This window comes from Sylvia atricapilla, chromosome 30 (genome assembly GCF_009819655.1).
Source record: "Sylvia atricapilla isolate bSylAtr1 chromosome 30, bSylAtr1.pri, whole genome shotgun sequence".
Taxonomy (NCBI): Eukaryota; Metazoa; Chordata; class Aves; order Passeriformes; family Sylviidae; genus Sylvia; species Sylvia atricapilla.
The window spans coordinates 1,170,405-1,286,539 of NC_089169.1; the positions used below are offsets into that span (position 1 = coordinate 1,170,405).

Sequence of the window (116,135 nt, forward strand, 5' to 3'; positions counted from 1 at the left end):
CCAAATGAACAAAAATCCTTGGGACTAAAACAACGATAGCAAAGAAAAAAAAAAGTGAAGTTTTTGCAGAAGCAGTGATTTAAGTTGTCAATACCTGAAAACCTGGCAATGAAACCATGAACAGCAAATTGCTTTTGCACTACGCATGCAAAATTCAATGCTGAGAATCCAGATGACTCCTCAGAAATGAAAAACAGGCTGTGCCTGAGCCAGCACTGTGACCTGGAGGCCGAGAAGACCAACAAAATACTGGGAGCACCAGGCCGAGCATTCCCAGCAGGGACAGGGAGCTCCAGGGGGGTGACAGGGACACTGAAGGGCCTGGAGAGATCCGTGCCCAGGAAAGGCTGAGGGAGCTGGGGCTGTTCAGCCCGGAGAGGAGCCCCAGCTGAGAGGGGCCCTCAGCCCTGGGTGTCCCCGGGTGTCTCTGTCTGTCCCTGAGTGTCCCTGTGTCTCTATGTGTCCCTGGGTGTCCCTGGTGTCCCTGGGTGCAGCAGGGGCAGAGCAGGGCCAGGCTCTGCTCCAGGCCCAGCGATGTCCCCAGAGCCATGGGCAGGGCTTGAGGCCAGGAGCTGCCCCTGCACAGGAGACACAACTCGTGCCCTGGGCAGTGCCCAGCCCTGAGCAGAGCCCAGAGGGGCTGTGGAGCTCCCTGCCTGGATGTGCCAGACCCATCTGACCACAATCCTGTGCCCTGTGCTCTGGGGTGGCCCTGCAGGTGATCTGCTGTGGTCCCTTCCATCCTGAACCTCTCTGTGTTTCTGTGGTTTGAGAGATCTGAGAGTGGGATGTGAATCTTTAGTTTCAGCTCTTTGATCGTTTTCCCGTCCATCCGTTCAGGACATGCCCTGTCTCTGTCTGTGTGTTGGCAGACAGGGGTTGGAACTGCTGCTAAGTCATTTTTAGTTGTCTGTTCACAAAAAATGCCTGGATATGCCAGACCCATGTGGCCACAGTCCCGTGCTCTGGGATGTCCCTGTCTGCGCAGGGCGGTGGCACCGGACGTGACCCACAGCACTCCCTCCCAACCCGATCCGCGCCGGCATTCCCATTTCATCTGTCCATTTCCGAAAACCTGGCGACAAACTGCGAGCACCTTTTGCGCTGCACCCGCAAAACCACACCCGCATCCCGGGGGGCGGGCGGGATGAAACCAATTAAACAAATTAACAAATTAACGCCCTCTCGCACGGGAACGCCGCTACGGGAGGCCACGCCCCCTCCCCCTCTGGCCACGCCTCCTCCCATCTGGCCACGCCCCCTCTCCTCTGGCCACGCCCCGTATGTCCCTCAGCGCCTCCCGTAGCGGTGACGTCATCGCGGGCTGCGGCGGCGCCGGCGGCGGGGCGGGAGCGGCCCCGGTGAGTGCGGGGGCACCGCGGGGATCCCGGTCACACCGCGGCCTTCCCGTGGGCACGGCTGTGTCCCCTCAGGTCCCGCGGGGCCGCCCCGTTCCGGCCCCGGGTGTGAGCGGAGATGGGGAACGGAGCCCGCGGCAGCACGTGGGAGGCACCGGCGGGGCCGGGCCGCGCTCGGTCCGCAGCGGCCGGGGGTCGCTTTAATTGAATCAGGCGAGCCGAGGCCTTCTGATCGCTGATGGATGGCTGTAAATGCACCTTTGCGGTTGCTTGCGTGGTTTTTTTTGGTGGTAAAACCACAGAAATCCACGCGTGTTGTTGCTCCCGTGGCTCCGGGGCCGTGCTGACCCTGGCCCACGGGAGCGGCCGCGGTTCCATCCCTCCCAGGAGCCGAGCCCCAGAGCTGCACTGGGAATTCAGGGATTCTGTCAGAATGCTCGGGCTGCCCAAAATTAACGGCAGGTCATAAAGGAAGTCAACAGCAAGTTTAAAAAAATCAATAGCTTAAAAGTATTAACAGAATTCAGTTTTTGCGACTCTTTAATTTTCCTAGTTGTGTCTGAGAAAGAAGCTTTCCCGTCCTGATGTGAAACCACTGGGATCAGTTCCCACGTGCAGCAGGATTTCTCCTCGCTGTGCTGCACGTGCCAGCAAAGCGTGTAAAATGACCAGAAATTCCTCTGCAGGATGAGATCTTCACTCATTCCTGAAATAGCAAGAGTGGGGGTTTGTTTTTGCCGTGTTTATTTTAGTTGAACGAATGAAAACCGACTTAACAGCGTTCACACCCTCCCCTCTGGGGTTGTGTTCCCACTCCCTGCAGTAACAGGTGGAAATGTTGTTCTCTGCAGGTGAAGCAGCTTTGTCTTGCTCAGCTGCAGGTAACCACCAATTCCACTGAGGCAGCAGCTCCTCCTGAGGAATTAAGGTAATTAATACTCCCTTTGAATGCAACTTAATGCACCCAAGAATTCTCAAAGCATCTCTGTTAGGCACTATCAGTATTTTCTCCTCGGGAGGTTCTGTGGAAAAGGCCTTGGATGCCAGCAGAGATGGCAGATGTAACCTCTTTACTTCACTTTTTGCCTTTAGTTGTGCATCACAACTGCTCAAGTGTTTTGTGTTGGGATTTTCCTCCTGCTGTAACCAAGGGTGGCTGAGCAGCAGCTACTGGTAAATGATTAGGATGAAGCTGGAGACACAGAAACAGCTTCAGTCTCTGCATTATTCCAGTTCCTTCACAATAATCACTGCTGCAGTCTTACATCTCTTAACAGTCAAAAGTCCTTTCCCAGTCAATCCCAAGACTGTTCTCCTCACTAGGAGAATGAAATACCTTCATTTACAAAGTGAAGGGGTTTTTTTTTCTGTTCCTGTCTCTGAGAAAATGCCACATAATTAAAGGAATAGTTTTTTATTAGTTTTACTCATACTTTATTAGTTTTTTTTAAAAAAATTAATGAGTTAGTTTTTGTTTTAAACTATTTTTAATTTTTATGTTTTAATGGCATGGTTTTTATTCTTTTATTTAAAAAATAGTTTTTCTTAGGCAAGTGGTGCTGATCAGCAGTCTGTGTCACTGCAGAGCATCTGACACTTGGTCTGAATTATTTGTGTGCCTTTCAACCCAAACAGTTCTCTCCCAGCATAAGATAATCAGGCATAACAAAAGCAACTAAAATATCTGCTTCTGTTCCTGCAGGAAAATGCTGAGAAGTCTGCAAGGACTCATCTGCCGTTCTCTGAAGGTGAGTCCTGTAAGAGCCTGGTGCTGTTTCCAGTATTCCAACTTTCCCATGGCCTGGAGTGACAATTTACAGTACAATTACAGACAATTTACAGTAAAAAGTGAGATTCTTCTTACATTTGTCAGCTAAAACTTTGGTGGCTCCTCTAAGCTGGGGGTGTAAAATCCCATTGTGGACTAAGGAAAGAGCTGATCCACCCTTTCCATCTTTCCCTGGGGAGTGGGAGCCTGAGGGATGCTGAGATCCTGCACCTTCCATTCACGTGTTTCTCAGGAGACAGGGATTATTCCACTTGCTCTGCATGGCTGCAATATGCAGAGGAAGAAGCCACCAGCTTTGCACGAAGCCTGTGCTGCTGGTGGGAAGAGTTTTGCCAAAAAAAACCATAGAATTGTGGAATATCCTGAGCTGGAAGGGACCCACAAGGATCATGGAGTCCAACTCCTGGCCCTGCCCAGACACCCCAACAATCCCAGCCTGTGCTGGGAGCTCCAAAGGCTCCTGGAGCTCTGGCAGCCTTGGGAATGTACCCACTCCCTGGGGAGCCTGGGCAGTGCCTGAGCACCCTCTGGGGTGAGAACCTTTTATTTTAGTCATTTTCTGAACCGAAAAGTGGCTCAGTGCTTTGGCCCTGCCCCAGCTCACAGCAGCCCTGTGTTATGCAGACAGCCTCCTTAAACCCTAAACAGCAGCAGGAGCTCACGGTGCAGGTCTGGAATGGCTTCCTGATGGAGAACAATTCCAGCTGTGCTGTTTGCTGCTGCTTTTTCCAGGCTTTTCCCCTGGAGCACAGCGACGTGGCTGCAGCTGCCTTTTGCAGCTCTGGCTGGGTAGTGCTCCCCTTCCCGAGCAGCCTGTGGCAGCATTCCTGAGCCCGGGATCTGTGTGACACACACGGGAACAGCCCGGGATCTGTGTGACACACACGGGAACAGCCCGGCATTCCCGATCTGTGGAACATGCAGGAACAGCCCGGCATTCCCGAGCCCGGTGTCTCTGGAACATGCGGGAACAGCTCCACCTCATGGCTCGGGAATCCCGATTCATCTCCGGGCACCACGTGATGATTCGCTGCCATTTCAGGGATCCCAGAGAGGCGACTCCTGTCCTTTGGCAGATGGAAACTTGTCCCGAGCTCCACTCCCGGGGAACACAGCGTCGGGAGAGGCTCTGAGGCTGGGAGAGGCTGATGGATGTGCTGGGAGCTCTGAATGTTTCTGGCATTCCAAAGAGGAGGGATTGATGCTGAGCTTTTGTTCAGGAGGAGGGACCCGGGGGCACCTTGCTGCCTTAAACTCAGGATATAAAATGCTTCAGCAGAGGTGTCCTGAGCCATCTGTAGGCTTTTAAAATGGGGATTCTCTCCCGGGTGGAGTTTGTAAATGGAAACAGTGATGGATGAAGTGCAGGTCTGTATCTCTGCAGCTCAGGACAGCTGTGAGCAGGGCTCTGCTCTCTGCCTGTGTTGATTTTTTAGCACCTCACAGAGGAGCGATTCCCTCTCTCCAGGTGCTTGGGAGCTGCTTCCACATCCACAGCCCATAAAGGCAGAGTTCCAAAGCACCAGGAGGTTCCAGGGGGGTTTGGAAAAGAGCTGTCCTGCTAAGGCTGCAAGTGACAGTGTAAAAGTGCCATTACAGGGGACAGGTGGAGAGTCATTTACAGATGGGATGTGCTATGTTAATGGGAAAAAAGAGAAATTTGATGTGTTTGGCTGCAAGACCAGAGGACTGGACTTCAAGACAAAGTCTCCTCACACTTGCATTCTGACTTCCACTCCCTTCAGAGAACTCACAGGGAGCTGCTTGTGTCCCATAGAGATTCCAGGTCCTGCTGAGCTCAGTTTGGGCTTTTTAAAACCTGAGATTGTAAATATTGGTTTGATGAAGTATCATTCAGCTCAAGGCTGTCTCTGGACATCCCAAAAATCTGAACACAGAGCAAGAAGTTCATCCTTGCTTCATTTTCCTTCCCCAGTGCACTGGCCAGGGATAAGGATTTGTGTGATACCCCTGGGAAAGGATGAGCAGGGAGCTTCCCTGCCAGCTGAGCAAAGCTCAGAGCCCTCACACACTCACTGGGAGGAGGAGGGAATGTGGGATCACAGAATCACGGGATGGACACCACATCCAGTCCCATGGGCAGGGACAGCTTCCTCAGACCATCCAGCCTGGCCTTGGACACTTCCAGGGATCCAGGAAGACACAGCCTCTCTGGGTACCCTGTTCAGGGATGTTCAAGGGAAATTAGAGGGACTCTGATTCCAGGCTCGGAGTGACTTAGGGCTGGCATTTTCTAGGTGATCAGGTGACAAAAAGTCACCTTCTGTAGTTATTCATGTATTAAATTGGCATCTTTGTGCCTTGCTCAAGGCTGTAAATTGTCACCTCCATGGATTTGAAACTAAACAGAGGCAAATAAAACCATCCTAAAGGATGATTTGGATTTTGGAGGAAAAGGGCAACGTAGGAACAAGATGTATTATTGGGTGATCTCCCTATTTGCACTGCAGCAGTTTGTTCCAGAGGGTCCAGACTGGTTTAATTCCTTCCCTAACAGAAGGGCAAATGCCCAAATACTGATTCAGTCATCTGGAATGTGGGCAATGCCACTTTCACTGGAGCCCTTGTGGCTTTGCCGTGGCCCCCTGAGGAGCACTGGGGTGGCAGCAGAGCTGTGTCATGCCGTGGGGAGCTGAAACAGCTGTCCCTGGCTCTGAGCTTTGCATTCTGCTGCTCTCACCCAGACAGACAAAATAGGAAACTGCTGGCTCTGTTCAGCTGCAACTGGCCCTGTCAGTGCTGTGAGGGACTCTCAGCTTCTCCCAGAGCCTGTCTGGAGGATGCACTTTTTAAATCATTGACAAATGTTTGTGTTTTCTTTCACCACAACATAATAAAATGCTTGTCCTGCCACTGCTCACTTTCTTGCCTGTTTTGGCTGGGCTTTGCAGGCAGGCTTCAGCAGTCTGTCTGGGGAAAAATGAATTAATCAGCTTAGCTGGCTGTTTTGGTTTCTCAGCCACGTCTGTATCCTAATGCCAGAGTCTGGATGCAGGGACACAGTCGGGGAAATCAGTGCAGGGAGTGTAATTATAAATATCAAATGGTGGGCAGAGCTGCTGTAATCCCTCGGTAATTGGGGTGATTATGGATTGCTGGACAGCCTGAATTCTCAGGATGCTGCCACTGCTCAGTGTAGGCAGAAACACGGTGGGCACTTTCCAGCAGTGAGGCCTTAATGGCTGGATGTGGGATCTGAAGGAATTTTGTGGGGTAAAACTCAGGTTGCAGGGCTTGGATCACTGAGCTGGCTTCAGGTGGGACTGGCTCAAGTGGGAAGAGTTTCAGTGCAGGTATCTCAATGTAAAATCTGGTTCTACAGCATGTGGGGTTTTGTGATGAATTTCCATGCTAATGATGAGCTTTCATTCTAATTGCAATCAGAGTTCAGCTCTGGGTTGCACGTGCCTCGGCGGGAGCACGGAGTGTGAGCCACGAGCGCTCCGAACAGACTCCCTGGGTTGTTTTTCACCATCAATCCTTGGCTGCTGAGAGCTTGGTTGTCTCTTTGCCTTGTTCTCCCCTCAGCTGGACCGTGGCTGTGCCCTCCACACGGCAGCCAGGGATGGCCTGAGCTCTGTGTCCAGCCAGCATGTCCCAGCAGAAAAGCCCCGAGCAGTTTTCCACACCAGCGAGAGCGACCCGGTGAGTGAGTGCCACCACCACTGTCCCTGCACAGGCCTGGGTGTCCTGGGTGCCACCCAGGGGCCATGCTGGGAGCCAGCAGTGCTGCCTGGGACTGTGCTGTTCCAGGGAAGGGGGTACACAGACCTAAACCAGGGATCCAGCCCCGAGGGAACCATGGGGTCATGACTGAACAGAGCATCTGCTAAGGATGGGGCTGCTCTCCCTGAGAGCTCCTGGGAACAAGTATTGATCCCTTCTCCAGAGCTGCCCAGATGAGAGTGTGTTGCAGAAGCTGGGACGTGGCTTAGCTTGTGATCAGACACCATTAATTTCAACTCAAGGGTTATTCTTCCCTGGAAAAGCCTGCCTGAATTGGCTGGGAAGGAGATAAAAACCACACCCCAGGTGACCTCAGCGCAGCTCTGCAGCATCACAATCGCAGCCTCACGCTCTGTCTCAAGCACAAACTGAAGGGGAATAGCTGAATGGAATAAACCTTTGAGGTGCTTTTCTGCTGCCTGTGTAATTGGAGTGTCTCAGTGCAGATTCCTCCGGGGTCTCTATGGAAACGGCAGCAGGAGATGATCTGCCGCACGTGACCCGGTGTCTCCATGGATTGCACAGCACAGGCCAGATGGCCACGATTGTCCCCACTGTCCTGTGCCTTGCCTTTTTGTTGCCAGGCAACTGGCTCTGGCATTCTGACTTGTGCCTGAGCTTTGGCTGGCTCAGCCCTCCCTGGGCTCGCTGGGTCACTCCAGCAGCAAACCCTGGTGCTCCCCAGCTCCTGCACCAGACAATCCCAGTTAAATGGCGCTAAGAAAGCCACTAAACACAAAATTTTCCATCAGTTTGTGTACCATTCCAGTAGCAAAGCTCCAAGTGACTGAACATGATAAAGACACTGACCCACATTATGTAGGAAGAGTGAAGGAATTTGCCCAAAGTCGAGCAGCAAGTCAGGGATGAAGCTGAGAATGAAAACGGGCTCTGGAGTCCTGCTCTTCTGTCTGAGTCATGGAAAACCACAGGTGCTGTTGGTCTGTGTGCAGCATGTGCAGGAGAACTCCAGGGAATTCACAGTTTGAAATAAAGTTGGGAAAAACCTCAAGTGTCACTTCACAGCTGTCCTCAGGTGATGCCTCCTTTCAGCAGGGCACCTCTTGAGCAGGCAGGATTTAACCTTTTCCCCCTGCTGCAAAGATTTCCTGAGCAGTGAACCCCAGTTTGGCAGCTCCAGCAGCTCAGCCCTTTGCTGAAGTTACCAGTTTCTTCCTAGAAATCATTCCTTGAATCAGGAGTTCCTTAAATCCTGCAGCTGTGCCAAGGTAAACCCCAGAGTCCAGGCCTGGCCTGGGAGAACCTTGCCTAGGGGGTAGTTGCTGAGTGGAAGGAGCAGAAGGTGAGAGCAGAGGTGTATTTTGTGCTGAAAGGCTCCAAATCTGGTCTGGAGAAGGGAAGGGAGACTTAACAAGAATCCTGGGGCCAGAAAATTAATGGATATGCAACAGAGTTACCCAGCAGTGGTTCCATCAAGAACTGGGAAAAGCCAAATATTCCTGGCCAAACAGGCAGAGGTCACACCTGCACATAAAAATGCTCACACATAAAATAAAGAAAACAAGGAAAGGGTTTTATTTGTTGTGGTGCATGCCAGTTGTTATATGTAACAAGAATAAAGAGGACGATATTTTACTTTAAATCCATGGAAAAATGCAGAAAGCAGAGCAGAACAAGATCTGAGCTTCAGAGATTAACACAGAACTGCTAAAAGTCACACAGAAAGAGCTGCAGAGTAGCTTCTATTTACTGTCCTAATTAGATAAGACATAAAAATGGACGACTTGAGCAACAGGAAATAAGTAAATGCTTTGCAGGTATTACTGGCAGGAAAAGAGAATAATGAAGGGGAAAAGCAGGTATTAAATTCTTAGATCCCAGTGACAAGAGCTTCTTGCTGTCATTATGGTGAGAGCTGCAGGTAAACACCAGAAATAAATGCAGCAGTATTCAAGTCCAGTGGAGGAGTATCCCTGATCACTGAGGTCACCACAAGATACTGGAAATTATTGCCCCAGAAAAGAGATTGTGAGTTTTTAGGCTTCCAACCCCAGTAACTAAATGGCACCATGGGAAATACTCCTGGGAGGCAGCAGCCCAAGGCAGGAAACATCATTTTCTCACAAAAGTGAACATGACAGCAGCAGGTAACTCAAAAGGGTATGACACCTCTGTTAAAGTTTGAGGGGACTGGTGAAAGGTGAGGTAAATTCACGGAGCACAGGGCCACTGGTGCCCCCAAAACACCACAGTTCATACACGAGCTCAGGGAATCCCTTCATTGTTCAGTGCCAGGTGGGATCTCCTTTCTTTAGCCTCCTCCAGCAGTGTCCTGACCCCACAATTCCTGCTTTATCTTTATTGCCCCCCAGTAAGAGAGTATTGCCTGTGACTGAGCAGAGCAATGCCTCTCTGGCCCACCCTCCCAGGCCGCCTGTGTCCAGGCAAGAGGCATCAGCAGTGTGACAATTGCCATTTTCCCTTCCAGGCCAAGCACACGGAGCAGCACGAGGGTCGTCTGTACAACATCCCCCTGGAGGAGGTGAAGGCTGTGTTCCCCCATGGGCTGCCCTATCGCTTCCAGCAGCAGGTATTCCAGCTTGGAGGGAATGCACTCAGCTTGCCCAGAGCAGCTGTGGCTGCCCCTGGATCCCTGGAAGTGTCCAAGGCCAGGCTGGATGGGGTTTGGAACAATGTGGGATAGTGGAAGGAGGTGGGATGTGATGGTCTTTAAAGTCCCATCCAAACCATTCCACAACTCTTGTGTGGGAAGAACCAGATCCATTTGAGACTGTGATGTTTTCCTGTTGGAATGAGAGGGAGCAGGAGTGCAGTTATTCCTGGCCCTTCCTGTTGTTTTCAACATCTAAAAGAGATGAGTCAACCACCCAGAGCAGCGGCAGAAGAGTTTGAGGTTTCCACCTCAGGCAACCTTCACTGCAGTGTTTTTCATCTCAAACATCCAAACACATAATGAACTGCAGAAATACTTTCCATGGCTATATTTCTGTGTGAAACAGGCTGTCTCACGAAATAAGTTTATATCTGCAACAAAACAATCTCGTCTCCTGATTTGTGTAGTGAGGCAGATGGAGCTGTGCTGGACTCTGAATCAGGAACAGATTCCTTACCTGTGCATATCCAGGTCACTGAGTGGGATTCCTGGACAGGCCGGTCACCCATACCCCAGTCAGTGGGAACAGGGTGGAACAGCTGATCCAGAAAACCCTTTCCAGGCACAGGGAGGACAAGAAGATCTCCCACTGAGAGGAAGCAGCACTTGACCAACCCTGTGTGTGCTGCTGGGCAGAGAGGGCAGAGCTGGGGGTGCTGGGAGCCTGCAGGCAGGGATGGAGCTGGGCTGGGGGCAGCTGTGCTGGGCCAGCTTGTGGCAGCTTGGTGACATCTGCTCCTTTCTCAGATCCAGACCTTCAACGAGGCGCGTGTGATGGTGCGGAGGCCGGCGCTCGAGCTCCTCACTTACCTGAAGGGCTCCAACTTTGCCCACCCTGCTGTCAGATACGTGATCTGTATCCTTTAACTGGAGGGTAGAACGAGGAGAAACACAAGCAATTTGTGCAGGTGAGAGGGTGGTTGTGAGCCTGAGCTGGTTTAGTCTCCAGGAGGTGGTCTGTGGGCAGTGCAGGGTCTCCAGGCACTTTGGGAAATGTTTGGATATCTTTATTCTAACTGATGGCACAGACCTACAAACAGAGTCAGCACACAGGGCTCCTCAGCTCTGCTCACTGGGGTGGGGCACAGGGAGAAAAAAACTCTCTGGGTTTGCTGGATGAAGTGCCATCCTTGCTTTGACAAGCTCTGAACTCCCTTTATGGCCTTTCTGAAGGAATCACAGTCAAGTACGAACTGAAGTGGTTTTTCAGAGACTTTCCTTGACAGTCCTTGTTGGAGATGGTGAGAGAGGAACAGGGAAGACCATGACCCTGTGCCATGTGGTTCACTACTGCTCGAGGCAGGGCTGGCTGGTGCTGCACATCCCGGATGGTGAGCAAACCAGGGCTCTGTACCACACCAAACACCAAAAGAAGCTGCTTCAGGAGCTGTTGGATAGCCCACCACAATCTGTCCTCGTTTTTCTGTAGTGGAGAAAGCTCATTTAACAAAAAACCCCTCAAATTAAGTAGAGCAGAGTTAGTTATTTTCACCTGCTCACATGTACTTTGGTTTTCTCCATTGACAATGAGCATGGGAAGAGATTGTTTGGGGTCTGTGAGCCCTCCTCTGGAGAAGAAAAGGCTCTGGGTTTCCCTAATTGTGGCCTTCCAGGACCTGATGGGGCTGCAATAAAAATGGAGAGAGACTATTGACAAGGGAGTGGAGGGACAGGACAAGGGGGAATGTGTTCCCACTGCCAGAGGGCAGGTTAGATGGGATACAGGGATAAAATTCCTCCCTGGGAGGGTGGGCAGGCCCTGGCACAGGGTGCCCAGAGGAGCTGTGGTTGCTCCATCCCTTGCAGTCTCCAAGGCCAGGCTGGCTGGGGCTTGGAGCAACCTGGGGTATGGAAGGTGTCCCTGCCAATGGCAGGGGGTGGGACTGGTTGATCTTCAAGGTCCCTCCCAACCCAAACCAGTCTGGGATTCTGTGACTTTCCTTATCAGAACTGCAGCATAAGGACAAGCAAAACAAACACCCCACCACCCCCACCTCATATCATTATTTTGACTAAAAAAAAAAAAAGAAAGAAAATTCAAAACAACTCTCTTATTTTGCTCCCAGCTCATCTCTGGGTGAAGAACTGCAAGGAGCTTTTGCAGTCTTCCTACAAGAAGGACCGGCTGGATCAGCCTCTGCAGGCCTCTGTCTGGCTCAAAAACTTCAAAAGTTCCAATGAACGTTTCCTGCAAGAGGTTTGTGGCTGCAGACCCCACCCACTGCCCTGTGCTGGACCACAGGTGCTGTAGGAAAAGCACCTTTTCTTTGGGGATGGCTGGTGATGGTGGATACTTTTCCCAGATTCTGCAATCCAGCTTTGCTTTGCCTTATTTCATCCCCAGTCTAATCATAGTTTTCTTCCCACAGATCAAAACACAAAAAAAATACATGTGGGGCAAACAAGAAAGCACAGAGGAGGGCAGACCTTTGGGAGAAGTGGTGGAGCAGGTAAGGAACAACCCACTGCTGCTGATGTGGTGAAAACCTTGTACCAAAGGATCCCATCACTGTGTTTTTGGGACAGATTGCTCCTAAACATCTCAGAGATGTGAGTCCTGGGAAATAGAAGGTGTCTCCTTCCTAACAAAAAATGTTGTGGAGGCTGTACAGAGAATTTGGACAGAAGACAAAGTTAGAATTTGAAATCCTCACGTTTGGATGATCACACTGCTCCTTGGAGAGGAACAGAGAGGTTCTTGACTGTCAGCTTGTCTTCCCCTGAGGAAAGGAAGCCCAAAAGTCCCCAGCATCACCCCTCAGCAAGAAACACAGGCTGAGCTGTGTGCCTTGTGCTCCCTGCAGGGTCTGGCCCGTGTCAGGAGCGCCAGTGATGCCATGGGGGTGGTGCTGAAGGAGATCAAGCAGCAGAGTCACCGCGGCTCCTTCCGGCTCCTGGTGGCCGTGGACGGCGTCAACGCGCTCTGGGGACGGACCTCGCTGAGGAAGGAGGACAAGAGCCCTGTGAGCATCATGCCTTTTTGGGCTACCTAAAAACAGGCCAGACAAAACTAAGGGAATTAAAAGCAGTTATATTTATTGTAGGGCCTTCAGGTACGTTTTGGGCAGATGAAGCCCCTCCAGGGAGTACACTCAAAAACTGGATGATGGCTCATGGGTTTTTACACTTTGGTCCATTTGCTTATTGGGGGTTAATCTTCCAATTACAGCTTCAGGTAATGAAGTTATTTACCCCAAGTTTGCATCCCTCAACTCACTTTTGTTTCACATCTCTCAGGGCCTGAGGCAGTGAGGTGCCCTTGATGCCCAGGCCTGGAGAGGAATTGTGTCTGACCACAGTGAGAAAGCAGCAGCTCACACTGTGTGTGGAGCTTAGAGTTAGACACCAAAGAACTGCAGGATTACAAATACATGAAAAATATAAAAGCTAAAATCCTAAGGCATCATTCCTCCCCTCATCATTCCCCCAGAGCTCTGCCCTGGAGACAGCCCTGATTCCTGCTGCAAGAGGGAGCAGGGAGGGGGGTTGGTTCTGTTTTAGTTCTGTGGCAATCCCTGAAAAGGTTCATTTGGCTTTGGAAGGGCCTGAAAGGTTTGTACTGTTCTATAGACAGTTTTTAATGATTTTTTTACTGTCTCTCCCTGAGACAGCAGCACAGGTGGGTGTTGTTGGGGAGGCAGGGCCTGGGTGTTGCTCAGTGCAGCATGACTCAGGCTCGATGCTGCAGGGCTAAGGGAAAGCAAAGAAAAAAAACGTGCCTGAAGGATACAAATGATCCTGCCAGCCTGATTGGAAGGAGGGGAGGGGAATTGGTGGCTCAGATAGAAGCTGCTGGCAATGAAAAAGTGATGCAGAAAATCTCCCCCAGGTTTCTCCAGAGGAGCTGACACTGGTGCACAACCTGCGCAAGATGGTGAGGAATGATTGGGTGAGTTCCAGGCTCTGCCTTTGGCTGTGTCACTCCAGCAATTAAAGCTGCCACAAGCCCAAAGCTACGAGTGCAGCACTGCTGAAGGAGAGCACAGGAGCAGCATCAATGTCTCATCAGTGTTTGTGACACCATGTGAGGAGAATGGGAACAGGTCAAATGTGTAGCAGCATTTCCTGATTCCTCTGCCAAGCTCCAGTGTGGGACACTGAGATGGAGGTGTTTGATAGCCCTTAGGACAGTTTGAGTTATGATTTTTTTAAACTAATGAGAACTTCTGGTTTCTGAACATTTTGGTGTAGGAGGTCAACTCCCCCTGCTGCTTTTTCAGTCCCTGGATGCTCAGAGTTAGAATGAGTAGGCTTCAGATTTAAAGGTACATAGGAAATTGCTTTTTAAAGTATTTCACTTGTTTTCATAGAAAACCAGTTATAGGTAAGAAAAGATTTAATGCCAGCCCTGGAAACATGAGCTGGGTATTTTCCCTATGCTCACATGGACTTGGAGCAGCCAGGATAAGTGTGGTCAGGAGCATTATGAGAAGTTAATCTTGTAGAATGTTTGAAGAATCCAGATCCCAGAAGAGGATCTTAAAGCCCACTCAGTCCCACCCCCTGCCATGGGCAGGGACACCTTCCACTGTCCCTTCCACTGGCTCCAGAGCAGAGGGGCTCCACCATGGAACCTTTGTGGCTTCCTCTGGACTTGCTCCAGCAGCTCCATCCTCTAAGAAGATGCCTCAGGGCTTGATGCTGAAGCAGCACTGGGTTTGCAGCTAACAGGATTTTTATTTCTGATCTGCCTTCCAGAGTGGAGGTGCCATTGTGACCACCCTCAGCCAGACTGGCTCGCTCTTCAAACCCAGCTCAGCCTACACTCCCCAGGAGCTGCTGGGAAAGGTGAGCCATGGCCTCTTTGGGGTTTTTTCCCCTCTTCACATTGGGAAACAAAAATCTTGGTGACCTGGTTCTGTTCAAGGGGACACTGTTCAGGGTCTCTGTGGATCCTTTGGGTCAGCAGTGCCCTGACAGCCAGGGGAGCCAGCAGTGTCCTGGGGTGTGCCAGGCACATGGGCAAGGCAGGGAATTGTCCCTGCTCAGGGCTGGGGCAGCCTCACCTCGAGTCCTGAGGGCACTTGGGGCATCACAATCTATAAAAAGTCTGAAGCTGCTGGAGGGTGTCCAAAGGAGGGACACGAGGATGGTGAAGGGTCTGGAGGATGAGGAGCATCTGAGGGCATTTGGTCTGTCCAGCTGGAAAAGAGGAAACTGAAAGGAGACCTCGGGGATCTGCGGCTGCTCAGGAGGGGCAGCTCTGATTTCTGCTCCCTGTGACCAGGACAGGAGGCAAGGGAATGGCTGGAGCTGTGTCAGGGGAGGGTTGGGCTGGATAGCAGCAAAAGGCTCTTCTCCCAGAGGGTGCTGAGGCACTGAACAGGGAATGTTCTCAGCCCCAATGCTGCCAGAGCTCGAGGGGCATTTGGACAGAGCTCCCAGACACAGGATGGGAATGTTGGTGTCTCCAGGGCAGGAGTTGGACTGGATGATCCTTGTGGGTCCCTTCCAACACTGGATATTCCATGACTCCATGACTGAGCTCTGGTTGAGCTCCTAAGAAATCTGGGCCATGTCCCCACCCACCCCCGGCACTGACCCCGACTGATCTCCCTTCCCAGGAGGGGTTCGACACCTTGGACCCCTTTGTGCCCATCCCGGTCCCCAACTACAGCCCCAGGGAGTTCGAGAGCTGCTACGGCTACTACCTGGAGCGCAAGTGGCTGCAGCACGAGAAAGGTCAGTGCCCGGGGAAGGGGCAGCACCCGGGGCTGTGCCCACCCCGCGGTGTCTGAACCCGCTCCCTCCATGCCGTTCCTCCCCTCCAGCTCTCTCTCCACCCCTCAATCTCTGTTCCTCTGTTTCTCTCCCTCGCAGCGCACACGGAGGACGGGAAGGCGGAGCTGCAGTTCCTCAGCGGCTCCAACCCGCGGCAGCTGGACCGGCTGGCGGGGCCCCTATAGCGCAATAAAGGCTCCCTGGTCCCGCTGTCCGTGTCCGTGTCCTGTGCGCGTGCCCGGTGCCGCCCGCGTCCCCGCCCGTCCGGGGCGTGCCCGGCGGTGACGCGCTCGCGGTTCCTGCGGCGGGGCCGCGCGGCGATGCCGGGGGAGGCGGTCACGCTGCAGCTCGGGCACTACTCGGGCTGCGTGGGCGCGCACTGGTGGGGGCTGCAGGTGCGGGGGGCTGCGGGATGGGGGGGACTCGTGTCGGGGCCGGGGGTCGCTCTGATCTCTTTTTCCCCCCCCCCCGTTCCCCGCAGGCCGCCGCGCTGCGCAGCGCCCCGGAACCCGCCGAGCTCCGTGCGGCCGCGCTGCTGCGCTTCGGGCGGCGCCCCCAGAGCCCCACGCCGCGTCTGGTGGCGCTGGAGCTGAAAGGTACCGCGGGACTGGGGGGGGACTCGGTGGGTCCCGCCGTCACCGGGCGGCCCCGCCGTCACCGGGCTGTCTTTGCAGGCGGCGTGGGCTCGCTCAGAACCGACGGGGCGGGCACGGAGCCGCCGGTGAGCTGGTGAGTGCTGGGCGGGACGGGCGGGACGGGCCGCGGCCGCCGCAGCTGCCGCCGCTTTGTGTCGCAGGGACGGAGCCGTCGCCGATTACCGGGAGCGCGCCCCGGGCGGGGACACCGGGAGCCGCAGGGTGAGCGCGGCCGCGGGCCCGCACCGGGACACGAGCGGGGACGAGGCGAAGCGGCCCGTAACCGGGATTGTTGCCGTAGGGAGACGCTGCCGGGGACGGGAAGGGGAGTCCCGGTGCTGCGAGGCCAGGTTTGTGCGCGGGCCCGGGCGGGTTCGGTTCATTCCCCGGGAATGTTCCATCAAGGCAGAATTCCCTGGTACCTGCTGTGGTACAACGTGTTAATGAACGAGGAGAAGGGAAACTATAGGATAAGACTGCTCGGCTTCTAGAGAGCTGGGTCAGAGCAGTAAACGGGCTAAAAAACTGGACGAGTTAAAAAGCTGATGTCTGCATTCACAGCGATGCTCAGAGCTGACAGGACCTTTGCTCTCCCATCTGTCTCCCTGCAGGGGCCCAGGACACTCCCTCGGTGCGCCTCTGGTCCGATTACCTCAATGTGCAGCTGCACCCCAAGAGTGTCTACGTGATCCGGCAGTACCTGCACGATGGGTACGCCCAGGGCTTTGCTCCAGAACCCAAAACTCATTCATCCCCAGCTTTGCCTTCAAGGATGAATAAAAGGGAAAAAAATAACCCCTCTTTACCCCTTTTTCATTAGGGACTGTGGTTCTCTGGAAGCCTTTGGGCAAGGTGAGAGTCTCCTGCAGGACCCCGCCTGCCTCGAGGAGTTGGAAGATCGGCTGCACTTCTATGTGGAGGAGTGTGATTACCTTCAGGTTCACACCTTAGCCAAGCTCCCTTTGCTTTCAAGAAACTTTCTGCTCAAGATGAAGCAGAATCTGTGATGCTGCCATTGTTCCCCACAGGGGTTTCAGGTCCTCTGTGACCTTCACAATGGATTCTCTGGGGTTGGTGCCAAGGTGACAGAGTTGCTCCACGATGAGTATTCACAGAAAGGGATCCTGACCTGGGGGCTGACTCCAGTCCTGACTGCTGTGGGAGTGAGTAAATGGGGGAGAACCAAGAACAGGTGCCCAGCCTGCGTTTGACAGGTTCTTGTCTGCTCTGTAAGATTCCAATGGTTGGATTTTTTTTTCCCTCAGGACCCTCAGAACAGTTTTTACAGACTGATGAACACAGCCCTGGGCATTGCCCACCTCTCTCGTCACAGTTCTCTCTTCTGCCCCATGTCACTCAGTGGGAGTTTGGGAATCAAGCCAGAACCTCCTGTGACGTTTCCATACATAAAATACGAGGTAAGTCCTGGATTGGGATCACCCACCGTGGTTGGCTTTGAGCTTGTGCAGCTTTACCCCTCTCAAAGAGTTTTTGGTTTTTCATGGTGCTGTTCTGCTCCGCAGAGACCTTTTCCTGCTTTTTCACTGGGACTTAGCTGCCAACTTTTAATTTCTGTAGTTTTCTTCCTACTTTTGAAAATATTAACACATTTCCTTGGCCACTGTGCTTTCTGGGGGGGTGCTGCCTGCAGTGTTGACACTGAAGAAAAGGCTCTACTACATTATTCTGCATGCTTGGAGTAACTCCAGCCTCGCTGGAGCCCGAAGAAAGATAAGGAAACTGGCACCAAAGCATTTGCTAGCAAACAGCTGGGCTGGAGCTGCTTATCCCAACCTGACATAACTGTTAACCAGACTGTAAATTGTGCTTTCAAAAGAGGTGTTTAAGTTAAAAACACCAAACTGGGTTAAGGAAGGGGTGACTGTGACCTGTAATTCCTGCACTTGTCTCCTCCCCAGGCATCCCTGAACTACCACAGCAGCGCGATTTTGGCAGCAGCACTCGACACCCTCACGGCTCCCTACCGCCTCTGGTCCTCCCAGGGCTCCATGATGCACTTTGCTGACTCCCTCACCTTCTCTGGGAGGAAGGTGAGGGCACCTTCCAGCTGTGCTGCAGCTGTTCTGCACAGCCCAGTGCCAGCAGCGTGTTCCAGCCTCTGCTCTGTCACCAACTGCAGGTGGTGGCTGCGTGGGCAGCTCTTCCCTTCCCTGCCTTATCTGGCTCCTCACTCCCTGACATCCTGAGTGCCCACCAGCAGGATGTGCCCTGGAAACCTCTGTCCTCGTGGAGGGAGCAAAAGGTCAGCTGCTGTTTTGCTCAGTCTGTTGTGCTACGAGGAATTTGCCAGGAGAAAGCCACCAGGTAAATCAGCATCTGCACTGCACTTCTGCAGGGATTCCTCACTGGAGGCATCCACACTCTGTCTATTCGGAGAGCCAGCTGAAGGGAGGAGCAGTCTAGTGACTCAGTGCTACTAATTGTAGAGCAAAAAAGCTAAAAAGCAGCTGAGGCAGTGATGGTTTCAGGCTGGAAAACCGTGAATTCCCTTTGCAGCAGCTGCCCAGGCCAGCCCCAGTCCCCTCTGCACAGCTGTGAGAGCCCCGAGGAGGTGCTGCAGCAGTTCCTCCACACCCAGTTCCCAGGAGCCTTCAGGTGGGTTCAGGCAGGAGGTGGCTGGTTTAGAACAGGGCACAGTTGAGGGAGCTCTGGGTAACTTTATTCATCTCCTCCCAGCACATCCCACGTGCTCCAGCAGCCCTGTGACACCCGACCTCCCTTCCCCCAGTTCTTCTCTCCTCTGCTGACCAGACGAGGCTTCCTCCTGGACAAAGCTCAGGGCTGTTCCTCAGGAGGTAACAAACACCCTTAAACTCTGCAACAGAGAGATCAGGGCCTAACAGAGGTAAAAATGATTAATACCAAACGAACCCAACGCGGAGTGCTGGAGCGCTGAGCTCAAATAAGGCAACTGCTTTGTGAAGTAGCACAGGGACTGAGGTGCAGGTGGGTGTTTCAGCCCTGCTGTTTCTGTCACCCTGCAGGTGTGGAGAGCCTCCCGGTGCTGGCAGCCCTGCAGAGCTCCCCCTGCCTGCACTCGCTGCTCTCGGGGCTGTGCCGGGAGCTGCGGGCGCCCAAAGTGCGGCGCTGCAGCAGCTTCTTCACGGCCGGAGTGGAACAGGGCGACTTCCAGGAGGCCCTGGAGGAGCTAAAGACCCTGGCCCAGTGCTATGAGACAGGGTTTGGAGCATCCGAGGATGAAGCAGATTCAGACTAACCCACCTGAATTACTGGGGGAAGTGAGAGTGGCTTTAAGATCACTCCCAAAATAAAGGGAATGGTTTTGGAGACGGCCCGGCTGCTGCTTTCTTCTCATTTCACCAAAAAAAAATCTTCTTTCTTGTAGCCTAAGTTCTCCAGCTACTCACAGTTGTGTTGTAAAAGAGGAAAGCTGCTTTTTGGGGGGCTGATTTTATACATTTTGGTTGGGTTTTTTTTTTTGACTGTGCAAAGTAGATTTGCTCTGCCTGTTCAAATAAACCCACACAATAAATAGAGAATTCAGACTGTAACTATCTCACATACAGGCTCCAGACAAGGGGCTTGACCTGGGGGGGAATTACATCACCACCTGTCCTCCTAATTGGTGCTTTTTATCAACTATGCTAATTTCCTAAAACCTATAAAATGTATAAAATGTGTTGTGGACACCTTTCCATAACTGCTCCTGAAGGCCTTCAAATAAAGATCCCCTTTTGTATTACCTTCTCACTACAATTATCTCGAGTTTCATTTCCAGGTCGGCAAAAAGGCAACAGTTTGTTCCACATGAAAACTGACATTTTAGAGTACAATATTTACAGATTCTGGTCAGAGGCTGCTGGGCCCAACCTTCACCCCGAGGCCAGGTCAGTGTCCACAAGTCCTGTTATTTCACTGCTGAAGCTCTCCAGGGAGGTTCCAGAGAATGTTCTCATCTTACTTCCTGCCTTTGGTTTGGTACAGGCTGGAAGTGCAGCAGGAAATTGAACCAAAAAAAAATAAAAATAAAAAAAAGGAAGGTGCTGTCTCAAGTACCTGTGCAAACATTTTTTCCACAGCACCTGTCTAGCAGCAAACTGGCAAAAAAAGCCCTCTTCTGGTGCAGTCAGTAGTTTATCACCTCAGTCATCAGGTTCTTCCTCAGAAAGCAGAAGATCTTTATCTGACAGCTGGTCTGTGTTACTGGTGCTGGTGGCATCCTCCTCATCTTCAGAGCTCCCATCGCAGGACGTGTGGAACAGCCTCATCAGTTCCCTGAACCTGTGGGACACCTGGAGAACAGGGGAAAGCCAGGGTGACAAGTGACCTAAGAGGTGTCTTGGAGCTGGAATTTCATATTACAAAGTTCAAGGTGTTTTGTAACCAAAAAAAAAAAAAAAAAATCAATATCAGAATGGTGTTTCATACAAGATTCAGTCATAAGGGGAAAAGAAATGGAAGAGCACTGGGCTGTTTTTTGCTCTGGAAGAATAGTTACATTCTCCAGGTAAAATGTGGCAGTTTGGGAAGATTCAGAGACAAAAGCAGATCCTTTGTACAGAAGCAGGAGGCTGAAGACCTGAGCCACTGAAACAACTGCAGTACCCAATGTGCAGCTCCAATCTCAGTGGTAACCCTGTCACAAGGACCAGGGCACATGGGGATTTTTGGCACCACTAAAACAGAGCAGAGTTTGGATTTTTTTTATTTGCAACTGAGATGACTTTTCATCAAATTGAAAGTCTGGGAGACTGATATGACAGCACCTCCACCTTCCCAGGCCCTGTGCCACCCCTGGAGCAGGCAGCTCTCCCACACCAGCCCTCACCTCACTCGCTGTCTTGTTGCCCAGTTTCTGGGAGATGGCATGGAAGGTGTCCAGGTGGGCTCCCTTCTCCTGGCAGCTGGTGAGGATGACTCTGTCAGCCTCCCTACAAAACAAAACCCTGTGAAAGCCTGAAACCAGTGACAGACCCAGGCACTCCCAGCCCTGTTCCCAGTTCAGCAATCCCTGAGCAAAGCTCCCTTACTCCTCCTGCCACCCTCAATCCCAGCACCCATCTCTAAGCAGAACTCCTTTAGCCTGGTTTTAAGCTTTTTGAAGGAGAACAAAGATTCTTCCCCAGCCCAAATTACTCCACTAACAGCCCTGCCAGGAGCAGCCAGTGCTGCTCACGGGGCCAAACTGATGGACTGAGGAATGTTCAAAGGGGAGGGGGCAGAAAATAGGGATACAAAATGAAAAGGACCCAGTAAGAGCTGGAACCAAACAGTGAACACAGAAAGATTCAGGAGGTCAGGCAGAGGTACCTGGTCCAGAGCACAACCTTCTCCCCAGTGGAGCTGACTTTGCTGTTCTTGGCACACACGGTGGCCTCTGTCACTCGCTGCTGCTGCTGCTCCTCCTCCCTCTGGCCCAGGGAGGCCGTGCCCACTCTGGCCTCCAGCAGCTCAGGCTGCTGATGCACCTGGAAGCAGCTGTTTGCATTTGACCTTGGCCTGCCCTCGGGAGCATCTCTGTTCTCTGTCTCCAAACTGCAGTGACCAGGGGGCCCTGAGCTGCAGCTCTCACCAAGCGTTGCTTTGCTGCTCGTTGTGACCCAGCCTTGCTTTGCTTCAGCTCTTCCTTCCAGGGGCAAAGGTGGTCCCTCGAGTTCTTTGCCACCTCCTTCAGAAGAAAGAGCAGAGCCCCTGGGCTGCTCTGCTGAAGCAGAATGAAGCCCCTCAGTCTGACACGGGCTCTGTGCACAGGAGGGTCGAGGTCCAGAGGTTCCTTTTGCTGCAGCAGAGAGCAGCAGGTCCCTGCTCAGCCCCAGGGAGGGCTCTGCATTCCCCCCAGGCTGCTTTAGTCCCTCAGTGCAAGGGCAGTCTTTGGTTTCTTGAGGTAGTTTTAGAGCAGCTTTTTGTAGCTGTGCCCATCTGGGGCCAGTGGCAGCAGAGTCCCTGTCCTTGGCAGTGTCCACACCTGCACTGGCACCTTCTGGACCCTGGACATCAGCAGGTGCAGGTTTTTCACAAGATCCAGGTGTGCTGGAGGTCACCCTTCCTTCCAGGTGAGATCCTGATAAGAAACCCAAATAAGGTCAGAGAAGCTGTAAGGAAAAGCTCCTGGAGGCTTCATCCCCTGACTTTTAAAGAGATTTTTATTTACAGAGCCTAATGCTGCACTTGAGAATGGTTTGGGAGCAGCTTTGTGATTCCACCTGCACTTTACCCATCTGTACTTCAAAGGAGAAAATCTACAGCCCATTTTCTTCACCCCTGTGGGTTGCTACAACCAACTGCTGTGTGAAGTGATAAAGATTTAAAAAGTGCGTTGCCTAGAGCAAAACTCTCCAGTGAAACAGCCACTGCTGCTCTTGGCACCCTGGTTACAAACCCAGAGAGGAGGCCACATTTAAACTCCTGTATTTAACTGTGTGTTGTCCCCAACAGCAGCACAACCTGAGCTCTGGCTCCAGGGATGAGGAAGAGATCTCCCTCAGGTTGTTTATCCTGTCATAATTGTGTTTCTCCTTGTCTGTACCCGACTGGAGGTAAAACAAGCACCAGAGAAATTGTATAAAGGCAGATTAGAGAGCTGCTGTGCTGAAATGGAAACTGGAAAAGAACCAGTACCATGGACTGGGGACTGGAGCAGTATCCTGGCAAGAGAAGCTTAAATGGAGCAACCATTGTGAAAAGGGCAGAATATTCTCTAGGCTAGACAGGTATGGAGCATCCAGAGTGGAGGAACAAGAGGAAAAAAAGTGAAGATTACAATTAAAAGTTCTCATTATACTCCAAAAATGTGCATAAGAAAGTCCTGAACCTCTGCTCATTTGTGTGGAGAGGATTCTACGCCTGTCTGTAGAAGACAAAAGTTCCACACACCTGGAGACAGAGAGTCCACTTTCCTAGAGTCAGGTTTTGTTCTGCTCTGGACATCCTCTCCCTCATCTCTGCTCTCCAGGTTTTCTTCTCCAGGTTCCTTTGACATTCCAGGATCCTTCCCTTCTGGTTGGGGACTTGACTCTCGCTGAGCAAGGCTGGCAGGCAGCTCCTGAGAATCTTTGCTTTTATAAAATTTGCTTTCACACACCTGCAAACCAACCCACAGGCACAATCACACCCATGTGGTGTGTCCATGCCAACCACACCTCAGCCTTTGCTTCCCAGGTATTCCTGGCCCTGCCAAAGGCTTCACTTTGGCATTATGTTTGCTTTAGAAAGTTGAATATTATTATTGTTATTATGAACAGGCATGGATCTTTTCACATAGTGGCCACGCCAGCATCTTCCACTCAAAAAACTTAACCCAAAAAGCACATCAAAAATGACATCATTTAGCAGAGCAAGGAGGGGCAGAAGAAAGTGAGGAGCAGAGAGATGGGAGAAGGCCAAGGCAGGGGCAGTCAGAGCTCCAGACAGGGAGGCACCACCGGGCACCTTTGCACTGATTCCCTTCCTCACCCCGTTATTTGGGAGACAAGAGGCCCAAGGATGATGACAGCAGGGAGATTTGGCAGGACTCCACTTCCCCCTGAGCACTCCAGGCCTCTCCACTGACCTTACTACTACAATGGCTGCAGCTCCTCCTTTTGCTTTTCTTTAGCTTGAGATCGCTACTCCCTTCATGGCAGGAACATGAACATTCCTTCATCCCATCCACCCACTCGACCTCCTGGAAACAGACAGACTCCAGCTGACAGACAGACAACACTCCAGCTGACAGACAGACAACACTCCAGCTGACAGACAGACAACACTCCAGCTGACAGACAGACAGGGGACAGGGGACAGGGGGCTGCAACACCCGCAGAGAACTGAAGTGATGACGGCAAGCAAAGCACAACAGAAACGTCTCCATCCCGTTTCTTCCACCTTTGTGAGGTTGTTGCCATGTCTCTCAGTGAGACAATTTACCCCCTGCATTTGCTCAGAGGTGAGAAGTACAAGGGAAATGCCCCAGGCTCACCTTGTCGTGGTGTTGGCCTCCAATCTCCTTCCGCTTCTTGTTTCTGGTGGCTCCATGAATCTTGGGTGGCTCATCCTCCTCTTCTACATCTGGCAGAGACACCTCTTCAAACCCATCAAACTACAGCAAAACAAACACCAGCTGGTCTCAGGTGATCAAAGTTTGTTCTCCCCAGAAAACAAAAATCCTGTTCAAAAATTTGAAGAGTTTGCTTCAGTCCACCAGCAGCTCTCCCACCCCACTGCTTCCCTCTCTCTGAAACTGCACCCTGTGAGTGAGTTCTTCCAGCTGAAACATGTTTCTTATCTCTGCTTTTATCATTCCTGGTTTTAGGGAAAAGATTGCTCCACCTCATATTCCTTCTCTTCTGTCCAGTTGATCTCCTCAAAATCTCCCATGCGGCTGGCTGAGGGCCGGAGGTGATCAAAGAAAACAGAGAACTCATCCTGCAGGTGATCATGTCCCTTCAACAGCTGCCACATTTGGGTCTTCAGCTGCAAGATAAAAATCCAGAGAAAGTGAGTCTCATTCCACATCATCTCATTGTCCTCCCTCAGAGCAAGGGGAGCACCACAGGTTGTCACAGCTAAAGTCTGGAAGTTGGTGCTTGCATGGCAACAGCTTCCTGGATATTCTGAGATCATTCCACACTCAGCTACCAAATTAACCTGGAAAATATTCCTCCAGAATTCCAGGCAGGCTCTGTAGATTACACTGAGCCTCAACTGCAAGGTGATGAAAGCAAGGTGGAGGTGGGAGCAAGGAAATACACAGAGCATCAACTGTGCAGCCTCTTGCAGAGGCAGTTCCAAAGCCCCCTGAATCCAAGGCCAGGTTGGATGGGGCTGGGAGAAACCTGGGCTAGTGGGAGGTGTCCCTGCCCGTGGCAGGGGGTGGAATGAGATGGGCTTTAAAGCCTTTCCCAACCCAAATCCTTTTGAATGAATTTGAGCTGTACCCTCAAAAGGGAGAATGTGCTGGGCCAACTCCAGTGATCCCCAGAACAGGGTGAGGGAATGAGGCTGGCTGCACTTAGACTGGGAGAAAAGGAGTCCCTGGTTACCTCTGCAATCTCCTGGGGCAGACAGTCTGCACAGCTCTGCAGGACTTTGATGATCTTTTGGTGGTGGGCAGGATTTTCAGCAAAGCAGATCTCCAGCTGCCTGAGGAACTTGCGGCTCTTTTCAAAGGCTTGCTGCTCCTCAAACTGGCCAAAAGAAAAAAAAAAATCACCCTCATGCTCAAGCACATATTTCCAATTAACTTCAACAAGCCGTAGAATTCCTGTCCTGGTCTTTGCTTTCCATTGTACTGATGTTTTTCACAAAACTGGGGAGAGGCAGAGGAAGAGAAACACCACTCTGTATAATCAATACTTACATGAGCTATAAAATTTGGCTTTGCACGTGAGATAGGGAAATCCAGAAAGAATGGAACAGGTGAAACCCTCTATCCTACAAAGTGGAAGGCAGATTTGGAGACAGGGGAACCACTGTTTGCTGTATCTGCACGTTGTCTCTGCAGCCAGAGGTGATGCAAGTGGGAAAGGTTGATCCTCCACAGCCACACTGAGCAGGAGATTTACAAAGAACACCAAACTTTCCAATTCTGATTAATAAAAGCAGCGAGGTAAGCAAATGATTTACCAGCTGCTTGCCTTTCTTGCCCTAGGAAAAACTTTATCCTTTCACTCCCACAAGATTTTATGTTGCTTACAATCTGGCCTCCTCAGTTCACTCTACCTACCAGCCCACACTCCAAAGCTTGCTCTGGTAAAAGAAAGGCAGCAAAATCTGTGAGCAGCTGTGGCCAGTCGTGCAGCAGTTTCTGCAGAGTGGCGTAGAGATCGACGGCTGTGCGTTTGTCTGTGCTGATCTCGAACTCGTAGATAACGCGCAGGAAGTCTTCGTACTTCCCTGGGATGTGCTGCAGGGTCTCACGGACCTGGGGGAGCAACAGGGCTTGGTAACATCCAGGAGGAAAGACAAGCTCAAAACAGGTTATCTCGTGTTGGGAGAGATCTTAAAGATCAGCTCATTCCAACCCCTTGCCATGGGCAGGGACATCCTGCACTATCCCAGGCTGCTCCAAGCCCTGGACACTTCCAAGGATCCAGGGACAGCCACAGCCTCCCTGGGCACCCTGTGCCAGGGCCTCCCCACCCTCCCAGGGAGGAATTTCTCCCTCAATTCTTTTAATTGAGTCATCTTTGATCTCCTCTGCTCTGAAGCCACACAGCGCTTGCAATTTGTCAAAATCTCTTCCGAAAGATCAAGCTCAAATTCTTCTGAGAGAAGGGATCCCAATCCAGACTGTGAAGTTCAGGAATTCAAAACTGGACTGAGTGCAGCAGCTGAGCTCCCCCAGCCCCTGACTCCTTCACTTCCAGCTCCCCCACTCAGGACAGGGAGGGAGGAGGAGCAGCAAAACTCTCAGCTCAAGAAAGGGACAGTTTGAGAAGTGAAGCACCATGTGGGGTGTAGGAAGAAATAACTCACCCCCAGCCAGAACCAGCAGTTCTGTGGCTCAGTTGTGTGTCAGAGAACCCCAGATATCCCACGTTCCTGTCCCTGGGCTGCCTTACCCTGGTCAGATATGCCTGGGCAAAGGCCAGGTCCTTCTGCTCCCGCAGGGGATCCCTCTCCAGGATGTCCTCATCATACAACAGCAGCAGCTTGGAGGTGTCTTTGCTGGCCCGAGCCCGGCCCCGCTTGTTCCTGGTTCTGTGGGAGCTCCTGCTCTTCCCAGGGGCTTTCAGGTTCTCTCCTGTGGAGGAGCACAAGGTCAGCTGGTGGCACAGGAAGCCCATGGCTCAGCCAGGGCAATATTCCAACAGAAAAGCAGCTTTCAGAGTCAGTGCTACGTTCTGTCTGTGCTCCCTGGAAGTGTAGGAGAAATACACTTCCTATGAGTCAAGGTGGCCAAAATCCTAAATTTGCTGTTTGTTTCCACAGCATCTGACAGGAAAAAAAAATCTCTGGGTGACCACAGCCATGGTTTTATCCTAGCTTTTCTTGGAATTAAACAATCCTGCACACCAGGGCAGAACAACCATGAGAGGAACAGAGACATAACACAAGCCCCAGAGCTGGCTGTTAACTCTGCAAATTTTAGCTTATTATTTACATAATAGTTAAAATCACAGATAAATACCTGGTATCACACAACAGGGAATGAAATAGGGTGCTAAGAGGGGTTACATCCAGATTTTTGTGGATTTAGGAATCTGTTGATCAAATGGGCTGAGGTCCTCTACTTTAAGTTCACTGCTCAAGTTCATTTACCACTTGCTGGACTGTGCTTCATTTCCTTTTCTCCAACAGGATCTTGTCAGACAAAATTCAACTTAGCAAAGATTTGACTATTTAATATTGTTCTTCTACAAGTATGAGGTATTAGCTGACACAAACCATAAATCTGTCTGCAAATTTTTGAGGCACTAAAGACCCTTGGCTCACATGCAGGAGAGCTGTGACTGGGTCCCGAGGTTGTGTTTCCAGCTGGAAAGCACCACTTGGCTCAGACACATCTGTGAAATTAAACCCAGACACGACCCCAGTGTTTTGTTCTCCCTGCAGAAAGCAGCTCTACTTTGCCACTCCCTGTGTCCAAACAACAAAACCAAAAAAAAAACCCCTAAAGAACTCACCTGCTGGCATCCTGTGGGCTTCCACCTGTGGGGAAGCTGCCTTGGCCATGGTGAAGGCAGATTTAGGCTCCTCTGATGTATCTCCACATATTTCATCATCTTTCTGTAAGCTCTCTATTCCTTCTCCTTCTTCCTCCTCCTCTTCTTCAGGCTCAGAGTTCTCTTCCTGGGAATTCTCTTCTTCAGAATCTCCTTCTTGGCTTAAACGTCTCTCTGTTGCAAGCCAAGTAAGTTTTTCCATTGTCTCCTTAGAAAGTAATTAATAACAAAAAAAAAATCACATTGTTTTATTTTATTGTTTGGTTTAATATCACTCAGCAACTTCCTCACTGCATCAAGACATTTAATTTCATTAACATTTAATTTCATAGATCAGCACCTGCCCAACTAAAGGATTCTGTTAAGGAACAGGATTCAAACCCCTCCAGAGCTGCTTAAAATTGTACGTGCAAAATTAAATTTCAGCATCTTCCATTCAGCAGACAAAGCCTTAAGTTAGAAGAGATTCCTTAATGATCATCTCAGCTCTCAAAGGCTTGCTGAAATTGTGACCTAGAAAGTAATTTTTATTTAAAGTACTTCTCAGAGAGCAGCCTCACTGAGGAGTCCTTGCAGCTCAGCAGAGTTTAAATCTACATATTTGCAATATATTGGGCTTAAAAATCTGCCCAGGGAAACGTGGTGTCCAATTTCTCTGTGACCAGCACACAGCCAGGCTGTCACAGAGTTACCAGCCCACCTTCCCAGTGGGATTGGCCCTGACTCCACAGGCTGTTTCAGGATACTCACAGCTGCCTTTAAGGGTTTTAAAGTTTGGCCTTTACCTGCAGTTCTGGCACTGACAGAACAGACTCTTCTGAGGCTGATGACATCTCCTCATCCTCATCTTGTGTAAAATCATCAAAGTCATCTTCTTCCTCTTCTTCTTGCCCTTCCCTCTCTCCTGCAGCCTCGGGGCCAGCCGGTGTCCCCACAGACTGACCATCAATGCTGGATGAGTCCTCTGGTCTTCCTGGGGGGCTGCTGAACTCTGCCTCCCCCTCTGCTGGGTAAGGGAGGTTCTTTGGAGAGTCACTGCTGCCTGGTGGCCCAGCAGCACCCCCTGCCTCCCCCTGCTGCTCCCCCCGGGGAGGGGATGGCAGAGCCTGGGGCTCCTCCTCTCCCTTCTCCTCGCAGGGAACGGGCTCCTTCTTGGGCTCATCCCCACAGGAACACGCAGCCTCCATGTTCAGCTCCTGGCCAAGGCCCAGCATGAACTCCTCCTTCCCTTCAGCACATAAAAGATCACTCTTCTGTGCCACGTTGGCTTCTTTGGGAGCATCACTTGAATCTTCGGACTCGGTTTTCACCGATTCATCAGGATCCTCTAAATGAGGCACGAGGTCCATGGGCAATGGGTCAGATGTGCTCCCATCTCCCTGCCCCACTGCCCAGCTGCAGCAGTCCCCCTTGTTCCCCTTGTCCTGAGTGCCCTCCTGGGAAGTGGCAGGGTTTGTCCCACTCTCCTCCTCGGGGGACACGGCAGAGCAAGGAACAAAGAGCTCCGGGGGCTCCGCCTTGGGCTCCGCTGCAGGAAAGGCAGTGGGAGCAGAGACCAGGGTCAGCTGCTCCTCCCCTTCACCCACAGCAGGTGCAGACAGACCAACAGGGTTGGGAGAGACAATCAGTGATGGGATGGAGGAGGTCACCAGAGGCTGATTTAATGGACATGGGAACGTGGATGGATTCACCAGCAGGGTTGTGACTGGAATGGCCTGAGTGCCTCGGCCCACCGCTGTGTTCAGGGGCTGGATCATGTTGCAGCCGTTGCCAATGTTAACCACCTTCACTGTGGTGGCAGGGACAGTCAGGATGACAGGGGAGGGCTGGATCAGAGGGGGAGGTTTTATCAGTGGGGCAGACCTCGTCCCTTTTTTCCTCTGGCAGCTCTTACGTGCACAAGGTTTGCGCATTTTCGTCCCGGCCAAGGGCGGCAGCATCAGCTTGGGCTGGAAAGTCACTGGCTCTGAGGACACCAGAGCTGGTGAGACAGCAGCTGGGAAGGCTTGTCTGGAGTCTGGATGGGCAGTGGGAAGCACCAAGCCATCTCCAGCTCCCACCACTGCTGGAACGTTCAGGGGCTGCACTCCCGGCGCGACGGGCGCCGGCTGAATGGGCCGAGGGACCTGGACTCGGACCTTGCTGGGGGGAGCCTCTGACTGGGACAGCTTCACAGCTTTCTGCATGCTGACAGGGCTGGAGCTGGGCTGCAGGGCGAGGCTGGGGTGGATCAGGACGGGCTTCAGAATTGCTGCCTTCTGCCTCCTCCAGGGCCTCCTGGAGAACCGGTTGCCCAAAGGCTTCAGGGTGAGCACAAGCCCCTTGGGCATCAGCAGAGGGTATTTGTCATCACGTTCCCTGTCTGAAGTTTCCTTTTGTGGCCCCAAAAAGGCAGATTCTGCATTAGGTGAAGCCAGTGTCTCCTTGGCATCTTCTGCCAGTTGCTTCAATTCCTCCTGGATGGAGGGCAAGCTTGCCTGAAAAGGACACGAATTCATTGGAATTTATTACTTATAGGTTATTCCTGTATTTCAGCCTTCACACAGCAGCACAGAAGGCAACAGACCTTCTTCTACAAGCGGGTTTCATTTCCTTTATACTGCTGCATATCACTTAACAGTACTTTAAATCCATGAGTTGCACTGCAAAGCCTTTAGGAGACTCTGAGATCCTGAGAAAACCAAGACTGAACTCCTTTATTAAAGGTTGCTTTAGTAAACACAGGATTTTGTGGGAAGGAAACTTCCCTGTGTAACAGGGGCTGATCAAGAGGTCTGTATTTTATGGCACCTGAGTCCAGTTGTTCCCTTGGGCACAGTCCTCCCTGACTCACTCACAGGCATTGGTCTCTGTGCCTCCAAGAAAAAGCCCACAAGGAAAACCCACAGGAAACCCAAGGAAAACCCACCAGAAACGAACCAAACAACTCCCCATCCCAGCCCTGGGTGCAGAGCAGCAGAAAATACCTTTAACCAGAAGGGCAGGCGATGCTCCTCCCTCTCGATGGGTGCCTTCCACTCGTGGGGCTGGATTTCCTCACAGCACTTCACCAGCACAGGCAGCTGCTTTGTCTTTTTGTAGTACTGTGGGGACAGCAGACAAGGGCAGACAAGGTGACTGTGGTCAGCTCACCTGCCCAGGTACTGCTGGGATAAAGGAGCACTGTGAAAGTGTTCATGGGAATACAGCAATTCTTTTAATAAGGTTCTGCCCACAGAAACATTAAAAATCAACAGCCAAGGCTGAAGAGAAGCTCACTGCCATCCTGGCTGCTTTCACAGAGGCTCAGGCAGATGTGCAGGTGTTGTTTCATGTTTTTGGTTCTTACTCTCTCCTCAGCAGTTCCCAGTAGCTTATGGGACAGGATTATTGCCCAGCTGGCTGCAAACAGCATTTTTCTTGAAGTCTTGCTACTCAAAAGGTCACTTGTATGAATTTCTGTCAGGATTACTGAGTTGTACCAGAACTATCTGGGCTCTAGAGAATCAAAACAGTAATCCAAGCACTTGCCAAGTCCAGGGGCTAAGGTAAATAAAAGGATAGAACCTCACTGCTAACAAAAAGATGACATTTTATTTTAAGGACCCGTCAGCACAAAGAGGCCCTTGGAACACAGAGCAGCTGTGCCCTGCTGGAACAAACCCCAGCAGGAGCCCCTTACCCTGATGATGTTGTCAGGGGCTCGGTTCATGTTGAGGTTCTTGATCCTCACTGTCAGCTGATGGGCAGTTTTGGTGGGCAGGAGGTATTTGCTGATCAAAGGCTTTGGAAACTCTGTCCCCTCGAAATGTTTCAGCCCTAAAGCCAACAAGCTGGACAGGGAAAAAGGGAGGGGAGGAGACAAGAAACCTCTCAGGGAGCTGCTGGGATGTCACACAGTTCTCTCCAAGGACTGCACCCCAGAAATTCTCCTTAACAAACAAATGCCATTTCCACGCAGTTTGTACAATAATTGAAGCACCTACTTGTCCTCTGCCTTGGTGAAGATGATCTTGTCCTGGTGAGAGTTTGCTCTTAAGGAACAAATTGGCAGCAGTTCTGGGTACATAAAGACTTTCCTTGTTGCCAAAATCCAGGCCACTTGCTTTGGCAAACAAGAGATTTCATTTGCTGTGAAAAGAATTAACAGGTAACGACAGTTGTGTGTGTGGATGAATGTTTTTCACAAATCACTTCTTGAAAACACTGTTTCTTTTACTCCTTTCATTGCAAAAAATAGACTTTCTTCCTGTTTTTAGAATTTTAAAATTTCTAAATTTTAAAAGGAGCCCAGAGGAGGGGGACAGGAGCCCAGGGGAGGGGGGACAGGAGCCCAGGGGAGGGGGGACAGGAGCCCAGGAGGGGCAGGACCCCGGGAGGGGACAGGAGCCCAGGGGAGGGGGACAGGAGCCCAGGGGAGGGGGACAGGAGCCCAGGGGAGGGGGGACAGGAGCCCAGGGGAGGGGGGACAGGAGCCCGGGAGGGGACAGGACCCCGGGAGGGGACAGGAGCCCAGGGGAGGGGGACAGGAGCCCAGGGGAGGGGGACAGGAGCCCAGGGGAGGGGGGACAGGAGCCCAGGGGAGGGGGGACAGGAGCCCAGGGGAGGGGGGACAGGAGCCCAGGGGAGGGGGGACAGGAGCCCAGGGGAGGGGGGACAGGAGCCCAGGGGAGGGGGGACAGGAGCCCAGGGGAGGGGACAGGAGCCCAGGGTCCCTCCCCAGGGGCAGCAGCTGAAGCTGTTCCTGTGGCTGCTCCACCAGCCAAAGGCTGGAAGGAGCCAGAGCCTGGGGCTGAGCTGGGAGGGAACTGCTCTGACTGGGAGCAACTGGGAGGGTGGTGGATCCAGCAGGGCCCTGCTGGGTCACTGTGAAGGAGCCTCAGTCCCAGCAGTGACAATCTGAGGGACTCCAGAGCTGCTCCAGGAGGGTCAAACTGGGAAATTTCCCTTTAACACATGGAATAACTCTCCCTGCCAATGCTCTCCCCACCCTGCCCACTCACTCACCATTCTTCTTCACAGCTTTCCGAGGGCTCCAGTCCACTGGGACCTGGGCATGGAAGTCCTCGATGAGCTGCAGGGCCCCCTGCAAGTTGCAGGGCTGGAACATGGTCTGGAATTTGGGGTTGAGGGGCACCCTGAGCAGGGTGGAGCTGTGGGCAAAGCTCCCGAGCTCACTCTGCAAAGGCAGGCACAGAAACACATCAGAGAGAGCTCTTCCAAGTGCAAGGCAGAGAATAGACATAATGCAAAAAATAAAAATTGCCTTAAAAGTCTTCATTTGGAGCATTACAAATGCAGGGATAGAGGATTTACTGTGAGGGTGGGGATGCCCTGGCACAGGGTGCACATAGAACTGGATTCCCCATCCCTGGAAGTGTCCCAGGCCAGGCTGGACAGGGCTTGGAGCAGCCTGGGACAGTGGAAATTGTCCCTGCCCATGGCAGAGGTGGAACTAAGTGACCTTTAAGGTCCCTGCCCACCCAAACCATTCTGGCATTCCATGACTTTTATTTTTTTAATCCCTGCCCTTTCCAGAACCTTAGTTCTCAGTTTAATGGGACCCATTAAATAAATTAATCTCTCTAAGTATGCCCAGGGACCAACAAATTGTTTGAATTCATGGATCTCTGGTTTCAGGCATTCCTTACCAAAAACATCTGGGTGGTGCTGGCTTCTGAACTCAGATCAGGGTTGAAACTTGCCAGGAGATGGATTTGAGTCAGAAGCTGAACATGCTTGAGGAATAAAATCAGACAAATTGTTTATTTCAGTTTATCAGAAATCCAAGAAACTGGAAAGCACAAGTCCAAAAGGACAAGAAATATCTCCTGAGCACAGCAAAAATGTGACTGCAAAAAATCTGGTGAGCAATAGAAAACTGAGGGGAAACTTTAATATCCACTGGCAGAAAGTTTATTATACAAATTTTGAACACAACATCTGCTGAAGTCTTCAGGTAGTTTCCCAGATTTTGTACCGAAGTCTCATCATGACCAACACAGAAACTGTTTTTTTTTCCCTACATAAATACATAATTATTTCTTTAACAACAAGGATTTCAGCTCTCAGAACTGCCCTTTTCTGAATTTCTACACAGTTTTGTGTGGTAGCAGGAGGGAAAAAAAAAGAATCCAAACTAGATCAAGAATAATATTCTTAGACAGTAATAAAGAAGTAGGTGAAAACAGAGTTTTGCAGCCAGCCAAGGCAACATCTCACATGAGATCAGATGTCAAGAAATGAGCTCCACTTCACTCAATTCCAGCTGTCCTCTCCATGTGAAATCAGGCAGGTGAATATCACCTAATAAAGCTCCAATTCACATGGAGCTTTCCCAATTAATTCCTCGAGGGAAGCAAAGCCCTGCTGTGCCCTTGGCTTTCCCTCACTGTGCACAGCCAACACTCCTTAGATCAGACCACCTCTAACACTGATTACCTGCTGCATTTGCTGCTGGAGCCTCTTTCTTTGTGCACTGTCCAGAACAAGGCTCTGGAGGGGTTTCTCATTTGGGGGTTTTGATTTTTCAGTCTCTTGGGATGCTTTGATTGAGGACTTTCTCATTCTCAGCTGCTCCAGTTGTTCCTTCACTGTCCGATGCTGTTTGTTCAGCAAATTGGCCAGAGGCTCCTCAAATCTGTTGGAAACCAGAGCAAAATGTAATAAATGTATGATTTAGTAAATGCTTCATGTTTACTTAGAACATTTTACTCTGTATCTGACTGGCACAGTTCAGGAATGGCCATCCCCAAACTCAACAATAACTGCAGCTTGAAAAACCTGAGTTATTTACACATAAAAGTCTTTTAATTCACCTCAGCACTGCTGTAGTTTTGGGATACAATGCTTCATCTGCCTATTCCAGGGACACTTAAAAGCCTTTTCCACCCTTCCCAACCATCTGTGCCCTACTCAAATATTCAGATGCTCTCCCCAGCACTCAGGATCAAAACAAATTCAGAATGCATCACCTAATCTTTGATTTTTACCATCAGCAAGGGTTGAACCCAAGGTATTATCAGTGGGATTTTATCACCTGGAAGGCCTCCAAAAGACCCCACACTGCCTCAAATCCTGCTACTTTATTGAAAATTAATTCATTAACCCAGCCTTAGCTGAGAACAATACCAGAGATCCTACAGTAAGAGCTACTCCTGTAGCAGAAAAGAGGATGCACATGTCATCATCCTTTCAGAAAGAAGTTCCAACTTTATTAATTATTTCATTTTATTTATTTTATCTACACCAGTTAATACCCTGATTTCTGCTGGTGATCAGCTTCCCTTCTGTAACAGGCCTGAGGTCAGTTATAGAATTGTTCCATGATGCTCCTAATGCAAGGTATCATAAAAACAAAAATAAATCCAGCAAATAGATGTTTTTGCCTTTAAGAATCCTGTATACAGATAAAACCAGGGAAGTAACAACTGGGAGGAGTGCTCACCAAAGAAAAAATTCATAAAACTACCCATTATCAAAGCCAAAAGCAGACAAATAAGAGAGAGCATAAAGCTGCCTGGATTTCAGTTTGTAGCTGGTTTTAGAGCTGCTGCACTCCCCTCTGGCACTGCTCAGCCCAGAGAGAGCATCCAGAGACTCCAGCCTTCACTTTAGCTCCTTTCCCAAACAGACACAGCTTGATCTTGAGCTGATCTGCCCCATAAACAAGGAGACACCACTCATCCTACTGCTCCTCTTCAGCTGCTGAAACCCAGTGGAATTATTAGCTAGAGAGAAATCACAGCATCATGGAATGGTTTGGGTTGGAAGGACCTTAAAGATCATCTCAATCCAACTCAATCTCAATCTCTGTCCAACCTGGCCATGGACATTTTCAGGGATGCAGCTGCTTTAGTTCCTTTCCTCTTCCAGTTGCTGTTATGTATTAACCAAAAAATGACAATCCAATGTCCAAACGTCACAGACATGTCATTCAGCTTTCTCAGACAGTCATTTTCCTTGGAAAAGGCCAACACACATCCAAGCTGTTTAATTAGAAGAGAAGGTGACACACTTGGACAAAACAGCTCCTCAAGCATCTCCTGCCATCACATCAGGGGAGCAAAGGGAGCTCTGCCCTCCCCTTAGCAATAAAAAGGGAAAGAAAATGATCATTTTCTGCAATGATGTTGCATCACTACAGACACCAGCACAGAGCACAAGCACAAGGAGTGGCTGCCACTGAGGCTGGAACAATCTTTGCACAAGTGCTGCACAGCTTTGATCCCACACACAGCAGATCCAGAGTCTCTGCCCATTTCCTGGAGGAACCACCCCATCTGTGCCACCTCCTGCTCCACTGAGCACTGCCAGTGACAGTTTTACACGGGCAGATTTTGAGAGGACATGGGAATGATTTTAAATTAGAAGATGAGAGATTTAGATTAGATTTTGGGAAGAAATTCTTTCCTGTGAGGGTGGTAAGGCCCTGGCACAGGTTCCCAGAGAAGCTGTGGTTGCCTCTGGATCCCTGGAAATGTCCAAGGCCAGGATGGACAGAGCTTGGAGCAGCCTGGGATAGTGGAAGGTGTTCTTGCCCATAGCAGGGGTGGCATGGGATGAGCTTTAAGTTCCCTTCCAACCCAAACCATTCCATGGTTCTCTACAGAGCACAGAGGCTGAAGAAGCAGGAACAGAATTCCCCACTGCAGATTCTGCCTTGCTGGGGCACATTCACACATCTGTTTTCAGCTGAGATACAGAACAGCACCAACCTTAGTGCAGGCACTCTTGCTCTTTCTGTCACTTTTTTCATTGTTTTTTTTAATTTTCAGATGCATCACAATCAGTAAAGTCAACAGTGGCAAACAGAAGAAAAAGGATCAATTTAATTGTCCAATCCCATGAAGAAAAATGGCTGGGCTCAACCAGAGGCTTCTCCTCAGAAGAGATGAGGACCATGAACAAATGCTCCTACCTGAGGGCCTGTGGGGTGTTAAAACTTGGCCGAGACTCTGTAACAACATCTTCATCTTCTGGCCCTTCATCTTCCATGTTGGAGAAGCCCATCTCATCCTGGAACTGGCAGCAAACACGGAGCAAGTCAGGAGGAGAAAGCTCAAGGAATGAATTGACCTTTGGCTAATTAAGCTCATTATGATCTTCTCAGCACACACTTTCACTACAGGAAAACCCTGCAGACCTTCCCTCCTAAAGCTAGAAACAATCCAGTTATGGCAGAGCCCTTGGCACACCCCCAGCACTGAGCATTCCCAGAGCCACCCCTTCAGATCCCATGTCACATCTGACAGCTCCATTCTTCAGTGCTACACTCAGTTTATCACTTACTGTCTCAAACAGCTCCTCCATCAGCTCGTTCACTTCCTTTTCTGCAAGTAAAATTAAAAAGGATTATGGAGATTCCTTTTCCAAGAAACACTCAGCAATCCTGTCATAATATCAACTCAATTAAGGAATTTCTCTCCCAAAGGGAAATCTTCTTCTTGCAAACAGAGGACCAAAAAAAGAAACACACTCATAATTCCTTTTTTAATGCTGGGCCCAAAAAAACTTGACCTGAGATTGTCTGGATTCTAAAATATCACATAAAAACTAATTTTCATTTCTAAAGTTATGTTAATCTGCAGTAAGACCTAAAGCAAGTGTGGCTTGTTGCAAAGATGGAAAGTGATATGTTTATAAAACTAAGCTGAAGACTGTGAGGACCTCAAAATTTAATCAAATTCATTCACAAGGCAAGCATTCAAGTCTGAACTGTTTGAAGCTTTCAGGATGTGTTGTCATCTAATTTCAGGTTGTACTGTACCTAAATATTGTTCTTCAGGTTGTGTTGCCCCTGAGGCTCAGATCCTTCCAGGTATTCCCAGAAAGCCAAAAGCTGGTCAAACCAGCATGCAGATCTTTACTTAATATCCTACACTGCAAAAATCCTTGCAACAAAACACTTTTCCCAGTGAATTACTACTGCCAGCAAGAAAGGAGAGGGAATTCCTGTGGAACTTACTTGTGATTCTCACAGCACGGTCATTCCTGAAGTCTTCTGTGTCTGGTTCATCCAGATCTTCCAGGAAGTTGTACTCAGGGTCATCATCATCATCAGCTTCATCTACAAAGAAATAGGTTCTGAATTGTCATTACCTTGCCCCAGCACTAAGCAGCTGCCAGGAGCAGCAGCTCTTTGCTCACTGCCTGACCTGTCACAAAGAGGGCTGGAATTACTGCTGGAAATGAACTATACTTCTTTTACGGGAGCAATATCAAACCCATCCTCCTTTTAAACTGAGCTGTCAGGACCCTGACCTACAACCATCCCTATTCTGAAAAGCTGGCTTGATACACTGGGATCTGAGTTTCAGCTAAATTTAGAGAGTAAAGTCGTGTAATTTCAGTTTCTGTTTCATATTCAATTTGTACAGCTGTAAGCAACCAGTAAATACACGAAAAAAAAGGAAGCTGGGCCCCAGAGTTTGTTCCTGTTTATTTTCAGAAAGAAAAGAACTGTTTCTACCCCAAAAAACTGTGCCCCAAACAAGCACAACACACTGGGATTCAGGTGGATCAATGGTGAGCATCAGAGGTTAAATGCACCACTTCCCTTTGTGGCTGCCAGTTCCTGTGTGTTGGTGAGTAAATTATTTACAAGCGAGACACTTGAAGTTCAAAAACTCTCACAAAGGGCCATGGGGAGGATGAGGAAAGCTGATTGCAAGACTCATGCACAGGGTTGAAAAATTAAAAATTAGAGACAAGAATATCATGTATAAATAAAAAACAAAGCTTCAGGCTTTCAACACAGAATCACGGAATGGTTTGGGTGGGAAGGAACCTTGGAACACAAGCCCTGTGAGGAACGACTGAGGGAGCTGAGGTTGTTCATCCTGGAGAAAAGGAGACTCAGAGCTGACTTTATCACTCTCTACAACTTCCTGAAAGGTGGCTGTGCTCAGGTGGGGGTTGGTCCCTTTCTCCAGGCAGAACTGACAGAACGAGAGGACACAGTCTCAAGCTGTGCCAAGGCAAATATAGATTGCATAGTAGGAAAAAGTGTTTTAAGGAAAGAGTGATGAAGTACTGGAATTGTCTGCCCAGGGAGGTGGTGGAGTCTCCATCCCTGGATGTGTTTAAAAAAGGACTGGATGTGGCACTTGGTGCCATGCTTCAGGTGAAATGTTAGGACATGGGTTGGACTCAATGATCTTGAAGGTCTCTTCCAACTGAGTGACTCTGCAATTCCGTATTAATCACCCAGTCATTCTCCCATGGCAGGGACACTCTCCACTGTCCCAGGCTGCTCCAAGCCCTGTCCAACCTGGCCCAGGACACTTCCAGACATCCAGGGGCAGCCACAGCTTCTCTGGGAACCTGTGCCAGGGCCTCCCCACCCTCACAGGGAACAATTTCTTCCAAATAGCTCATCTAAACCTCCTCCCTGTCAGTATGAAGCCATTCTCCCTCATCATGTCACTCCATCCCTTGGGAATTGTCTCTCCCCGTGTTCCTTGTAGCTCCTTCAGTTCCTGGAAACAAACCCTAAAGCCTTCTCTTCTCCAGACTCAACATTCCCAATTCCCTCAGCCTTTCCTCCCTGCAGAGCTGCTCCATCTCTCTGATCATCCCTGTGCCTCCTCTGGACGGATTCCAGCAGCTCCAGATCCTTCCTGTGCTGGGCCCCCGAGCTGGAGGCAGCTCTGTAGGTACAGCTCTCACCTGAGCAGGGCAGAGGGGCAGAATTCCCCCTTTTCCCACACTGGGGGATCAGCCCAGGGCTCAGGAAAAGTTCTGAGCTCATATGGAACCTCCCAGGTCCTTCTCCCAGCGCCGCTCCTCCGCCTCATCCCCAGCCTGGATCCACCTCCCAGCTGCAACACCAACACCTGGCCTGGTTAAACCACAGAACCCCCAGTCCCCAGCTGTTGGGGAAGATGAATCAGGGAAACCTTATCAATATGACTGTTTAGCAAAAGATTCTGAAAATATGAAACCTATAATCGGGATAGAAATGAAAGCTGACTTTGAGTTGTAGGATACTGAGTCTTAGTTACTATAGAACCTGAAAACAATGGTCTAAATAGCTGCAGGAGAATCCCTTTGGATTGAACAATCCCTTTCTGCTGGCTGAGGGATCCACAGGTCAATGTAGCAAACAGAAGTTTAAAGAGTAGTTTTTAGAGTTTAAAATATAACACAGTATGGTGATATAGTAGTTCTTATAGGCTGTATGTAGATCCTATAGGATTTTGTGTCTTGTGTTCGTTGGTCACTGTAAATTAGAATATTCATCACAAAAGGAGATATAATGGATTGTAACAAGGACCTCTCTCTCTTACCTCTTCCTCCTCTCCTTCCTGCTGCTCTTAGCTCGCTCTCAGCCTTCCTCTTCCCCCTACTCTTGCTCTCTCCTACTCCATTCCCCCTGCCCTTTGCTCTTTCGCTCCCTTCTCACTTAGAACAGGAGGGTGTGGGCTTTCTCTCTCTCTCTTTGGGACTTCCCTCCAGCCCAGGCTGGCGGCTGAAGGCTTGTTACCCACCACCCTTCCAATAAAACCCCATATTCTAAAATATCCAGATCGGCAGAATCCCTTATCCCAGCCATCCGTGGATTCACCTACCCCCAGCCACCTGCCCATGTGCCAGGTACCTTCGTTCTCCACGTCGTCGTTCATGAGCCCCCCGAGCCACCTCTTCCACTCCTCGTCGTCGGCCGTGTTGGGGTCGTACATGTCGGGGGTGATGTCGGGCGCGCGCAGCTCGGCCTCCAGCTGCCCCAGGGGCACGTCCTTCAGCGGCCGCTTGGAGCGGGTCCTGAAGGCGATCAGGCTGTCCTCCAGGGGCTGCAGGGACAGACAAGGCCTTCCTGGGATTTTTAGCCTGGTCAAGCAAGCTCAACCCCTAAAATTATTCAATTCCTGCAGCAGAGAATCGTTTAATTCGGCAGGTTGAGAAAGCTGAGCTTTCGCTACTTCGCACATCAAGCTGCTCTCCTTAATAAATACACGTGTAACTCTATTATTGCTCATTTATCAACTCTTATCTGCCACCCAGGAAGCAGTTTGTACTAGCAATTGATTCTTTCATTCGTGTTTTACTCTGATTTTAATCTAGAGCAGCAGCCCAGCTCTGTCTCTGGCCCAGGAACACAGGGCAGTAAAGCTTCTCCCAGTATTAAAATGGGACACTGGGTCTCTTGAGAACCAAATTCCTCAGCTGTTAACAGTAAAAATTGTGCCTGCAAAACATAACTAAGGCAACAGGATAATTTTGTAAAGGAAAACTATTTTCTTTAGCTATGTAAATGTTACAGAGTTACATTTAACAGCTGAAACAACAGCAGTGAGAGACTTACCAGCATTAACAGTGTCATTACAAGGAACTAAAAGTCTGTGTCAGTAGCAATATTTTTAGCAGCTGCCTCTGAGTGTCCTGCACACTACAGAGATTCAATTTCACAGAATCAAAGACTCATGGAATAGTTTGGATGGGAAGGGATCTTAAAGATCATGTTGTTACAATCCCCTACCATGGGCAGGGACACCTTCCACTAGCTCAGACTGTTCAGAGCTCCATTGATTGTTTGAAGTTACAGGAGGAGAACAAAATGCAAAAAAAAGAGGAGCAGAGAACACCAGAAAGTCCCAGAAAACACCTAGGAAGTCCCCTCCTCTCTAATAAATTTTAACCAACAAGCCCAGCACTGTACCTGGTAGGAGTCCATGCAGACAGGGCTCGAGGCCAGCTCTTCATCCACTGCATGCAGCTTCTCCATGAAGGTGCTGTCTTTGGTTTGCTTGGGTTTGGGAGGTGGTGGGGGTCCCATGGGAACCACTTCAGCACTAATGTGTCTAACAGGTGTTGTGACCTTCTCCATCTAATTAAAAAGGCCCTTGTGTTAAAAGGTTATATTCAGAACAGAAATTTCCAAGGACAGAGTAAATCTCTTCTTCTGCTCGAAATGCTTCACAGAAGGACATGGATTTTTCCTATTACATTCACTTTGGTTTTCAGAAAGTACAAAGAAATATGAAGATTTGCTGGAAAGGAGACATTTGGAAGATTTGAGTATCAGTTTCAACATCACCAGAGCTGATAAACCTGAACACAAATTACTATGGCAGAATCCTCCCAGAAACAAACTCATGGTGAGTAGAATGTGGAAATACCAGTACAATATTGCTGCTTTTGACCCCAGTGTCAGTTCCCAGGGGCTTTCTGATTCTTGTTTGTTGATCCTCAGCCTGTATCACACTGCACCTATCACTCTTCTCTGACTGTGCACAGTCACACAAACACCTTTATCCTTTTACTAAACTCTTTCTGCTCCTAAGCCAAGCACAGGAAGCCATTCTCCTTCACTCCTCAGAAATGACCACAAAAATAATCATTATCTAAGGAACTGACAACTGTTTCCATTTCTTTCCAGAGCTATATTTTAGACTCAGCCCTTCGTGCACGGAAACGTGGCAATTGGGACCCTAAAGCCACTCAGCAGCTGGAATGTCCCCACAGCTTTAGGAATTGATATGTGGTTTTGGGGTTGGATTAATAAATTAGGAACAACGACTGTTTCCTCCAGCTTTACCTCACAGAGTGTCCCTCCTTCCTCATCAGAGGAGCGCCTTGTCCTGGACCTCTTGGCTCCACGAGGAGAAGAAGCTGTGCTCTCCACATCACTCTCCAGCAAGCTCTGCAGGGCAACAGAGGCAGGACACCCTCAAACCATCATGCCACAATCAATAACTGCTCAAAAGAACATTTCAAAGACTCTCTTTCAGCCAAATTAATAGTAGAGCATTGAAGAATGATTACTGGAAGGTCCTGGATGACTTACAAATGTCCACGTGTTAAAATAAAGAGTGTTCTCCTGCCTCAGGCACAGAGCTCTGTGTGCTGAACACACATTTACCTCTTCTGCAGTCTCATCCTCATCTTCATCATCAGGCTGGTATTCTTCATCAGAGGAATCATCTTCCTCCAGGGGAATGTCCACAAACTGAGGTGGCTACACACAAGAGAAAGAGGGTGACCACTGTTAACAGGCAGGAGGAGGAACTGCACTCTAAGGGTGCACAGTCAGAGCAAATATTTCAAACAGAGGAAACACCCTGAAGAAACAAACAAAAAAATTACTAAAAGTTTGGCAAAGGAAAGCAAGTGGTTTGAGGAGGTGCAAGAACAGGCACAAATGATTTAGTATTTATCTGATAGAAACTGCCTGAGCAGACACCAGCTCTGAGATGGTTTTAATATACGAGTCTGCTCCAGCTCTCCAAAAGATCTCTACCTCAGCAGGAAGCCTCCAACAAGGTCTCCCCTTTCCCAGCAAAAATTCACTTACCTTCATCTTGTTTGCCTTCTTAATTGGAGAAATATTCCATGTTGGAATCACCTGGGGACAGAAAAAACACTCGGGCTGTGTCACACAGGCAGGGTCAATCTCATCGATGTGAGGAGCACCTGAACTTGTGACCCTGATCTCCACAGCGGCCACACAACAACAGAGCTCAAACAAAAGCCTTCAAACCTCCCATGGGATCGACTCCAGGACAATGGACACTGGGAATTCACTGCCCTTCCCAACCCTGACCTGGCTCTGTGCTGCTCAGCTCAAATGAATCCTTTTTTAAAACACTGTCTTAACTGATTCTTTTCATTTCAAGACTCAAACCACATTTACACTTCTCTTAGAGGGTGACACCACCAAAAGCACTCGGAGAATAACAGGACAGGCTGAGTTGGAAGGGACAACCCCTGGCCCTGCACAGACACCCAACAATCCCACCCTGTGCCTGGGAACATTGTCCAAACACTCCTGGAGCTCTGGCAGCCTTGGGGCTGTGCCCATTCCCTGGGGAAAGAGCTTTTTCCTGATATCCAACCTAAACCTCCCTGGCACAGCTCAGGCCATTCCCTGGGTCCTGTCACTGTCACAAAGAGCAGAAGCTGGAGCTGCCCCTTGGGAAGGGGAAGGTGCAACAGGAAAAGCAGATGATTTACTTACCCCTCCTTTCTCCACAACTTCCTTCAGTTTGGAACGAGTCATTTTGGGCTCCTGAGAGTTTAAAACAAGACAACACCAACAAATTCAGTCTTTTCCTTAATGACAGATTTTCCCCAGCAACTCTTTACTCTGAAGCTTTTCTCTTTTTTTAAATTCATTACCTTTAAACTCACTACCTTTAAATTACCTTTCAGACATCACCACAATGACCTCAAAAATAGCTCCTCAATCTTTCTGTTTCGTAATTTACACTCAGACACTACTCACTTCATCCAAGTGGCAAATCTGATAATGATATCAAATTATTATAAGAGGGAAGTTACTTATTTGCACTACCTCTTCTCCTCACATCCCATTATGGCCCAGGAAGGCAGAGTGGGAAGGCTTTATGCATTTGGAGCAACTGATAAAGCAAACTGAGCAAGCTTTTTACTTACAAACAAAGGAATATCTTCTGTCTCACTGATGGCTGCTTTCATCATTGCCACCACGTGTTCATTTGTGATCACTTCCTAAAGGAACACACAAACCCAGGATGTTTGTTAAAGAGAAACAGACAATATAACAAGTATCACAATAAACTGCCTGGAAATATGATGGGGAAATACTCAGTGCTCAATAGGTTTTGTAATTACACTGTAGCAAAAATGATTGTTCAGAAATCAGGCAGTAAAACTTAAAGCAGCACAGCAGTGATTAAAACATTTGCACTACATTTTCTGTGAATTCTCCCCAGAATCAATTCCCAACAAAGAGAAAGAAAACAGTCAAAACAAAAGCCCACACCAGTTTCCCTGATATCAGTAATCAGTCATGTCATGTAATCAGTAAAACGTGCTGATCCCAGCCACAGGAGAAATGCTGCTGTGAAGCTGCAACAGAAAACCTACATCTCAATTAAACTTCAATCTTTAAGCACTCACAGGCTCCCAAAACAAGGGGGTAAATCTCTGGAGAAAGTACAGAGTAATATCCAGTCTTTAAAAAAAACTGTGCTACTGCATTCAGCAAACACTGACCATGTTTAGGAGAAATGAGGGAAAGCAGGAGAGACACAGTGTCCCAGCCTGCATTTTCTGAATGCCTCCATCAGGCTCCAGGGAAGGCAGGTGACTGTGAGGAATCTCAGCACATGAGAGAGAAAGGAATTAACTGGGGGCACTTGCACAGGAATCCAGGAATCTGCCTGAAAGAACCACGGCAGCCCTCAGGTTGTTTGCCATAGGGATGGCAAAAAGGGAATATCTGAGATTACCTGGAATTGAAAAATTCTAGCTGCAAGGGAAAACAAAAGGTATGATTTTTGATTCTGAGGGAAAAGAAATCCTATTTCTCTCCAGATCACAGTTTGGGTTGAACTGAAAAGACTCAACAGAAGTGCAGAGTCAAAGATTCACCCCAAAGCTGTGACAGCACAAATACTCTTCTGGCAGCTCCTCTCTAACTGAGAGTTGTGTTATGGACATTAACTAAAAGTGATGCACTTCTGTCAGCACCACTAGAAGTCTATCAGAAATTTATGGAGAAACAGCTCATTCAGAAAAGGAAACAGAGTTCACAGGCTGCTCACATGAGCCCAGAAGGATCATTTTAGTTCAGTTATTCCTGCTGCTGCTGCTCAGGAAATGTAAAACAGGCCCAGGTGCCATGGGGAAATTGAGATCAACACCTGATGGCAAAGCAGGTGAGTGGCAGGGACACCACATGATCCAGCCATATCACGTCACAGATGTTAACCCATGACACATCTTCACAGATTTATTCAGGGGAGTCCCTCTCTGTGGATTTATCAGCAGAGATCAGGCCGTGGGTGCTGACCAGGAATGAGGAATCCAAGAGCCACCCCAGACTCACGTGCAGGATGTTCCTCACGTTGACCACGGTCAGGTTGTGCTGCTTGGCTCCATCCTCCAGGGTGCGATCCAGGGACTCGTCCAGTTTGATATCACAGGACAAGGAGCCCTCCTCCTCCAGGCTTTTCCCTTCTCTTTTCCTTTTGCTTGCCTTCCTCCTCCTCTTCCTCCTCTCCACGTCCTCCCCATCCTGCCCCTCTGAAAAGCAGCAGAAATGGAATCTAAAAACCTCAGCTGCTTCGCATCCAGCACGTGGTGAGAGGATGAGTTTGAAAATAAACACCAGAATTCTGCAGCTACTGAGACAGCAAAGCTTCCATCAGCTGATGTGAAACCACCCAAACAGAAGCAGCCATGAGAACCAGAAAGGCTTTTGAATGATGGACTCAAGGTCTGCAGGACCTGACTGAGGTACCCGAGCACATGGAGGACACGCAGCTGCCACCTCCTCCAGAATGATTTCTAGAATGGCCTCAGCAGCCTTTTTACACCTTAACAATGCTGCAGAACTCCAGGTACCACACAGCAAGAACAGGTTACAGCTTCCAGGACTTAAAAAGTGTTTTCCCTGCTTTGCTGACTCAAAGAAAGAAAAGAATCATCATTTTCTCTGAAGCAGAGCAGTGAATTTCAGTAGCCAAAAATTGCAGATCAACTCCAGCAAGGTCTACTGTCACACCTGTACTTCACTGAGACACTGAATTATGGAGCACGAAATGGGAACTAAAAAAAACCCCCACACACCTACACAGCCCCCCAACATCTTCACAATTCCAGAGTTTGCTGTACCAGTCACAATATTTATCCAGGGGAATGAACAGCCCCAAATCCAAATTTTCCTCATCACCCTGCTGAGACCACTCACCAGCTCTGGTGTTCTTTGGTGGCTTCATCGTGGTGGGATTTCTGGCAGCCACCTGCAGGGAGCTTTTCCCTGGAGACTCTGGCACTGCAGCAGGGTTTTCACTTGGATAGGGATCCCTCTGAGAACTCACTTCTACCTCTGTGTACAGCTTAGGGATTTTCCCTGGAAACACAACACACAGCTGGAGCCAGATACACCAGAGGGAAACACAGAGCAAAGCTAACACACCAAAATCTGTGCTACACCTAACCTTAACAAATTAATTTCCCATTCATTTTCCATTGACTTCCCCATTCAAACACATCAAACCAACTACACAAACCTAACTCAGCCACGGGTGTGATGCAGCTGCACAGGGCAGCAGCAGCTCCATCCTGCTGGAAACAGACTCAGGCACAGAGATCTCATTCCAGCTATTTCAGCCTTGCTCCCTCACTATCAGCTGGGCACAGCCACGCTCAAACCCACCCCTGTCACATGAGCCAAGTGCCAGAACCTGGTGATCTGCTCAAAACATGGTTGTAGCCCCTCTTGTACAAATGCAACTGCCACAGGAGGGGCAGGCACAGCCAGGGGGTCATTCCCAGCTGGAACAGTTCAGTTTAGGATGCATTTTCCCAGCCGTGGGCCAATGAACCCACATGGCTGCAGAGGTGGCTACAAACCCCTCAAACCCTTCCCCTCCTGTTCTGGGCAGGTCCCACAGCCTAGAAAACATCTGGGAACTGTCCTGTTCCACCTCCAGACACAAACTCAGCTTACAGTCAAATCAGGGAGCTCATCACAGCAGCATGAGAACCAGAGACAACAATCCTGACTGAGAAACACAAAATCCATCAAGTCTGAATGATCACAGAGGATCACATCTGGTGTCAGTTCCCTGCTCAGACAAGGACATCCCAGAGCACAGGATTGTGGCCAGATGGGTCTGGCACATCCAGGCAGGGAGCTCCACAGCCCCTCTGGGCTCTGCTCAGAGCTGGTCACTGCCCAGGGCACGAGTTGTGCCTGCTCTGCCCCTCCCTACACCCAGGGACACCTAGGGACACCCAGGGACAGACAGGGACACCCGGGGACACCCAGGGCTGAGGGCTCCTCTCCGGGCTGAACAGCCCCAGCTCCCTCAGCCTTTCCTTACAAGAGAGATGCTCCAGTCCCCTCATCTCTGGCTAAGAAACAAGGCCGGACTGCCCCGTTCCCATAGTCACAGAATGGTTTGGGTGGGCAGCGACCTTAAAGCCCATCCAGATCCCCCCTGTCACGGCAGGGACACCTTCCACCTTCCAGGGCGCTCCAAACCCTGTCCAACCCGGCCTCTGGCACTGCCAGGGATAAGAAAACATCGGGAAACACCTCATTTTCATTCTAATCTATAACACTTCCTAGGAGAAATATAAAAAAAAAAAACCAAAGCAAAATAAACACCACAAAATCCCAGAGCCCCAAAGCAGTCACCCCTTCCCGGTACCTTCCGCCGCCGCCGGGCTGCCGGGCCCCGCAGGGAGCTCCTGCCCGGGTCCCGGAGCCGCTCTCCCGGGAGGTTTCCTCCCGCCCTTCGGCGAGGCGTCCCCGGGCCCTCTCCCCGCGGGCCTGCCACAGCCACCGCCATCGGCAGCGCCGGTACCGGCGGAACCTCCGGGTAACTCCGCGTCCTCCCCGCGCTCCCTGGGGCTGGGCGGCCCCGCCGCCGCCGCTCTGCGCTTTTTGCAAGGCAACATCTTCAGCGCCAGCGCCATGGCGGCCGCGGGGCCGCTCGGGGGCTGCTGCGGGCCCCGCTCGGGCCGCCCGCTCCCGCTCCCCGCGCAGGAAGCGGAAGCGGCCGCGACTCGCCCCGCGCATGCGCGGCCGGTTCCCGGCGGAGCCCCGGTGAGGCGGGGCCGGGGGTGGGGGGGCACCGAGCGCGGGCACCGCCATCTTCAGTGGGCAGCGCCGCCGGTCCGGTTCCTCACACGTATAGAGACACACACACACAGAGACACACACACACACACACCCCGACGGCGCCGCTGCCCGCCGCAAGCCCCCCGCCCGCATCTGCCGTCGGGGCTCTCCCCGTGGAGCACAGCCCGCTCCGCCCGCTACTGCGGTGCCGTCGCCTCCCGGTGGGAGCGGGGCTCAGGCGGAGCGGGCACACGCCCCGCGGCTCGGTGCCCGGAGCCCCGCCAGTTGCCGAGTCACGGCCGGGCGGGGCCGCGGCGGGCGGGGCGGGGCCGGGCGGGGCGAGCGCCGCAGCGGGACCAGTCGGCAGCTCCTGCATCCCGGCCGCCAGAGCATCCTCCGCACCGGGCCCCGCACCCCCGCGGGCCCGGCCTCGGCGGGGCCATGGCCGAGATCACCAGTGTCCACCCCGGCTTCGGTGAGTGCGGCCGGGTGGCGGCGGGGCCCCGAGAGGCGCCCCCGGGGCCGGGCCGTGCGCGGCGGCTTCGGCCCCGCTCTGGCCGCGGCGGGGACGGGAGCGCCGGGCCGGGCCCTCCGCGCCCCACGGCCGCGGCCCCTCAGCATCCCCCGGCCCCTCGGCGTCTCTCAGCCCCTCGGCATCCCCCGGGCCCGGTCCCTCCGCCCCCGCCGGCCCGGCGATGCTGCTCCCCGCGGAGCCGCCGCCGATCGCCGCCGGGGCGGTGGCAGCGCCGGGCCGCGGCGGCGGGGCCGGGCCCGGCGCTCGGTGGCGGAGCGGGGGCCGGTGGCAGGTGCGATCCGGCCCGATGACGTGATGTCTGTGCCGGGCCGCGCCGCGCCCCGGCCTTTGTTCGCGCTCCCCGGGGCGGCTGCGGCACCGGCACCGGCGGCACAAGGCGGGGCCCGCCCGGGGCACCGGGCGATGCTCGGGCGGCGGCGCCGAGCGCCGGCGGAGCTGGGAGCCGGCCCCGGGGCCGCTGGAGCATCTCCAAGCCCGGCTCAGCGCCGCGCCGGCCCGGCTTTGGGATGGGTTTTGGTGCAGCCCCGAGGCGGGTGAGGAGGGCGGAGGCGCGGCGCCGGGGGTTCCTCCAGCGCTGAGCAACCAAAGCGCTGTCCCCGCCGGTCCTGCAGCACCCGCTGAGCTTCTCCTCCCACCCTCCGGCCCCTGGGGCTGCTTTTCCTCTGATTCCCGAACTAGTCAGGGATATTCCTCCATCCAGCGCCGTTTATCTCATGGAAAACGCACCCGCTTCCCTCTCACCTTGTGTTTGCTGGGATCCCAGAGCCACGTGCTGTCACCATTTAACCACTGGCCATCATCGGGGTGCCCTTAGCAAACGGCGGGTTTAAAAGGAGGTTTTCAGTGCTTTTTTTGATTTTGTTTTGGTCGAATTGTGGCGTCACGTCAGAACAAAGAGCTCTTCCACAAAGTTTGGCTGAAAAAGCAAAGTTCTGCTGTGTTGGAGGGAGGTGTCAGGCTGTGCTGCCATTTCAGGTGGACATTGGGCACGGGGAGTGCTCTGAAAGCTGCAAAATCTTCACCAAAATTTGGTTTAGGCAGCTGTGGATCAGCATAGGGAATTATGGAGACAGGACTAATGGATGGATGGAATGGTTACATAAATAGGAGCCTTCAGCCAGGACAAGGGGGACTGGGAGTAACTGAGGCACTGGATGAGATGGGACACAGCAAACCTCAAGCCATGTCACGAGGCTGAGGAGCTCTTTGCCACAGAACATCATGGGAGCCAAATGTAAGGCTCGAAATAATATTTAGAGTCGAAATAACTTGTAGAGTTACAACAATTCAGTGAGAGAAAAGATTTATTTGGTGCTTTCTGGTGTCACTGCTGGGTGCTGCTTCTGAAATTGTCCCATCAGAGGTGCAGGAAATGAAGGTACAAGAGCTGATCCTGTGAGGACACAGGAGAAACAAAACACAAACCAAGAAGCAAGAATAAGAATGAAGTTTCAGCATTTTTTCTTACACATCCACCAAAGCCTTTTAAGCTGAGCTGTCTCCAAATGAGCTGTTAAAGACCATTTGCCTCATATCAAAGAGGGAACATTAAACAACAAACTGAAGTTGGGTTTTTGGGGCGGTGTTTTGTCAATATTATGAATTCTTCTTGCTTTAGTTAATTCAATCCCATGCTCTGCAGTGAGACCTGGGACAAGTTTCTCTGTGGAATCAGTCATCAGAGCCAAAGATCCCAGCTGCAGGTCAGATAGGCTTCTAACTAAAAGTGGTTTTTCCAGTTTTGGGAGCAGGCAAAATAATCTTCCCTGAATCTGTCAGGTGCTCAGTTTACAGCCTGTTAGCCTCAGTGAATGATGATGTGGGAAGAATCAAGAAAATCCAAATTCCTGGTGCTCTCTGTAGCTTCAGGGATGAGGTTAGAAGATTGTTTCCTCCTGTTTGTGGTACAGAATGAAGAGGGAAATGAGACAAGTTTACCTTTTTATAACCAGCTATCTCATACGGCCATGATTGTCGTGACAAGGGGTTTTGGTAAAGGAGTGGTTTGTACAATTTGTGAAAAAGAGAGACATAGAGTTAGAGGGCTTTTTGTTTGTTTGTTTGCTGGCTTCCAAAAAAAATGAAACAAAATGGCATTAAAACCATGAATAAAAAAATAAGTTGCATGAAGAGCCTGGCTCTACCTTCCTAAAACCTTCCACCAAGAGACTGAAGACTACAAAAAAATCCCCTCCTTTTTCTCCTCTTTTAAGACTGAACAACCCCAGCTCATTTTGCATCTCCTCTTCCATGTGCTCTCCATCCACTTCATTCTTTCAGTCCTCTCAGACTTGCTGGAAGATGTCAGTGCAGTGTGCTGGGGAGCTCAGCCCCACTGGTTTCATTCTGTGCCTCGGTAAAACTTCTCCCAAGTCATCCATTAGCAAATAAGCAGATAAAAATGAATGTGTTTTTTTTATTATTATTATTTATTTATTCTGCTTTGCCATTACTGATTAACACAGCTGGCATAAAATCTAGAATATGTAAGATAATCCCTAAATCCAAACCCAGGATTTTCTGTCTGTTGGTTTGGACACTGGATTTCCATGGGAGATTTCATGTTTCCCCTTGGCCTCAGCCACAAGGGTCAGGGCAAAACAACCATTTTAAAAATCGTTAATGAAGGGTATCTCAGATGCAGCATTATGGCCATATTTATTACTCCCTCCCTGTTGTGAAAATAGAATTGTGTAACGTTCCTGAACAGGGCATTAAAAAAATAAAAGAAAAAAAGCTTCCTGCACATCAAGAGCCCGCGTTCCTATGGAGATGCTGGTGATGCAGGAGCTGGGTTTGGCAAGATAAGGCAATCAACAGTTTGAGCTCCTTAGCTCATGGAACACAGGTCAGGCATGCCTTAGGAGTGTGAGAAATCAATTTAGAGCTAGAAGCCATGTCTGGGGAAGCTGTGAGAGGCAGATCTCAGACTCAGGAGCACGACAGGACCGTGTAGATCTGCATGCAGCCAGGTGTGCTGAGCCCCCAGCTCGCTCCTCACCGCCTTGTCTTCCCACAGATGTGTCTCCCGTGGTGGCAGGACTCATTGGAGCCACCGTCCTGGTGGTTTCCGTCTCAGCCACAGTCTTTGTGTGGACGTGCTGTCACCAGCAAGCAGAAAAGAAGCACAAAACTCCCCCTTACAAATTCATTCACATGCTGAAAGGCATCAGCATCTACCCGGAGACCTTGAGCAACAAGAAGAAAATCAACCGGATCCGGAGAGACAAGAGCGGCCCGGCCAAGGAGGGCACCAGGGGGAATCTCCTGGTGGATGCTGCTGAGTCGGGGCTCGTGGGTCCTGACAAGGCTCTGGACGGACCCCCCCACGTCGACCAGCTCCCCATCAAAGTCGATTATGGAGATGAACTGAGCCCAGATCAAAGCCTCACTCCGGGAGGGAGTAAAACCTCCTCTCCCTCTTCCCCGGGCGACGACGTCATGCTGGGCGACCTGACTTTCTCAGTGGACTACAACTTCCCCAAAAAGGCGCTGGTGGTCACCATCCAGGAGGCTCACGGGCTGCCCGTGATGGACGAGCACACCCAGAGCTCCGACCCCTACATCAAGATGACAATTCTGCCCGACAAGAGGCACCGAGTCAAGACCCGAGTCCTCCGCAAGACCCTGGAGCCGGTGTTCGACGAGACCTTCACCTTCTACGGGATCCCCTACAGCCAGCTGCAGGACCTGGTGCTGCACTTCCTCGTGCTCAGCTTCGACCGCTTCTCCCGCGATGACGTGATCGGGGAGGTGATGGTGCCCCTGGCAGGGGTGGATCCCAGCACTGGGAAAGTCCAGCTCACCAGGGAGATCCTCAAAAGGAACATCCAAGTAAGTCACTTCCATCTAAGGTGACTCTTTGCCTTGTGTTTGATCTCAGAGCTTTTGGGCCGGGAGTTGCTATGGTTTATGAGCAGGAATAATGCAGATCCTCAGCAGTGAAGCCTGTTTTTTACCCCAGATGCATTTTTTTTTTTTTGGTGTGGTTTTAGTTGGGCGTTTCTCTGCTCTGTGGTGATGGCACTGGGATAAGGTTTTGTCACTGCTGAATCACAAGAGTGGTGAATGTTATTGATGGATGGTGCCAAGAAAAAAGGCAAATTCTCATCTCCAAATAAAAGCTGATGTGAGAACAGGACATGGATCTGCAAACCTCACTAAGAGAGGGAGGTTTCTCTGATCTGACCGGTTTAGACCCCTCTACTTGGGATTATTTACACCTGAATTGTGGCAGTAAAATGTGTCAGCAGAGCCTGAGTGGGTTCCCCTGGTCCTGGAGCAGAAATCAGCTCCCAGGAATCCCACCCAGGATGGGTTGGATCGGGAACAAAATGCAGACATCTGAAATTTGGGTGAAACGAATTCCACTCTTAGTGTCTGGTGTTGTAAACAAAGGGATGAGAGCTCTGGAGCAGATGTTTGTGTGCTTAAGAGGAGGAGGAGGCAGAGGAGGAGTACTTCAGATTTTAATCCTCTTGCTTAGTTGGTTTCTGCTTCCCATCTCCCAGGTTCAAAAGCAAAAGGTAGTTTGGCTCATTTATTGCTGCAACATCTTGGAAATCGTTCCTGGGCTCTATAAAATCCTTCCTTCTGTCCTAGAATGGCATTATTTAACTTGAAATGTTTCTGCTTTATGGGGTGGGGGCTTTTCTGTTGTTTTTTTTTTTTTTTTAATAGTATTATTTATAGGAGATTCTATGTCAATGACCTCAGGAAAACAAGAATTCTGGTAATTACTTTGCTGTTTTTCAGTTCTAGGGATGCTTTACATTATGATAAAGCAAGTGGCTGGTTCAGGGTCTGTAATATTTCTTTTCAGTGCATTGACTGGATCTCTTAGAAGTAATAGATTAAAAATAGAGGAAAAAATAGATTCAAATATAAATAATTTTAATTAAGGATGTAAATAATTTAACATTTGTTACTAATCCAAAATTGATTTACCCTGGTGCCAGATGTGCACGCTTGAAAAATCTGCATCGTTCCACGGTGCCAAAACAGCCATCACTGAACAAAATCCCTCAGGAGGTTTCAAAATCTGGGATACAGAATTGCACTCAACACCCAGGAGTGACCCAGTGACCCAAGCCAGGCCTGCATTCCACCCTGGGGAACATTCCCAATAGCTTATCACTGACAGTCACAGACTGAAAATGACTTTGAAGCAAAATCCCAGAATGATTTGGGTTGGAAGGGACCTTCAAGATCATCTCATTCCAACCCATGCCGTGGGGAAGGACACCTAAATACCAGAAGAACTCCAAAACTCTTAATAACTGTTATTAATAAAACTCTTAAAACCTCTTAATAATAATCCTCACCCCCCCAAAAAAATCTCTCCTTGGCTGTTGTATTCTTCTGTATCCAAGGAGCCAAAGTTCCAAACATTTCCCTTCCAGGCCCAGGAACTTGCTCCTATATTTGTTCTCCTCCCAAAATTTTGCACAAGCACTGAGTTCCCAGCAGCTGGACTTCCATGGTCCATGTGAATCCCTTCCAACACATTGGTTGGATAGTTATCATTCTGGGATTCCAAGCCTTTGAAAACCTCGTGTTAAACACACAGAAACCACTCCAATAAAAAGAAAGCACCCACTGAAAATGAACATTTTCCAGGCTGAAGTTCAGGCTCTGCACTTTCCCTGCTATGCTGAGCAGAGGAGCATTGACACAACTTCACCTCAGAGCACAGAATGGGGCATTTGCTGTTGTGCTTCAGTGTTCTGAAAGGAGAAAATCCCTTCCTTGGGGCCTCAGTGACCCTCTGCTCTGCCAGCTCCCTGATGGGGCAGGGGGAGGTTTGGGAGAAAGCCCAAAGTTCCAGCAGCTCTGTGACTGACACTACACAAATTCCCACCCCTGACTAGTGCTGTTCACCTTGACAGCAAATAAACTCCATCTCAATTAGTGCCAGCTCAGTGGAAGTTAACACACACCATCTGGAAACCAAAACTAATTATCTTAATGTTATGTTAATGCAATGTTATTCTTTGAAAGGATGCACAGCAGGTTTAACTGAGATCCAAGAAAAAAAAAACCAAAAACCTGCTCTGGTTTTATCTTCTTTTCATCTTCACCCTGTAGCTTTGCTGAACTGATGGTGAGATTGTCAGGACACTCCTGAAGAGCCTGAGGGGCTCAGCTACTAAAGCCTCACAAAAAAATCAGAATTTGAGCTCCTAAACCCCTCAGAAGCCTTCAGTAACAGACCCCCAAAGGCAGCCTTGACCACTCCTCTCCCAGAAGGTTTCCTCTCCTAGAAATGCAGAGCTCCAGGCTGTGGGGATGCTCACAGATGTGGGCTGAGCACAGGGGTTGTTTCCCTTCTGCAGCTGAGGCACCAAGAAAGTGGCTCATTTCCCACTCTTCAGGCATTTAGCACCAGGAAGGGAAATTCTGGGGACCTCCAGAAACTGCTCCTGTGTCTGAGACCCCCTTGTCCTAACCAGTTCTGTGTGTTTCACCCTGCCAGAAGTGCATCAGCAGAGGGGAGCTGCAGGTGTCCCTGTCCTACCAGCCCGTGGCACAGAGAATGACTGTGGTGGTGCTGAAAGCCAGGCATTTGCCAAAGATGGACATCACCGGCCTCTCAGGTAGAAGCTATTTTCTCCAGCTCTGAGTGTGTGGGAAAAAGAGAAATTAAATCCCCAAATCCACTTGCAGGGCCTTTTCCCTTGCTTCAGCTGAAGATTTTTGATCCTGGGGTTAGTTTTGAGCTCCTCATTTCAAGAAAGACCTTGAGGGGCTTGGGTGTGTCCAAAGTTGGGGAAGGGGCTGGAGAATTCCTGAGGGAGCTGGGGAAGGGGCTGAGCCTGGAGAAAAGGAGCTCAGGAGGGACCCTGTGGCTCTGCACAAGTCCCCAACAGGAGGGGACAGCCGGGGGGTCGGGCTGTGCTCCAGGGAACAGGGACAGGAGCAGAGGGAACAGCCTCAGGCTGGGCCAGGGGAGGCTCAGGGTGGACAGCAGCAGGAATTTCCCCATGGAAAGGGTGCTCAGGGCTTGGAACTGCCCAGGGAGGTTTGGAGTGCCCATCCCTGGAGGTGTCTGAGGAGCTCCTGGAGGTGGCACTCAGAGCTCTGGGCTGGGGACAAGGTGGGGCACAGATGGCACTCCATGGGCTGCTCCAAACTCCATCACTCCATGATCCTGTGGCTCTGTGGCCCTGGGCAGCACCATTTCCATGGCTGGCTGTGTCTACCTCAGGCCCTGCCCCTGGAAGAGGAGGGGGACAAATGTGACAAGGAGCAGTGACAGACTGGAGAGGAGGAATTAGAGATAATTCTGGCCTGGTATTTTGGGTGTTTTCAGTTTGCTGGTTTTGCCAGGTTTGTTCTTGTGTTGTTTGAAGAGATGAGCAGAGCAGCTGCTCTGGTTTTCCTGTTTCACAGATTTTCACACCCCTGAATCCCCTCAGCAAAGTCTCCTTTGGGATTATGGGGAAATGGTTGGAATCAACTTGAGATTCAGTAACAGCCTGACTGAGAGCAAGCGTAGTCCTGGTTTTGCAGCTTTCTCCTGGGCACCTCAGAGGGAATGCAGACAAATGCAGACTTGGCTTAATTATTGTAGGCCCTACATTTTACTCTTTTTTTAAGGAAAAAAAAAAAAAAAGCTGAGCATGTGTAGTCTCCAACCACAAGATAAAATTTTCAGTGATGTTCTACCTGCAGAATCTTGTGACTAACACTGTTTATTTATATGATCTTTGTATTATGCATAAACCCATTTCAGCTGGGTAAAAAAAAAAAAAAGGTGAAAAAGAGGCAGTGCCATCTGGGCACTGGCTTCCAGCTTCAAAACTTGTGTGGAATGAAAAAAAGAAAACCCCTCAGTGCCTGGTATCTTGATTGTAATCCTCCACCAGTGTCTGCATCAAGAGCAGCTGCCTGAGGGCTGGGGGGAAAAGGGAGGCTTTGTTTTAAACTTTATTCTTTCCCAGTACCTTCTACTGGCAGCATTTCCCATCTGCACATCACTGAAACTGCCTGAGCTTTTTGCTGGGCTCTGAACAAGGGTGGGGTGGTCAGTCTGGGGAGCAGAGGGATTTGGGGTGACCTCGCTGTGCCCTTCCAGCGCTGGAAGGAGGCAACAGGGAGAAGGATTATTTATGAGGGTTTGGAGTGACAGGACAAGGGAGAACGGCTTCGAACTGCCAGACAGGAGATTGGGGAGGAATGTTTCTCCCTGAGCTGGGTGGTGCCCAGAGAAGCTGCCCCATCCCTGGCAGTGTCCAGCACCAGCTTGGAGCCACCTGAGATAGTGAGAGGTGTCCCTGCCCACGGCAGAGGTGGAATGGGATTTTTTTAAGTCTCTCCCAGCCCAAACCAGTCTGTGACAGTGATTCCCAGCCCGTGCTGGAGCTGTCCTGGGCCGTGTCATTGGTTCCTCCTCTTCCCCTCCAGCAGACCCCTACGTCAAGGTGAACGTTTACTACGGCCGCAAGCGCATCGCCAAGAAGAAGACCCACGTCAAGAAGTGCACTTTGAACCCCGTCTTCAACGAGTCCTTCATCTACGACATCCCCGTGGACCTGCTGCCCGACATCAGCATCGAGTTCCTGGTGATCGACTTCGACCGCACCACCAAGAACGAGGTGGTGGGCCGGCTGATCCTGGGCGCGCACAGCGGCAGCGCGGCGGGCGCCGAGCACTGGCGCCAGGTCTGCGACAGCCCCAGGAAAGCCGTGGCCAAATGGCACAGCCTGAGCGAGTACTGAGCCAAACTGAGCACCGCCCCCCCTCTAGGACAGACTTAAACCTTGGTTTAGCTGTAGGACTAAACTCCTTTTTCGTTGAGAAGCAGCAGCGGCTGATTGGTTCTCTTAGTGATGTGGTTTTTGCAGGGCACTAAAATTCTAAGGAGCATTAGGTAAAAAAAAAAAAAAATTTAAAAAAAGGAAAAAAAAAAGAAAGAAAAAAAAAAGATGGGGAATAAATAATAATGGAGGAAAAAAAAAAAATAAAAGAGGTACCACGAATATATATAACAGTGTAATCACGCTATTGCATGCCTACTACAAACTGAAATTAGTATAACTGCCAATATCAAGTTGCAGGTTTTAATACAATTATCTGTCACTATGGAAGTTGTGTTTGTGCCGAGCTGTCTTTGCTGGTATTCACCACGATTGGCCTGTCTTCATTAGGCTTCTCCCAAAGTTTCTGAATTCTGCTGTTTAACCTCTAGTTTCTTGTTAGTTTTGCCTGCCCATTGGTTCTTGCAGTTCTGTTCTGTGCTGGTTTGGGAGTCCCAACAGCGTTTCCATGTAGAGCTGGGTTAGAATTCTGCACTGGCACAAAAGGAAAATACAGGGAAAATGGCACTGGCCTCCAGAGAAGAAACAGTTCTGTGTCAGGCACCGAAATCCTTGTCGTTGTGATGTGCTTGGGGAGCTGTGAGGTCACAACATCCAAGACTGGACTGTAAAATCCAAACCCCAACAAACTGATCCTGTTGCTTTTGCCACGTGGGGGTCACACAGGCAGGATCTCACAGACTGTAGGAACTGACTGGGGAAATCCTGCTCAGTTTCATTTTATTTAATCCTGTCTGTGAATGAAGGGCCCAAAAAAAACACTGATTGGTAAGGAAACTCTTAAATATTAAATGTCCAATTCTACCTGGCTGATAATTTCTGTTTAATGGCAAAACAAAGCTGGGATAGGGAAAGGTCCTAGAGGCAGAGCTTGTCCATGAAAAGGTGACAAAGCTTCCCTTCATTCATGCTGGAGTCAATTTGCATTAGACATCATCCTTCAGTCACCTAAGAGCCAGCTCCCAAAAGAGGAGTAAACCCAGGGCAAAGGCTGGCACTAAAAATGTGCCAGATTTGGAGTTTCAAGGGTGCCTGGGGGAATCCTGAAATCCTGACTGACTTCTGAGTCTGGGAACCACCTGCAAGGGGAAAGATGTTCCTGACCAGAGGGACCTTGAGCACCTCAGGCTGCTTTAACCCTGCACAAGTTCATAAAATTTGGCAGCAGCTGCCTGAGATCTGGTGGTGCCTTTGGATGCAAGCAGAGCATCCTGGCACGTAACTGGATTTGGGTATTCTGGCCACAGCCCAGGCAGGGCACAGATAAGGGGGATAACTGGCAGCAAATAATTCATGGTAACCAGTCTTGGTGAATTGAGCAGGAATAATTACAACTAAAATTGTTCCTGAGCTCTCCAGCAGAAATGTAGAAGTAGAAATTGTAAAAATTGGGTTTGCAAAGAGGCCCCTCGACAGCCCCAGGTTTTTGGGAAACTTTTGGTTGCTCCCAGGCAGCCAGTCTGCTCTGAGCCCTGGGGGATGCAAATAGGAATGCAAATAACAGATTGGAATTATTTCAAAATTAAGATCATTTGCCTACTTACAGGACTTGACTGCTGAATTTTAGATCCCTGTTGGAAAAAAAAATGATCCTTTTCACCGTCTCCTCCCTGAAATGGGAATAACTGAGCGAGGCTCTCCTGGCTCCCCACGAGGCAGCAGCTCTGTATGAACAGACAGCACTTTGTGAGCTGCCACCACTTTGGCATCTCTTCCTAAGGCATTATTTTTGGAAAGCTGATTTTTTTCTCACTCACTGGCCCCTCCCTCCCAGGCTGTGGCTCCTGGAGGCTGCAGCTCCATTTCTCAGCAGACACAAGCGTGGACTTTGTTCCCCCTTCACCCATCCCCATGGCCAGGATTTCTGCCTGAGGTTGTAGTAGATTTTATCAGTGTCTTAAATCTTTTCTAACTTGACCTCTGTGGCTCAGAGCCACAGCCCAGAGAACAAGTTCCCCCTTGGAAATTGCTATAGATCTCTTTCAATCCTAGTTTTTTTTTGCACTAAGCGATTGTGTTGCTGCAATTCAAGCAACTGTCACGACTTTTTCTCGGAACATGCTTTCCAACACCACTCCAAAGATCTGACCAGGACTAACAGCAGCAACAAAATTCCCTTCTCCCTTCGGTGTGAAAAGCATGATTAAGCCTAGATGATCTTAAGATTCCTTTAGTTGCACAGGAAAGATGAATTTCTTGTCAAGGAAACATGCTCAGGGTAAATAGACTTAGGCTATCGGGCAGGTAGGAGTAGCTCCAACACTCTTCTGGAATAATAGGAAACTGAAAATGTGCAGATATATATTTTTTAAAACATAAAATAGACAGTAAGTGACAGCGGACTCACTGTAAAATCTCCCAGGTGTGGTTATTCTTTACCTTGTGTCTTCTATTGTAAAATGAACTTGGACAGTTACAACTTTGTGTGGAAAAAAAATAATAAATAAAATTAAAAAAAAAAAAGTAAAAAGGCAAAAAAACCTAATTCAACCTGTGTGAAACTGCATAATGCTATAAGCTAACCTACATTCTGTAATGCTACCTTGTATGTTGAATTTGTTAACGCACATTGAGCGTGCAAATAAAAATTAAATCACTTTAATTTCGCTGCCTTTGCCGTGTGTGACCGTGGGCAACAACCAACACGACTGAACACTCCAAGGACTTGCTTCTATAAATATGCATTTCTGCTGAAAATGTGCATAAGGAAAAAGCACACACAGAATAAACCTCGGTGGAATAAAGAACCACAGCAGACTCCTGGCACATTAAGTATGAAATGAAATTAGGCCTGGAAGAGAGAAGGATTCAGGGTGATTTAACTGTGGCCAGCCAGCACCTGAAGGAACCAACAAAGAAGATGGAGGGAGACTATTTATAAAGGTCTGGAGTGACAGGACAAGGGTGAGTGGCTTCAAACTGACAGAGAGGAGGTTCAGTCTGGATGCTGGGAAGAAATCCATCCCTGGGAGGGTGGGCAGGGCTGGCACAGGGTGCCCAGAGCAGCTGGGGCTGGATCCCTGGCAGTGCCCAGGGCTTGGAGCAGCCTGGGCCAGTGGAAGGTGTCCCTGCACATGGCAGAAAGTGGAATGGGATGAGCTTTAAGGTCCCTCCCAACTCACCCACTCCACCATTCCATGATAACACTTTTCACTTAAGCCTTTGCTCCTCCATCCCAAAACGTTCAGTAACCCACACAGCATTATAATTTGGTATAATTTGGTATAATTTGATATAATTTGGTATAATTTGGCATGATCAGATATCATTAAGTTGGATCTAAGCGAGGAGAAAGGACACTACATGGGCACAAAAAGAAGCAATTCGACTCCGGGGTTTGTAACTCAGAAGCATTCCTGGTCCCCCGGTCAAAGCTGAATCCTCCAGGAATGTTTTTGTCCATCCTGCCCCATGCAAGACACAGCAGTTCTCCCTCAAGCGCTGGGATTTGGCTTCTGGGGTTTGTTTTTCTGCAGCTGCCCATCAACAGCACCCAGAACAGCATTGCTGGGCACGGAGCCACGGCTTTAGCAAAGGCCAAACAGCCCCAGGCTGAGTTTCCCCAGCAACAGATCCCAGCCTTAAGCCGCTCTCTGCTCTCCTCCAGAGCTCCCCGAGCAGCAAAAACCCATTTCCAGAGCTGCTGCAGGTGTCTCAGAACGAGTTTCAGGTCCCATCTGCGGGGAGGTTTCAGCCCAAGAGGTGGGTGATGACCCTGGCAAAGGAACGTGGCCAGTGGAGCGTTCCTTGGCACTCGGCGGTGAGGATCACACAACGATGATTTGGGGTTGGAAGGGACCTTAAAACACCCAGTCGCACTCCCTGCTCTGGGCAGGGACATCTCCCACTGGGCCAGGTTGTTCCAAACCCCATCCAAGCTGGCTCTGGACACTTGTCAGGGTTGGGGCAGCAGCAGCTGCTCTGGGATGTCACAATGTCCCCTGCTCTTGGAGCATCTCGTGTGCCTCCTCCAACACGGCCAGAGTTAACACTAAAATCTGCCTCCCTCCAGCTCCACCTGGGACAAAACCAATCCAGGTGCAGTTGGGACTGTCCCAGGCTCAGCAGGGACAGGCTCAGCTCTTCCTGTCACACTGGGGACAGAGGGACTGGAACACACACGTGTATTGAGCTTGGCCAGAGCTCTGCTCTGGAGAGTTGATTCCAACGTTTGGCTCACCAGTGGCAGCCAGAGAGAAGGTGCTGAAGACATAAAATTACCAGAAACCAGCAGGATTCTGCAGGTGATGAATGACCCGCAGGAGTTAGGGTTGAGATAATCAGGGTGAGCTAAAAATGCAGCCTTCCAGCACCTGAAGGAGCCCACCAAAAAAAGAAAAATTAAAAAATGGAGAGGACCTGGAGGGGCAGGACAAAGGGGAATGGCTTTGAACTGACAGAGGGGAGTTAAATAGGGAATGGGAAGGAATTCCTCCCTGGGAGGGTGAGGAGCCCTGGCACAGGGTGTCCAGAGAAGCTGTGGCTGCCCCTGGATCCCTGGCAGTGCCCAGGACCAGGCTGGATGGGGCTTGGAGCAGCCTGGGACAGTGGGAGGTGTCCCTGCCGTGGGAAGGGTGGCACTGGGTGGGATTTCAGGCCCCTTCCCTCCCAAACCATTTCAGGATTCTTGTGCTGCCATTCAAATTTGCTGCCCGATCAAACACAGAGGTTTATTTAACACTGATATTTCCCCTTCATTTCCATGCTCTCTGCACCATGACTGATCAGGGTGCTCCATCCCTTTCCGTGATTTTTCAGGGCAATAACCAGAGTTATTGAGCGCTTGGCTGAAACTATTCAGCTAAAGTGCACAGTCACTGATTATCTTCTACTTATTGTGCAAAATGTGAAAGGGAATGTCTCTTCATCCTTCTCGGCTTGACTCCTGCATCCAGCACTACACGCCTTTAAAAACCGGCGGGTTTCAGGTTCTTACCCCATTCAGCGGAACAGAAACAAAAGGATTTGCATCATAAAAAGAAAAGAGAGAAAAAAGAAAAAAAAAAGAAAAAAAAGCGCGTACAGAATGGGCTCGACAAGCCATGAAAAGAGAAATGGTTTTGTGGAGAGCATGGAAGCTCAGCCCCGACTCTCTTCCCACCTTCCCTGGCTGTGCCACTGAAACCAGCGGGATTTTGCTCGGCGCTTGGCACAATCGGCTCTCTCCTCCTCTGGCACAGCTCCTGCCTTCTCCGATTCCCCGCGGGATCGCGTTGCCGGGGCGATGCGAGTCACATCACATCGCTGCCTCCGGCCGCATCTCCTCCGAGCGGGAGGCACCAGAAGTGTCCCTTCGGAGCCCCAGAGCTGTAGCTGGCCCGGGGGTCCCTCGGTCCCCATCCTCATTGAGATGCAACAGCTGGATCTGGGCTCGGATGGAGCCGTTCCCCTGCGGAGGCTCATTGTCGGGAATTGGAAAGGATCCAAGAAGGAAAGGCGAGAAAGACCCTCCGAAGGGTGTGGGGCTGTACAGAGATTCCTGCGAGGAGCAGCTCGGGGAGAAAAGGGGCTCAGAGGGGACAGCCTCCAGGGAACAGGGACAGGAGCAGAGGGAACAGCCTCAGGCCGGGCCCAGGGGAGGCTCAGGGTGGACAGCAGCAGGAATTTCCCCATGGAAAGGGTGCTCAGGGCTTGGAAGTGCCCAGGGAGGTTTGGAGTGCCCATCCCTGGAGGTGTCTGAGGAGCTCCTGGAGGTGGCACTCAGAGCTCTGGGCTGGGGACAAGGTGGGGCACAGATGGCACTCGATGGGTTGGGAGGGTTGTTCCAAACTCCATCATTCCAAGATTCTACAGAGAGGCAGCGCCTGGAGCCGCTGTGCTGGAGCAGCTCTGAGCTCCTGGGTCACCGCTGCGCCACAGAGCCTGAGTGGCAGGGAGAGAATTTATTGGGCCAAATGTAACAGGACAGGAAAGGAAAAACAGAGCAAGAGACAAGTAAAACGGTGGCAGAAAATGCGAAAACAATCCCAAAAACCAAAACAAAACCAAAAAACTCAAAAAACCCCCAAACCAAACCAACCAACCAACCCCCAAAAACAACAACAAAAAACCCCACAAAAAACCCCAAACCAATGCAATAAATACACATCCCCCAAACCCTGAAAAACCCAGATCAACTCTGTCACCCCAAGTTCACCTGCCTTTCTTTGTTTGTACTTTATTCTCAGGCAGCTTCAAGAAAACCATGTGTATTTTTAGAACTTATCTATTTCGTTTACACATTTCTCCTGTGGGAGGAGAAAGATGATGGATGGTGATGTTCACCAAGGAGATGGAAGAGGTGGCTGCCTGTGTAGCCAATCTTCTGCCTTCTGATCAAAGTGTGTGTAAGATGAAGCCAGAAAAATAAAGCACTTTCCTGCTGACTTTTCTGCTTTGGTCACTCGTGTCCCTCACAGTGCTGCTCAACTCCTCCAGCTTCTCCCCAACACAAACCCTGTGGTGCCACCAAGAGCAGAACAGGAATTCATCTGCTCCTGGTGACTCAGCAGCCACGTGGGGACATCCCGTTATCACCCAAGGAAAGCAGACAGCTCTTGGAAAAAAAAACCAAGAACCAATTAGCAGTGTTCCCAAAATAACCCAGAGCACGAGGAGCCTGAGAGTCCTTGGAGGCTGAGGACACTGACCACGTTTTGGGAAGGGGAAGGTGTGACCCAAGTGACCACAGTGTCAGGACACGCTGAGTTCAGCTGGGCAAAGGCTGAGCTGAGCCCCGACAAGAATAAAAAACCCAGGCAAAACTAGTTGGGGGAGTAACCACTTTATGTAACCTCGATTTTAACCAAAAATGTAAGGAATGCACCTTTCCAGGGGCAGCTCCTCACCGTGGTGGTTGTGCCTGAGAGAAGGTTAATGGAGAGACACAAAAATCCAGAGTTCAGCTCAAAGCTTGTGCCAATCCTTCCTGGGAATGAAGGCAACAAGCAGCAGCTCAGAAAAGCAGAATGCACCAAGTGTCTCCCAGAATGATGCTGTTCAAATCAGAGCTGAGATCCATGAGCTTAAATCTCAAAATGCCCAGGGATCTGTCTCAGGATGGGTGTTTGAAAAAAAACCCCAGGCAGCAGGAAAATCAATGAAGGTGATGCCTCATGTCCCAGCACAAAGCCTGAGCTGATACTTCCACGCCTTTTTTTTTTTTTTTTTTTTTTTTTTTGTAGAGCAGAGGAATATCAGAGCTGGTGGGGAGAAAATATTTGGGAATGGTGAGGGGAAAAGACTGAATAGGAAAGAGCCCTTAAACCAAAGAGGCACAGCCCAGGGGGAAAATTCCAGCAGTGCCTGTTGAGGATCATCCAATTCCACTGACTGCTCCAGGCAGAATCAGCATCTTGGCCACAAACAATCCACAGATATTATTTTTTAAAATAATTTCTGAGTTGGTTGTTTTTTTTTTTTTTTTTTTTTTTTTTTTTGCAGAGAATATCTGTATTTCCAAATAACTCAAACACCGTGCCCACATGAGGACTCCAGAGGAGAATTATTTCACTTTTTCTAATGCTGTATGCACTTGAATAGATGTAATACAGGAAAGGAAAAAAAAAAGAAAAACAACTCACTTCAAAACCTAAAGGAAAGAAGGCAAAAGGATGAAAGCAAGGTCATCTTTGAGATGTCCTGACAATATTGGCTTCTCTGGTTCATGCATATCAGTGACACCCTGTTTATGCACACACTGAGCTTTAGGCCATGGAATTCTTTCCTTTTTATCCCTTCTCAGTCATCCCAAGGTGATGTTTCCCCTCCTGAGCTTTGGGAATGTTTCAGAGGAGTTGTTTCTTTATTTCTAGGATTTATTTTATAGAATCATAAGAGGCTGGAAAAGATCTCTGGAGAAGGCTCAGGAGTGATGCAATTGTGGCCTTCCAGGACCTGCAGGAGCTGACAAAACAACGGGAGATAGAATATTTTAAAAAGTCTGGAGTGACAGGACAAGGGGAATGACTTCACACTGACAGAGATTTAGATGGGATCTGGAGAAGGAATTGTTCCTGTGAGGCTGATGAGGGGCTGGGATGGAATTCCCAGAGAAACTGTGGCTGCCCCTGGATCCCTGGAATTGTCCCAGGCCAGGCTGGACAGAGCTTGGAGCAGCCTGGGGCAGTGGGAGGTGTCCCTGCCATGGCTGGGGTGACACTGGGTGGGATTTAAGTCCCTTCCCACCCAAACCACGCTGGGACTCTCTGACCCTCCCAAACCCAACAGCAAAAGCCTTGGACAATGACCTCAGGCAGCTCCTCCTGCCCTCCTTGTAACTGGCCCTTGGAAAATCACCACACAGAGGGAAACAACACAGCTGGAAAATGTTCATATTTCAACAATTCAGCACCAGACTCACAGAATTTTTAGGCTTTGCACCACTTAAATGCCACGAACCAACTCTTTTTTTCACACAGGGGGAAGTGTCTCCCACATTTGCAAGCACAAATGAACTTTCCTCCTTCAGCACTCTCAGGCTGAAGAACCCCACCACAGACTGACACACCCAATGCAAAGGTTTGTATTAAAAATTATATATATATTGTGTCAAATAAAACAATCGTTCTGTGTACAAATTCATACATGACAAAAAATAAAACTCTTCGAGTAACACTGTGTAAAAATAAAAAGTGCTGGCTGCTGTTCTGCTCTACGAGTTCTAGAAGCAACAGGCTCACCAAAGGCATTAGTAAACACCTAAACTGCACTGCAGGACTCAGGTAAGGCACAGAATTCAGTTATTTAGGGGTGAAAATAGTCCTGGACAGCGTTCAGCACCTCTGCCAGGCTCCTTCAGCTGGGCTCTGAGAGCTGGAAAATGCATCATCAGCGTCAGGCCCCAGCTCTGAAACACCTGACACACCCCAAAAATGCTTCAGAGCCACTTCTTAGCTCATTCCTCTCCCTCTTCCTCCAGTTTTTGGCCAGGTGGTGTTTTTATCCGAGGTTTTGACAGCTTTTAATCCAACAATGAGAACATCAGTGAAGGCTGAAGGGATGCACAGGGCCACTCACACAGGAACGTGAAAGAGTCTGAAATTCTGAACAACCTGAATTCTCTTCAGCCTTTTCCAAGCCTTTTTTTTTTTTTTTTTGATTCTGCATTGCTGCCAGAGCCAGTGTGGCACTGGGAGGAGATGAGAAATGGAAACCAATTTAAATGTTCAGCTCTTCACAAAGCAAATGTAAAATGGAGCCTCTGCTGTACTTCTCATTTGTTTAAATCTTCCACAAAGAAAATATTCTTCAAACCAACAGGCACAGGATTTCCAGTCCTATCTTAGGTAATAAGGAGTTTTTCTATACATATATATATATATTTATTTTTTTTTTAATCCTCACTTCCTTTACCAATCCTTTCACACCCAGGTTTTCAGTTTGGATGGCACTGTCCTGTGCAGCACAGACTGACAGCACAGATCTGAGAGGTGATCAGGAACATCATTTCAGTCAGTTCTTTACCTCTCACACTGAAGGATTCCAGGCACTTGGTTCAGAGAAACTGCTTTTAACCACATCTGAGTTACCCAGCTGTGATTTGTCCTATTGTTAAACAGCAAAATCCAGAGGAGCACCAGGCACCTGATCCCAAAACTGCTGTAAAATCAATCAGCTCGAGGGCACAGAGTCCCTCCACGTGTGGAGGATCTGCCTCACAGGCAAATTGTTCTTTATGAGCATCAGGAAGTGCCCCAGCCCTGCCTGGATCACCTGCACAGGGGAGGTCAGGGAGGGGAGGAGCTGCTGGCTCTGCTCAGACTGCACCAGGAGAGCCTCACCAGGATCAGGGAATGTCAGTTCTGGATGTCCCTGACCCTCAGGATCAGCCATTTTCTCTGCAAAACAGTTCCCACAAAATGGCTGGGAATGACTGTCGAGAGATTTGCGCTCCCCAGAATCACTGCTTCCTTTAGGATGACACAAAACTGAGTAAATGAGCCAGTGCCCCATTCCCACCAGGATTTGTAACCAGCCAGGAAGCTCCCAGCTCTGGTTTCTCCAGCACATCACACTCCACATACTGTGGCAGCACCTTCAGTGCTGTTTGCAGCAGGAAAATCCCAAATGTTCCTGCACTGCTGCCAAGTCCCACTGCCACAGGAACCACAGCTTGCCTTGGTGACAAAGGGTGATGGAATTTGGAAGGGGCTGCTCAGGAGGTGGAGGAGCCACTGTCCCTGGAGGTGTTTAAAGGACTGGACATGGCACTGAATGATCTGGTCTGGGTGACAGAGTGGTGCTGGCTCACAGGTTGGACTTGATGATCCCAGAGGACTTTCCAATCTCAGGGATTCTGTGATTCTGGCTTGTTTACACCCCACCTACAGCACTGCTGGTGAACTGACCACTCGGATGAACTTGCACACAAGTATCCCACGTCAATTTTCCTGGAAAGAAATCTGTTCCACGAGAGCACAAGAAGTCCAGCCCAGCTCTGCTCGGTGACCTCCAAGGCCATGACACTTTGTGAACATCTGCTCAGCCTCTCACACTGTGCACTGCTGTTGGAGAGAGCACTGAAATCCTCCTGTGCAAACAGCATGGATTCAGAGAGGCTGGTCAATGCTTTGCACAGTTCAGCTTCCAGGGCGCTGTGAGCAAGGACAAACTCCAAAGTGCAGGGCCAGGAACCCACTGGCCTTGGCGGCCAACACAGGCTGGGTCCAGTAAAAAATGACAACAAACAAAGTACAACTGTCACTGGGTCTGAAGTTCAACCCCCAGAATCAAGGCAACATGGTCCTAAACAAAAACAACTGGCAGAGTTAGGCAGTCCCTCACCCAGTCCCCTCAGGTGTCACACTCCTGCCAGCATTGTCACCGAGCTGCTTCGCTCACAAAAGGTCACAGCTTTTTGTCCCGTTTTGCGGAGGGAATTTTCTGTTCAGGTGACTGAATCCTTCTTCCTCCGAAAGGGGGACTTGAGTCTTTTCCAGACGCTGCTTTTGGGCTTGGATCTCTTCTCCATGGCCATCACGGCCTCCTTCTCCTTCCTGCGGATCTCGCGCACCAGCGCGTGGAACACGTCGTCGATGTAGTAGCGGAACGCCGCCGACGTCTCAAAGAAGGGGCAGTTGAATTCCCGTGCCAAGGCAGAGCCTTCCTCTTTGGACACCTGGAAAAGGAGGGCACACCCTGGTCAGGGAAGGCAAACTCCAGGAGTTTTCACTCCGCTGCCTTTCCCTGTGCTGCTCGCTGTCCCTCTGCACAGACACTCCAAGCCCCAGGATGGATTGTTTGCACCCAGCTCTAAAGGTTTCTCTGCAAACCTGTTCTGCTTTCACTCATCACTTCTCTGGCAATGCAAGAGACTCTTTGGACATTCACAAAAAACAAACTTCAAAGAGTATTCTTTTTTTTTTACCTAAACTGTCTGACACGAGCAGTTCTCAGCCCTGGTAGTTTGGTGAGGTAAGGAAGCTTCCTTCTCCTTGTCAAAAGCTGGTGTTTGTCAAACTTCCCACAGCCAGGATAAACCTTTCTAAAGCTTTCTTGCTCCAAGCCCATCCAACCTGGCCTTGAACACTCCAGGGAAAGGGCAGACACAAATTCTATGGACAACCTGTGCCAGGGCCTCCCCACCCTCACAGGGAGGAATTTCTTCCCAGGATCCCATCTAACCCTGCCCTCTGGTACTGGGAAACCATTCCCCCTTGTCCTGCACTCCAGGCACCTGTAAATAGTTGCTCTTCATCCCTCTTGTAGCTCATTCAGCTCCTGGAAGAGCCCCAGTTAGGTCATGCCAAAGCCTTCTCTTCTCCAGGCTCAACATTCCCAGATCCCTCAGCCTTTCCTCCCTGCAGAGCTGCTCATCCCTCTGACCATCATGGAGCCTCCTCGGGACTGATTCCAGCAGCTCCAGGCCCCTCCTGTGCAGGGCCTCAGGGCTGGGGCAGCTCTGCAGGTGGGGTCTCACCTGAGTGGGGCAGAGGAGCAGAATCCCCCACCTTTGACATTCTGGGGCACGGGGTGTTCTGGGTGCCAGCACATGGCCAAGGCATGGCTACCCTCAAATCAGGAATTACAAACAAAGCAAACCCCAGGATCAGCTGAACTTAAAGACTTTGCTCCTGTGACTGCTACAGGCGGCCGCTTTTCACCACATTCCGCGTGAAACCAGCACGGAGACAACACGAAGGAAGGGACCAAACCCCTCTGGTTTCACTGCATTTCCCAACAGGAAGAGCTCCTGACGGAGGGCTCCTCAGCACACTCCCGTGCTGCTGGCTTTACCTGGCGCAGCTGGGTGAGGTCAGACTTGTTGCCCACCAGCACCACGGGCGTGTCGTCGGTGCGGCGCACGCGGTAGATGAGCTGCTTGAACTCGCGCACCTCGTGGAAGCTGCGCCGGTCGGTGATGGAGTAGCAGATGATGAAGCCTTCCCCAGCCCTCATGTACTGGTCCCTCATGGCTGTGAACTCTGCCTACAGACAGACAGTCATATTTTGGATCCATAAACGTAAGGACTTGCTGGTTTTCTCACCACTCGAGGTGCAAACCCGGCTGTGCAAACAGCTGGGCGTCAATGTCCCCACCCCTCAAGGCAGGTTGTGTGTTTGGGATGGTCCCAAGGTTCCCCTGGCACAGAAACCCCATGGACAGGGTTTTTTGCTGGTGGCTAACTGGGGGGGAGCAGTGTCACAGCTCAACAGGATTCTCATGGGAAGTGACGGAGCTCCACCGCCCCTGGGTTTGTGATAGAACAAATTATCCTTATGAAGAGATATTCCTTATGCAGGATTTCTGTCCCTGCACCTGATCATTACAGGCTGCTTCACATGCTCTCAATTCACCTGTGATTACTAACACACCTGTCCTGCTGTGTCCAAAATATCCAGGTTGGCAGGCTCGTCATCAATGCGGATCCGGATTTTATAGGCGTCCTCTGTGGGTTCCCAGGACATCAGAAAGATTGGGATACAAGCACAACACTCATCAGCCATCAGCTCACAAAGAATGCTACACTACAGCCACCCACCCTGCTAGGAGCACTGGACTACCTCAGTCTGAGCTGTGTTTAAATTAAATTAAATTAAATTAAATTAAATTAAATTTCCAATTGCTCTGGTGTGATTTAACGTTTCATGTGTAAAAATCAGGTCCTGTTCCTGAGCCCACAGGCCAGAAATTCATTTTGATAGTCTTGGTGGAAAACACAGAGGAATAACATTTTGTTTATCTCAATGCCAGAAAAGATCTGTTATTCAAGAGAACAACAGATCACCACCAACTGCTGCTTTCTTAGAAGACGTAATAATACATACCAATAAAACAGATGAAACATTATAAATGTAAATATTATTTATAATAAACACCATATAAAAACAATCTGTCTATAAATATATAAATACACAAATATTCTGTCCCTCTCAGTCAGCACTCCTGCACTTCAAGAACTCCTTCTCAGCAAGAATTTGGCTTTTTTTTCCCTCACTTTTCCTTCCATTGGGTAACTGTTGGTTCAGGTTTCTCCTGCAGATGCTGCCAAAGTTTTATAGCATCAGAGTGAGTTGTTGAGCACTTTCATCCCTCCCAACTCCTCAAACACAGAAAACAATTTGGCCTGACAAATGAACAGCAAAGAGCTGATCACAGCACAAAGCCTGGATTTTCTGAACAGACAACTGAAAATGACTTAGCAGCAGTTCCAACCCCTGTCTGCCAACACACAGACAGAGACAGGGCATGTCCTGAACGGATGGACGGGAAAACGATCAAAGAGCTGAAACTAAAGATTCACATCCCACTCTCAGATCTCTCACACCACAGAAACACAGAGAGGTTCAGGATGGAAGGGAGCACAGCAGATCACCTGCAGGGTCACCCCAGAGCACAGGGCACAGGATTGTGGCCACATGGGTCTGGCACATCCAGGCAGGGAGCTCCACAGCCCCTCTGGGCTCTGCTCAGGGCTGGTCACTGCCCAGGGCACGAGTTGTGTCTCCTGTGCAGGGGCAGCTCCTGGCCTCAGGCCCTGCCCATGGCTCTGGGGACATCGCTGGGCCTGGAGCAGAGCCTGGCCCTGCTCTGCCCCTGCTGCACCCAGGGACACCAGGGACAGACAGGGACACCCAGGGACTGACAGGGACACCCAGGGACACCAGGGACAGACAAAAACACACAGAGACACCCAGGGACAGACAGGGACAGTCAGCGACACCCAGGGACACTCAGGGACACCCAGGGCTGAGGGCCCCTCTCAGCTGGGGCTCCTCTCCGGGCTGAACAGCCCCAGCTCCCTCAGCCTTTCCTGGGCACGGATCTCTCCAGGCCCTTCAGTGTCCCTGTCACCCCCTGGAGCTCCCTGTCCCTGCCGGGCTGAGGATGCCAGAGCCGGGCACGGCCCTGCAGAGGTGCCTCCCAGGGCTGGGCACAGGGGCAGGGGCACTCCCTGACCTGCTGGGAATGCCTGATGAGCGATCAAAGATCAGTCTACAGCCAGATTTATAGATATCTTCGAATAGAATATTTTAAAGCAATGGGCTGTAACAGCTTGACGTGCCAAGGGAATGAAAGAACAGAAGAGAGAAGTGATTTTCCTCACCAATGGTGGGATCGTGGTCCTCTGGGAACCGGTGGCTGATGAACTGCATGGTCATGGCTGGAAGCAGAAATCAGGGAACAACTGAGCAGCTCAGCTCACAGCTCCTTTAATCACATCATTACCCCACAGCCACGGCACAAAACCAAACCGGGGCACGGCCTGCACCGAGCGCGGGGACTGCAATCGGCCCAGCGATGCTCCGCCCGTGTCCTCAGGCGGGAAGAGCTGCAGGGACGCGGGAGGCGATGACCGGGACACCCCGGCAGGGCTCGGGACACGCCGGGACGGGCGGCACCGAGCCCAGAACGGGGGTTTGCTCAGGGAACGCGGCTTCTCCCCGGCCGCTGCCGAGCCGAGCCCCTCGGGCCGAACCCCCGCGCTGCCACCGCCGCGGCTCCCGGGGCCGGAGGCAGCCGCAGCCCCGCACTCACCGCTCTTGCCGACGCCGCCCGCGCCCAGCATCACCAGTTTGTACTCGCGGGACTGCCCCGGGGCGCCGCCGCCGCCCGGCCGGGCTCCGGCATCCATGGCCGCTGGCCCGGCCCCGCTGCAGCGACACCGAAATGGCGGCGGCTCCTCGGGCACAGGGCCCGCCCCGGCCCGAGCGCAGCGGGCGGGGCCCGACGGCGGCTCGGAGGGGACACGGCACTGAGCGCGACCGTCCCGGGCACTCCCCGGCCGGATGGCGGGGCTTCTGTCAGCGCCCGGAGCCGCTCCCAGGCCCAAAGCCCCTTCCCAGCCCCTCGGCTCCCCCCCAGCCCGAACCCCCCTGTGCCCCGGGGAGCCCCCGAGCCTTGGGGACCCCTTCCCTGGACCCCCTCCCAGCCCCGGGACTTCCCCAGAGCCCCCCACCTCTATCACGGTCTGTGGTTCCAAAGCAGCAGCAAGAAGCAGCAGAATATTTATACATTTATTTATAATGAAAGTATGGTTCTAATTATTTACAACACATCGGAAAGCCGAGGTTTGTACAGGTGATTCATCCTGACTGTCTTGGCTGCAGCAGCAACACAGCCCCTTTCTCAAAAGCACAGCTCCTTGTCCCAAAAGCTGCCCAGTGTCTTGGAGCAGTGCCCGTGTGACTGCTCCATGTGAGAGTTCTGTCTGCACCAGCCCACCCCGCTCAGCCCCTGGTGCAGCTCATGTCCAAAACAGTCCAAAAACAGCAGTCCAAAAACTGATTCCCACGTTCTGCACATGAGGCAGGAGCTGCTGGATCCAACTGCTGCCCTTGGGGAAACCACCATGGTTTCTGGCTCTGGTGGAATCCAGTGAATGAGGGAAGAGGTAAAGGTGAGCTTCTGGAAAAGGAATTCCTGCTGGGTAGGAGCAAGTCTTGGGGTGACCAGAAACAATTCAGTACCAGGGCTACAGTGCCAAGTCCACCTGGGGCAAAGTGGACCTATCCAAAAACCTGAGCATCCCCTCACTCCAACATATGTCTAGAATGAGAACTTGTGGGATTGGTAAAATCACAGTTCAAACTAAAACTAAGCCGAGTTGCAGGAGATGTCTGAAATAAAAACCAAGAGTTTTTGAAATGTGATGCTCAAGTTTTTCATGACTCCTGGATGTTCCTTCCCTCTGATGAAAGTCCAAAATTGAGGCTGAGTCACCAGTGGATCACTGAGGCTGACAGCAGGAGCACTCCAAAAATGCAAACGCAGAATAAAGTCAGTGTCACTGACTCTTCCCTTTAAATTAGCTGGGAAAAATGGAAAATATGGCCCAAGAGGCTTCCCTGGTTCCTCTTTATAGCACTTCTCCCTTGCACAAGGGACTAGCCCCGTCAGGATGCAATTCCAAATATTCCTTTTTAAAAATGACAAACACACTGCCAAAATGAGGATTTTAAAAACAATGGAGCCCTTCCAAGGGGAAATTGGCTTCTGCAAATGTAAAAAAACAATGCATCTTTGCCAAGTTCATTCTGGAATATACATGCATTATTGCTAGAGGGGAAAAACCAGATGAATGAAAACTCTTGTTCAGTTTTTATGGTGCCATCCAGAACGGCATCTGTTGTTTAGCTCGCTGTTGTGAGGATGGGTACTGGTACCCCAAACTCCAGCCCTGTGAAAAAGTACTTGCGTTTTTATGGCCACCGTGTTCCTCCTCTTCATCTGATGAATCTCCAGCATAGGCGACTAATCCAAAGCCCTTCTCTGCAGTTTTCATCTTCTTGGCTTGATGATCTAGGAGGGGAAAACAAAACAAGCCCCCCCCCAGCCCCCAAGAAGGAAAAAATAAAAACAAACCAAAAAGAGATAAAATGCCCCAAAACGAGTTAATAATAATAATAAAAAAAAAAAGATGTTAATTGTAAATTGTTAGTTGGACACCATTTTGAGGTCACAAGGCCAATGGTCATCCAAGGTCGAAGGCCACACGAAACAGCACCAGCAACAGCCATGTGATCCACCAGAACCATGTAAGAGAACAGAGAAACAAGAAAGAAACACACAGAAAAGGTAAAGTTAGCAAATGGCTCTCATCGAGGGCAATTTCACCGTTAAAGAGATCAACACGTAAAGAAAAGTAGAAATTGGGTTCAAAAGGAAGCTAACAGGAGAGCAGTGTCTGGGAGCAAGACTGCAGAGGAACTAAGGTTAACCAGGCTGGGTGATCTCTCTGCAGAGCTGAAAGCACTGAGCTGCCTGCAGAGTTAAACAACTGCATGTCTGACCAAGTTCAAACCCTTGCTGAGTGACAGCCCTAGGAAAGATGAAGTCCTGACAGCACTTGTGCTGTCTGCAGCCAGAAATGTGTGTGAATCCCCACCTGACCAGAATTCCCCTCACGCTCCTCAGTGCCTCTGAGGCAGCTGCTCACAATGCAAAGCCTCATCTGTACCACAAAACAACCCCACCACATTTCTGTGCTGCCTGATGGGTCAAAACTCCCTGTCTTTAGTCTCCCACTTAATTAAACTCCTCTCATTTCATTTATTAAAGCTTTGAGAAGCAACCTGTGTGTATAACCACAGCAAGCATCAGAGATTTTAGAGCAGTGCAATGTCACCTGCTTTGCACTTCAACAAAGAACAGCCAAAAAAATCACGAGTTTAGACACGTTAAAACCACCACCAGCTCATTTGGGAAAGGAAACTGGATTTACAAGGGTGTTTGGGAAAGAAAAGTGGACTTGCAAGGGCATTAGACCCGTTGCACTCACCATGGTTGCCTGGTAAAGACCCCGCACCTTTTCTTTCTTCCGATTCCGATTTCATTCCAGTGACAGGAAAAGCTGGCGGAGGCATCAACTGCCTGTTTAAAGCAATATTTTTTTCTATTTTAAACCAAGCGAGTCAAAGGTAATAAAAACCGAATTCCTAACTCAGCCCTTGGCCTGAGGAGTTGAACTCTAAATTCCCTGACTCATCCAGGCTGGAGCGACTGATGGTCCTACCTGGAGTGACGCAAGGCCTGCCCTCTCCCAACATTCTTACTTCCAAATGGGACAGAAATGGATTGGATGGATGGAACATTAGAGGGATAAGGAGCTGGGTGGCCACATCCAAGGAGTTACAAGCACAGCTCAATATCCAAGGTGAAACTAGTAACAAGTGGTGGTGGCCCTCAAGGGTCTGTGCTGAATGGAAGGTGCGACAGCGGCAGAATTCCAGATCCACACAAAGACTTAGGGAGGAGTGGAAACGAAGCTATTTTCATTCTGGAGCAGCAAAAGCTAACCCTCCTCCTTAAAAAACAAGAGGCTGGCCATGGTTTCCTCACTCACCTGTCCCTCTCTCTCTCCTTTCCTGAGGAACTCGCCGGCTTCGACGCGGCTCCCTCGATTTCGTTCTGACTGGAGAAGCCTGTACCTAAATTAGTCATATGAATGGGTCCATGCTATGAGCAGAAAAACACACGGCATTAGCAAATCTACAACTACAACAAAAGCTACAGCTCCTTAATGATACTGTTAGGAAACCCAACCTTTCAGAGCATATGGCCAGCTAGCAGAAGGAACTTCTAATCACCACTGCTACACAAAATGCTTTCTCCTACAAATAGTGAGGGCAGCGTGGTAGGAAACACATCTGAACACCACTCTGGAAGACTCCTCACCACCTACTCCACCTCATCAGCAGTTCAGGACAATAAAGAGAGCTGCTCCCTTCATAAATCACCTATTACCTCCTTAGCCAGCTAATTCTGAACACTGAACAGAACTCTGCCACAGGACTCTGTTGGAGATTCTAATATTAGCTCTAACAGGCAGTTCCTTATTGCCTCTAGCAAAGCTTTTATTAAGGGTTTTGCCTGTGGCAGGGGTGTAGCATCAGAGAAACATTGTTACAGACACTCCCTTTGCCCACATGCCAGTTGGAAGAACTCAAAATTATTTTTTCTTAAAATCCTCTAACTATCTCAAAAACAAATCAATTAAGCTTTTAAACTAGGCTTCTTGAAATCCTCTCAAGTGCAACCTGCAAGGTAAATGGGAAAAACTGCAAGTTATTACATTTCCCTCCCTCGCAAAGGCCACCTAAAGACCCCAAAAATTCAAAAAATACCCCAAATAATCTCCCTTTAAGCCAAGCAGTCCCACGCTCTTGTCACGTCTGTGACCTGGATGCACCACTTGTCTTTGGGCTGAGGATATGGAAAGCAGCTGGAATGAGTTTGGCCAGAGCTTGAGAGCAGTACATCCACTCAGAGACACCAAAGCGTGGGCCCTGTGCTTTGGAACAAACCACTGCCCTCTGCCCAAGGCCCTTCACAACTCCAACAGCCTCTGCTAACAACAACCTCTCGCCAACCCCGCTCTGCCTCGGTGAGGGAAGTAAAACTGGTGATTTTATTCCACCTGGTATCCCAGCAGTCCTGACTCTCTCTCATCAGGCAGTTCCTCGGTGAAGCGTCTCTTTTGGCCCTGGGGATGGGGCTGCACCTGTGGCTGGGTACCAGTTGGCATGGTGGTTTTTACTGGGGCAGCAGGAAGGAAAGGAGCGCTCAGAGGACTCTGCCAGGCACAAGTGGGAGAGAAAATAAAAGAAAATTTGATAACATGCATTCAAAGTATCCATTCAATGCAATGTCATACAAAGGAGCAGAACATATGAATAGTTTCTCTAGATTATAAGAGAATTCAGAGGAAAATTCACAACTGAAGAGGTAAAACAAGTATTTCATTTAGAGAAGACTCCCATCTCAAACTAATCCCTATCTGTAACTTAAACTCATGCACCTACATTGGGGCATTGCAGAGTGTGAGGATGCTCCTCAGAAATGAGCCCCCACCCCCTGAAAATGTCCTTCCTCTTAAGAGGGAATATGAAAAATGCAGTAGGAAGCTGCCACACAAAAATTTAGTTGCTTAGAAGGAAGATCAGCTAAACAATTACAAAAAAACCAACCCCAAAAAACCCCAAAACATCAACCCCTCAAAAAACCCCTCAAACCAGCCAAACAAAAAAAAGGCAAAAAGAAAGCCCTAAAGAAGAATTCTCCATCTGGAACTACAGAAGTCATTTCTTGCTGATTTAGTGTCCAACCCCACAGCCAAGAGTGACCCTGGGCAGTACCTGGGCAGTGCTGGCTGGAGGCTGGACCTGAGGGATGGGGTACTGCGTGGGCACGGGTGGCACCGCCGTGGGCAGCGTTGGGAGGACTCCAGGAGCCAAGGGCACTGCAGGAGGCACCATCCCTGGCACCCCGTAGGGAGGCTGGACAGGCTGCTGAGGAGGGGGAACCACAGGATAACCAGACTGGTAGCCATTGGAAGGGTAGTAGGAGGGCTGGGAAGGGACGCTGTTGATTGTGGCCGGCTGGGTGAAGCCTGGGAGAAGAGAGAGAAAGAACATCTAGTTCTGCCATAGTCACTAAAATATCCAGTTTAATTCCAAACGTCAAAGAAGTTGGACTCTAAATGCTGAGTTATTGCTGATATTCACCTGCCAAGGGAACTGCAGTGGTTATCTGGTTCACAAATCGGGAGTACTCGGCATGAACCTACGAAGAATTTCAGAGATTAGGCAATAAAAACGTATTTACAATATTAATTTTAGCAACTCCCCATAACCATGTGAGGGAATGCTGATTACAGAACACACTGTGCACAAGGACAGCAACAACCCAAACATAACAATTCACCCATCAAAACCCCAATAAACATCACCCAGATTCTCCTGGCCCCTGTGGCAGACTTGTGCAAATTATGGGATAATCTGCCATAAGAAAGGAAGTGGCATATTAATTACAACAATAGAGCCTCAGAGAAAGAAAAGTTTCCAAATATTTTTCAAGGGACTTTGTAGCCCATACTCCATTATCTTATTATTATATTAACTGAAAGACTCTCCAGGACTTTATTTTCATTCATATAAGAGAACCTGAGAAATTGAAGATTCTCTGTGTACACGTGAGAGATTTTCTAGAACTTTTTGGCTACACCAATCACTTTATCTTTCCTAAAGTAGACAGTGCAGCTCTGGACATCATGTAAAGCTAAAGCAGGGGAAGTTGGAACAATGAGCAAAAAGCAGGTTTCTTTTATCTTTACAGCCAGACATTCCCTTGTCCTTATCCCCAGTTCTGCTCAGAACACATTTGCATTTTTTTCCCCGCTAAAATTCAAGTACACTCACTCCTTCCTGAGAAAGGTTTATTCCTTGTACAAGATTTAGAGAGCAACCCTTGGAAGGAGAAACCTATGACCAAGTCAGATGCATGAACAGCTTTGCTGCAAGCATTAAGAATTCCTTAGCCAAACACACCTCAAAGCTACAAAAATCTCATATTTGTAAGAGTTACTCACGGTTTGCAACAGGTTCTCACAGAGCTTTTTAGCAGCTGCCAAACCTTCTGGCTTTGGGTGACTGAAAACAAACACAAAAAACCCACATAAGAACAAACTCTGCTGTCAAATTTGGGAGCTCCTTCTTTGCCCTATCACCATATGGTTACACTCTTATCCCTTTAGAGACACCACTATTAAAGTGAAACCAGGTTCAAAAATTATCTCATTTGCATTTTATCAGTAAAAATTAGGAATTCCCCACAGTGATTAAACATGAAGCAACATTCCTGACTGGCCACTGGGATAGTTCATGGTTTTTTGGAACTCTCCCATACCTGATGTAGATGTACATGGGTTCAAAGGCTTCTCTGCCTGATGCTGGTTCTATGCAACCTGAGCCTTTTCCTCGAAGAAAGACTTTGGCACCAGTTTCAATCTGAATGTGCTGCAAGTAGGAGCAGCCAGGTCCTTCCACCTTCTCCTTCACATTAAATGTGGGAACAGCATGTTCCAGCCCAACAAATAACTTGTCCTGGACATAATGCATCTGTAAATGAACAGAAAAAGCTTAATATCTCACTCTAACAGTGTGTTCATTTCACTGTGGGCAGACAGAAAGGTTCAGTGTCAGATGGCACAGTGAGCCCTGTGCTTTTCTGGAAGTAGGACTGCTCTCTCCATCCCTTTTCTTTTAGGAGGCCACTATTACCTGAGTCTCACTTTGCAGACTCAGTCTTGCTAGTCCTCCAGAATTCACAACACAAGGTGGGAGTGATTTTTTGGGGGTGTTTTTTCATCTTTTGTGTTGTGGGTTTGTTATTTTTTTTAATAAATAGCACATGACATGTCTGCTTTGTGAAAGGTAAATCTTGTAAAGCAGTGATATTCAATGAAATCCACATCAATGGATCACTCACCCCTGACTGGAATGGAGGTTTTTGGCCAACAGCTGGAGTGATCTGGGTGATAGGGGCTGGCTGGTGATAGACAGTGACTGTGGCTCCGTTGAACGTGGGGCTGGAGCCCGTGGCTGCTTTCACCACTCCATTGGTAATGATCTCTTTGATTCGGTTAACAGCTCCTGGTTGAGAGAACATGAAATCCATTTTTACTCAGTTGCCCCAAGTAACCAAACTGTGACATGAGGGGGTTACTTTCCACATTCTGTGACAGGATTGCATCTTCCAGTGGGGCCCAGGATTAGCACCCTGGTGTAAGATCACACAGGATTCCCAGGGAATGGCTGGAGCTGTGTCAGGGAGGTTTAGGCTGGATATAGGAACAAGTTCTTCCCCCAGAAGGTGCTGGGCACTTCCCAGGCTCCTCAGGGAACAGGCTGCCAAGGCTGCCAGAGCTCCAGGAGAGCTTGGACACTGCTCCCAGAGGTGCCCAGGGTGGGGTTATTTGTGTCTGTGCAGGGTCAGGGGTGGGAATGGATGATCACTGTGGGTCCCTTCCAGCTTAGGTATTCTGTGAAGAATGAGAATTTCTTCTCCATTTTCCACCCTGATAAAGTTTGGGTCAATGTTTTAAGGCAAGGCCAGAGTCCTGCACCAGGGAGGAACAACCCCAGGCACCAGCACAGGCTGGGGGTGACGTGCTGGGGAGGACCTGAGCGGTGTCACCAAGCTGTCCCCAAGCCAGCACCGTGCCCTGGCAGCCAGGGGACAGTGGGGTCGAGGGCTGGGTGAGGAAGAGCATTCCCAGCAGGTCAGGGAGTGCCCCTGCCCCTGTGCCCAGCCCTGGGAGGCAACTCTGCAGGGCCGTGCCCGGCTCTGGCATCCTCAGCCCGGCAGGGACAGGGAGCTCCAGGGGGTGACAGGGACACTGAAGGGCCGGGAGAGATCCGTGCCCAGGAAAGGCTGAGGGAGCTGGGGCTGTTCAGCCCGGAGAGGAGCCCCAGCTGAGAGGGGCCCTCAGCCCTGGGTGTCCCTGAGTGTCTCTGTGTGTCCCTGGGTGTCCTCGAGTGTCCCTGTGTGTCCCTGGGTGCAGCAGGGGCAGAGCAGGGCCAGGCTCTGCTCCAGGCCCAGCGATGTCCCCAGAGCCATGGGCAGGGCCTGAGGCCAGGAGCTGCCCCTGCACAGGAGGCACAACTCGTGCCCTGGGCAGTGACCAGCCCTGAGCAAAGCCCAGAGGGGCTGTGGAGCTCCCTGCCTGGATGTGCCAGACCCATGTGGCCACAATCCGTGCCCTGTGCTCTGGGATGTCCCTGTCTGAGCAGGGAACTGACACCAGATGTGACCCTCTGTGCTCCTTTCTTGTAGGAGGCCTCTCTGTCACACACCTATTCCCATGGATCTCGGTGTGTTATCAGTGAGATAAGAGCTGCCCACTCCCCCCACCTTCCTTGTAGTCTATCCAAAGTTTTGGATTCCTGATGCAAGCAGGACATGGGACTCAGGGATTTCTGAGCAGAGATCTTGGTATCAATGTTTGAATGAAGCTTGTTACCCCCACCAAGATGTTTATAGCTCAAATCCAACAGAGCAGCTCAGACAAACCCTTTATCACCGACAGGGAGAGAAAAAGTAGAATGTTTTGTACTCACTGTCAACCAGCTCCCGTGTCTGACCCTGAACATGAAGATACAAGGGACGATCTCTGGAAAGAAAAAGTCAAATATTCAATTAAACCCCCAGACAACACAATAATAATGGATCCAATCTAATTGTATTAGAGTCATTACATACAGGAAGTCTTCTATAAAAATGTGAAATGCCCTCCAGATAACAGAATATGAATTCCTTGGCTATCACAATGCTCATGCAAGAAAAGCTCTGCACTGAAAATATGATTCAGGAGTTGATGATGACTCATAAAAGTTACACCACTGAAAACTTCAATTAGCTTCCCCACATAACTAAAAGCAGCAAGAAAGTTGTATTTGGGAAGTTGCAGTGTTCTGTGGGGAGAAGTTCAGCACAGTGGGATCTGTCAGGGTGATGGTTATGGTTGTTATTTCAGCCCAGCAGTATCAGGCAGCCAGGACCATCAGAATGGCAAATTTATTGGTGACACTGCTCATGAAGAATCAACCATGCAGGAACTTCAGTGCTTTGTCACCTCTGGAGAAAAGCAGCAGAACCTCCAGAAAAAAATACAAACCCAGGTCCCACTTTGGCTTTCTCTTCTGCAGTCATGAACCTTCCTCGAGTTGAGACAGCTGCTCCACTCAGGCGACTGATCTGCAAAAAATGTACAAAGGCCAGTGACACACCTGCCAACAGCAAACAAGACACACACAGAATACCAGAACTTAAACAATGCTGCTGTAAAAAACCCCAGAAATCATTCATAACGAGCTAAGAGACTGACGCTGGCTCTGAATTCATCATACAACCATTTACTGAACAAATCAATAAAAGACTAAACAAACACCTTTAGAAAACACAAGGAGCATTCCAGAAGGAAACAAGCACTGAACAAGAGGTCACTGCAAGTTCTTTCAGGTTAACCTTATCTCCTCAGTTAACCTGACAGGTACAGCTGTAGCAGTGTTATGTAACCTCAGAGCTCCCTGCCATGGCCAGCAGAGCTGCTGTGGGTGTGGGACATACCTCATCCTGGGTCTGGCCTCTGGTCAGCAGGTTCCTGCACGTGAGGGGGACGTCATTGATCTCCACCTCGGCCACCACAAGGTCATCTTTGCTTTTACTCGTGGCTGGACCTTTTCCCAGAGCCTGCAGCTTCAACGAGAACACAGCAAAAGACCAGTGGGTGGAAAGCAGTGATGCAAGAAAAACAACCTGAGCCCAGAGCTCGAGGGGCAAACGTCCTTCTCGTTCAGCCCTCTCAGCTTTTGAAGGCAAAATCTTTACAGAGATTAGTGGAAAGCACATTGAATGTACAGCTTGGTCTGCCTCCTCACAGCCCTGAGCCCAAATAAACACACCAGCTTTATTGTCAGCACATATTAATAGAATAGTTAATGTTTCTGTTCTGTGCACGATGTGGGACTGAGCTGTAGAGCTGCTCTGACAGAAACCAAAGCATTTTACACTTGAATTAGCAGCTTTGACCGAAATCTGAGAGGCCAATGAAACCATCATTGTAGCCCCTGCTCCTCTCAACAGGCTTTACAGAAACAGAATTAAGAATTTCTGGTCAAGATCTGAACTTAACAACATCATGCTTCTCCCCATCTTTTTGCAAGACAGGGTGTAATATTTTGTGTCAGGTTAAGAAATAAAAAGCCACAGATACAAATTCAGAAGACACAGTGAAAGAGCTGGGAGTTACCACAGAGACCTTTCAATGTACAGAGTAAGTACAGCCTTCTAAATTTTCTGGAATTAATTTTGGGGACATAAAGGTAAAACAAAACTCTACAAAACAAAAAAGAACCTTCCAGGATCACCCATCCACTCTAAAAATATCACTTGAGGCACTTGCAGAAGAGCCATAAGGCAGCTACAGAGGGACTCCAGTACAGGGCACTGTTCTGACTTTAAATTGCTCCACTCTTTCAACACTTAAAAAAAAAAAAAAAAGAAAGAAGCATATTCATTAACCTGTAGCTCCTTAATTTCCATTCCCTCACAACCTGAAAGGTCATCAGAGTTAATTATTCCAGAACTGCCATCACTGAACACGTTCTACCAAAAGCAACATATGCAATGAAAGAACTATATAGATATAACATATACTTGTTACTATACTAAAAAAATAATAATAACAAAAAAATATCTGTGCAATAAAAATTGGCACCCCAAATGCTCATTAATAGTTGGTTAATGGTTCCCAGAACAAAAGAGTTTGTCACAGGATGCCAGAGTGCCACCAGAGCTTGTGACAAAAACAGAGCTGGGAGAATGAGACAGCACCAGCATCTGCCAACTTTTGGATGTCTCAAAGTGCCAGTCAGCAAATGGATTTTACTTCCATGGGCTGTGACAATGGAGGCTCCCTGAAACCAGGCCATGTGTCCTTAAAGCCAGGAATTCCACCCTTTCTGGGTGGATTGTTCAGCACTGAGAAGCAAATCCCAGAATTTCCATGTGGGATTCCTACAGCTACACTATAAGGAACATCTGTTGTTAAACCTCACACAGGAAAAAAGCTGCAGGGGTGGTTTCAGCCCCAGAAGTGACAGGGAAGCAATTGAGGAGAATTTGTGACAATTTCCCACTCTTTTTTTTATCTGTGAGTAAATCCTGTGGCAAAATGAGCACTCCTTTGGATGCAGCCTCACGAGGCAAAGCCCCAGACTGGCACAGCCAACACCATAAAACCTACTCTTAATTTTTTCATTTTCAAGAGTTAATTTTTCATTTCAACAAGTTTGGATGGAAATTGAGGTTCTCAAAAATGGAACGGAAAGAGTCCAGAGGAGGCCACGGAGATACTCCCAAGGCTGGAGCCCCTCTGGAGCCAGGTTGGGAGAGCTGGGGGTGTTCACTGGAGAAGGGAAGGCTCCAGGGAGAGCTCAGAGCCCCTGCCAGGGCCTAAAGGGGTTTATAAAAAGGCAGGATAAAGACTTTTTACCAGGGCATATAGTAACTGGGGCAATGGTATTAAAACGACAGAGGGCAGGATTAGATGGGATATTGGGTGAGAATTGTTCCCTGTGAACAAGGGCAGGCCCTGGCACAGGGTGCCCAGAGCAGCTTTGGCTGCTCCTGGATCCATGGAAGTGGCCAAAGCCACGCTGGATGGGATTTGGAGCAGCCTGGGACAGTAGAAAGTGTCCCTGCCCACAGCAGGGGTGGCACTGAGTGGGATTCAAGGTCCCTGCCAACCCAAACCAGCCTGTGATTCCATGAAACTTGAAACAGCTTCTAAACTTGGCTCTAGCACAGGCTAAGGACATGCAGAAGAGCAAGACAAGCCTGTGACTGGAGCTGGAAAAGCGGCTTTAAGTTACACTTGCTTTAGAATAGAAAACTCAGAGACTGTTTAAGAAGAACACACAGGGACCATCCAGTCCAACTGTCTGAGCTCATCAGGGTCAACCAGGCTCAGGAAAGGCTGAATAAGCTGTTTGAGACTGGAACATACAGCTCCTGTTGGTAACTTCTTTAGGCACCAAAATAATTTGGTGGGTTTTATTTTTTTTTTTTTTTAAACGGTTGTTTCACACAGCAGTTTTTCCACCAGCTCTGCTGTCTAGGAAACACTTCAGGAAAAACACTTTGAGAGCTGGACTCGATCCTCGTGGCTCCCTTACAGCTCAGAATATTCTACGCTTCTGAGAAAAAAGTTTTTCACCTCCCTACAGGTGGCTTTGGTAAAGTCTTACAGAGGACTGACCTCACAGCTACCCACTGCTTTCTGTCACGCTAAAAAATACTTTCTAAATTATTTCCGACTGCTTTTATTGCACCCAATTCATCGCCTCAGTGACAAATCCAAGTCCCCAGACCTCAGCCATGACACCCCCGCTCCCACCCACCTTGTCCGCCGTGCTTGGCGCCGGCTTCAGCTTCCCTTTAGCCATCAGCATCGCGTTGATCTTCGCCGCCACGGCGGCGGCCGCATCCAGCGCTCCCGAGGGCGCCGCGGAGCTCTCGGACCCGGCCACGGCGGCGCCGCCATCGCCGCCCCCGCCGGGGAACGGGCGCCCGGGCAGCGGCGCCGTACCGGGGAGGAGGAAATTTGGGGCCGGTCCGGGCTGGTCCCACTTGCTACGGCGCCTGGAAAAGACACAGGGAGTATGAGGCACTGCCCCGCGGCGTGCCAGAACCGCCCGAACCTCCGTGACCGCGCCTCACCCGCCCGCGGCCCCCGCGTCCCGCTGCGCTCCGCCGCCCGCAGACATGGCCGACATGGCCGACACGGCTCCCGGACGTCACTTCCGGTCCCGCGCCCGCCGCGCCACACCGCTTCCGCCCGTTGCCATGGAGATGGCTCCGCCCCTTCCGGTCGTTACCATGGAGACGGACGTGGCACTGCGGGTCACGGGGAGATGGCGGCGGGAAAGGGCCCCAAAGATCACCCCGGGCCAGCGGCCGTCTGTTGTTCCCACGTGTATTGTCCCAAGGGTTATGCCGTTTTCTCAAAATGAAGCTTAAATATGTAACTTGAGTTTGGCGCAGCTGAAGGTTGGATGTACCGTGTGCCATTTTATGCCAGGGCAATAATACAGAAATTGCAGTGTCTAAAGGGTGAAAAACGAGGTTTATTTTATTGGTAATATTTCAAAAGTTTAATAAACCAATAGGAGATAGAGATAAAAGGTTAAACGGCTGGGTGCATGGCATTCAGCCAAGAGCACACTTACTGTCTTGGCACACATTTTAAAAATACTTTTTTCATTACATCAGCCTGTTGCATATTCATAGATTATTATGCACATTTATACTTTTTTTTTAACTAATTTTAGTATTTTAGTAATTGTTTAGCATTGCTACCCCTTGGGCCTGCCTTTTCAGAACATGCATGTTTCTTGGTTGTGGTTTTAGTCTGGTTTTTTTATTACTTCTAGCTTGGGCTTTGGTCTATACTTTCCTCAGAGTGCAGATGCTGATAATTGGTATATCAGTAGTAGGGTTCTTATCATATGTTTACTGGATGTTATCCTGACTAAACAGACAGTTTATGCATAACTATATCAGCTACCACTACTACTACGTCTAAGTTTTGTTAATAGTAGAAATAAAAGCAAAGTTGTTTTAACATTATACACAGAGCATTCACTTTAATATTTGGAAAAAGCCAACTTTAAAATATGTATTTATAACACAATGTAAAGGCATCCTTACCACTGCTTGTTAACAACGAATCATCTCCACATTGCACAAAACCCAATTCAAACGGTAATTTCACAGCCCTTAAATCAACCCCAAATATTTGTGCAAGAATCCCAGAATGGTTTGGGTTGGAAGGATCCTAAGGTTCACCCAGCTGTGGGCAAGGACAGCTTCCACTATCTCAGGTCACTCCAAGCCCCATCCAACCTGGCCTTGAACTCTTCAAGGGATCCAGGGGCTTCTCTGGGCTGAGAGCCTCACTGTTCTCACAAGGAAAAAAATAAAAAAATCTTCCCAATATCCAACCTAAATTTCCCCCCTTTCAGGGAAAGGAGCAGTGTGACCCTCTGGGAGACAGGACCCTACTCTGGGAATCCAGGAGGATCCAGAGGCAGACTGAGCAGTGCTTAACCCAAGGGATTCTGAAGCATTGCATTAGATGAAGAAAGTCAACCTCTGTTTGCCTTCATCTGGAAAACAGTGACTGACTTGGACACATCTCCCCCAAAGTTTTGCCAGATCCCCTCCAAAGGCCCTGAGAATTGGGATTGCTCTGGAGGAGAGAAGGGTTTGAGGTGGCCCAGTTGTGACATTCCAGTACCTGAAGGGAACTTCCATGAAAGATGGGCCAAGGCTATGTGCAAAAGCCTGGAGTCACAGGGCAAGGGGGAATGGGTTCACATTGAAAGGGAGTAGGTTTAGATTTGATATTGGGCAGAAATTCCTCCCTGGGAGGGTGGGGAGGCCCTGGGGTGCCCAGAGCAGCTGGGTCTGCCCCTGGATCCCTGGAAGTGTCCAAGGTCAGCTTGGATGGGGCCTGGAGCACCTTGAGATGGTGGAAGGTGTCCCTTCCCAGGGCAGGGGATGGAATGAGAAGAGCTTCAAGGTCAATTCTAACCCAAACCATTGTATGATTCTATTTTTTTTTTCTTGAATATTAGGGGGTTAAAGAGTATTTTCAGGATTTCCTGGCTATGATTTACTGTATGAATTTGGCTTCATACAGTGTGTGGATGATTTGCTATTAACAAGTAGTGCTGAGGATGCCTTTATGTTAGACACTATTTCTGTATTGCCCTAGTCCATCTCCATCTAAACCTCAGTTGGATCAAAAGAAAGTTACATGTTTGAGCTTTCTTTTAGGCAAATTGCAATGGGTAATAGATGTGGAAAGAATAAAGGCCAGAATTTTGTCCAGACACTAGAAAAGAGGTTACAAAGTTTTTTTGGGAGTCATGAGGTTTTGTTGGCCACCGATTCCTTAAGGCAACTAAGTCTCTGGCTGAGGCAACCAAGAACAAAGAGATATCCATGCAATGGATTGTTCTTGGTGCCTTTGTGCTGTTCCCATGCCAGTAAGGGCTGAATTGTCACCAGGCACCGGGACTGTGTGACATTTATCAAGGGCAAAGTGGTGGATTCTGCACCTGGGATGGGGCAGCCCTGGATATACACACAGACTGGGGAAGGAGACCTGGGAAAGGCTCTCAGGGCCCTGGTCAGTGGCTGGCTGACTGTGGCTCACAGCATGTCCTGTGGACACCATGGGTCACCATGTCCTGAGGGGGATCAGGCCCAGCATCACAAGCTGGGCAAAGGAGAGGATTGTCCTGCTCTGCTGAGGGCTGGGCTCACCTTGAATCCTGTGCAGTTTTGGTAATGTAAGACATGAAGCCGTTAGAGAGTATCCAAAGGAGCATGGTTAAGGGTCTGGAGGGCTCATATGAGGAAAGGTCGAGGGCACTTGTCTGTCCAGCTGGAGGAGACTGAGAGAAGACCTCAGGGATCTGCACCTTCCTCACGAAAGGCAGCTCCCTGTGACAGTGACAGGACCCCAGGGAATGGCTGGAGCTGTGGCAGGGTGGTTTAGGCTGGATCTCAGGAAAAGGTTCTTCCCCCAGAGGCTGCTGAGCACTGCCTAGGCTCTGCAGGAAACAGTCACGGCTATAAGAGCTCCAGGAGCGTTTGGACAGGGATGCACAGTCTGGAGTTGTTGCGGTGCCTGTGCAGGGACAGGATTTGGAATAAATAATCCTCGTGGGTCCCTCACACCCCTCAGCCCTCACACGCGGGGGCGGAGTTACGCATGCGCGGTGTGCGCGCGGCGCCGGCTGAGGACAGGCCCCGCCCCCTCCATCAGGCCCCGCCCCCTCCCTCAGGCCCCGCCCCCTCCCTCAGGCACCGCCCCCTCAGACCCCGCCCGCTCAGGCCCCGCCCCCCGCGTTTGCGCACGGCCCCTCAGCAGCGCCCGCTGAGGGCGAGGGCGGGAAAAGGCGCCCTGAGGGTGAGCGCGGGCGGTTCCTTCATCTCCTTTCCTCTCACCTGACGTTCTCCTGTAGTTTTTCCTCCCTTATCTCTTAGTTTACCCACACCTCAGCTCGCCCTCACCGCCGAGGTTTTGTTGCCCGCCGTCCCGCGCTGCTCTGCAGTATTCTGGCTTCGTGTTTTCATCCTCCGCTTGCCTCAGTTTCGCGGGTGGTTTCTGGGCTGAGGCTGCTGAGAAGCAGCTCCTTCCTCACAGCGAGGCCGAAGTCGGACGCGTGCTGTTATCGAGGAGGGTTTACTGAGGTGCCCTTTGTGATCCGGAGCTCACTTGTAACTTGGGAAAGGTGTTTTCTTTCCATGGCTTCAGGCGTGGGTGCATTTGATATTCTTGAGTTGAGGGGAAGGCTTGGGTTCGGTCAGGCTTGGGGGGGTGGTAAAGGTTCTTTTTCTCCCATACTTATTTGAATTACAGATGGAAGCAACTCAGATTTGGGGGCGTTGGAAATGTGGGGAGCCTTTTGAAAATCCTGTAGGTTGGGTGCCAGTTAGCGGTGAAGAGAATTGCCTTTGGAGATGCATATTTCATAGAAATACATAGATATAAATGTTCTACTTATTGCATCCTGTAGCCTCAGGGGAGGCCTGTGCTGCTGTGAAAATCAAGGATCTGATACTGAGGATGTTTACAGGAACTGTCCTGCTCTGTTTGATGAAAACGACAGGTTTGTTGGAGCTGGTGAATTGTGCAGGAGGTGTTCATAAATCCAGGGAAAGCCTTGGAGAAGCTGCAGGCTGAACTTGCTGCCCTTCTCCTCATCCAGCTGCTAATGCAGGTGTTTCCTTAACAGGCGCAGGGATCTCTGCAGAATGGCAACTGCTCAGAAGCAAAAGAATTCTGTGGTATGGTTTTGTTTATTTCAGCACAAAACTGGGAAAAATGGGGGAGTTTTGGCTGGAATAGTGCACCCAGATGCTCTGTGATATTTCTCCACGTGATAATAGGAGGGTAATTCAGTCTTTTAATTGTGAATAAAGAATATATAGAAAAAACATAGAAAAATAATCTGATTTTGTTGTCACACACTTGGTAGAAACCAGCTGTGCCCTACAAATATCGTAACACCAAATGTCAGGAGTGTGCTCGACTGTAAATCACAAAAGTCACGCTTTTTAATTAAATTAAAATGAAGGCATTGAGCAGGATTGGCACCAGTACGGGTCTGTTGCAGTAGGTTTAATTGGTCCCTTCCTGTGATTTTTCAGAGTGCAGTTGTATTTCCCAAGAAAATAGCCACAGAGCAGCAATCCCTGATGCTGGTGAAGAGGCTCCTGGCAGTGGCAGTGTCCTGCATCACATACCTGAGGGGAATCTTTCCTGAAAGTGCCTATGGAACCAGATACATGGATGGTAACAGGCTGTTTCCATGATGATTTGCAGAAGCTGTTGTCATGGAGTTGTTTTTAAAGCCACTTGGTCTTTTTAATGAATGGATGCCATTTCAGTGAGTGTAATGGAAACTTCACGAATGAATTAATTCAATTTTGCTATTGCTGCTGCTAACTAACTCAACATTAAAACTATGCTCATGCTTGTCAGTAATGTTAATTTTAGTCTCTTCTTGATATGTACTTTTAGGCAATGAACTTTTTGTTGCACTTTGTTCGAAGTAAGCATATGTGTGTGTTTTTTGGGTTTTTTTGAGATGTCTGTGTCAAAATTCTGCGGGAAGACAAGAACTGTCCTGGCTCTACTCAGCTGGTGAAATGGTAGGTTGATTCCAGCACACAGGTAACTCTTCCTCAGCATGTAAGTGCCCAAAGGTTCCTTCCTGGCTGTTTTCAGATACAAGGCAGCAAATTCTCTTGCTGTGAGCAAGCAGCCCACGTTTCTGTCATAGATGTAACAATCATGTTCCCAGAAATGTTTTCTGCTCAGGGTTTAGGAGAGCACACATCTCTGTTTGCAGGGTGACAATATTTTATACTTACTATATAAATGCTAAGTATATAATGCTATCTGTTTGTATACTTCATTCCTGTGGGTGCTCATGAGTACTCAAGAGTGCACAGAATCCAAAAGTCTAACCAATAGTTCCTCTTTAGTGGATCAGGAGACTCAACGCCACCATTTTGCATCCTAAATTTAAAGGTCCTACTCACAGATTTTGTAAGAGAGTGGGACTGTCAGGCGTCTTGTTCAAAGGCAGAGCTGTGCCTGCTTGAGCACTGCCACAGCTGGGTGTGACTGTGTCACCTGGGGCTGAGCTGCTTATTCTGGTTTTCTCTCTGCTCACAGTAACTGAGGTCTGCTCGTGGTGCTCTCCTTGCTTTGTAGAAACCTGTGTGAGGCCTTTCCCTTAGTTACATATTCCTGTATTTTGTTACCTCCATAAAGGTTCTTTCCCCCTTTTCCTCACTGTGGAGAGGCATGGGAGGGATGCTGCACTCATCCCCTGGCAGTGCTGAGGGGTGTGAGGGCTGAGAGCTGATGTTAAAGGTGGAGTCACTGTCACACGGTGAGGGAGGGGAAAAGCTGCACTTTCCTCGTGGATCTTGTGTGTGTGAGGAAATGGAAGATCAGTGCAGTTCACCTTCCCCTCTCAGCAGTGTGGGCAGCTCCCTGCAGCCTGTGGAGGCTCAGCAGGACAGGCTCCCTGGTCCTGCTGAAGGGGTGTGGTGTGTGTTGGGAGTTCACAGGTGAGTGGCCTTTCTTGCCCCAGCCTCAGGTACACACCAAACCCAGTTTTTGTTTGCTGACTGTAATTGAAAGGAACAGCAGAAAAAACAAAGTAAGGGTAAGTTTTGATTCCCTGTTGGATTGCTGTTTGGGTGTTATATAAAAAGGAAATGGCAACATCTAAATAAAGATAATAACTCCTTTGTGCTTCAGCAGTGTTGCTGTTCAGCTGAATTACTGATTTATGATGAAATCGTGGAGTGGTTTGGGTTGGAAGGGACCTTGAAGCTCACCTTCCTCCAGCCCTCTGCCATGGGCAAGGACACCTGCAACTAGACCAAATTGCTCACCTGATTAATGAGTGCATGTGTAGGGAGATGTTTGGAGTATTGCAATATGTTTTTACTGAGAAATGATTTACCTACAGATTATATTTTTAATTATTCTTTCAAGGGGGTTGGGGTGATTTGGTGTTACAAAGATAGTGACTGCTTGTATCGCTGTTAATAAGATAGAATGATGGAATAAGTGTTATTTATTGCTCTAATACACTAAGACTAAACACAAGAGTTTCATTTGTGGTGCTAATTGCTTTAGTGAGAAACAAATGAAAATTAGTAGTAGATGGCCAATATTATTTGGTTTTTGCAGGATGTTAGGATGCTATGATGCCTTGCAGAAGAAATACGTAAGTCCTTCAGTCTCATTTCAGTTGTGTTGAAATGTTTGTTTGAGTCCATTATCTCAGTGTAGTTGTAGGGCTGCTCAGGGAGTAGCTGAGCTCACTCAGCTGCAGTGTGGGATGCACAGACATTTCTGCATAAAATTCTTGTAAACAGCAGCACAGAAAGGCAGGGATCTGTAGGTGTTTTCTTCTGCAGCCGAGTGCTCTCCTCCACAGAAGAGGAGTGAAAAAAGAAGAGGCTTTTCTTCCACCAGGCTTTAGTAGCCTGTGTTGGATTCCAGGGCTAGAGAGACAAAGCAGCTGGGCCAGCAGAAATGGGCTATGAAATACATTTAATGTTCTTTTTTTTTTCCCCTCTATTTATGTTCCTGACAGCTGAGACAGATTGTCCTAGCAGTGAGTATCTCTGAAAGGCAGGGACATGTTTTTGAGGGACATTCTTTGAGGGACCTGCACTTCTTATTGTGATTCCTGTCTTTTCTTTAAAAATACAGGTCTATACCCAGCCAGAAGATCCTCAGGTAAATCTGGAATAGCTCATGGGATGACTGATGATAATATGGATATAGTAAAATGTGTGTACAAGCAGGAATATTTCACATGCACATATCTAAAAAAAGGACATGTTGGAATACCAGGTGTAAAAGTGACTGGAGTCAGTGGGAACTGCATTTGAGTATCCAGTTTCAGGCTGTGGTGCAAGAAACCAGAATGTCATTGCAGAGAGAGATGCCTCATCCTGTCTCTGCCTAACAAATTTATGGGACTTCTGTGGAAAACACAAAACCCACTGGGTGTCACCACATCTGTTCCACGTGTGGAACATTTTCATAGCCATTGAAAGTGGAATATTTTGTGCTAAAAACTTTAGCTGACATTTCAAAATATTTTCTCATGGTGATCCCTGGAAAAGAATCATCATTTTTATTAGCTGACAGTTTTATGCATTATTACTGGTAATTGTTAGAGGATTAGGAGCCTGTATCCAGCACATGCAGGTGGATGGGAGTTGGGCTGTAGTTATTTTCTTTAAAGGTTAATAGATTACTGAGCAGAGCTGCAGCAGGAGTGTTTAGGATTAGTTTAATAATTACTGGCTTTGTTTGCAGACAGTCACAGAGTGTTACCACTTCAAGTTCAAGTACACCCACAATGGCCTCCTCCTGGATTTTGGCAGGTACAGCCCCTGGGACTGCTCCTTACAGAGCCTTGGACACCTCTGAATGTCAGAACTTTGCATTTGGTCTGTTTGGTGTTTGCTTTTTAAATTCTGCATCTTGAGGCTGAGTTTATCAATGTACACTGCTCGTTTAGACTTGCTGAAATGCAGTTAATCATTTTGTCTGATTATGTTCATAACTTTAATATCCAGTCAGAAGATGATGCTCAGTGTCAGAGTCTGATACTCTGGGACCAGGATCTTGGAGGTATTCCATGTTGGGGGGGTGAAGCTTTACTCCAGATCTACTTATCTGAAAATACTGGATGTTACATGGAATTCTTCATTTAGCAGAAATTATAGGAAATTCACCAAAACCACAAGAGAAATGTAAGCTGTGACTTAGCAAAGCTAAGTTGTGATACATGGCTCATTTTAAGACAAGTAATTGAAATACAGTTAGTTCATACCTGACAAGCTCCTCCCAGCTTCCCTCCTACATAAAATGCTCCTTAAATTAAAAGAGAAAAGGCTGCAGTGCTGCAGACCCTTGGGCTGGGTTGAGTTCCTTACCTGTGAAAGGGGTTGTAACAAACACTGGGATAAGATTAATTTGAAAATAGATGTGAAGCTACTTCTCTGGCCTCAGCATGGCAGGAAATAACCAGCTGGAGAGGGATGTGAGGTTTGCACAGTTCAGGGAATGCTTCCAGGAGACAGGGACACACTAAGAAACAACAACTGGTGCCTGCCCTGCTCTGCAGGTCCTCGGGTGCCTCAGCTGTGAGGAGCTGGGGAACAGAGGGAGAGGTTTTAGCCTCGAGGTGGGATTTGGTTGGCTTCTGGTGGAATGGGAGCATAGAAATGTTGGAGCTGGATGCCAAGAGTCCCTTGGGCACCAAGTTTATTATTTGTGTCCAGGTCAGTAGAGTGACTTTGGTTAAGGGAAGCAAGTAGGACTTGACAGAACTGGGGCTTTCACAAGTGCCTCTGTCTTTCAGGTTGTGTGTTTAAGCACTGTGGGATGTAGGATAGAGCAGCTGGTGCCAGGTGCTGATCCCTGAAGTCCCCTGATGTCTGTGGCTCAGGGTTTGATCTCCCAAGGGGTGGAGAACATTCAGCACTCAGGGTTAAGGATCGCAGTGTGTGGTCTCAGACCTCCGGCAATAAACAGGATGCTTCTCATGCTCCTAGTCTGTTAAACAGTTGTCTCTTAATACTAGAAACAGCTGTATCAAAAAGAATCTGCCTGACTGCTGTGTTTTTAGCAAGGACAAGAAGGCAGACTCCAGCATCACGTGTGCAGACACCAAGAAGGCCAGCATCCTCCTCATCCGCAAGATCTACGTCCTGATGCAGAACCTGAGCCCGCTGCCCAACGATGTCTGCCTCACCATGAAGCTCCTCTACTATGATGAGGGTACACTGCCATGTCACCCCCTCATTTATCAGCTCTGTTCAGACCCTGACAAGCAACCCAAAGGAATATTTCAGTGTATAATCTTGGTGGTTGTTGGGGCTTGTTAAATGAGGTGATTTCACGTGTGGCTGTTTCTCATGGCGGTTTGGAATCTCCAAGGGGGAGGTATGTGATGTCACTGCAGGAACACAGTCCTGGCACTGCCTTAATTGGACTTGGCTGTGTTTTAAAACACTTGGAGTTTCCCAGGGTATGTTAGGCTCTAGCAAAAATTCCCAGTCTGGTTCTAGTTCTTGACTGTCCAAATGTCTGGCTCTGCTTTCAGAGTGTCTTACTGCTTTATAATGACAAATCAGAGCTTCTGTTTTCTCTCTCTGTATCTACAATCTCTTCCAAAAAGCTTCTACTGGGCTTTGCCTGTTGTGCAGAGAAAAGACCTTCATTTACTCCAAATTGAATATTGATTGCTCCCCTCCCCACACACAGTTTTTTGCAGTAACTCTCTGTATTTAAAGGGGGAAAGCGTTAAAATTAAGTTTTGCAAGGACAAGTTTAATTCTAAGACGTTTAATGAATTTTCTCTGCAGTTACACCCCCTGATTACCAACCTCCAGGGTTCAAGGAGGCCAAGGACGAGGGGCTGATGTTTAATGAGGAGCCCATGTACCTGAACGTGGGGGAGATACCAACACCTTTTCACATGCTGAAACTGAAGATTACCACTGAGAAGCAGCGCATGGAGAATGTTGATAAGAACATCCTGAAGCAGGGAGAGACTGCTGAGCTGCTCCACGTGTGTGGAGTGAGCCGAGGTGATCCAGAAGAAGAGAGCCAGGACATGAATGTAAGAGCACAGACTTTGTTTTGTGTAGCTTTTTGAATAATTTTTTGTGGCAGATCATCTAGAAAAAGGTGTGTAAGCTCTATTTTCAGACATGCTTAAGCAGGATAATGTCTTCAATCCTTTTCTTCCCTCATTTTCCTGCTGCAGTTTGCAGCCTGTCTGTTCAAGCAGTGCCTGTGCATGAGGAGCAGCAGGGTGAGCAGCAGAGGGACAGCTTGTGCCATGGGGACACTGCCATGTGTCCCAGCACAGGGCACAGATGGAACCTCTCCTCGTCCTGTGTCACAATCATTTGTTTTTTATTCCACCACAAATCCAGCTAATAAGTGTGTCTTTAATAATCTGAGTGGAAACCTTCTTCCTTGTGTGTCTGCAGTAAGTGACCAACCTGTTTCTTAATCTAGGAGGATCCTGTCTTGGATAATGACATGGAAGATCAGAATCATGTGAATATTTCAGAAGCTCAAGGTAATATTTGTATAATTTTTCAAGTCTCTGAGTTGTGCCTCTTACCTGATGTTACTTAAACCCCTCACTTTTCTATATTCAAATTTTCATTATTCTTTTCACATATATGACTGTGCCTCTGGTTTCTATCAGGGCTTCGTTTTGTGAAGCACTTGGTTAACAAATATTCACATGTTAAAACATTATTAACATATTTTCATGTTTCATGTTCAAAATTCTGATCTTCTGTTCCCTTTTATCAGATAAGCTACATTGAATGGGGTTTATATTTAGAAATAAATTTTATTTGCCTTTTTATTATTTTTGTTACTAATAATTATTGATGTATTTAGCTTTTAATAGTAATTAGTTTGCACATTAAGCGTGCAGAAGTCTTGTACTGTTGAGCTCATTATTGCCAACCTGGGAAGCAGAATTCTTTGCAAATACCATTGGTCTGAGTCAATTTGTTTTTTTCTTTTTTAAATTTCAGCTTTTTGGGCTTCAGTTCAGCAGAAATCCCACTTTTAGCCACTTTTCCCCCTGCAGTAGCCCAGAGTTCCACTGTGCACCCCACACCTTCAGCTCAGGGCTGTGCAGGAGCTGAGAGCCTCAGGGCTTTTGTGAGTGGAGAAGCTTTTGTGCTCTGTGAGACACCTGCAAATGGAGCTGCTCGTGGCTCTGGTTTGCTGCTGCTGGTGCAGTAACTTCACCAGACTGTGTTGTGTTTTATGAACGATTCTGTTTGGCTGTGCTGCTTCCTGTTTGAGTGCCTTTTCCAGCTGATGGTGCTCTGGGGACCTGCTGCCCTTTCCCTCTCTCCTGGAGCACTTTGATAATTGCAAGTGAACTTTTTTTTGCCATCCCAGAACAGAATCCCAGAATGGTTTGGGTTGGGAGGCACCTTGAAGCTCACCCAGTGTCACCTCCTGCCATTGGCAGGGACACCTTCCACTGTCCCAGGTGGCTCCAGCCTGGCCTGGGACACTTCAGGGATCCAGGGGCAGCCACAGCTGTTCTGGGCACCTTGTGCCAGGGTCTCCCCACCCTCACAGGGAACAAATCCTTCCCAATATCCCATTTATCCCTGCTCTTTGTCAGGGTAAAGCCATTCCCTCTTCTCCTGTCCCTCCAGCCCTTGCCCAAAGTCCCTCTCCAGCTCTCCTTTAGGTACTGGAAGGGGCTCTGAGGTCTCCTTGGAGCCTTCTCTTCTTCAGGCTGAACAATCCCAACTCTCTCAGCCTTTCCTTGTAGGAGAACTTTAATAGCTACAAGTTCTAGCAAAGTGCTTTTTTTAGTACGAATCGCACAAAAAATGAGTTTCCTCAAGTGTTTTTCCTAACACTGTAAATAAAATCTGTCAGTAAATAACTGTCCTGGCTTCTCCAGCCTGGAATGTGCCCTGGAAGCTCCCCACTGCTGGCTTTTAATGAAAGAGCTCCAAGATGTGGACCCAGACTGTCTCCAACTCAAAACATGATGCACCAAATTGTCTTCAGGGATCTCAGGAGTTTCCTTTTCAGATTTTAGATAAATCAGGAGGAAAAGCAAAGGATGGTTTGTGTTCACATTTCCCAGTTTAGCCCAGGGGCCTGAAGACTGAACTTTGCTGCCAAACAAACTGAAGAAGGAATTGCTGCTTGTTGATCTGCTGCTCCTGGAGGGGCTGTGTGGAAGCATCCAGACAATCTGGAACCCATTTTGTGTACAGAAAGCATTTCAATTGTTGGGTTTGGGTTTATTTGAGAAGTAACATGTGCAGCTTTGCCAAACCAGCTGCCATTTCTGTGCTGTCCCAAAATAATGGTGAAAATGTGTAGGAAACAGCATATGTAGATTCGAATTTTTGTCTTGACAATGCCACTAGGCTGCAGAACTGGAATAACCACATGAAGGTGTGTCTGATTCTTCTAAAAGGTCATAAAAGTTCCAAACCCATGCAAAAATCCAGCGAATTTCTTGCCCTAGGGAGTTGGCAGATGTTTTATTTACAGGAACTACGAGACACAGGGAAACACATTTGTCCCCCTGAAATTCTTCTGTTGTTTCCACAGCTGATGCATGGTCACCCATTGACCATCCCATGCCTTTATGTGTATCCTAGAAAAACAGCAGGAATTAGGAACAGCAACCAAACTGCCTGGAGCTGCCTGTTCCTGCAGCTGCAGGCAGTGATGGGGGCTCTGCAGCTGGGATTGCTGGTTGGGAGTGGCTGGGGCTGGGCCAGAGGAGCCAGGACACTTATTTCCCTGCCCTGCAGCACCAAACAGGCTCCTGAGGCCTCAGGCTTGAATCAATTCCCTTCAGCTGGGCAGTGTGTGAAGGAGCTGGGGATCAAAGCCACTCTTGCACAGATCCTGTGTGTAAACCTGGGCTACTGCAGTGAGCTGGAGGCTGGGATTAGGAAGTGGCTGAGTTAAAGAAAAAGTTCAAAGCTTGGTGGAGTTAAAGATGTGCTGGACATAAAGAGCTGGAGGCCTCTGGAAGCAGCTGTTCCCAGCAGTTGTAAAGTGTTCTCTGGGAGAGAGCTGGTGGTCTTTGCTCTGGGTTGTTGGGGTGCTGTTGTTAACAGCTTTATTTAACTCTCCAACTCTTTGCTTCTTTCAGAAAAGAATTCAACTCGTGAAGAGGAGGCTGGAGGGATGCAGACTCCCCCCCGTGTTTCCAATCCTCAGGTATGAGAACTGTGCCCTCTCCCCTTCAGCTTTTACTGGAGCCTCTGGGAAGCTCCTTCCCTCCTTTGAGTGATTCATGGGTAATCTGCTGCAGCCTTATTTCCCACAGTCACTATTTCCAGCAACGAAATTCCTTTAGGTTTTACTTCCTGGTGTTTTCCAAAACTGTTCTAAAGCACTGACAAAAGGCTGTTCCTCTGTAATACAGCTCTCAAAACAAACAGATGCTGTGACTGTTACTGAGTGTAAGGGGAATGTAATTTCCATGTTAATAAACTGCCTAACAGGAATTCCCCTGCTAATTGTGACAAACCAAAGCTTGTTGAAAAGTTGATTAAAACTTAAAAATTCAAGTTTATAACTCAGGTTATATCCTCTGCATGTAGAAATTGGTGGCATTTATACATGGAGGACTGCTTCACACAGGTCCTTAAGATTTCTTAAAACAGGATAGCTGTAGGTAAGTGTGAGCAATTTCCTGTATAAAACCAGCACATGATTCTCTCTGTCAGGGCCCTCCAACACACCCAACTGTAAAAGCTGTGACTTCCATGGGTTATCACCATTTAAATACTCCCATATTTCAGGTTTGGCTTAGGCACTGCACAGAACACTGAATGCCCCAGCACTGAGCCCTGCTGTGGTCTCCTGTGTGTGTTTTTTTGCTGCTGTCACAAGGCAAAATCTATTTTCTAGTTTCAGGTTGATCATTTGACCCATAAAACGTCTGAGCTGATTGTGTCAGAGAGCAGGACAAGAAGTGGAAAGATATTCCAAAGCTGCATTGTTAGTATCAGTTTTCCTTTAGTTCTCATCATTTCTGTTCCACACAGTGAATAAAACTCTGAGCTTGAATGCCTTTGCTATTGACAGAATGAAATTCTCATCACTTCCTAAATGCCCATTCAATTCAACACTGTCAGAAAAAATTCTGTCCAAAGACTTAGAAGCTGATTTGATGAAGGTGACACAGGTTGAGAAAGATTCATTAGTTTTAGCTGATAACCTGTTGGGAATGCATTTAGACAGATTTCCTGCTGGTTTGATCCATCAGCCAGGGCAGTTTGTGCCAGCAGAGATCCCCAGCACTCACTGAGTGCTTCCTTGTGCTTCTGCTTGGGAAACACTGGGCCAAAATGATCACCTCACCTCTGTGAATCCTGGAGTCCAAGAAAAATCCCTTTATTTGCTTAATCAGGTCAATGTGGCTGCTTGTGGGGAGCCAAACCATTCCCACCTGGCACAGCTGGAGCAGAAGTTGTGTTCAGGCTGGAATTTGACCTTTGGGCTCCTTCAGTGACTTAAGTTTGGCAGCTGCAGCTCTGGGAGGCTTTGGGGGCCTTCACCAGGTATTTGGAATATTGGGAATGCTGAGTGAGGGGCAGATCCTTCTCCAAAACCTGTGGGCTGAGTTTTTCTCTCTTCTTTTACACAAGAAATTGTTCCCTGTGAGGTAGGGAGGGGCTGGGATGGAATTCCCAGAGAAGCTGTGGCTGCCCCTGGATCCCTGGCAGTGTCCCAGGCCAGCTTGGAGCACCCTGGGATAGTGGAACGTGTCCCTGCCATGGCAAGGGTGGCACTGGATGAGCTCTAAGCTCCCTCCTTGTTTCAAACCTCTCATGTTCAGTGCTTTTTCTTACTCACTGATGTGACAAAAGAGAAGGTTGTTCTGTTTGCTCACTAGCCCTGTGTCTCTCTCAAAGAGATTTTACTGAACTTAATAATAAATTTATGAAACAAAACACGATTGTTTTTTTAAATAACCAAAAGCACAGTGGAGCTAAAGGTTCGTCTATTCATGGGAGAGTCAGAACCAGCAGCACTGAGCTCTCAGGAGGCTGTTGGGTGCTGAACAGCCCCTGCAGGGTGCAGAGCCCTCCTGGTGCTGCTCCTGGAATGGGGCTGTGCAGGGGAGCAGCCAGCATCGCCTTGGAATCATGGAATGGTTGGATGAAAGGACCTTAAACCCCACCCAGTGCCACCTCTGCCATGGGCAGGGGCAACTTCCACGATCCCAGGCTCCTCCAAACCCTGTCCAGCCTGGCCTTGGACACTTCCAGGGATGGGGAATCCATGGAATAATCCGTACCAGGGCCTCCCCACCCTCACAGGGAACAATTTCTCCCGTTTCCAACCTCAATTTCCCCTCTTTCAGTCTGAACCCGTGACTCCTTGTTCTGTGCTGCAGCTCCTGATGGACACAGCTCCTCAGTGCAGCTGTGGCAGCAGGAACACATCCCAGCAGAAACACATCCCAGCCCTCCTTCAGTTGGTCCTTTCTGCCAGGAAATAGCAGCCAGATGTTCCTGCAGGCCCAGCACATCTGGGCAGGGGCTGGGGTGTGGCTCTGGCTGTGTCATGTCTGTGTCCTGCTGAGGGTGGGCTGTGCCCTGTTCTGACAGCACGGAGCTCGTGTAATTCCATGTGTTGGGTTTTTTTGGCAGGTGCACCGGGCTGAGCTCTCCTCCAGCCAGGACGTGCTGCCCAAAAGGAGGAAGCTCAGCGAGCCCAAGGAGCAGTTTTAGCCACCCATCTCCCGCTTCCCGAGTTCTCCACTCCCATTTGGTTGTTCCCTGTGCCTCTTGGGTTTTCAGGATCTGTTCTGCTCCATTAGCAGTCCCACGGGAGTGTGTTTTAAGGAAGGAAAATGTCAGGAAGCCCAGCTGAAGAATTCCAAACTCATTTTGTGTGGGACCAGAAATCCTTGGATTTGAGGATCTGTGGATTTGTGGGTTGGCTGCAGGTCCTGGGGTGATGGAGGAGATTCATGCCCCCAGTGCCTTTGGGCTGTGGTTCCAAACTGAGGAACTCACCCAGAACCTGCCTTGCTCCAAAACAATCCAGTTTTGGGGTGATTTCCAGAGCCTTTTTGAGGGCTGGGCTGTCAGTTACAGTCTGTTACAGTTTTGGGGTTACAGTTTTAGCGTTTCCTACCGGGACAGTTAGAGCAGTTAGATGCTTTGCATTTCTTCCAGACCAGAAGCACCGTACTCAGGTGAAAAAACACCTCTCTCCATGCCTGAGATTGCAGACTGCGTGCCAGAATGCAGGAATTTCTCATGGTATCCATGCCACGAAGAGCTCCAGCAGTGTCTGTTCCAAGGTGTAAGAGCACTGGGAGAACCTGGCTGTCCTTAGAACGATTTATGGCAGGGGCTGGACACGGTGCCAAGTCCTCCAGCCCCAAAGCGTTCATTGTCCGGCTGCCGCCAGGGAACGGGAGTGAAGCCGTTCCCGCCGGGACAGCTGAACGTTTCTTGGCGGTTTTGATTCTTCCATTAAGAATGTCTGTTCATCATCAGTGCTCTATTAAACGGTGTTCACTTTTGGGAGCAGCGTGTTCCGTTACCGGCGGGACGGGACGGCATGGGCCGGGAGCAGGGAGAGGACGGGAATGGGATGGGACACGGGGCAGGACGGGACAAACAGGAACGGGAGCGGACACGGAATAGGACACGGGACGGGACAAGAACAGGAACGGGAGCGGACACGGAATAGGACACGGGACGGGACAAGAACAGGAACGGGAGCGGACACGGGACGGGACAAACAGGAACGGGAGCGGACACGGAATAGGACACGGGACGGGACAAGAACAGGAACGGGGGCGGACACGGAATAGGACACGGGACGGGACAAGAACAGGAACGGGAGCGGACACGGAATAGGACACGGGACGGGACAAGAACAGGAACGGGAGCGGAGTAGGACACGCGGGCGGGGGCGGAGCCACGCCTGACTGACAGGAGGAAGTCCCGCCCCACGGCCCAGCTCGGGCACACTCATTGGCTGCTCCGGCCCGCGCGGGCTCCCATTGGCCGGAGCCGCGGCTTGGGCGGGGCCAGCGGAGCCCAGGAAGCGGCGGCGGCCCCGCGGAGGCTTTTCCTGCCCGCGGCCCCGGAGCGGAGCGGGCCGGGCCGACCCGGCGGGCCGCGGTGAGGCCGGGCCGCGGTGAGGCCGGGCAGCGGGCGGGGGGCTTTGGCAGCCCCGAACCCTCGTGAGGGGGGCGAATCTTCACCCGCGGGGCGCCGCGGCGGCGGGCGGGATGGAGCGGGGCTTGTCCGGCGGGGCGAGACACAGCGGGCCGGGGCGGTGGGATGGAGCCGGGCCCGGGCCCGAGAGCGCTGGGACGGAGCCCCGGGGGGGTGAGGCAGAGCCGGGCCGCGGTTGGGAGGCGAGGGTCGCGGGCGGTGGGATGGGGCCGTCCCGGGACGCTGCCGCCGCCCCGCGTCCCCTCGGGGCTCCCTCCAGGACCGGGCCGTCCAGCACGGCCAGGGGTGACACCGCTCCCGGTCACCGCCCTGCCAAGGGGCAGCAAATCCCGGGGTAGAAGGGCCGAGCGTCCCTTGGTCTTGGGTCTGTGGGCTCAGCACCGTCCCTGGCCATCGCCTTCAGCAAACCGGGGCTGTGCCGTGCCCAGCTGCAGCGGGACATGACGACCCTCACGCACCGGGGCCGGCGGGTGGAAGGCAGGAACTCGGACAAGAAGCCAGACAGCGAGGAGGATGCTGCTGCGGACCGGGACCTGAACGAGGACGATCCCGATGACTCCAAAGACATCCGCCTCACGCTCATGGAGGAGGTGCTGCTCCTGGGGCTGAAGGACAAGGAGGTGAGGCAGGAGTCTGATGGCACGTGGGCAGTGGTGTGCCATTGCCATGGTCAACCTGGACTTGAGGCTCTCAGGCAGCAGCAGAAGGGATTGGATGGATTCTTCTCAAAGCTCTCCCTTAGGCTCTTAGAACCTGCTTAGAATCCGCAGAATCATGGAATGGTTTGGGTTGGAAGGGACTGTAAAGCTCATCCAGTTCCAAACCCTTGCCATGGGACACCTTCCACTATCCCAGGGTGCTCCAAGCCCTGTCCAGCGTGGCCTTGGACACTTCCAGGGATGCAGGGGCAGCATCTCTGGGCAGTTTGTGCCAGGAGATGGCAACCTGAACCGTGGACACGGCTGGTAACTGCCTTGGGGACAGTGGCAGGAGGTGAGAGGTGCCCTGGGGGCGTTGTGTCACTGCCTCATGCAGAACAAAGCGGGTTGTTCTTTTCCAGGCCTGAAGCCGTGGGTAGAAGGAACCTCACCTGTTCTATCAAAGGGTGAACATCCTCCTCCTGTCCAGCCCCAGTGCACCCTCCTGTCCCAAAGCTGACACACAGGGACTCCGTGAGCTGTGCTCTTTAAAAATTAATGTGGAAAAAGCAGAGGTGGCTCTTGAGGAAAGAGGCAGAGGGCAGCAGAGTCAGCTGGGCTGGGAGCTGGAAGCAGGGCTGAGTCTGGATCCACAATGGAGAGGGAACAGAAGCTGCATCTCTGGTGGCTTCCTGGGCCAGGGAGGGGATGGTCAGCTCCAGGGGGCTGGGAGCCTCCTCCTGTGTGCCTGTCACTGGCTTTCCTGGGGAGCAGTGCAGGGTCTGCAGAGCTGGGTATTCCCACTGGGCTGTTCCCTGTGGGATCCTGCTCAAACAGGATTGATCTGCTGGGAGCTTCTTTATCAGCTCTGCCTGGAAGGAGCTGTGAGCAAGGAGAGGATGCCTCATGTCGAGTTCTCTGAGCTGCCTGCACTGTCCCTGTGCCTTTTCTTCACTCCTGCATCCATCTTCTGGACCAGCTTGGAGAAATCTTTGACTGTGAGGGTGCTGAGGCCCTGGCACAGGTTATTCCATGGCTGCCCCGTGCCTGGAAGTGTCCAAGGCCAGGTTGGACAGGGCTTGGAACAACCTGGTTTGGTGGAAGGTGTCCCTGCCATGACTGACAGGGAATGGGATTAGTTGACCTTTAAGGTCTTTTCCAACCCAAACCATTCCACAAGTCCACACTTCTAAAATCTGCTGTTCCTGACAAATAGATGGGGAATTGTAGACCAGGGGATGCCAATCAGGTGCCCAGCATTCTTCTTGGAGTGACAGTGGCAGAGCAGAAGCTTCTAGAGAGGCTTTCCAGCTCCAGGAACCCACTTTGGTCAAGGCTGGACTCAATGTTCCTGGAGATTCCAGCTGTAATTATTCCATGGTTCCTGTGTGAGGCTGTCTGCCACCCTGAGGAGCTGTGCTGGATGGGCCTCTTCATTCCTTGGGGGTAGAATTAAGCCTTTGAGAGGTGCCTGAAGCTTCTTTTCCACAGGGCTCTGCTGCTCTGGGCTGGTCCCAGCTGGTCCATGGATCCAGCCTGGGGGAGTTGAGGGTTGTGACCGTGGCAGGGGCTGGGGCTGTCCTGTTTGAGAGCCTCAGATAAGATCTGGGAGCCAAGTAGGAAATGGCAGGAGCTCAGGGCTGTAAAGGGAACACAGTGCAAATAATCCTGGAGCAAATATTTGAGAGCAGCCTGGGAGTGGGGTGCCATGGGCTACTTTTATCCTGGACTGTGTTTGGTGTTCTTGGCTTGGTTCATGTATCCTGGGAACGGCCCTTCAGCCACCAGGAGCCTGGAGGAGCACAATGGGAAAAAACCTTGTCACACTTTTCCTTTTTTTTTTTTTCCATCCTGTCCTTCCACATTCCTGTACCTCACGACCAGAGGCAGCAGCAGCCTGAGCTGGGCTCTGTTTTCACAGCTCGGGTGTTCACTCATGGTTTGATGGCTGGGGAAAAACAAGACAATTTTTGCCAAATTCAATGAGCTCACGGTGTAATTTCATTATTTAAAGTACCAGTCTGTCCATGTAGGAGGACCTGGCTGCAAACCAGCCTGGCTTTTGTAAACCAGTCTGATTCCAGAAACTGGAAATAACCCAGGAGCTTTCAACTGGATTGGTTTGGAATTTAAAATTTCCTAGGGGTAATGTGCCCTGGAGGCCAGGAAATTGAAACCTTTGCTCGTCTTCACACCCTTTCCTGGAGATCTTGTTTATAAAGCCATGAACAAAACCCAGGAGCAGAAACCACGAGGGCAGGGATGAAAGGTTGCTTTGTCTTCCCTCACAAGGAAATGAGGAAAGCAAATAAAGGTTTTCATTTCTTTTATGGGTCTCTGTGCTGGGCAAGCCCCGTGGCCACAAGCCCTGCTCAAACAGACCTGCTGGGAATGGGAATTCACCCATGGGGCTGCAAAACCTTCCCTGGGGGAGGCCTGAGGGTTCCAGCCTCTTTTCCTTGGACATTTTATCTCCAGTCTCCTGGCAGCTTTTGGACCTGTCCTTCCTTCTGTGTTTTCCATCCAGAGAAAGAGCAGCAGGAAGGGAACCCATTCCAGGTGTCTTGGGGTCTCCCTGCGAACAAGCAGGTCATGGCTTTGATCCCACGGGGATCCCCCTTCCCTTGGGCACACCTCAAATGTCACTGCAGCCCCCTGAGCCTCTCCCTGAGCTGTGCCTGCTCCTGGCTTGCCCTGAATTCCGAGGAACGCAGTGCTGGCCCTCACCAGAACAGAAGGAAACAATCGGGCTTTGTTCTCATCAGGGAATGAAAGAGGAGTGGAAGAAAGGTCACCTGGGCTGCCCCATTGCTCCAAACCACAGCCAGCTCTCTCAGAAAGCATCACTTGAGTGGTGTTGAACAAACTCCCTCCCTACCTTTCCCTGGCCTTTTTTGTCCAGGTGGGTTTTTCTCCCAGCTCTGATGTCCCTGGCTGCCAGGACTGTCCTGTGCATAGTGGAAGTTGGAACTGCCCATTCTCTTCCTTTTTGCTGCTCTCTTTTATGTAACTGATCTCCCTTATCCTCTTCTCCCCCTGTCCTCCCTTTCCTGGGCCAAATTCCTGTTTCAATTCCTGATTCTTTGTGGGTTGTACTTCCCAAACCTTTGCACCTTTTCCTTTCCTAAATTCTTTGCCTTTGGAAATTACAGGATGAGGCCCCATCAACAGCCTGGAGTGCCAGGAGAAGGAGGGGTGGCTTCAAATTGACAAAGAGGAGGTTTAGATGGGATTTGGGGAAGAAATTCCTCCCTGTGAGGTTGGGGAGGCCCTGGATCCCTGGCAGTGTCCCAGGCCAGGTTGGACAGGGTTTGGAACATCTTGGGATAATGAGAGGTGTCCCTGCTGTGGCTGGGTTGGAACTGGATGATTTTTAACATCCCTTCCAATCCAAACCATTGCATGGCTCTGTGAAGCTCCTGTGGGAACTGGGTGTTGCTGGAATGCCATGAGTTGTGGGGAAGCTCCTCCCAGGCCTGTTGTTGATTTTTTGGTGCAGCCAGGGACTCTCAGGGAGTTCCTGGGGATAAAGGGGGAATTTTTTCAAGGAGGAGATCAGATTGCAGCTCCCCTGTCCCCAGGCACATCCACAGCCAGCACTGGGACAGAGCCTGGCAGAGCTTCTGGGTTGGTTCAGCCCCTCACCAGCAGCAAAGTCCTGCTGTGCCTGTGGAAATGATCCCACTTTTCTCACTTTTCCTTGGATTTTTTACACCCTGGGGCTGGATGGAGCCGGGTGTGCCCGGTGGTTGTGGGTGCAGCAAGGAGAGCCCAGCCTGGAGTGCTCAGTGTTTGCAGGAGCTTTTGGGCAAGGAAGGGAGATAATTGGAGCTTCTCAATTATCTCAATTATTATTGGTAGATTTTTCCTTCCAAAGGAGGGAAAATCCCTCCCTTTGGAAATCTGGGAAGCTTTGGAGAGACAGGAGCAGCGAGACATTCCTGGGTAGGATCCAAGCAGGGCGGGAGGGACAAGAGGCTGAACAGAGGAAGAATTCCTTCCCATCTTCTTCCCCAGGGCTACACCTCCTTCTGGAATGACTGCATCTCCTCGGGGCTGCGGGGTGGGATCCTCATCGAGCTGGCTCTGCGCGGCCGTATCCGCCTGGAGCCGCTGTCCCTGCGGAAGAAGAGGCTGCTGGAGAGGAAGGTGATGCTCCTGCAGGAACCCTGGCAGGGTCTGGGCTCTGCCCAGCCCATCCTGGCTCAGGGAGGGGAGCAGCAGAGCCCGACCCCGTGTTCCCACTGCTCCTTGCAGGTGCTGCTGAAGTCGGATGCTCCGACGGGCGACGTGCTGCTGGATGAGACCCTGCGGCACATCAAGGCCACGGAGTCGGCGGAGACGGTGCAGACCTGGATAGAGCTGCTCACTGGTAGGGCCAGGTGGAAAATTGTATTGTCCCAGCTCCCTCTGGGCCTGTCCAAACGTCCCTCAGATCCCACCAAACCCACCAAAACTCATCCAGGACCCCAGGTGCAGCATCGCCCTTTGCATCCGGAACTCCAGGATCTATTGGTGAGGGGACCCCAAAAAGAGGGGAGAGCCCCAAAACTGGCCTAGACACTCAAATCTCTCCAAAACCCCTCTCCCTGGCCTGGCCCTGGATCCCTGGGTCATTCCTGGAGATGGGGAGAGCAGGGGAATGTGGGGGCAGAGAAGGATTTTCTGGGTATTTTTTTGTTGGGAGCTCGATGGAAATCTTGGACCTCACTGCCCTTTAGTTGCTGCTGAGGTGTGAACAAGCCTGGGGTGACCCACGGGTGGAGGAGGCTTGGAAAGGGATTTGCCCTGGGATCTGCTGCCTGTCCCACTGGGAGCTTTGCCAAGCAGCAGAGGAGGGTCTGAGTCAGGCCAAGAGCTCCTGGCAGCGCAGGACAGAGGGACAGCGTGGAAGGGCAGAAAGACGCTTGGATTGGGAAGCAAAGCTTAACCAGAGGCTGTCCCCTCCTCAGGAGAGACCTGGAACCCCTTCAAGCTGCAGTACCAACTGCGCAACGTGCGGGAGCGCCTGGCCAAGGCTCTGGTGGAGAAAGGCATCCTGACCACGGAGAAACAGAACTTCCTGCTCTTCGACATGACCACACACCCTGTCAGCAACACCTCGGAGAAGCAGCGCCTGGTGAAGAAGCTCCAGGAGAGCGTCCTGGAGCGCTGGGTCAACGATCCCCAGCGCATGGAGCGCAGGACTCTGGCCCTGCTGGTGCTGGCCCACGCCTCGGACGTGCTGGAGAACGTTTTCGCCAGCCTGGCTGATGACAAGTACGACGTGGCCATGAACAGGACCAAGGACCTGCTGGATATGGACCCTGAGGTGGAAGCTGCCAAGGCCAAGGGCACGGAGATGATCTGGGCCGTCCTGGCAGCCTTCAATAAGTCCTAAAAAAACCCCCCTCTCACGTGGTGTGGGGGAGACCCTTGATGTGAGCCCGGGGTCTCTCCAGAGGGACGTGGGGTTCCTGGGGCAGTGGGTGGGCTCAGCCTGGGGAGGGACCAGGGGATTTTGCTTTCCCCTCCCCAGGCAGGGGTGGGAGGTGAGAGCCGCCCACCGCCACAGCCCCGTGCCTCCAGGGAGAGGTGGCAGTAGCTCTTCACTCCTTGCCCTTGGGGATTTCCTTCTGAGGCCAGTGCACAGCTGGAGGTGGCAGAGCCCTGGCTCAGGAGCTGCTCCAAGAAGCCAAACCCCGGCGCAGACGGGGCTGGGACACGTTCCTGGGTGTCTTCCCACAGCCAGGACCCACCTGGGAGCTCTGGGGGTTCCCCTGAGGAACTCACACACTTCTGGGGCAGGGTTTGGGGGTGTTGGGCAGCCGGGACCACCCCCATCCCTGGCTGGCACGGGGCACCCAAACCTCCCCCGCGTGTCTCCATGGAGGAGCAGCTCTGCAAAGACCCCCGGGCTGTGCCCCCATGGCTCAGCTGCTCTTTCTAGTAAGAAAAAAAAAAAGAAAAGTTAAACTGTGATTATTTTTGTTCACAACCCCCTTCAATTCCTCTCCCATTTTATTCTCCTGTAGTTCACTTAAACGTATTTCTCTGCAGCGCCTGGGTCTGTCCGTGTTTCAGTGGGTGCAGCTGGCAGGATTGGAATTTCGAGGGGCACTGGCAGTGCTCGGGAGGGGCGGAGGGTCCCCAGGGAGCTGCTGACGCTGGTGTCATAAGCTGCGGGTGGTCTCAGCTGATGCTCCCCGCTGGCTGTGGGTGGGTCCCTCCTCCCCCAGTCGCCTTTCCACGGCGGGGACAAGGCCGGGGGCGGTTTCGGGGCCTTGAGCGGTGGCTGCCGTGGGGGATGTCCCCGCATCCCCTGGTCCTGTGCGGTGTGCCCGCATCCCTTCGGCCCCGGTCTCGAACCGGCGGCGCCGCGGGACCGGCGCACCTAAAGCTCCGCCCCTTTCCCCGCCCACTCAATGCTTTTCGCTCCCCATTGGCTAACGCTCGTGCCACTCATTGCCGCCCCGCCCTTTTGTTTACGCCCCGTCTTCTCTATGCCTCGCCTTCCGCGCGCACCGATTGGTCAGGCGTGATGTCACTGCGGCCTCTTCTCTACGTTCATTGGCTAGAGCTGCTGTCCGTCACGCAGCTGACGCGGTGGAGGCGGTGGCGGCCATTTTGGAGCAGGGCGCGGGCCGGACGCAGCGGAGGGAACGCGGAGCCCCCCCCTTGCCGCCATGGCAGCTCCGCTCGGTACCAGCGCCTTCACGGAGGAGACCGGACAGGAGAAACAGGTGAGGGAACCCCCAGGGGAGGGAGGGGCTGTGCGGCCGTCTCCCACTGGCTCGGCCACACGTCCCTCTTTCCAGTCCTATGCGGCCATTGGTTGCTTCCGTTGTCCGTCAGCCCAGTGCCGGGCTCTGATTGGCTGGGCGGCTGGGGCTGGCCGGGACTTCCGCCTGGGGCTCGATGGCGGCGTGGGGGGTGCGTGGGGTTGGTGGGGTGGGATGGGATGGGGGCAGTGGGGCTGCAGGGGGCAGGGACTAACGTGGGATAGGGGTAACGGGGTTGGGAGGGGGCTGGAATAGGGTAACTGGGCGTGTTGAGATGGGCGTAAATGGGATGGAGATGCTGGGATGGGAGTGGGGGAGGCTGGGAGGTTTGGGATGGGGGTCACTGCGCTGCAGCGAAGCCCCCCCAGCCCTGCAGGACACACGGGGGGTGGACATCAGTGATGGGTGTGGAGGAAGGAGACTGGGAGGTGTGGAGCTGAGGGGGGCAGTCAGAGATCGTGGCATCGCTTCAGGGAACAAAGCTTTAGCTGCTGCTGTCAGAACTCTTGACCCCTAAAATCCTGTCCAGGAACTCTAAAAAGCTCTCCAGGACACCCAAAATCCTGCTTGGAATTCCTGAAATCCTCACCAGGACCCCCAAATCCTACCTGAGGTTCTCCAAAACGCTTCCCAGGAACCCCAAATCCTGTTAAGGATCTGGAAATCCTCCCCTGGATCCCCAGATCCTAACTGGGACCCCCAAAATCCTTCCTAGGAGATCCAGATCCTACCAGGGACCACCCAGAACCCTCCAGTAGAACTTTGAAATTATATTTGTACACCTAAATATCTCCCCACTCCCCAGGGTGATCTGGGAAGGGAAATCAGGGAATCATAGATGAGTTTGGGTTGGAAAAGCTCCTAAAACTAACCCAATCCCAGCCCCTGCCATGAGCAGGGACACCTTCCACTATCCCAGGCTGCTCCAAGCCCCATTCAGCCTGGCCTTGGATACATCCAGGGATCCAGGGGCAGCCACAGCTTCTCTGGACACCCTCTGTCAGGGCCTCCCCACCCTCACAGGAAAGACTTTCTTCCCAAAAATCCAACCTAAAAGCCCAGTTTGGGTGCTTGGAGGGGCTCCCAGGTGGGAAGGAGGCAGGGGAAGGAGCTCTGCCTGTCCCACAGCTCCTGCAGGGAAAAGCTGTTTGTGGCTGGGAAGGCGTTGGTAATATTTTCCGAGCGCTTTTCCAGGGAAGCAACACCAGGGCTGGAATGTGCTGCTGGATGTTGTGTAACAGCATCTCAGGTGGCTGTTGGGCTGTGAAGCTCCAGGGATTTACAGCCCTTTGTGTTTCAGGACACTCAGGAGAAGGACAAAGCCATCCCCCCTGAGAGAGCAGAGGAGGCCAAGCTCAAGGCCAAATACCCCAACCTGGGCCAGAAGCCTGGAGGCTCTGATTTCCTCATGAAGAGGCTGCAGAAAGGGGTATGTGAGTGTCCCTCAGGCCACAGGGATCAGCTCAGAACTTCCCCTCCTTCCAGAGCCTGCCTTGGCTCTGGATCCCCCCAGCAGATCCCACTCTGTCCCAGCAGAAACCTGGGGAAAACCCCTGAACTAGAGGTGAAACAAGTGTTGGGATCCCTTCCTGGGATGCTCCAGAGCTGAAGTTTTAGCCCTGGTTTCAATGCACTGGTCTGCAAAGCCAAACCTCTCCTTGTGCTCCCTGAGAATGAAATTCAATCCCTGAGGAATGGAGTAAATCCCTCTCCAAGAGCCATCTGTGGCCTGCTTGGTTTGGCCCTGCTGACTCCTTTCCTTGCAGAGGCTGCTGCAGAAAACACAAATCCCTCCCAGGCTGGTGGCAGCCAGTGGCTGTGTCCCCTCCCCAGTGCCATTGCTGGTGCCATTCCCAGTGTCCCTCTCACCCCTTGTGCAGGGTTTGCTCTGTCCTGGCCCTGCCCTGTGCTGTCCCCAGCTGTCCCTGGGCTGTTGTGGGGGCCAGTGTGGGAGGGAAGGGTGTGATGGCTGTGAGGGGTGACCCCTGCTGCATTCCAGGTGTCACCAAAGCTGCTCCATCCCTGCCCTCCTCACCTGCACAGGGCACAGGGAAGAGAAACAAAAGGCTTCTGGACTGGGAGAAATTAAGGCTCAGTCCCTGAGCAAAAGGGACTTGACTTGGGGAAATTCAATGGATTTATTATCCATCAAATCAGAGCTGAAAAAGAAGTTAGATAAATCCTAAAAAAAGCACGTAAGAGGTGGGGTGTCTCTGCTCCTCGTGGTCCCCCAAGGGCTGCCAGGGAATTTCAGCTGGAGCTTCTCTTGCCCCTCCTTCCTCCCTGACCTTGGTGCCCACAGAGTGTCTCACACATTCTCACTCCTCTGGCCACAATTCCATCTCTACAGTCACATTTTTCCCTTCCTAGTTCTGGTATTCCCAAGGCTCAGCCCTGGCCAGTGGCAGGTCCATTCCAAACTTGGCTACACAAACCTAGGACAAGTTTTTATCAGGACTGGGCTCCCTGGGACAGACCCAGGCTCTCCAGCACTCCCTGTGCCCAGCAAAGCCCTGTCCAGCTCTGCCTTGGCTCCAGCCTCTCCAGGGCAGTGGGCTGAGAAGGAGCAGAGTCCTGGGGTGATAGATGTGATGATGTGATGTGATGTGTGTGATAAAGGACTGAAACGCCCTTTGAGCTGGGAGTTGGCCCCCAGCCTTGGCCTTGCACGCAGTGCCCTGGAGCTGTTAAGAGCTGGATGGTCCAGGAAAGGCTTTGGCAGCAGCCAGGATTTATTCCCTGGGGCAAAAGTCCTGCCTCTATCACCCTGGCTCATCATCCCAGTCCAGAGGATCCTGTGGAGCTGAGCCTCAGCATTCCAGGGACTGAGCTGTGCAAAGGCTGAGTAGGTCAAGGCTGGTCTCAGCCAGCCAAAGGTCCCAGCAGGCGTCATTGTGTCAAAGGGGTGCCTTGAGTCAGGCACAGGAGCTGCCACCCAGGGCTGGGCTGAGTCACTGGCTCTTGGCCAAAGGCCTTTTCAGCCAGGCTGGACTCATTGCTTGGATTTCCCCCGTGGGTGATGTTTTCATGGCCTGGTTTAGAGCAATCCCAACACTCCCCTAAAGGATCCTTGTGGCTCTTACACACCCAGTAACCCAAACACCTCTCCCTCTTCCAGCAAAAATACTTCGATTCTGGCGACTACAACATGGCCAAGGCGAAGATGAAGAACAAGCAGCTGCCAAGTGCAGGGCCTGACAAGAACCTGGTGACAGGAGACCACATCCCCACGCCCCAGGACCTGCCACAGAGAAAGTCCTCACTTGTCACCAGCAAGCTGGCGGGGTAGCCTGCACTGCCAGCTGGGGGCTGCCCTCTTTTTGTCTCTTTTCTTTTGGCTAAATGGATTGAACTTCACTGTACCATAGGGACGGGAGCACCAGAATCCACGTAGTTGTTTGAGTCTTTCCAGCAAACACACCCCAAACCTGGGTGGGAGGGGGCAGGGTTGGGTTGGCCCTTCCTCTCAGGGAGGCTTTGCCTTAATTTTCCTGCTGTTTGAAACCATCCCCGGCTCACTGAGCCACTGGAAAGCTGCCTCCTCCCTGGGAGAGGGCTCGGGGGAGACGCCTGGAGGAGGGGAGAGTGCAGGGCTGAGCCGTGGGAAGGGATTTCAGGCTTTGGGGGTCACAGAGACCAACCCAGCTGGGCAGGAGGTGTGATCCCTGTGTGGAAAGTCTGATCCCTTGTCTGGAAGGTGTGATCCCTGTGTGGAAAGTCTGATCCCACACCTGCCAGGTGTCATCCCTGGTCTGAAGGCACAGTCAGGTGTTTGTGTTAAGAGCTTCAAAGTGAAGAAATTGGCTGAGATGAAAAGAATTCTTGGGGGGTTTATTGTTGGGCTGAGCTGCCTGGGATCTGTCCCTGGCTCAGCTCACAGTGTACAGCGTGTCCAGGGGTGTGGGAGAGGGGTTGGGCAGTGTTGGAAACACCCTGGTGGCTGGTTTGGGGGTAGAGCCCCACCAGAGCTGCCCCTGAGCTTGGCTGGAGGGGCTTCACTGAATTTGGCCAGAGGGACACAAGCAGAGGGGCTCGGCCCAAGGCTCAGCTGCCTCAAGGCCATGGGGCAGTTTCTGTCCCTGGTCAGCTCTGCTCAGTGAGGCTGTGTCTGGCCAAGGGTGAGGTGAGGTGGGAGCTGAATGCAGCAGCAGCAGGAGCTCAGGACTCAGCAGAGCCCTGCCCAGGCATCTGCAGCCCCAGACTTGGGTGCTCACAAAGGACCAGCAGCAGCCAGGGAGAGGGATTTGTGCTGCTGGAACTGATAATGGAGGGAGAGAGGCAGGACTGGGAGTAACCACCCAGAGAGGGATAAAAAGCACCAAAGACAGAGTGGAATTTGAAAAATGTTGAGGCAAACCTGTGTTTTGAAAGTGTTGGGCATCCTAAGCTTGGATTTCTTTTTTTTTTTTTTCCCTTCTTGTGTTTTCTTTGTCTCAAGTCTGGGTAAAAAAAAAATAACAAAAGCCCCAAACTAACATGACCATCACAACAAAAAGCCCCAAACCTAACAACCTGTTGCTGCAGCCCTGCACCCCACACTGCTGGGGTGGCACTGTCCCCTCCTCGTGCCCTGGATCCCAGTGACCTTTTCCATGCAGTGGGAAGTGTGGGCACACCTGTCCCAGGGCATCCCAAAACCTGCCCCAGTTTCAGCCCCGTTCTGGAAGCACAAGGGCCAAAGGAAGGAGGCAGGAGTGAAGGATGCCCAAGCAGGGCTTTCCTTCTGGGTGTTCCTTGCTCACCCGGGCGTTCCCTGGAAATCTGTGTCACCTATGTCACTTTACTGGCTCTGGCTGGACCCAAGGTGTTGCTTCACAGGAGTGTTTGCCAAGGGTGTGCTGGAATGTGTGTTTGCCTTCAGGTGGTTCCTGGATCCTCCCGTGAGAAACAGGCTCTGGTGGCCCTGGGGCTGCTCCTGGCCGCTCTCTGGGGAAGGGGCAAGGAATGTGGTGGGATTGGGACGTGCCCCTTGTCCCCACAAGGTCCTGCTCTGGGCTCCAGCACTTTTCCAGCCCCTGTGTAACCTGGCCAGGGCAGTGGCTGCACACCCTCCTTGGATGTCCTGCTGTCTGTCCCAGCCATGTTGTAAATAGATACAAATATATAAAAATATATCTAATTTTTTACATGTTCACCTCTTCTGGAGTGCTGTGCTTGCTTTTTTTATTATTAAAACAAACCCCAAAAAGGGAAATAAAACCCGAAAGAGGAAATAAAGTGAAGGATGCAAAGGGGCGGCGCTGCTCCGGGGCTGTCCCTGTGCTGGGGGGAACAGAGGGAGGGGACAGCCCCCAAGCACGTCTGTCCCTGCTTCTCCAGCAGTGCTCGTGTAGGAGGGAGAAGGGGTCAGACACACAGGATGAGAGCCAGCAGGAGCGGTTGTGACCAGGGCTGGGAGCCGTGGCAGGGGTTTGTTCCCATTCCACCCAGAGCCGGTGGGCAGTGCAGGGGGAGATGCTGGCAGCCCTTTCCCCACCTCTCCCTGCGCTGCCTGAGTCGGGGGTGTTCGGGACCTCCCAGCTTGGCTTGGGGGGCACAGGGAAGGGGTTTTATCCTCTTGCCCTCCACACAAACCTCTGCCCCACTCCTTGCCGCGGGGCAGGAGCTCCAGCTGCTCTCCTGCACAGGGACGTCCTTCCACCTTTGTCCCCACTGTCTCCCCTCAGGCTCTCTCTAGGGGCAGGAGACTCCTGCCTTGGCCACCCCACATCCAGCCCCCTTCTCTGTCACCACCGCCGCCCAGCCTGGAAGCTTCACCTCGGCGCTTCTCACCCCGACCTTTCCTCACTCCCACCTTTCCCCTGGAGCTCTCCAGCCCAGCCGGGTGTGTCTGGGCCGTGCTCGCAGCAATCCTCCCAGGCTCCTGAAGCCTCTGAGCTTCGGATTCCCCAGCACCGGGAATTCCCCAGCCCCCGGGGCGCACCCAGGTCCCCAGGGACCCGCAGGGACCCGCAGGGGACTTGCAGGGACGCGCTGTTCCAGCTCGGGCCGTGTTTGTGCTAAAGCTTGGCACTGCCTCACAAAAATGCGCTGGGCGCTGCCAGAGCTCCCTGTTATTGCTCCCGGTGCCAAGAATTCGCTTCCCGACAAGGACGCATTCCTTGGGGCCGTGGGAAGGATTTTGAGAGGGACGAGTTTCGTCTTGTTGGACCCCCCTCCAGTCAGCCCCTCGTTTTGGGGGGTGGCACCCGGGACAGGAGCTGGGAGGTG

The 116,135-nt window shown here is 50.5% G+C and overlaps 9 protein-coding genes and 1 non-coding gene across 18 annotated transcripts; 6 read left to right on the plus strand and 4 right to left on the minus strand.

The window, feature by feature from the left end:
- Positions 1-1,580: 1,580 nt before the first annotated feature.
- DAP3 (death associated protein 3) lies at positions 1,581-15,459 on the plus strand. Its single transcript, XM_066337845.1, has 14 exons — positions 1,581-1,606; positions 2,210-2,286; positions 3,061-3,106; positions 6,697-6,813; positions 9,344-9,445; positions 10,277-10,385; positions 10,768-10,860; positions 11,596-11,726; positions 11,899-11,979; positions 12,334-12,492; positions 13,359-13,418; positions 14,228-14,317; positions 15,094-15,211; positions 15,350-15,459. Exons 1-14 carry the CDS (start codon positions 1,601-1,603, stop codon positions 15,433-15,435), a joined length of 1,275 nt encoding a protein of 424 aa, XP_066193942.1. The 5' UTR covers positions 1,581-1,600; the 3' UTR covers positions 15,436-15,459.
- Positions 15,460-15,534: 75 nt separating this feature from the next.
- MSTO1 (misato mitochondrial distribution and morphology regulator 1) lies at positions 15,535-19,406 on the plus strand. Its single transcript, XM_066337848.1, is given in 14 exon segments — positions 15,535-15,645; positions 15,732-15,846; positions 15,925-15,979; positions 16,047-16,209; positions 16,211-16,235; positions 16,488-16,596; positions 16,706-16,823; positions 16,914-17,048; positions 17,151-17,303; positions 17,805-17,936; positions 18,026-18,210; positions 18,403-18,501; positions 18,583-18,701; positions 18,891-19,406. Coding segments are annotated over 14 exon segments (1,716 nt in total). The 5' UTR covers positions 15,535-15,570; the 3' UTR covers positions 19,124-19,406.
- Positions 19,407-19,664: 258 nt separating this feature from the next.
- Positions 19,665-47,977, minus strand: LOC136372944 (GON-4-like protein). Of its 2 annotated transcripts, XM_066337838.1 has the most exons (31): positions 47,636-47,977; positions 46,168-46,329; positions 45,304-45,500; positions 43,887-43,961; positions 43,450-43,500; positions 42,787-42,837; positions 42,355-42,450; positions 42,031-42,135; positions 41,152-41,319; positions 40,093-40,285; positions 37,459-37,560; positions 36,783-36,823; positions 36,412-36,515; positions 33,933-34,131; positions 33,143-33,229; positions 32,499-32,670; positions 31,478-31,622; positions 31,174-31,324; positions 30,479-30,595; positions 28,298-29,989; positions 27,474-27,720; positions 26,409-26,590; positions 25,571-25,768; positions 24,888-25,031; positions 24,175-24,318; positions 23,825-23,944; positions 23,417-23,530; positions 22,741-22,948; positions 21,178-21,928; positions 20,696-20,798; positions 19,665-20,159 (listed from the first exon to the last, which is right to left on the minus strand). In XM_066337838.1, exons 1-31 carry the CDS (start codon positions 47,901-47,903, stop codon positions 20,010-20,012), a joined length of 6,537 nt encoding a protein of 2,178 aa, XP_066193935.1. In that variant the 5' UTR covers positions 47,904-47,977; the 3' UTR covers positions 19,665-20,009. The 2 variants fall into 2 exon arrangements, with proteins under 2 accessions (XP_066193935.1, XP_066193936.1); XM_066337839.1 differs by lacking the exons at positions 36,412-36,515; positions 36,783-36,823; positions 37,459-37,560; ... (8 more) ...; positions 46,168-46,329; positions 47,636-47,977 and adding an exon at positions 36,209-36,262.
- Positions 47,978-48,336: 359 nt separating this feature from the next.
- On the plus strand, positions 48,337-57,454 carry SYT11 (synaptotagmin 11). Of its 3 annotated transcripts, none has more exons than XM_066337844.1 (4): positions 48,337-48,523; positions 51,603-52,417; positions 55,059-55,179; positions 56,993-57,454. In XM_066337844.1, exons 1-4 carry the CDS (start codon positions 48,490-48,492, stop codon positions 57,301-57,303), a joined length of 1,281 nt encoding a protein of 426 aa, XP_066193941.1. In that variant the 5' UTR covers positions 48,337-48,489; the 3' UTR covers positions 57,304-57,454. The 3 variants fall into 3 exon arrangements, with proteins under 3 accessions (XP_066193941.1, XP_066193940.1, XP_066193939.1); XM_066337843.1 differs by having other exon boundaries at positions 48,339-48,523; positions 55,059-55,182; XM_066337842.1 differs by having other exon boundaries at positions 48,340-48,523; positions 56,990-57,454.
- An 8,293-nt stretch (positions 57,455-65,747) lies between these two features.
- Positions 65,748-72,524, minus strand: RIT1 (Ras like without CAAX 1). The gene is made up of 5 exons (XM_066337978.1): positions 72,362-72,524; positions 71,931-71,987; positions 70,198-70,271; positions 69,619-69,810; positions 65,748-68,500 (listed from the first exon to the last, which is right to left on the minus strand). Exons 1-5 carry the CDS (start codon positions 72,456-72,458, stop codon positions 68,270-68,272), a joined length of 651 nt encoding a protein of 216 aa, XP_066194075.1. The 5' UTR covers positions 72,459-72,524; the 3' UTR covers positions 65,748-68,269.
- A 302-nt stretch (positions 72,525-72,826) lies between these two features.
- Positions 72,827-85,570, minus strand: KHDC4 (KH domain containing 4, pre-mRNA splicing factor). Of its 4 annotated transcripts, none has more exons than XM_066337814.1 (14): positions 85,385-85,570; positions 85,066-85,306; positions 82,232-82,354; positions 81,780-81,859; positions 81,223-81,275; positions 79,592-79,755; positions 79,010-79,221; positions 78,693-78,753; positions 77,830-77,887; positions 77,461-77,714; positions 76,743-76,898; positions 75,669-75,781; positions 75,105-75,196; positions 72,827-74,125 (listed from the first exon to the last, which is right to left on the minus strand). In XM_066337814.1, exons 1-14 carry the CDS (start codon positions 85,438-85,440, stop codon positions 73,926-73,928), a joined length of 1,863 nt encoding a protein of 620 aa, XP_066193911.1. In that variant the 5' UTR covers positions 85,441-85,570; the 3' UTR covers positions 72,827-73,925. The 4 variants fall into 4 exon arrangements, 3 of the variants coding, with proteins under 3 accessions (XP_066193911.1, XP_066193910.1, XP_066193912.1); XM_066337813.1 differs by having other exon boundaries at positions 82,232-82,360; XR_010745547.1 differs by having other exon boundaries at positions 74,067-74,125; positions 75,669-75,753; positions 82,232-82,360.
- On the minus strand, positions 79,297-79,425 carry LOC136373082 (small Cajal body-specific RNA 4). Its single transcript, XR_010745578.1, has one exon. It is a non-coding gene; the product is annotated as a small Cajal body-specific RNA 4 (non-coding RNA).
- Positions 85,571-85,609: 39 nt separating the features above from the next.
- Positions 85,610-101,866, plus strand: HORMAD1 (HORMA domain containing 1). The gene is made up of 14 exons (XM_066337816.1): positions 85,610-85,714; positions 89,476-89,527; positions 89,891-90,035; positions 90,331-90,394; positions 91,956-91,992; positions 92,365-92,385; positions 92,484-92,510; positions 93,099-93,166; positions 94,417-94,568; positions 95,156-95,412; positions 95,817-95,880; positions 98,467-98,534; positions 99,237-99,320; positions 100,979-101,866. Exons 2-14 carry the CDS (start codon positions 89,495-89,497, stop codon positions 101,057-101,059), a joined length of 1,101 nt encoding a protein of 366 aa, XP_066193913.1. The 5' UTR covers positions 85,610-85,714; positions 89,476-89,494; the 3' UTR covers positions 101,060-101,866.
- Positions 101,867-102,352: 486 nt separating this feature from the next.
- On the plus strand, positions 102,353-109,202 carry GOLPH3L (golgi phosphoprotein 3 like). Of its 2 annotated transcripts, none has more exons than XM_066337884.1 (5): positions 102,353-102,469; positions 102,930-103,146; positions 107,182-107,313; positions 107,422-107,536; positions 108,117-109,202. In XM_066337884.1, exons 2-5 carry the CDS (start codon positions 102,967-102,969, stop codon positions 108,542-108,544), a joined length of 855 nt encoding a protein of 284 aa, XP_066193981.1. In that variant the 5' UTR covers positions 102,353-102,469; positions 102,930-102,966; the 3' UTR covers positions 108,545-109,202. The 2 variants fall into 2 exon arrangements, with proteins under 2 accessions (XP_066193981.1, XP_066193980.1); XM_066337883.1 differs by having other exon boundaries at positions 102,374-102,469; positions 102,955-103,146.
- A 439-nt stretch (positions 109,203-109,641) lies between these two features.
- On the plus strand, positions 109,642-115,059 carry LOC136372978 (alpha-endosulfine). 2 transcript variants are annotated; one of them, XM_066337885.1, is made up of 3 exons: positions 109,642-109,886; positions 111,226-111,354; positions 113,044-115,059. In XM_066337885.1, exons 1-3 carry the CDS (start codon positions 109,830-109,832, stop codon positions 113,212-113,214), a joined length of 357 nt encoding a protein of 118 aa, XP_066193982.1. In that variant the 5' UTR covers positions 109,642-109,829; the 3' UTR covers positions 113,215-115,059. The 2 variants fall into 2 exon arrangements, with proteins under 2 accessions (XP_066193982.1, XP_066193983.1); XM_066337886.1 differs by lacking the exon at positions 109,642-109,886 and adding an exon at positions 109,926-110,076.
- Positions 115,060-116,135: the final 1,076 nt, after the last annotated feature.

What these genes read in the sequence shown, in the direction of transcription:
- DAP3 (XM_066337845.1), top strand. An exon ending in TGCTGTCAGATACGTGATCT is followed by an intron (nt 10,386 to 10,767) that starts GTATCCTTTAAC and finishes TCCTTGTTGGAG; the next exon opens with ATGGTGAGAGAGGAACAGGG. An exon ending in GGAAGGAGGACAAGAGCCCT is followed by an intron (nt 12,493 to 13,358) that starts GTGAGCATCATG and finishes AATCTCCCCCAG; the next exon opens with GTTTCTCCAGAGGAGCTGAC.
- RIT1 (XM_066337978.1), bottom strand. Translation starts at nt 72,458, where the DNA reads ATGGATGCCGGAGCCCGGCCGGGCGGCGGCGGCGCCCCGGGGCAGTCC. An exon ending in GGGCGGCGTCGGCAAGAGCG is followed by an intron (nt 71,988 to 72,361) that starts GTGAGTGCGGGG and finishes TTCTGCTTCCAG; the next exon opens with CCATGACCATGCAGTTCATC. An exon ending in TTTTGGACACAGCAGGACAG is followed by an intron (nt 69,811 to 70,197) that starts GTGTGTTAGTAA and finishes GTCTGTCTGTAG; the next exon opens with GCAGAGTTCACAGCCATGAG.
- LOC136372944 (XM_066337838.1), bottom strand. Translation starts at nt 47,903, where the DNA reads ATGGCGCTGGCGCTGAAGATGTTGCCTTGCAAAAAGCGCAGAGCGGCG. An exon ending in CCCAGGCATATCTGACCAGG is followed by an intron (nt 25,769 to 26,408) that starts GTAAGGCAGCCC and finishes TTGCTCCCCCAG; the next exon opens with GTCCGTGAGACCCTGCAGCA. An exon ending in GCAGCCATTGTAGTAGTAAG is followed by an intron (nt 22,949 to 23,416) that starts GTCAGTGGAGAG and finishes GTTGGTTTGCAG; the next exon opens with GTGTGTGAAAGCAAATTTTA.
- KHDC4 (XM_066337813.1), bottom strand. Translation starts at nt 85,440, where the DNA reads ATGTCGGCCATGTCTGCGGGCGGCGGAGCGCAGCGGGACGCGGGGGCC. An exon ending in CCCATGTACATCTACATCAG is followed by an intron (nt 78,754 to 79,009) that starts GTATGGGAGAGT and finishes GTTTGTTTTCAG; the next exon opens with TCACCCAAAGCCAGAAGGTT. An exon ending in CTCCAGCCAGCACTGCCCAG is followed by an intron (nt 76,899 to 77,460) that starts GTACTGCCCAGG and finishes TGTGCCTGGCAG; the next exon opens with AGTCCTCTGAGCGCTCCTTT.
- LOC136372978 (XM_066337885.1), top strand. Translation starts at nt 109,830, where the DNA reads ATGGCAGCTCCGCTCGGTACCAGCGCCTTCACGGAGGAGACCGGACAG. An exon ending in AGACCGGACAGGAGAAACAG is followed by an intron (nt 109,887 to 111,225) that starts GTGAGGGAACCC and finishes TTTGTGTTTCAG; the next exon opens with GACACTCAGGAGAAGGACAA. An exon ending in TGAAGAGGCTGCAGAAAGGG is followed by an intron (nt 111,355 to 113,043) that starts GTATGTGAGTGT and finishes TCCCTCTTCCAG; the next exon opens with CAAAAATACTTCGATTCTGG.
- HORMAD1 (XM_066337816.1), top strand. Translation starts at nt 89,495, where the DNA reads ATGGCAACTGCTCAGAAGCAAAAGAATTCTGTG. An exon ending in AAGAGAGCCAGGACATGAAT is followed by an intron (nt 95,413 to 95,816) that starts GTAAGAGCACAG and finishes TTCTTAATCTAG; the next exon opens with GAGGATCCTGTCTTGGATAA. An exon ending in AGATATTCCAAAGCTGCATT is followed by an intron (nt 99,321 to 100,978) that starts GTTAGTATCAGT and finishes TTTTTTTGGCAG; the next exon opens with GTGCACCGGGCTGAGCTCTC.
- SYT11 (XM_066337843.1), top strand. Translation starts at nt 48,490, where the DNA reads ATGGCCGAGATCACCAGTGTCCACCCCGGCTTCG. An exon ending in CAGTGTCCACCCCGGCTTCG is followed by an intron (nt 48,524 to 51,602) that starts GTGAGTGCGGCC and finishes GTCTTCCCACAG; the next exon opens with ATGTGTCTCCCGTGGTGGCA. An exon ending in TCCTCAAAAGGAACATCCAA is followed by an intron (nt 52,418 to 55,058) that starts GTAAGTCACTTC and finishes TCACCCTGCCAG; the next exon opens with AAGTGCATCAGCAGAGGGGA.
- GOLPH3L (XM_066337884.1), top strand. Translation starts at nt 102,967, where the DNA reads ATGACGACCCTCACGCACCGGGGCCGGCGGGTGGAAGGCAGGAACTCG. An exon ending in TGGGGCTGAAGGACAAGGAG is followed by an intron (nt 103,147 to 107,181) that starts GTGAGGCAGGAG and finishes CTTCTTCCCCAG; the next exon opens with GGCTACACCTCCTTCTGGAA. An exon ending in CTGGATAGAGCTGCTCACTG is followed by an intron (nt 107,537 to 108,116) that starts GTAGGGCCAGGT and finishes TCCCCTCCTCAG; the next exon opens with GAGAGACCTGGAACCCCTTC.